The sequence below is a fragment of the Lissotriton helveticus genome, chromosome 5_1 (assembly GCF_964261635.1).
Source record: "Lissotriton helveticus chromosome 5_1, aLisHel1.1, whole genome shotgun sequence".
In the NCBI taxonomy this organism is placed as follows: domain Eukaryota; kingdom Metazoa; phylum Chordata; class Amphibia; order Caudata; family Salamandridae; genus Lissotriton; species Lissotriton helveticus.
This window is the reverse complement of record NC_136065.1, coordinates 1,591,698,875-1,591,837,744: the sequence shown is the minus strand read 5'-3', so window position 1 is coordinate 1,591,837,744 and position 138,870 is coordinate 1,591,698,875. Positions and strand designations below refer to the sequence as shown.

The 138,870-nt window shown below is 48.8% G+C and overlaps 1 protein-coding gene across 1 annotated transcript; it reads right to left on the bottom strand.

The window, feature by feature from the left end:
* Window positions 1-51,877: 51,877 nt before the first annotated feature.
* Window positions 51,878-138,561, bottom strand: LOC144755640 (glutathione S-transferase Mu 2-like). The gene is made up of 8 exons (XM_078644783.1): window positions 138,409-138,561; window positions 96,926-97,001; window positions 73,927-73,991; window positions 73,194-73,275; window positions 69,828-69,928; window positions 69,529-69,624; window positions 57,354-57,464; window positions 51,878-52,077 (listed from the first exon to the last, which is right to left on the bottom strand). The coding sequence occupies exons 1-8, from the start codon at window positions 138,439-138,441 to the stop codon at window positions 51,985-51,987; spliced, it is 657 nt and encodes a 218-aa protein (XP_078500909.1). The 5' UTR covers window positions 138,442-138,561; the 3' UTR covers window positions 51,878-51,984.
* Window positions 138,562-138,870: the final 309 nt, after the last annotated feature.

The window sequence follows — 138,870 nt, the reverse complement described above, 5'->3', positions numbered from 1 at the left end:
CTGCCACTCTGCACTACGCACTGCCACTCTGCACTACGCACTGCCACTCTGCACTACGCACTGCCACTCTGCACTACGCACTGCCACTCTGCACTACGCACTGCCACTCTGCACTACGCACTGCCACTCTGCACTACGCACTGCCACTACGCACTACGCACTGCCACTACGCACTACGCACTGCCACTACGCACTGCCACTCTGCACTACGCACTGCCACTCTGCACTGCCACTCTGCACTACGCACTGCCACTCTGCACTACGCACTGCCACTCGGCACTACGCACTGCCACTCGGCACTACGCACTGCCACTCGGCACTGCCACTCTGCACTGCGCACTGCCACTCTGCACTGCGCACTGCCACTCTGCACTGCGCACTGCCACTCTGCACTGCGCACTGCCACTCTGCACTGCGCACTGCCACTCTGCACTGCGCACTGCCACTCTGCACTACGCACTGCCACTCTGCACTACGCACTGCCACTCTGCACTACGCACTGCCACTCTGCACTACGCACTGCCACTCTGCACTACGCACTGCCACTCTGCACTACGCACTGCCACTCTGCACTACGCACTGCCACTCTGCACTACGCACTGCCACTCTGCACTACGCACTGCCACTCTGCACTACGCACTGCCACTCTGCACTACGCACTGCCACTCTGCACTACGCACTGCCACTCTGCACTGCCACTCTGCACTACGCACTGCCACTCTGCACTACGCACTGCCACTCTGCACTGCCACTCTGCACTACGCACTGCCACTCTGCACTACGCACTGCCACTCTGCACTACGCACTGCCACTACGCACTGCCACTACGCACTGCCACTACGCACTGCCACTACGCACTGCCACTACGCACTGCCACTACGCACTGCCACTCTGCACTACGCACTGCCACTATGCACTGCCACTCTGCACTGCGCACTGCCACTCTGCACTACGCACTGCCACTCTGCACTACGCACTGCCACTCTGCACTACGCACTGCCACTCTGCACTACGCACTGCCACTCTGCACTACGCACTGCCACTCTGCACTACGCACTGCCACTCTGCACTACGCACTGCCACTCTGCACTACGCACTGCCACTCTGCACTACGCACTGCCACTCTGCACTACGCACTGCCACTCTGCACTGCGCACTGCCACTCTGCACTGCGCACTGCCACTCTGCACTGCGCACTGCCACTCTGCACTACGCACTGCCACTCTGCACTACGCACTGCCACTCTGCACTACGCACTGCCACTCTGCACTGCCACTCTGCACTACGCACTGCCACTCTGCACTGCGCACTGCCACTCTGTACTACGCACTGCCACTCTGCACTACGCACTGCCACTCTGCACTACGCACTGCCACTCTGCACTACGCACTGCCACTCTGCACTGCCACTCGGCACTATGCACTACGCACTGCCACTCTGCACTACGCACTGCCACTCTGCACTGCCACTCGGCACTATGCACTACGCACTGCCACTCTGCACTACGCACTGCCACTCTGCACTGCCACTCGGCACTACGCACTGCCACTCGGCACTACGCACTGCCACTCTGCACTGCCACTCGGCACTACGCACTGCCACTCGGCACTACGCACTGCCACTCGGCACTACGCACTGCCACTCTGCACTGCCACTCTGCACTACGCACTGCCACTCTGCACTGCGCACTACCACTCTGCACTGCCACTCTGCACTACGCACTGCCACTCTGCACTACGCACTGCCACTCTGCACTGCCACTCGGCACTATGCACTACGCACTGCCACTCTGCACTACGCACTGCCACTCTGCACTGCCACTCGGCACTATGCACTACGCACTGGCACTACGCACTGCCACTCGGCACTACGCACTGCCACTCGGCACTATGCACTGCCACTCTGCACTACGCACCGGCACTATGCACTACGCACTGCCACTCGGCACTACGCACTGCCACTCGGCACTGCGCACTGCCACTCGGCACTGCGCACTGCCACTCTGCACTGCGCACTGCCACTCTGCACTGCGCACTGCCACTCTGCACTGCGCACTGCCACTCTGCACTGCGCACTGCCACTCTGCACTACGCACTGCCACTCTGCACTACGCACTGCCACTCTGCACTACGCACTGCCACTCTGCACTACGCACTGCCACTCTGCACTACGCACTGCCACTCTGCACTACGCACTGCCACTCGGCACTACGCACTGCCACTCGGCACTACGCACTGCCACTCGGCACTACGCACTGCCACTCGGCACTACGCACTGCCACTCGGCACTACGCACTGCCACTCTGCACTGCCACTCTGCACTACGCACTGCCACTCGGCACTACGCACTGCCACTCGGCACTACGCACTGCCACTCGGCACTGCGCACTGCCACTCGGCACTGCCACTCTGCACTATGCACTGCCACTCTGCACTACGCACTGCCACTCTGCACTGCCACTCTGCACTACGCACTGCCACTCTGCACTACGCACTGCCACTCTGCACTGCCACTCTGCACTACGCACTGCCACTCTGCACTACGCACTGCCACTCTGCACTACGCACTGCCACTCTGCACTACGCACTGCCACTCTGCACTACGCACTGCCACTCTGCACTGCCACTCGGCACTACGCACTGCCACTCGGCACTACGCACTGCCACTCGGCACTACGCACTGCCACTCGGCACTACGCACTGCCACTCGGCACTACGCACTGCCACTCTGCCCTGCGCACTACCACTCTGCACTGCCACTCTGCACTACGCACTGCCACTCTGCACTACGCACTGCCACTCTGCACTACGCACTGCCACTCTGCACTACGCACTGCCACTCTGCACTACGCACTGCCACTCTGCACTACGCACTGCCACTCTGCACTACGCACTGCCACTCTGCACTACGCACTGCCACTCTGCACTACGCACTGCCACTCTGCACTGCCACTCTGCACTACGCACTGCCACTCTGCACTGCCACTCTGCACTACGCACTGCCACTCTGCACTACGCACTGCCACTCTGCACTACGCACTGCCACTCTGCACTACCACTCTGCACTACGCACTGCCACTCTGCACTACGCACTGCCACTACGCACTGCCACTCTGCACTACGCACTACCACTACGCACTGCCACTCTGCACTACGCACTGCCACTCTGCACTACGCACTGCCACTCTGCACTACGCACTGCCACTCTGCACTACGCACTGCCACTCTGCACTACGCACTGCCACTCTGCACTACGCACTGCCACTCTGCACTACGCACTGCCACTCTGCACTACGCACTGCCACTCTGCACTACGCACTGCCACTCTGCACTACGCACTGCCACTCTGCACTACGCACTGCCACTCTGCACTGCCACTCTGCACTACGCACTGCCACTCTGCACTACGCACTGCCACTCTGCACTGCCACTCTGCACTGCGCACTGCCACTCTGCACTGCCACTCTGCACTGCGCACTACCACTCTGCACTGCCACTCTGCACTACGCACTGCCACTCTGCACTGCCACTCTGCACTGCGCACTACCACTCTGCACTGCCACTCTGCACTGCGCACTACCACTACGCACTGCCACTCTGCACTACGCACTGCCACTCTGCACTACGCACTGCCACTCTGCACTACGCACTGCCACTCTGCACTACGCACTGCCACTCTGCACTACGCACTGCCACTCTGCACTACGCACTGCCACTCTGCACTACGCACTGCCACTCTGCACTGTCACTCTGCACTGCGCACTGCCACTCTGCACTGCGCACTACCACTCTGCACTGCCACTCTGCACTACGCACTGCCACTCTGCACTACGCACTGCCACTCTGCACTGCCACTCTGCACTACGCACTGCCACTCTGCACTACGCACTGCCACTCTGCACTGCCACTCGGCACTATGCACTACGCACTGCCACTCGGCACTACGCACTGCCACTCGGCACTACGCACTGCCACTCGGCACTACGCACTGCCACTCGGCACTACGCACTGCCACTCGGCACTACGCACTGCCACTCGGCACTACGCACTGCCACTCTGCACTACGCACTGCCACTCTGCACTACGCACTGCCACTCTGCACTACGCACTGCCACTCTGCACTACGCACTGCCACTCTGCACTACGCACTGCCACTCTGCACTACGCACTGCCACTCTGCACTACGCACTGCCACTCTGCACTACGCACTGCCACTCTGCACTACGCACTGCCACTCTGCACTACGCACTGCCACTCTGCACTACGCACTGCCACTCTGCACTACGCACTGCCACTACGCACTGCCACTCTGCACTACGCACTGCCACTCTGCACTACGCACTGCCCCTCTGCACTACGCACTGCCCCTCTGCACTACGCACTGCCCCTCTGCACTACGCACTACCACTCTGCACTGCCACTCGGCACTATGCACTACGCACTGCCACTCGGCACTACGCACTGCCACTATGCACTACGCACTGCCACTCGGCACTACGCACTGCCACTCGGCACTACGCACTGCCACTCGGCACTACGCACTGCCACTCGGCACTACGCACTGCCACTCGGCACTATGCACTGCCACTCTGCACTGCCACTCTGCACTGCCACTCTGCACTGCCACTCTGCACTACGCACTGCCACTCTGCACTACGCACTGCCACTCTGCACTACGCACTGCCACTCTGCACTACGCACTGCCACTCTGCACTACGCACTGCCACTCTGCACTACGCACTGCCACTCTGCACTACGCACTGCCACTCGGCACTACGCACTGCCACTCGGCACTACGCACTGCCACTCGGCACTACGCACTGCCACTCGGCACTACGCACTGCCACTCGGCACTATGCACTGCCACTCTGCACTGCCACTCTGCACTACGCACTACGCCTCTGCACTACGCCTCTGCACTACGCCTCTGCACTACACCTCTGCACTACACCTCTGCACAACGCACTACGCCTCTGCACTACGCCTCTGCACTACACCTCTGCACAACGCACTACGCCTCTGCACTACGCCTCTGCACTACACCTCTGCACTACGCACTATGCCTCTGCACTCTACCTCTGCACTACGCACTACGCCTCTGCACTACGCCTCTGCACTACGCACTACGCCTCTGCACTGCCACTCTGCACTACACCTCTGCACAACGCACTACGCCTCTGCACTACGCCTCTGCACTACGCCTCTGCACTACACCTCTGCACAACGCACTACGCCTCTGCACTACGCCTCTGCACTACGCCTCTGCACTACGCCTCTGCACTACGCCTCTGCACTACGCCTCTGCACTACGCCTCTGCACTACGCCTCTGCACTACGCACTACCACTCTGCACTACGCCTCTGCACTACGCCTCTGCACTACGCCTCTGCACTACGCACTACGCCTCTGCACTACGCCTCTGCACTACGCACTACGCCTCTGCACTACGCCTCTGCACTACGCACTACGCCTCTGCACTGCCACTCTGCACTATGCACTGCCACTCTGCACTATGCACTACCACTCTGCACTGCCACTCTGCACTGCCACTCTGCACTACGCACTGCCACTCTGCACTACGCACTGCCAGTCTGCACTACGCACTGCCAGTCTGCACTACGCACTGCCACTCTGCACTGCCACTCTGCACTGCCACTACGCACTACGCCTCTGCACTACGCCTCTGCACTACGCCTCTGCACTACGCCTCTGCACTACGCCTCTGCACTACGCCTCTGCACTACGCCTCTGCACTACGCCTCTGCACTACGCCTCTGCACTACGCCTCTGCACTACGCCTCTGCACTACGCCTCTGCACTACGCCTCTGCACTACGCCTCTGCACTACGCCTCTGCACTACGCCTCTGCACTACGCACTACGCCTCTGCACTACGCCTCTGCACTACGCACTACCACTCTGCACTACGCACTACCACTATGCACTACCACTCTGCACTACGCACTACGCCTCTGCACTACGCACTACCACTCTGCACTACGCCTCTGCACTACGCACTACCACTCTGCACTACGCCTCTGCACTACACACTACCACTCTGCACTACGCCTCTGCACTACGCCTCTGCACTCTGCACTATGCCTCTGCACTATGCCTCTGCACTACGCACTACGCCTCTGCACTATGCCTCTGCACTACGCACTACCACTCTGCACTACGCACTACCACTATGCACTACCACTCTGCACTACGCACTACGCCTCTGCACTACGCACTACCACTCTGCACTACGCCTCTGCACTACGCACTACCACTCTGCACTACGCCTCTGCACTACGCACTACCACTCTGCACTACGCCTCTGCACTACACCTCTGCACTCTGCACTATGCCTCTGCACTACGCACTACGCCTCTGCACTATGCCTCTGCACTACGCCTCTGCACTACGCCTCTGCACTACGCACTATGCCTCTGCACTCTACCTCTGCACTACGCACTACGCCTCTGCACTACGCCTCTGCACTACGCACTACGCCTCTGCACTGCCACTCTGCACTACGCACTACCACTCTGCACTGCCACTCTGCACTACGCACTACCACTCTGCACTGCCACTCTGCACTATGCACTACCACTCTGCACTGCCACTCTGCACTATGCACTACCACTCTGCACTGCCACTCTGCACTATGCACTACCACTCTGCACTGCCACTCTGCACTACGCACTACCACTACGCACTACGCCTCTGCACTCTGCACTACGCCTCTGCACTACACCTCTGCACTACGCACTACGCCTCTGCACTACGCCTCTGCACTACACACTACGCCTCTGCACTGCCACTCTGCACTATGCACTACGCCTCTGCACTACGCCTCTGCACTACACACTACGCCTCTGCACTGCCACTCTGCACTATGCACTACGCCTCTGCACTACGCCTCTGCACTACGCCTCTGCACTACGCCTCTGCACTACGCCTCTGCACTACGCCTCTGCACTACGCCTCTGCACTACGCCTCTGCACTACGCCTCTGCACTACGCCTCTGCACTACGCCTCTGCACTCTGCACTACGCCTCTGCACTCTGCACTACGCCTCTGCACTACACCTCTGCACAACGCACTACGCCTCTGCACTACGCACTACGCCTCTGCACTACGCACTACGCCTCTGCACTACGCCTCTGCACTACGCCTCTGCACTACGCCTCTGCACTACGCCTCTGCACTACGCCTCTGCACTACGCCTCTGCACTACGCCTCTGCACTCTGCACTACGCCTCTGCACTACGCCTCTGCACTACGCCTCTGCACTCTGCACTACGCCTCTGCACTCTGCACTACGCCTCTGCACTACGCACTACCACTCTGCACTACGCCTCTGCACTACGCACTACCACTCTGCACTACGCACTACCACTACGCACTACCACTCTGCACTACGCACTACCACTACGCACTACCACTCTGCACTGCGCACTACCACTCTGCACTGCGCCTCTGCACTACGCACTACCACTCTGCACCATGCCTCTGCACTATGCACTACCACTCTGCACTACGCCTCTGCACTACGCACTACCACTCTGCATTACGCCTCTGCACTACGCCTCTGCACTCTGCACTACGCACTACCACTCTGCACTACGCCTCTGCACTACGCCTCTGCACTCTGCACTACCACTCTGCACTACGCCTCTGCACTACGCACTACGCCTCTGCACTACGCCTCTGCACTACGCACTACGCCTCTGCACTACGCCTCTGCACTACGCACTACCACTCTGCACTATGCACTACCACTCTGCACTACGCCTCTGCACTACGCACTACCACTCTGCACTACGCCTCTGCACTACGCACTACGCCTCTGCACTCTGCACTACGCCTCTGCACTACGCACTACCACTCTGCACTACGCACTACGCCTCTGCACTCTGCACTACGCCTCTGCACTACGCACTACCACTCTGCACTACGCACTACCACTCTGCACTACGCCTCTGCACTACGCCTCTGCACTACGCACTACGCCTCTGCACTACGCCTCTGCACTACGCACTACCACTCTGCACTACGTACTACCACTCTGCACTATGCCTCTGCACTACGCACTACCACTCTGCACTATGCCTCTGCACTACGCCTCTGCACTACGCCCTACCACTCTGCACTATGCCTCTGCACTATGCACGCCACTACGCCTCTGCACTACGCCTCTGCACTCTGCACTATGCCTCTGCACTATGCCTCTGCACTACGCCTCTGCACTACGCACTACGCCTCTGCACTACGCACTACGCCTCTGCACTATGCCTCTGCACTACGCCTCTGCACTACGCCTCTGCACTACGCACTACCAATCTGCACTACGCCTCTGCACTACGCACTACGCCTCTGCACTACGCCTCTGCACTACGCCTCTGCACTACGCCTCTGCACTACGCCTCTGCACTACGCCTCTGCACTACGCCTCTGCACTACGCCTCTGCACTACGCCACTACGCCTCTGCACTACGCCACTACGCCTCTGCACTACGCCTCTGCACTCTGCACTATGCCTCTGCACTATGCCTCTGCACTACGCCTCTGCACTACGCACTACGCCTCTGCACTCTGCACTACGCCTCTGCACTACGCACTACCACTCTGCACTACGCACTACCACTCTGCACTACGCCTCTGCACTCTGCACTACGCCTCTGCACTACGCACTACCACTCTGCACTACGCACTACCACTCTGCACTACGCACTACCACTCTGCACTACGCCTCTGCACTACGCACTACGCCTCTGCACTACGCCTCTGCACTACGCCTCTGCACTACGCACTACCACTCTGCACTACGCACTACCACTCTGCACTATGCCTCTGCACTACGCACTACCACTCTGCACTACGCCTCTGCACTACGCCTCTGCACTACGCCCTACCACTCTGCACTATGCCTCTGCACTATGCACGCCACTACGCCTCTGCACTACGCACTACGCCACTACGCCTCTGCACTATGCCTCTGCACTACGCCTCTGCACTACGCACTACGCCACTACGCCTCTGCACTACGCCTCTGCACTACGCCTCTGCACTACGCCTCTGCACTACGCACTACGCCTCTACACTACGCCTCTGCACTACGCACTACGCCTCTACACTACGCCTCTGCACTACGCACTACCACTCTGCACTACGCCTCTGCACTACGCACTACCACTCTGCACTACGCCTCTGCACTACGCCTCTGCACTCTGCACTACGCCTCTGCACTACGCCTCTGCACTACGCCTCTGCACTACGCACTACGCCTCTGCACTACGCACTACCACTCTGCACTATGCACTACCACTCTGCACTATGCACTACCACTCTGCACTACGCCTCTGCACTACGCACTACCACTCTGCACTACGCCACTACGCCTCTGCACTACGCCTCTGCACTCTGCACTATGCCTCTGCACTCTGCACTATCACTCTGCACTACGCCTCTGCACTACGCCTCTGCACTACGCCTCTGCACTACGCCTCTGCACTACGCCTCTGCACTACGCCTCTGCACTCTGCACTACGCCTCTGCACTCTGCACTACGCCTCTGCACTCTGCACTATGCCTCTGCACTACGCCTCTGCACTATGCCTCTGCACTACGCACTACCACTCTGCACTACGCCTCTGCACTACGCACTACCACTCTGCACTACGCCTCTGCACTACGCACTACGCCTCTGCACTACGCACTACCACTCTGCACTACGCCTCTGCACTACGCACTACGCCTCTGCACTCTGCACTACGCCTCTGCACTACGCACTACGCCTCTGCACTACGCACTACCACTCTGCACTATGCACTACCACTCTGCACTATGCACTACCACTCTGCACTACGCCTCTGCACTACGCACTACCACTCTGCACTACGCCACTACGCCTCTGCACTCTGCACTACGCCTCTGCACTCTGCACTATGCCTCTGCACTCTGCACTATCACTCTGCACTACGCCTCTGCACTACGCACTACGCCTCTGCACTACGCCTCTGCACTACGCCTCTGCACTACGCCTCTGCACTACGCCTCTGCACTACGCCTCTGCACTACGCCTCTGCACTCTGCACTACGCCTCTGCACTCTGCACTACGCCTCTGCACTCTGCACTACGCCTCTGCACTCTGCACTACGCCTCTGCACTCTGCACTATGCCTCTGCACTACGCCTCTGCACTATGCCTCTGCACTACGCCTCTGCACTACGCACTACCACTCTGCACTACGCCTCTGCACTACGCACTACGCCTCTGCACTCTGCACTACGCCTCTGCACTACACCTCTGCACTATGCCTCTGCACTACGCACTACCACTCTGCACTACGCCTCTTCACTACGCACTACGCCACTACGCCTCTGCACTGCGCCTCTGCACTACGCCTCTGCACTACGCCTCTGCACTACGCCTCTGCACTACGCCTCTGCACTACGCCTCCGCACTACGCCTCTGCACTACGCCTCTGCACTACGCCTCTGCACTACGCCTCTGCACTACGCCTCTGCACTACGCACTACGCACTACGCCTCTGCACTATGCCTCTGCACTACGCACTACCACTCTGCACTACGCCTCTGCACTATGCCTCTGCACTACGCACTACCACTCTGCACTACACCTCTGCACTATGCCTCTGCACTACGCACTACGCCTCTGCACTACGCCTCTGCACTACGCACTACGCCTCTGCACTACGCCTCTGCACTACGCCTCTGCACTACGCCTCTGCACTCTGCACTACGCCTCTGCACTACGCCTCTGCACTCTGCACTACGCCTCTGCACTCTGCACTACGCCTCTGCACTCTGCACTACGCCTCTGCACTCTGCACTATGCCTCTGCACTACGCCTCTGCACTATGCCTCTGCACTACGCCTCTGCACTACGCACTACCACTCTGCACTACGCCTCTGCACTACGCACTACGCCTCTGCACTCTGCACTACGCCTCTGCACTATGCACTACCACTCTGCACTACGCCTCTGCACTACGCACTACGCCTCTGCACTACGCACTACCACTCTGCACTATGCACTACCACTCTGCACTATGCACTACCACTCTGCACTACGCCTCTGCACTACGCACTACCACTCTGCACTACGCCACTACGCCTCTGCACTACGCCTCTGCACTCTGCACTATGCCTCTGCACTCTGCACTATCACTCTGCACTACGCCTCTGCACTACGCACTACGCCTCTGCACTACGCCTCTGCACTACGCCTCTGCACTACGCCTCTGCACTACGCCTCTGCACTACGCCTCTGCACTACGCCTCTGCACTCTGCACTACGCCTCTGCACTCTGCACTACGCCTCTGCACTCTGCACTACGCCTCTGCACTCTGCACTACGCCTCTGCACTCTGCACTACGCCTCTGCACTACGCCTCTGCACTATGCCTCTGCACTACGCCTCTGCACTACGCACTACCACTCTGCACTACGCCTCTGCACTACGCACTACGCCTCTGCACTCTGCACTACGCCTCTGCACTACACCTCTGCACTATGCCTCTGCACTACGCACTACTACTCTGCACTACGCCTCTGCACTATGCCTCTGCACTACGCACTACCACTCTGCACTACGCCTCTTCACTACGCACTACGCCACTACGCCTCTGCACTGCGCCTCTGCACTACGCCTCTGCACTACGCCTCTGCACTACGCCTCTGCACTACGCCTCCGCACTACGCCTCTGCACTACGCCTCTGCACTACGCCTCTGCACTACGCCTCTGCACTACGCCTCTGCACTACGCACTACGCACTACGCCTCTGCACTATGCCTCTGCACTACGCACTACCACTCTGCACTACGCCTCTGCACTATGCCTCTGCACTACGCACTACCACTCTGCACTACACCTCTGCACTATGCCTCTGCACTACGCCTCTGCACTACGCCTCTGCACTACGCCACTACGCCTCTGCACTACGCCTCTGCACTCTGCACTATGCCTCTGCACTCTGCACTACCACTCTGCACTACGCCTCTGCACTCTGCACTACCACTCTGCACTACCACTCTGCACTACCACTCTGCACTCTGCACTACGCCTCTGCACTCTGCACTACGCCTCTGCACTACGCACTACCACTCTACACTACGCCTCTTCACTACGCACTACGCCACTACGCCTCTGCACTACGCCTCTGCAGTATGCCTCTGCACTACGCCTCTGCACTACGCCTCTGCACTACGCCTCTGCACTACGCCTCCGCACTACGCCTCCGCACTACGCCTCCGCACTACGCCTCTGCACTACGCCTCTGCACTACGCCTCTGCACTACGCACTACGCACTACGCCTCTGCACTATGCCTCTGCACTACGCACTACCACTCTGCACTACGCCTCTGCACTATGCCTCTGCACTACGCACTACCACTCTGCACTACACCTCTGCACTATGCCTCTGCACTCTGCACTATGCCTCTGCACTACGCCTCTGCACTATGCCTCTGCACTACGCCTCTGCACTACGCACTACCACTCTGCACTACGCCTCTGCACTACGCACTACCACTCTGCACTACGCCTCTGCACTACGCACTACCACTCTGCACTACGCCTCTGCACTATGCACTACGCCTCTGCACTACGCCTCCGCACTACGCCTCTGCACTACGCCTCTGCACTACGCCTCTGCACTACGCCTCTGCACTACGCCTCTGCACTACGCCTCTGCACTACGCCTCTGCACTACGCCTCTGCACTATGCCTCTGCACTATGCCTCTGCACTACGCACTACCACTCTGCACTACGCCTCTGCACTATGCCTCTGCACTACGCACTACGCCTCTGCACTACGCCTCTGCACTACGCCTCTGCACTCTGCACTATGCCTCTGCACTCTGCACTACGCCTCTGCACTACGCCTCTGCACTAGGCACTATGCCTCTGCACTACGCCTCTGCACTACGCCTCTGCACTACGCCTCTGCACTACGCCTCTGCACTCTGCACTACGCCTCTGCACTCTGCACTACGCCTCTGCACTCTGCACTACGCCTCTGCACTACGCCTCTGCACTATGCCTCTGCACTACGCCTCTGCACTACGCACTACCACTCTGCACTACGCCTCTGCACTACGCCTCTGCACTACACACTACCACTCTGCACTACACCTCTGCACTACGCCTCTGCACTACGCCCTACGCCTCTGCACTACGCCCTACGCCTCTGCACTACGCACTACGCCTCTGCACTACGCCTCTGCACTACGCACTACCACTCTGCACTACACCTCTGCACTACGCCTCTGCACTACGCACTACGCCTCTGCACTACGCACTGCGCCTCTGCACTACGCACTGCGCCTCTGCACTACGCACTGCGCCTCTGCACTACGCCTCTGCACTACGCACTATGCCTCTGCACTATGCACTACGCCTCTGCACTACGCCTCTGCACTACGCACTACCACTCTGCACTAAGCCTCTGCACTACGCACTACCACTCTGCACTATGCACTACGCCTCTGCACTACGCCTCTGCACTATGCACTACCACTCTGCACTACGCCTCTGCACTACGCACTACCACTCTGCACTACGCCTCTGCACTACGCCTCTGCACTCTGCACTACGCCTCTGCACTACGCACTACCACTCTGCACTACGCACTACCACTCCGCACTACGCCTCTGCACTACGCCTCTGCACTACGCCTCTGCACTACGCCTCTGCACTACGCCTCTGCACTATGCCTCTGCACTACGCACTACCACTCTGCACTACGCCTCTGCACTACGCCTCTGCACTCTGCACTATGCCTCTGCCCTCTGCACTACGCCTCTGCACTACGCCTCTGCACTAGGCACTATGCCTCTGCACTACGCCTCTGCAATACGCCTCTGCACTACGCCTCTGCACTACGCCTCTGCAATACGCCTCTGCACTCTGCACTACGCCTCTGCACTCTGCACTACGCCTCTGCACTACGCCTCTGCACTATGCCTCTGCACTACGCCTCTGCACTACGCACTACCACTCTGCACTACGCCTCTGCACTACGCCTCTGCACTACGCACTACCACTCTGCACTACGCCTCTGCACTACGCCTCTGCACTACACACTACCACTCTGCACTACACCTCTGCACTACGCCTCTGCACTACGCCCTACGCCTCTGCACTACGCCCTACGCCTCTGCACTACGCCTCTGCACTACGCCTCTGCACTACGCACTACCACTCTGCACTACACCTCTGCACTACGCCTCTGCACTACGCACTACGCCTCTGCACTACGCACTGCGCCTCTGCACTACGCACTGCGCCTCTGCACTACGCACTGCGCCTCTGCACTACGCCTCTGCACTACGCACTATGCCTCTGCACTATGCACTACGCCTCTGCACTACGCCTCTGCACTACGCACTACCACTCTGCACTAAGCCTCTGCACTACGCACTACCACTCTGCACTATGCACTACGCCTCTGCACTACGCCTCTGCACTATGCACTACCACTCTGCACTACGCCTCTGCACTACGCACTACCACTCTGCACTACGCACTACCACTCTGCACTACGCACTACCACTCTGCACTACGCACTACCACTCTGCACTACGCACTACCACTCTGCACTACGCACTACCACTCTGCACTACACACTACCACTCTGCACTACGCCTCTGCACTACGCACTACCACTCTGCACTACGCCTCTGCACTACGCCTCTGCACTACGCACTACCACTCTGCACTACGCCTCTGCACTACGCCTCTGCACTACGCACTACCACTCTGCACTACGCACTATGCCTCTGCACTACGCCTCTGCACTACGCACTACCACTCTGCACTATGCACTACCACTCTGCACTACCACTCTGCACTATGCACTACGCCTCTGCACTCTGCACTACGCCTCTGCACTACGCCTCTGCACTACGCACTACCACTCTGCACTACGCCTCTGCACTACGCACTACCACTCTGCACTACGCCTCTGCACTACGCCTCTGCACTCTGCACTACGCCTCTGCACTCTGCACTACGCCTCTGCACTACGCACTACCACTCTGCACTACGCCTCTGCACTACGCACTACGCCTCTGCACTACGCCTCTGCACTACGCCTCTGCACTACGCCTCTGCACTACGCCTCTGCACTACGCCTCTGCACTACGCCTCTGCACTACGCCTCTGCACTACGCCTCTGCACTACGCACTATGCCTCTGCACTATGCACTACGCCTCTGCACTACGCCTCTGCACTACGCCTCTGCACTACGCCTCTGCACTACGCCTCTGCACTACGCCTCTGCACTATGCACTACCACTCTGCACTATGCACTACCACTCTGCACTACGCCTCTGCACTACGCACTACCACTCTGCACTACGCACTACGCCTCTGCACTACGCCTCTGCACTACGCACTACCACTCTGCACTAAGCCTCTGCACTACGCCTCTGCACTACGCACTACCATTCTGCACTACGCCTCTGCACTACGCACTACCACTCTGCACTACGCACTACCACTCTGCACTACGCACTACGCCTCTGCACTACGCACTACGCCTCTGCACTACGTACTACGCCTCTGCACTACGTACTACGCCTCTGCACTACGCACTACGCCTCTGCACTACGCACTACCACTCTGCACTACGCACTACCACTCTGCACTACGCCTCTGCACTACGCACTACGCCTCTGCACTACGCACTACGCCTCTGAACTACGCCTCTGCACTACGCCTCTGGCCTACGCACTATGCCTCTGCACTACGCCTCTGCACTATGCCTCTGCACTACGCACTACGCCTTTGCACTACGCACTACCACTCTGCACTACGCCTCTGCACTACCACTACGCACTACGCCTCTGCACTACGCACTACCACTCTGCACTACGCACTACGCCTCTGCACTACGCACTACGCAATACCACTCTGCACTACGCCTCTGCACTACGCACTATGCAGTACGCCTCTGCACTACGCACTACCACTCTGCACTACGCCTCTGAACTACCACTCTGCACTACGCACTACGCCTCTGCACTACGCACTACCACTCTGCACTACGCCTCTGCACTACGCACTACGCCTCTGCACTACGCCTCTGCACTACGCACTATGCACTCTGCACTCTGCACTACAATGCCGGAAGGGGCGGGGGCGGATTCCATAAACCCGCAAACACACACACACGTCTTAATACACTCACAGGTAGACACAGACTCACGTGCAAATACAAACACACAGAACAGACCGCCAAATGAATGGACTGCCGTGCGCGAAAGGTAAATGTTAAACGCGCGCATGATACATGCAATGCAATGGTGAACGCGCTCGCACCATCTGGTTGCATTACACGGGCACTCTGACAGATCCTAATTAAGATTAATCACTCGGCCGTGCTCGTTCGCTCACAGAAAATGCCATACAACTGCAATAAATGACGGACGAATAGTAAATATACCCTATCACGTCAAGGCTACTAAATAGACAGCACAGCCAAAACGAATCACTAGGCAGATGCCAGAAAAAACGCCGACGCGCACTAAAGAATCTAAAGAATGTGCCAGCCGGAGCCCTTTCAGAACTTTTTTTTCTTCTAAATGCATAAGACCTCGGAAGCTCCGCCCCCCACTTCATGGAGGCGAAGGCCCGAGCCCTAAAAAGGATTCTGGTTCCTCCATTATCACATCCGCCCTCTCATCGGGCGATTTACATGCATCAGTGAATGCTGCTGCTGCGCCCTCCAGCCAAGTTACATAACACTGCCTCCAGCCAGCCCACCCAACACATTCTCCTACTTGATGACCCACCTCCAAGCTAAGCCCGCTCAGTTAACCACCTCCAAACACGGACCACTTCCTTCGTGCCTGCTACGAACGCATCCATTACACTCTCTCACCCATAGGAAACCCACAGTTATGCTTTTCTGCCCGGGTTTAAAACCACCCCTCGGATATCACTGCAAACCGGTGATCGCCCTCCACTGTCCACCACCAGCGTCGGATTGGTAACGCAGGCATTCGGGCAATGCCCGTGGGGCCGGCGTCCGAGTGCTGCTGTGGGCCTCTTTTTTTTTGCAGTCTGGGGGCCATTTGGGCGCTGTCTCTATTGTTCAAACACAGCCAGTGGCCCAGTAGGTGTCTGAGTGGCCTTTCTAGAGGCAGATGGTCGTTTAGCAAGAGGTGTCACTCCCTTTGTCTCGCGGGCAGCCCATTAATGTGTGCACATAGTGAGTGGTGGCAGGGGGCCTAAGTAGAAGTGGCCTCACTTGTTTCACCACTGTAAACTAAAGCGTACATTTTTTTTACCCCCCCCTCCAAAAGTTTTTTTTTTATAAGATTACACCAAAGCAGTGATTTGAGGAGTGATTATGCAAATATGGGCTAATTTTTTTTTTTGCGTGCCCGGGCCGATTTTCAATCCCAATCCAACCCTATCCACCACCATCAGGAAGACTGATGGCCGGTCCCAACCTAACCACTGCCTCACAGTCTAGACACAGCCTTTCAGCTGCTGCCCTTCCAATGCCACTATGGTAGTTTAAAACATGTTAAACAAGCTCTTCAACTGACCACCCCAAAATAGTTCTTCCCGCTAGCCTTTACAGCATCAAGATCATTCCTGCTACTTTTCCTCCTCTGCATGATGCACACAATAATATTAAACGTGCAAAGGGTCCGATGTTTGTTTCCTCACGCCAACATTAATTTACACTATGTATCCCACTAAACCATAACTCCTGTCAAAGGCAACCCTGATCCCATATGTAGCACCAGTCATTAAGTACCCAAAGGACAAACACCAGAGAGAATGCGCGATTCAGGAAATTAAACCTAGTGACAACGTAGCATTTCCCCACCCAGGGTCAGCCCAGTGAAGTCTACAACCACACAGTAGCCATCAATACTGGCAATGTCTAAAGAGCATTTCCACTTCCTTTCATAAGCAGCTCTTGATACATATACCTATGCCTTCTGGGCAGCATCTACCACAGACCACAGCATTCTTTGTCTCCCTAATACTAGCCGAATGCTGTCGGTGAGCGACTCTTCCCTCTTCCTTACTAATAGAGAACAAAAAAATATGTATAGTATTTTCATATGCAAATAGCCTATCAAGCACTTGCTGCCAGCAGTCCTCACCACATCCACACGCACCATCCTGTCAATCCCATTATTATCTGGAGATGTTGGTTATCCCTTCCATGAACTGGGAAAAGCAATACCTTGCACAAAAACAAGTCCCTTTAAAACCTTTGCTACTTATACATGCTGGCAAAGCACTTGTTTTACTAACTGTTGTTGTAAAGCAAACAGGTTACTCATTCTAGGATTGGAATTACTACTTAGAAGTGTGGAAGTTAATACTGAGAGTAGGATGATTTTTTTGCATGTCTGCCAGACACTCGTTCTTCCTGCATGCGCACACATTGCAACAATACAATTTAGCTTAACAAATTGTTCAGAAATGTACTGGAAGGTAAAGAAACAGCCCATATTATTTTTTCAAGGAAAGATAGACCGTCAACTTTATACCCCATGACATAAAAGCCTTCGCGTGCACAGATTGTTCAAATCCACGCCACCTAATTGTACCACACACAGCACATATGAACATCTCATAATTCCATGCCACACAATTAAACTATAAATAATTTAACCCTACAACATTCCATACTACATAATTAGAATCCTAAATATTTAAAAAACAGTTCCACTTCACTCCATACCACATCACATAATAACATTCCACACAACTTAATACCACTCCAAACCACATAATTACACTCCACACAACACAATTCCATTACACAATTCCACTTCAACCTATTTCATTATACTTCCCACAACATATTTGCACTTCACTCCAAAACACATAATTTCCCCTCCCAAAATACAACTCTGCAGCATGCTGCATAATTCCACTCCACACAAATTATACACCACACCATGCCACATAATTACACACAATTCCTCACACAACATAATTACACACAACATAATACCACTCCGCACCACACAATTAACCCCCACATAATTATGCTATACTCCATACGTACACTCCACATTAATCCAGTCTATGCCATGTAGCAACATTCCACATAACTACACTTCACACCATGCCTCATAATACCACTCAACATAATTTTCACTCAACAGCGCACACTTCAATGTCACACAATTCAACTACATAATTCGACCACAATTACACAACACACCACATACATCCAATCTACACCACAAAATTCCACATCATGCTACAATATTTAACAGCACATCACATAAGTAGACTCCATTACATACCACTCCACAACACAAAATACCATTCCAGATAATCCCACTCCAAGACGCACAATCCCACTCCAAGACACACAATCACACTCCAAATAATTCCAGTACACTCAATACCACATAACTACTATCCACATATTTACACTGCACACCATGCCACATTTCACTACACAGATCCAATCCACACAACACAATTCCACAACTAACAATTCCAATCAAAACCACATATGTCCACTTGACTCCACACACATAGACCCCACTGCAAACAGAAAACGCATAGGTAATACATTGTCCTTTACAACATCAATAGCTCTAACTCTCACAAATGTGAGACCATTTGCATTGAAAATGCTTGTTTACCTTCCAATGTGTCCCAGCAGATCCTGTACCTGGAGTTGCAAACATTCTCTTGCCCCAGTCAGCTCTGTGCACCCTTCTCAGAGGAGCAGTGCCCTGAGGAGAATGCACTCTGAGTGCCCCCACCCTAATCCTTTTTCCGGGCCTGGCCAGACTGAAGAGAAACAATTTAACTTGTTACTTTGTTTCTCTTCAGTCCTGGGTCACCTCCAGGAGCTCAGAGCAGGCTGCATACTGCAGCTGCTTTAGAGCAATAGTGCAAGACACACACAGTTCTCAACAGATGAGCAGATAAACAGCCCCCCTTCATGTACTGAAGACTGCCCCCCCCCCACACCGCTGGGGTGTTTGGTACACCCCTGCTTCCAGCAGCGTATGGGACATTGTGACAGACACAGCTGCAAGGATACTGCCGCTGGCCGCGCGACACGAAGGGGAGCTAAGCGAGACAGCATCTTAGTCCCACATCCCGCGCGAGCAAAACGGTGCGCGTCAGCTCCTGAGCCGCCCCCTTTCATGCGCGTCCAATGGGCGTGGGTCACCGGGTGGGAGGGGCGGCCCCAAGGGGTTTAAAGTTAGCGCGGCAGCGAGGCTCGGCCTTTCCTGCCGTCGTGTTTCCTGGGCTGCTCTGCGCTGTTGTGCGTCGGTGACTCCGTCGGTGATTAAAAGGTATGTAGTCACTGGTAGGCCTCCCCCCGGCCCTGTCCCTGGGCATGACCAGGTCGATGGGGCCCAGTGGTTTGTCCACGGGGGGGGTTGGTAGTGGCTGGACGGGTCGGATTGAGCGGCGAGATAGGGATTGAGCGGCGAGATAGGCCGAGCGGCCAGATAGGGCCTTCGTTTGAGGGCAGTCGAGGATTCTTACGGCATCATGGGAGCGGGCAGCAAGCGCCTATGGCGCAGAACTGTGGGGGCTCAAAATGCGAAAGGCCTTGGGAAAACAGGATATAGATTTCTGCATCGCCTTCTGTGCCTGGGAAGATGGACCAACATGGCTGCACTCAGGCAGGAACTGGCCGTGAGGCCCATTGGTGGAGAGGCCGGGCTGCCGGATAGGGTCTTTTGTTTGCGGGCAGTCGGAGATAGGGTCTTTGTTTATGGGCAGTCGGAGATACTTACGGCATCATGGGAGCGGGCCTTGGTGTGAGTGGGAGCGGGCCCTTGGGACAGCGGGAACAGGCCTTGGCCTAGGCCTCATCGGGGACTGTGCGATAGATGGGGCAGGCACATTTCGGTAAGGTAACAGGCATGGAGGTAATTGGTTGTTTGGTTGATAGGCCGAGTGGCCGGATAGGGTCTTGGTTTGGCGGCCGGTCGGGATTCCTTCGGCGGGGACGGCATCTTGGGAGCGGGCCTGGGTCGGGGGACGGCAGTCGGGAATCTTACGGCATCGTGGGAGCGGGCCTGGGTCTAGGCTTCAGTGGATCTAGATTGCATGGAATGGTTTGGTTGGTGGCGTCGTCCCTTTAAGATGGGGTTTGCGTGTTGCTGCAAGTTTACCGATAATACGGTACAGCCAGGGGTACGGATGCAGGGCGAGCAAATTGGGAAGATGTTAAATGTGGTCTGCGGGGATGTTCGTCTAATAGGATCAATTGGTTGGGATATTGGGTGTCCATTGGAACTTTTGGGCTACACACGATGTGGGTAGGCAATGAGGTCGTGTCGCGGGCATTGCGAGATTCATGCGGCTTGGGGGAAAGCGGGCCTTGGCCTAATCGGGGACTGTGCTCGCGAGGGGGATGGCGTCTTTAGAATGGTAAAGTTTGAATTGAATTTTGCAAATGAACTGTGCATCTGTGCAGCTCTCCTGGACCGTTGTTGTGCACCCCAGATTTAGAGGCTTGCTAGAAAAGACGAGATGACACATTCTAATAATAACCGCCAGCTGTCGAATTAGCTACTGTGGTGTATTCTATTGTAATTGCTTGTTCGAGTTGCACATGAGGTTGAACGCACCGGGGTGGTTTCACGGCGCATGGCGGGATAATACGGTTTGGGGAGGACGGCCAGGGCCAGGCCGCAGCGGGGACGGTGCTCGGGATGTGCATGCGCACTTTTGCCAAATGGCCCGTGGGTTTTGATGACGCTGCAGAGCTAAGAATGAGGTCTGGGTTGCATTGATTTGGGCTGCACAGAAGGGGTTCGACGAAAGGTTTGCGTTAGATACTTGCATAAGTGCCATCATCGCTGACGTAGCGTTTGTCTGGTTCTGGGGTGGGCCACGTGTTGCGGTATTGCACCAGCAGCTACTTAGCTCTGGTAGGGTTTCGATTGAGCGCCTATCACAGTAGTAGAGGCATTATTGTATTTGTGCGTTTTTATATAGCGCGGACTGTATCCGAGGGTGTCAGAGCACTTCACAATAGGAACAGAACTAATACATGAATGGTAATGACACAACCGTTTTAGAAGGGTCACGTTTTCTCCATATTTTGCAATGGGATTAAACAGATTAGCTGGCAGAAGTACATGCTGAAATAGTTTAAGGTCTCAAGTTTATATTACAGGTTGGAGTCTTGGGCAAGCGAGATTCACACATAGCGGAACGTAGTGCACTCTGTCAAGTATTCAGCTAACTCATGTGTAACCTTGAAATGCTTGCAATGTTCTTTTGAATGATATTGAATGCCTTATGCGTGAGACGATGCGTGATACTTTATTGCAAGACAGAACGAAGGCATGGTGATAAACTATAGCAAGGCACCTTTTCGTGCAAATGAATGGTCACGAAATGGCCATGACAGGGATCAACATTTCAGGGCATTACCTTGTTCCCTTCTTTCAATAGGACCAGTCTGGAGTTCTTAAAAGAGGGTTCTGATGCCAACACAAAATGGTGTTGGTGAGCGACATGGGTTCGTGGGGAGGACGGCCAGGGCTTGGCCGCAGCGGGGACAATGCTCGGGATGCGCGTGCGCACTGTTGCCAAATGGCGGTGTGTTGTTTATGTCGCTGCCTCCCGTTATTCCCTTCATGTAGCGAACGGGCTGCGAGTCAACTGTGTCTTGTCCTCCTCAGTAATTGTAGTGAACAGGCTGCGTGTCAACTGTGTCTTTTATCGATAGGCTGCAAGTCAACTGTGTCTTTTCTCCCTTTAAATGAAAGCTTCCCGCATTAACCGCAGCCACTGATCGCTTTCGAACATGTGAAGAAATGTAAAGTTTTAATTAATTGTAATGAACATGGGCTGGGGTTGGGAGGACTCCAGGCCTGTGTTACTGGGCTGTGGCACGGGGTGTTACAATTTTGGATGTACACAGGCCAATGTGGGTTTATAAAATAGATTGCATCGCATGGTGGGGTACCCGGCGACAGGCTTGGCTGGTCACGGCCACGGGGTCAGGTGGCCAACCGGAGGTTTGTAGTTTCAATCAAGTCCGTTGGTACATAAATGCACCTGCCAGCGAGTAACAGTGTATTGTTCTTTCAGATACCGCGTGGCCACGTCGCAAGGTTAGCAGCCCCTGGGGGAAAGGAAAGGCGTGAATAATCAGGTAAACTGCAGGGGCAATGTCCATCTGGTCTGCCCGCGAGAGGTTGAGCTGGGTGGTGCGAGTGGCGTTTCCCGCCCGGGTAGGGTGGGGGTCAGGTGAAGGAGTGGAGCATCGGGCAATGCGGGTCTCGTTTCAGGTTCGCGGGCAGAGAATACGTTTTGACGATGAATTACACGGTTGTTTTGCAGATTGCGTCCAAGAACGCGGGCAAGGATTGGCATCGGTTGACTTTGAAGGAGCACCAGGTAATGCACGGGTTGCGTACGTCGGTTGCGAGCGGAGCATCGGGTAACGCGGGTCTCTTACAGGTGCTGGCAAAGATTCAATTTTGACTACAAATAACACAGTGTTGTATTACAGATTACGTACAGGATCGCGGGTCTCTTACAGGTGCTGGCAAAGATTCAATTTTGACTACAAATAACACAGTGTTGTATTACAGATTCCGTCCAGGATCGCGGACAGGGACCGGCAGCGGCTGTCTTAAAGGAGCAGCAGGTAATACACGGCTTGCATGCGTCTTTGCGGGCGGTGCATCGGGTAACGCGGGTTCCTTTACAGGTGCAGGTAATACACGGCTTGCATGTGTCGGTTTTGGGCGGTGCATCGGGTAACGCGGGTTCCTTTACAGGTGTGCAGGCAGGAATGAGTCATATGAATAACTCAGCGTTGTTTTACAGATTCCGTTCAGGAACGCGGGCGGGGATTGACAGCGGCTGACTTTGAGGGAGCAGCAGGTAATACTGGGTTGCATATGTCGGTTGGGAGCGGTGCAGTGTGTCACGCGGGTTCATTTGCAGGTGTGCTGGCAGGGAATACGTTCCGTTCGAATGGGTGGTTCAACTTCGTGTACTTTCTCATCCGTAGGGACCCGGAAGGGTAGAAGCATTCGCGATGAGTTCCCGCGGCGCCGCGTTGCCACAGGATGGGCTATGGGCGGAATTCTTGGCGGTCGCACAGGCTAAAGGTCCAGCATGGGCACAAGGCTTCATTGAAGGGCGCCGGCTTGAGGAGGCTGGCCGACCTGGGGCCCCCGAGGACGCTCCAGGCACTTCAGGAGAGGGGACGCGTCGGTCCACCCGCAAGCGGAAGAGCACCCGGAAGGAATTACCAGCCGCGCCAGCTCGCATTAATCAGACGAAACAATCCACTCCTGTTGGGCCGCCAGCAGACACTGTGGCCGTACCTACCGTGGTACATGAGTCAGTGGCGGAAATGACGGACTTAGCCCAAATGGGTAAGACAATGGACGATATGTTGGGTTTGATGACTGTTTCAGAAACGTTTAGACACCATGGCGGCTGCACAGGAGAGGTTGGCCCCCCTGCCAGGGTCGGCAGCAAGGGATCCGGTGAGTCAAGTATGGGCTCAGTCAGGGCCGCCATCGTTAGCAGGGTCACCGCTGCTGGTCGGGCCATCAGTATTGCCACCCGCCGACTTGGGTGCCAACGCTTCTACCATGCAGATTGCCCCATCAGCTAGTCAGCAGAGTACGGCAACAAATGTTCCCCAAACGGTCGCCCCGATCCTCACAGTCACCCCGCAGATTGTTAACACCTTTAATTCTCAGAGTGTATCAGCAGTTGCCCAGCAGAGTGGTACTCCCGTTGTTCACCAAGGTATGGCCCCCGTCTTCCCTCTAACGGTGGCCCCTCAAATTGTCAACGCCCTTAATTCACAGAGTGTGTCAGCAGTCAGCCAGCAAAGTGTGGCTCCCGCTGTCCCCCAGAATGGGACCCCCATTGTTACTTCAGGTACGCCCCAAGTCCTATCTCAGACTGTCGCTCCTGGCCCACAGGGAGCAGGCCCAGGGAATGGTACAGGTGGGCCAGTGGTTGGGGCCGCGTCAGCTCCGGCAGGGGCAGGGCAGCCAGCGGGCGCAGGGAAACCTGGCATGAAGTCGAAAGGTGGGTGCTCCTTGGCCAGGCAGGTGCCTCAGGCTGCGAAGGAAGGTATATGGAGAGGGGAGTATATTGACATTCTGACCTTATTAATGCACGACAATGCAGGGGCTGACACAAGGAGGATGGGTAAGAAAGAGGAGGACAAGGTTAGGTTTCAGCGATGGCCGGAAAAGACCATTGAGAACTGGACCGAGGCTTTCAACATTTTGGCAGCTATTATAGTGCAGAAGGACCCGGCTCAGAGCGAGGCCCTGATGGAGTATGCAAACTCCATTCAACAGGGTGCAAGAGAATCCGGGGGTATGGGTTGGTTTTCATATGACCAGGAATTTAGGAAGACCATGGCCAGCTGCCCAGAAATAGGGTGGGACCACACTGACATCCAGCTTTGGTTCAAACACATGTGTAGGACTGGGAACAATAAGCGGGACACATCTCATAGGACACAAAGCGAGGGTAGTGATGCTAAAAGGTGGGAGCATGAACAAAAGTGGGAACAGTACCCAAGGCGGTCCTTCCAGCAGCCCTTTCGGGGGGGGCGGGGGAGGGGTCATGGAGCGGGACCAAGACGCTTTAACTCAGGGACCTGCAGACTGTTTAACAACGGGGCATGTACCTGGGGGAGGGCGTGCAAGTTTGCTCACGAGTGCAGCAAATGTGGTTCCCAGCATGCAGCAATCTCCTGCACCGGCGGCCAACATCCACTCCCCGCTACAACGCAGGGAACAGAGGGCGCTCGGCAATAGGTTACTTGAATGGCAGAGCGGACGGACTGAGCATGACAACGAGACAAGTGGCAGATTCCTTTGGCTACACAGAGAACAGGCAGGACACACCAGGGGCATACCTCTCATTGAACCTCAGGGCAAGGGTCGGACGGACAGCCACGATTCAACGACCAATGACGTAATCTCCCAGCGGGGTGGTGGGTCGGAGCATTCCAAGGGTCCATCCCCCATAGTGCTGCAGAACTTATTACCTTTGCTCAGGGTGTATCCACTCGTAAAAGAGCGGGAGCTATTAGTTGACGGCTTTGTGGACGGCTTTAAGATCCCTTACAAAGGCCCCCTGGGTCCCAGGGACGCCTTGAACTTGAGGTCAGCTAGGGAATTACATCAGGTGGTCAGTGATAAGATCAGGAAGGAGGTTGACCTGGGGAGGGTGGCTGGGCCATTTCCTTCTCCCCCGCTACAAAATTTCTTAGTTTCTCCGCTAGGCGTGGTCCCAAAAAAGCAGCAAGGGTCGTACAGATTGATCCACCATCTGTCGTATCCGGAGGGCAATTCAGTCAATCATTGGTTGGAGGAAGGGGCGTGTTCAGTCTCCTATTGCTCGCTGGACATGGCCACTGATCTGATTAGGAGAACAGGCAAGGGAGCGTGGTTGGCCAAGGCAGACATCGAGTCAGCATTCCGCCTCCTACCTGTTCACCCAGACAGTCAGCACTTGCTGGGTTTCAGGTGGGAGGGGGCATTCTTTTTCGATCGCTGCATGCCTATGGGTTGCGCGGTCTCATGCGCCTTCTTCGAGGCATTCAGCTCTTTCCTGCAGTGGGCCCTCACGACCAGGCATGGCATTTCACAAGTCACTCACTACTTGGACGACTTCCTGTTCTTCGGCAGGGACGGTTCTCAGGAATGCGCGGAGGCCTTGCGGGCCTTTGAGGTCCTGTCGGAGCACTTGGGAGTTCCTTTGGCACCAGGGAAAACGGAGGGGCCAGCTCAGGTGCTGACATTCCTGGGCATAGAACTCGATACAGTCAGGGGGGAATCCAGACTCCCAGTGGAGAAAGTGTGTGAACTGCGACGGGACATTAGTGCAATCATTGGAAAGGGCAGCGCAACCCTGGAAGTAGTGCAGAGCCTGTTGGGTAAATTGAACTTCGCTGCAAGGGTCATTCCAGCTGGTAAAGTTTTTTCCCGCAGGATGGCTAAGGCTACGGCTAGTGTGAAGAAGAAGCATCACCTAGTACGCCTGGGACCGGGATTGAGAGCAGACCTGTGCATGTGGGACGAGTTCTTGAAGAATTTTAATGGTACAGTGATATGGAGGGCCCCATGGGAAAGCAGCCAAGGCCTATGTCTCTTTTCTGATGCTTCCGGTAGAGTAGGTTTCGGGGTGATCTTTAGAGAGAAGTGGTGTGCAATGAAGTGGCCGGATGCGTGGCGCAAGAAAGGTGTGACGGCAAATATCACGGTCCTGGAGCTGTTTCCCATTGTGGTGGCACTGCATTTATGGCCAGAAGGACTGGGCAACAAGAAGGTGGTGTTTTGGTCTGACAACTTAGCTGTGGTCCAGGCAATCAATGGTTTGAGTGCTAACTGCCCGTTAGTTTTAAGTCTGCTAAGAGAATTGGTCAGGGCTGGGCTACGTAACAACATTGAGTTCAGGGCTAGACATGTCGAAGGTGTCAAGAATGTGGCAGCTGACGCTCTCTCTCGCTTTCAGCTGTCACGATTCCGGGAGGCATGGCCGCAGGCAGGGGAGGAGATGACACCGTTCCCGGCAGCACTATGGCGACTACTTCGGTGGGGGAACGGTTGAAGAGGATGGGCCAACGTTCCCTGGCCCAGTCAACCAGGAGAAGATATGCAGCACAACTGACCACTTTCCGAGCGGTGATTCAGTCCCTGGGAGCAGCAACTTTGAGTTCAAGGGAACAAGTGGAGGTTTTTGTAGTTTGGGCTAGGGAAACGGGCAAGTCCCACTCTTGGGTGTCCAGCCACCTGGCAGCGCTCAAACACGAAAAACGTTTAAATGGCGAGCAGGACCCAACTGGAGAGTTCAGGATAAGGGCTGCACTCAAGGGGTGGGCACGGGACGAAGTCAGGTTCCCAGACAAAAGAGCAGGAATAGAGTTCCCCGCCCTGCAGCGCATGGTGGACACATTGCCGTCTGTCACAAATTCAGCTTTTGAGGCGCAGCTTTTTGCAACAGCCTTCTGTTTGGCGTTCTTTGGTGCCTTTCGGGCCAGCGAGCTGGTGGCGAAATCCAAATCGGACAGGTCTGGGAGGGCGCTAGACATGATAGACGTTTGTGCCAGGGATTCATTAGTTCTGTGGCTACGCAAATCGAAAACGGATCAGGCTGGCAAAGGTGTGGCCATAACATTACATGCATTCGAGGACCCTAGATACTGCCCAGTCACCTTGGTTAGGGAATACCTGAAAATAAGGCCCCTGCTAGCGGGCGCCTTCTTAATTCACGCTGATGGCGCGCCATTAACCCAATTCCAATTTGAGCGAGTGATGGCAAAGGTGATGGTCAAGGCAGGCTTGTCACAGACAGAGGGAGGTCGAAAATTTTCAAGCCATTCGTTTAGAATAGGGGCAGCCACTGCTGCATATAGGGCTGGGCTGGGCGAGGAAGGTGTCAAGAGAGTGGGGAGGTGGTCGTCCTCTTGCTATCAGCGATATGTCCGCCCATGAACATGCCTGGCTCTCAGAAGATTCATGGTTGTAGGGCGACGTGGGTCTGCGAAGCCAAAAATTTATCGTGGTAGCCATTGTGGGTGGTACAGTTAAAGTTAAGTTTTGCTTGTTGTGCAGTGTTCAGTTATAAATAAAAGATTAATGCCAACGGTGTCTTTTCTTGCAGCCGACTGTTGCGTGTGGGTGATGGGCCATTCGTATGTTACCAGGCTGGAACAGTGGGCGTCATACAGGAAATGGGATTGGCCTTAGCAAGAACAAATTTTATGGCTGGGTTTCCCGGGAATGAGATGGGGCCAGCTGAGGCACAGGCTTGACCAATGTTTAGCAGCGCAGGGTGGGCCTCCCAACATCCTCATCATCCACCTGGGTGGGAATGATCTGGTGACAATGGGGAGGAGAGCTTTGGTAGATGCCATGCAGAGGGACACAACTGCTATAACGAACAAATTGGGTACCACTGAACTAATATGGTCGGAGATTGTTCCCCGCAGGGCCTGGAAGGGAGCGCGATCAGCAGTTGCCTTAGAGCAAGGCAGGAAGAGGGTCAACAGGGCCATGCAAAAATTCATGGAGAGGAGAGGCCTGGGGTTCATTAGGCATGCGTTGATACAGGAAAGGACTGTGGGTTATTACGAAAAGGACGGGGTGCACTTGTCTGGGCTGGGTATGGATGTCTTTCTCGTAGACTTACAAGAGGCCCTGACAGCAGCAGGGTGCCAGTGATCTGGGTGACAGGTACTAATGCGGCGAGAAACAGGAGGGTACCATGATAAAGGGCACCAAGCAGTAACAGAAAGTAGTAGGTGGTGGGGGGCTCTGTCATCGACGGGGGCCTCCTCCAGAGCTGTGGCGGAGTACAGGGCGATCTGGAAGCAGATGGACAGTAGGGGTACCTCTGCGGCAGAAGGATACAGTCAATACCTCTGCCTGGCGCAGTAGGGGTGCCTGAGCCAAGATCCTGGAGCCGAGGGGGTTCCAGGAAACAGCGTCGGCGCCCTGTTAGTCCTTCGGGCGGTCGGGGGGCCTGAACCGACCGGGGGTGTGCCTCATCGCTCCGCCCTGACAGGGGGGGCGGGAGTTGAACGAAAGAAAGTGATAATGTACTGCACCGTCAGAGCATCGACTCGCCGTGCAAGAATGGCTCATTAGGCATGCGGGTCAGCGAGGGGCTGCCGCATTGGATCGCCTGTAAGATGACCCACCTTATTGCTACTTGTTGTGCAAAATAAACCTGCACCACTGCTTTCCCACAAATCTGTCTCATGAGTTTCCTTGGTATGTAAGTGTTATGGTGCACAAAGTGGAGCGAGCGCTGGTAGTGTGGGCACTATTGTGACATCCTTTCCTGAGTTTCTGTCTTGCTTCAAGGACAAAACGTGGCTCGCGCTTCGATACATCCATTAAACAAGAAGTGGCCACTGAATGATTCGCCGGTCTTCTGACGGATTAAGAGAGCACCGGCCCAGCTCAGAGCCAGAGACGTTCACTAATACTACTGTAGGTACAGTTAATGCGCTGGGTAAAGCTTCTCAACTCTAGGGAGAGGGGGGGGGCTCTGTTACGAGACCCCCGATAAGCCACATGTTGCAACTGGAAAAAAACTCAATAGAGGGCTCGCGCCTTGCTGCACATCACCTTACTGGTGATAGTGGCAGTAGACACTACAGGGACTGGTCAGTGCCGAGTAGGCTCCACAATGCTGATCAGTCACTGTCGGTCTTTATTGACTTGTGATTAAAACAGCTAAGAGGTAATCGTACAGTTTAGCATTCTCCAGGGCCAGGCATTCACTTCCATACAACTGGTGATTTTTGTTGACCAATCTGCATCACCTGCTTTTTCGTGGCATTAACATCCAGGCCATTTACTTTACAGTCATCTCCCTCAGCTGCCTCTGAATTCAGAAATGACCGTTGCATACAGTAAATCTACCTGCACACCAACCATTCAACGTAGGAACTCACCATCGACCTTGGATTTGGAAGAGGTAAAGTCCTGTTTGAGCACAGAACAGCCAGGTAGCCAGCACACATCAGTGCTTCAGGTCATGGTGCACTGGCACCCTGGCATCAGTGCCGCGCCGTGCCCATCATTGACCTGCACCTCATACTTCATCTGCAGGGCCACCAAGAGCTCCAGGAGCCCATTGGTCAAACCCTTCTTAGTCAACTTAGAACAGAGCAATATATGGTCCACCACAAACGCAGAACCAAAATATTTAAGTCTATTCTGCACATTGTTTTGCAATTAATATAATAAAACAAAAAAAGGCCCAATTCTTTCTTATTCCCTATGAATTAGACCATTGTCACAGATCCACTCTTCAACTCCCCTTAATACTAAGGAGCAAAGAGCATGAATGTTTGAGGAGACAATGAAAACAAGTAAATTGTATGTTGGAGGCTTCAGCACAGTGTTTTTTAGAATTTGATATTCAAGGAGCCCTCCAGCTTGCTTATTATTAATAGTAGTGGTGGTGGTGGTGGTATTGCTATTATTTACCCCTGGTATCTTGTTTTGTATTAGACAAATTAGGTTTTTTTGAGCTTACCTTACTTAACATTTAAGATAGCGTTATGCCCACATGCATCGTTCTACAGTCCACAGCACAGGTATTTTACTATGTAAATTTGGTGGAATTTGTTAATTGTCCTAATCTTCTGTTAAGGGGGGGGGTGGGGGGACGTTTATAATGACATTATACAATGTGATCTTTATTGTAGGTTTGTACTAACAATCAATCTTGCCCAGGGGAGAGTTGTTGTGGTGTGACAATTTAAAAAAATGTATTTATACTTTGTAAATAAACAGAATTTTAAAAACTTGAAACCTGGGGTTCTCATACTTCAGGCTTGTACAGATGCAAAGCATGCATCCGCTTAAAAAGAGCAGCGCACACTTCTTTGTAAACTTCCCTGGTTAGGTACCTGCATCTTCTATTTCCCAAACGGTGGCATAAACTAAACCGAAAACCTCAGCACCTTGTCCCTGGTGAGGTTCCGTGGTTTTTGGGACCAGACTTCATTTTGTTTGCGTTGCTCGAAACGCCATTTTGTGTTGCCCTCACGTAGGCCGTGGAAGTAAACGAACGAACAAAGTTGCATGGGCTTCGTTGTCCATGTAGATATTAACTTGCCCTTTTCGACTTGTGAGTGAACTGTAAGATGCTGACCCCGTCACCTGAAACTGACCCTTCCACAAAGCCAATTTCTTTAACTGATCGTTGCCCGAAATTCTAATCAATGTTCAGGATATCGTTAACTTTTAGTGTTCTTGCACATATCTTATCCTACTCAACATCTGAATTGTTTCTTTCCTTACAACTTTTCATTACATGGGTAGTGCTTTCAATTATGGGTTTGTCCTATTTGTGGAAATTGAATCTGGGACATTCCTAATAATTAACTTGTGGGTTGGTACGATGTAAAGTGAGCTTTTTGGAATGTAATAATGTATGTAAAATGTATTTCATTGGTCAGAATTTGCCGCAGTAGGTGTGCATTTGTAATGAATTGAAATTGTAAATATAAGGGGATGTCTTGCTCTACGAAAATTGAGCAGTTTCCTGAGTCGTACACCGTGTTGTATTGCTTGGTTTACTGTTACTAGCTGCAGCTAATAAATTTGATCTCTGACGCCAACGAGAAGTATTCCGTGTCTCTGTATTCTAAGACAGGAGAATCTGAAGACTTCGGGTGTGTCCCTGGCACCGCTGGGTTCTAAGAAAACCCGGTTCTTCAGTAGGCGCCCAACGTGGGGCCACATCAAGCGGTACCGGTCCAAGCCTGAGGATGGTGAGGAGCCACGTGAGAAAATTCTGGAGGAAGGCTGCCACTTCATCGACCCCTGTATGTCAACGTGGACCGAAGGTTTTTGCTGTGAGGCTTCCTGCTTTCCGACGGCTACGAAGGACTGCTGCCCTGACTTTCGCCCTGTCTTGGAGCCTTGATTGATCCTTTTTAGAGCGAGACAATAGACGGTCTTCTGGTGGCGTGACAGATACTTTGGTTAAGTCTAAGTGTGTCGCTCCCACGACTTTGTTTTTGTTCTTGGTTTTGATTCAGATGTTGCAATAGCCGAAGCCGAGGGGCTCGGATATTTGAGAGTGTATCGATAGTTGATAACCCGTTGAAGTTTGAAGCTAGATTAGTGAGCTATAAGATGCCTGGTTTTAGCAAAATTAGGAAATGGTTTAGTGTGGTTGCAACAGGGATTCCCGATTGGAGGATTCGTGTCCGATACCTCCGGTTGGAACTCCGACTTATGAGCTCTATTCAAAACACGGAGTGGGTCCTATTGCTTATAATGAAGTGTGGGTCCACTATACTAAGAAAGATGGTGTCCTACGATGGCCCCAACATGGTAGTTTTGAAGTCAATATTTTAGATAATCTGGAAGTTGCGCTATTTAAGAAGAAAGCCCGGCCGGCAATGTTTGACTCTTTCCGCCTTTGGCGAAAGGAAGCCAAACAGCGAGAAATTAAGCAAGTTAAAAGAGATAAGAAAGATAAGAATACGTCAGTTCTACAAGCTGCTAGGCAGTTTAGGGAAGATGGAGAAGAGCATGCAAGTGAAGTTTCAGATAGACAGCGTTGCATGGCCAAAGATAAATGTTATCCGGCCTTGCCGTCTTCTCCTCCGAAAGTAATTGAAGACCTTGAAAAAGATCCTTTGATCTCTCATTTACTGAGATTGCCACCCCCTTATGTGCAGGGTGCTACTGCGCCTCCATTACCCCCAGTTGTTTCACCCTTTGTTGTTCAACCTCCTGGTGTTGTTCAGCCACCCGGTGCTCCACAGATGTTTTACCTCCTACTGTGCAACCCACTCTAGGGTCGCAAGCTTTGCCTCAAACTCCTTTGCCTTCTACTTCTGCATCTCAGACTTTTACTGCTTTTGTTCCTACTTTGCCTCAAGATATTCTTTTTCCTGTTTTTACGCCTACTTCTCCTTCTGCTTGAATACGAATGACTGAGACTGTCGCTAATTTGTTGTCTCCACTTTTTGGGGCACTGATTATGACCCCTGTTTCGGAACGTAAGCAGAGTCGTAGTCAGCTTCCCAGTTCCGAGGAATGGGCAGTGTTGGATTTATTGGCTCGTAGATGGATTTTAAATGCTTCCAGGTATACTTTGCCTGTGGTTATGGATGTTTTCTTTCAGTGGGAACCGCCTAAGCAAAGGTATGTTTTTGATGTAATGTGTACGTTTCTTCGTCAGGAATAGGAAGATAATGAGTTGGGTCCGATTCCGCAGGAAGTGCTCGATGTTCAGTCAGAGTTTGCTAAAGGGACGATAGTGGAATCCGATGTTACTGATGCCGTAGAGATGATACTTGCTTTCAGGTCTAGGTTACCGCCTCAGCCATTGTACGAACCTGATTCTTCCGTTAGGAGGAAAGTGAAGCAGTATCCTATGAGAGAGGTTCCTCCTGTATGGAGAGACGCAGTTCAGGCTGATGCCGCTCATAACATTGATGCCGTACCAGCTCATTTTCAGCGAGTATGGGTATATGTTCCTTGCAAGAGAGCAGAGGTCATGGCTCTTAAGCAGACCTTACCTGACCCTCGTAAGAATCCTGCCGGTTATTACAAGGAGTTGTCTCAGACAGTTGATGCGTGTATTATGAATTTAGCTGACATCGATATGTTGATGGGTAATGTAGTTCCGCAACCTTTGTGGGCGAAGATTCATCATGAGAATCATGCGGCAGAATTAGGCGATACATGGGCTAATATTGTTGCTGCAGATGGTCGACAGGTGGGAGGTGCCAAACCTGAACCCTTAGTTGCAGAATTACCAGAATTTGATGAAAACGATGATGCCTCCTTTACGAGTGAATTGGGATAAGTTAGCAGCATGCAAGCAGAAGAAAGACGAGAGTGTGTCTGATTTCTTCACTAGGTTTGAATAAACGTTTATCGATCATAGTGGTCAGGACATGAGTACGGAAGGTGATCAAAGTTTGCTCGTGGACAAATTTGTCTTTAATTTGCTTCCCGAGCTTTCTAATAAATTAAAGGACTCAGAGTTCATGGGCTGTTTCTTCGTCGGCCCAGATATTGGCTACTGCACAATATTACGAGAATAGGGATAAAGATGAGAAGGATAAAGTAGAGAAGAAAACTAAAGATCTAAAGACGAATGTTCTTTTGCAGCAAGCTTATCCACCTCGTCAGAATCAGCCTCAGTTTCAGCAACCGACACCGTTTCAGAGATTGTTACAGAAGCCTGAGCCTTATGCTCAGCGATTCTTTCCTGGTCCTAATCAGTGTGCTTATTGTAGAGAGGAAGGTAATTTCAAGAATAATTGCCCGGCTCTGTTACAGCGTGCAAATGGTGCATCTGGTCAGAGAGGTCGTGGTGGTTTCCAGCAAGCTCCTAGAGGTAGGGGACGTGGTGTGTTACCCCAGAATGAGCGTCGTTCTTCCCTTCAGAATTCTGCGAATTATTTTGGCAGACAGAATGTACCGAGTGGTCAGTCTGCCCAGTACTATGTTGAGGATTACTATGTCAAAGGTGAGTGCGCTGGTTATAATGATAGTTAGGACAGCCATGGGCAAAGAGAGGGAGTAGTGTCAGTTCCAGTAGACCAGAGTGGACCTTATGTTTAGGTGATTACATCAGGTGCAGTAGAACCTTTTCTTTTGGATACTGGTGCGACGAAGAGTTCTATTATGCACTCTAAACTTCCTGGCGCACCTTTGTCTGGCTTGACTAATGTCTCCGTAGGATTTTCAGGCGCCCCAGTTCGTAATCCGGATTCTAGTCCCCTTTGCCCCTTTCTATTGGTCCTTGTGAATTGGAAGCTCCTCTTATTCTAACGACTGGTTGTGGTGAGAATCTGTTGGGTTTGGACTTGCTGAAAAGATTGTATGCGACATTACATTGTTCTCCTTCTGGAGTACATCTTACCCTAGGTAAGAGAGTGATCTCCGATGCATTTGTCTCAAGATTGTCTTCCACTGGAATTGCGTTCTCTTCCTGATACACTTTGGGCTACGGGTCCCAATGATGTTGGCCTTTTGCAGATTCCACCCTATGTTGTCACCCTCAAGTCGAATGCTAGGCTACCTCGTATTCCCCAATATAAGATATCGAGTGATGGCGAGAGAGCTCTTTTAGCGATTATCTATGATTTGGTTGAGAAGGGTGTAGTTGAAGAAACTAGAGGTAATGTGTGTAACAGTCCTGTTTTGCCTGTCCTTAAGCGTACTGATGCTTCTCAGCCACCTGTGTATCGGTTTGTGATCGATCTTCGAGAAGTGAATAAGATTGTTGTGCCACAGTTTCTTGTTGTCCCAGATATCACTGCTTTGTTGACTGATTCCTGCTACGGCAGCCTGGTTTTCAGTTATAGACTTGAAGAATGCTTTCTTTAGTATTCCGATTGCTGAGGAGAGTAGAGATATTTTTGGCTACTCTTTAGGAGGACGAAGCTTCCGGTTTAAGAGAGCTCCCCAAGGTTATTGTGAAAGTCCCTCAATCTATAGTCAGGCGTTGAAAACTCAGCCTGATAGTTTTGTGTTGCCTTCTGGTGCTACTCTTATTCAGTACGTTGATGATCTGTTGGTTGCTGCTGATGACGAAAAGATTTGTAAAGAAGCCACTCTTTCTTTGTTACGACATTTGTCTGACCATCATAAAGTGTCACCTTCAAAGTTACATTATTGCCGCCAAGAAGTAACCTACTTAGGTCATCTCTTGTCGAAGGAGGGAAGAAGGTTGACCCCAGAACGAATTCAAGCAATTGCGCAAATGACTGTACCATCCACTCAGAGAGAAGTTCGTGCTTTCTTAGGTATCACCTCGTATTGTAGGCAATGGATACCTCATTTTTCCTTGCTAGCGAAACCTCTGTTAGCACTGACTCTTAAAGATACTCCGTATCCCCTTCCTTGGTCTGAATTGTCAGAAAAGTTTTTCTGAATTACGTGATGCATTGTGTTCTGCTCCGATGTTGGGTACTCCGGACTACAGTAAGCCTTTTACGTTGTATGTACACGAGAGAGAAAGTTGTGCTTTGTCAGTATTGACAGAGATTCGGAGACAAGCAACGTCTATGTGCGTATTTTTCAGCAACGTTAGATCCAGTAGCTAAAGCCTTGCCGAGTTGTTTGAGAGCTACAGCGGCTGTTTCTATCCGACAGCCTGCTGGTTTGGTATTGGATAATACGTTGATTGTGATGGTCCCACATGCAGTGGATACCTTACTGAACAGAACTAAGACACAGCACCTTACTAGTGCACGTCTGTCAGGTTATGAGTTGACACTTTTTGCTAGCTATGTGCACATCAAAAGATGTAATGTGTTGAATCCAGCTACATTGTTGCCGATTTCTGTAGAGACAGATGCTCAAGAACAGCATGATTGTTTCCTTCGGACAGAGGAAGAAACGAAGGCTAGAGTTGACCTAAAAGATACTCCTCTTGAGAATGTTGATGGTACCTTATGGGTAGATGGTTCATGTTTCAAGCTTCCGAATGGTGAGACGACTGTGGCATATGCTGTCACAACTTTGCATACAGTTGTTGAAACAGCACGCATAGCACAGAATTCTGCGCAAGCAGCAGAATTGATTGTATTGACTAGAGCGTGTGTGTGTTGTCAGAGGGAAAGAGAGTGAATGTTTATACCGATAGCCAGTATGCGTTTGGTGTTGCCCAGAGTTTGACGTTTGTGGAGAGAAAGAGGATTCCTTAATTCTAATGGGACGAAAATTCAGCATGGGCAGTTGGTGAATGAACTTCTGGAATCATTTACTCTCCCAAAGCAGATTGCAATTGTGAAGTGTAGTGCGCATAAGAAAGTTGTGGACGATGTAGGTCGAGGGAATGCGTTCGCGGATGAAGTTGCGAAGGAAACGGCGAAAGACATGATGAGCCATACGCATGTTGCAGGCCCCGCTAATTGGGTCATGGCTGGTGGAATGTGTGAAGATACAATAGAAAGTGTGAAGATGATTCAGGCTGAAGCTACGGAAAAAGAAGTATGTGGAGAGAAACTACGGGTATGTTGGTTCCGACAGGTTGTTGGGTTGAGTTGTCAGAACATCAGCGATGGTTGTTGCCAGATGCGTATGTGCTCCCAGTGGTTACTATGGCTCATGGAATGGCTCACATTAGCTCGAAAGGAATATGCAAGTTGTTGGCCCCAGTATGGCAGAATGCTGGAATTCCGAGATGTGCTGAGAACGTGGTGAAGCATTGCATGATTTGTTTGAAGTACAATCCTAGAAAGGGAACTCCAACTCCAGCTGGTCATTTTGCTCCTCCGACGTATCCGTTTGAAGTGATAGTTAGATTACATTCACATGGAGAGATGCAACAATTTGAAGTATGTCCTTGTGGTTGTTTGCGCCTTTTCCAGATGGATAGAGGCTTACCCCCTAAAGGATAATACTGCCTCGTCTACAGCCAAGGTTTTGCTCAAAGAATATTTCCCTAGATTTGGTTTGCCGAGAATTGTATAGTCGGACAATGGGAGTGAATTTGTGGGTCAGATTATGAAGAAAGTGTGTGCTGGTTTGGGTGTTAGGCAGAAATTTCACACTGCGAATCACCCCCAGTCAGCTGGACTTGTTGAGTGCTATAATGGCACGTTAAAACTGAAACTAGCTAAGATTCAAGCGAGCACTGGTCTTAAATGGCCAGATGCCTTGCCGTTGGCTCTTTTGTCAACAAGGACGACAGTGCATTCTCGTGTGGGACTTAGCCCATACAAAATAGTTTTTGGTCATCCAGCAAATGTTTGGGGTGTGCCTCGTCCTAAAAAGTACAGCGAAATTGAGTACCCTATGTTGGTGGATTACTTACATGACTTGACTGCTAAATTACGTGTTCTCCACCAACAGGTCTATGACAGTTTGCCGACAGCTACTGCAGATCCAGGCCATACGATTCAACCTGGAGAGTACGTGCTGACTAAACTTTCAGCGAGCCAAAAATTTGGAACAGAGATGGACTGGTCCCTATTTAGTTCTACTGGTAACTCGGACTGCTGTTAGAGTAGCTGGTAAAAAGAATTGGGTGCATGCCACCCATTGCAAACGAGTTCCTTTGCCCTTACCGTATGATAAGTGGGTGAGGGGTGGTGTAGCCGACTGAATGTGAAAGGATTCTTGGATTCATACCTTTTAGTGATGCACATTTGACATGGACTCAGTCAGAACGCGAGGATGATGACATTCTGCAAGCTGCTGTGCCGTTGCATCTGAGAATCGACAATGAATCCAGAGGTCCTTTTCGAGGAACAGACTGTGTCTGGCAAAGAACGCTACAATCTGAGATCGAAAAAGAATACATAAATGGACAAATAAAATTGAATTTTTCATGTAGTGAATTACACCTTGTCAGATCAAGAGATTTTTTTTACTTTTTACTTTTTCGAGTCACCATCCGGACTCAGCTGCAGGGTCGCGGTACAGCCTTAAGGGGTGAGCCGAGTATTGACACAAGGTCTGTGGTTCAGGGTCGTTAGTGCGATCTTGGCACACACTTAAATGAAGAAGGTAATAGCCGTGAGCAGCACGTTAGAGGATGGAGTCTCGAGTCCGATAAGGGTGTTAAGAGAGTTAATTTCAGAGTAAAAATGTGTACATTGATCCGTAGCAAATGTTTTTTAATAATGTGTTTTCTAATGCTTTTGAATATTACGTTAGCTTGTGTGGGTTGGATTTTCTATGTCACACAACAGACGCTTGCATCTACCTCCCAACCTACTCTCTTTTTCTACTGTTTCCCCACATGAGTTTCATACGTTGCCTGAACATGAACAGACACGAAGATCAGAATTTGTGAACAATTAGTTTATACAGATGTTGCACCAGCTTCAGCTAGTTGTAAATACCGTGAATTGTTGGGTGTGTGGGCTTATGCCGCATACAACAGATAAGGGAATGCCATATTTGGTTTTGCCTTTTTCGCCTAACGGGTCAGTATGGGCACTCCAAGCAATGTTTATCTATGCGAATGAAGCATCCCCTGTACGTTCTGTCAAAGATAATGTGAGCAATAATGCTTTAATACGGGGAATAGTCAATATGATTAGAGATATTGATGCGTATAATGCTATCCCTAAAGATGAGGTACAAGCATATGTTGGTTGGAACTAAGATGAGATTTAGTATTAGTCTGACAGAAAAAGAGACCGAAAAGGTCTCCCCCTATTTGGATTATACCCCACCGAGGTCATTTTTGTCTGCAAGGTAATGGTCAGAATCCGAGAGCTCAGTTTGGTAAGAGTGTGTGTTCACACCTATGTCTATACGTCCCCGAAATCTCCACCGTTCGTGCCCGCTAAAGGCACGTATTTTGTTCGTTACGACAGAGCATATACATGGCTGCCATCTGATTTTTCAGGCACATGTTATGTGGCATTTTTGCTTCCCACTACGTATACAGCTGCTTTCGATTACCATAAGACAAGATATGGTAGAGGTGTTATCGATGCGGAAGATACAGTCGCACAAGAAGTTGGAGACTTCAAGGGTTTCCTGCCCTTTTGGGGTCCTATGGCCAATAGTAGGAATATTCGTCAGCTTACGAGAGTGGTCAAGGCTGATAGGTTTCATTTCCCTATGCCCCGCCCATTGCATTTACATTTATGAGTTAGCAGGATGTGTCTAACCAGTGGTATATTCATTTATCCTTTCTTGCTCATTCTGCATCTAATATTCATTTGTGCGTGTTACACTGTTATGTTCCTTTAGCTTAGCTTGTGTGCCACCATTTTGGAAGCGTTCCTCTCGGTGTGCGAGTCGCACTCACTCACCCCTCCCATAGGAATAGAGAAAAGAAATGCTAACGCAGTAGTTTTCCCTTCTCAGCTAACTGTGGCCGAAACTATAACAAATTCATTATCAGTGGTGTTCTCATGTGCTGGAGACGCTGAGGCCTGGCTCCGTGGCCTTGGGCCGAGATAAGAATGTTACCATCACAGGTGCAGATGCCTCTTGTATGAGGCCATTGTTCGCTCTTCCAAGGGTCCAGTATTCTTCCACACTGGGCGTGTTTTACTCTACTGTATCCTGATATAATGTATTACCATGTTGGGATGGGTCAGTCCTCTCGGCGCACTCTTATGGGTGAGGTCGGACAGGGCCCTCTCATATGGGAGTTTGTGGCCTAATAAAATTGCCTTATTCATTCTTCTCCACTGTCCGGCTGACTTATTATTGGGTAACAATAGGTGAGTGCGGTAAGTCACTCGGGTGGATTTGAGCCACGCTTATCAGATGGCGCCCGAACAGGGACTCCGCGATAAGGATCTTTCTCACCTGTAAGTGGGTAGCAGAAGACCGGGGACCCTCTGGTCGGCACGGTGGGTCTGGGTACCCACTTTGATGCCGAGCTTGGTTCTCGCAGCGCTGCCCTGCTGATCGGGAGAGGTCCCGGTTCATGATCCTGCGCCGGAGTCCGGAAGGCAGAACTTTGGAGCTGACCGTGTTGGTCCTGGCAGCCGGTGGTGGAAAACGGTAGAAGTCGGTACCGCGCATAGAAGGTGAGTGGTCCGACTGTTGATTGAGGGAGCGGGGAGCTCCATGAGGCCGGTGTGTCTCTGGTGATTGGAGGAGCTGGTGTGCTCCTGGGGCTAGTGTGCTCCGGGGAACTTAGGGTGCGAGCAGCGCCTTGACAGACTTGGTGGAGATTGGGTGGACGTTTGTTTGTCATCCGACCGGATGGTACTGCTGTCGAGGCGTGGCTTGCTGCGGAGGAATTTTGGAACCTACCCGAACCCCTAGGGTGTGTGGTTCGCTGGGTGCGGGTCCCGGTTCTCACGTGCATAGTGCGCAGCGATCTGTAGTGCCGCCCGGGAGGCGGATGTGTTCCTCAATTTGGGAACGGTGTGTATACTGTTCCGTCTGCGGAAGGGTCCAGGTTCCCCAGGACTTGGTCGACGGGCCTCGTCCCATTTTTGATAACACGTGTTTGGCAGGGATTGTGTTGGGGAAATAGGAAGTGCAACTGCGTGTGGGTGTGAATTTCTCGTTGTGATTGTGTGACCTGGGGAAGCGAAAGTTTTGTGTTGGTGTGAGGTTGAGTGAGTTGCGATGCAGTGTTTTAGTAAACTGCGGTGCCTTGGGTGCTGCTGTGGCTCTTCGGACACTGGATTGGCTGAGAGCCAACCCTCCCCGGTGGAGGGCTCCCCTAATTTTGAGATGTACGTTAAACATGGACTGCCTCCGATTTTGTGTAACACTTTGTGGCACAGATATACGAAAGGAAATGTGGATTTGCAGTGGCCTTTGACCGGTTCTTTTGACGTGGCAAAATTAGATTTACAAGATCGATTGTTTGCTAGGCGCAGTCGCCAGAGTATGTTTGATTCTCTGAGGATGTGGCAGAAGGAAGTAAAGGAGCGACAGTTGAGGGAAGAGAAGGTAGCTCAAAAGAGGGCAGCACAGACAATGGCGCAGAAGGCGAGAGAGCACACTAAGAGAGAATGAGCAGCGGATTGAGCGCGCAGACAGGCTTTTCAGGTTACAGGATAGTAAGAGCTATGTGGTTAGAGAGGAAGAACAAGATGAGATGGAGGATATTTTGAACGCTCGCCCCCGCCTCCCCCATATGCCCCGCAACCCTTGTACCCTGTGTTGGCTGGTTCGGCTTCCTCCGCGACGCTTTCGGTTCCGCAGGCAGGTGCTTCTTTATCTGGCGCCCCACCACCACCTCCGTTTCCGCTCCAAAATTGTTGAGTGATGTTGAGCAAGCTTTGTCCTCTGTTACTTCTTCATTGACGGCGCCCTGGGTCTCCCTCTTGGCGGCCTCACCTGCCCTCTCGGTGGCCCCCTCGGCGCTCCCTACTGTTTCTGCTAGCGCTACCCCTCAAGGTGGGTTGGTGACCCCGGTTCGGGAAGTGGGCTGCTTAATCAGGTACGGAAGTTGCTCACGCGTTCTACTGTCGGGTTGGATGAGAAGACGGTGGTGGCTAATCAGGCTTGCCAGTGGGCTAGGAATATTTATTGGATTGAAGATATTTGGTCCACAATGAAAGATTATGAACCACTGATGCAACAGCATGCTTTATGGCATATGTCGACGACATTGATAGCGTTGTGGGAACAGGGATATGGTGGGGAAGCACCGGCGATTCTTCATGACATTAAGAATAATGCCTACAGAGCTAATACTGGTATGAAGGATGTGTTACGCAGTTTGAGGTCCTTGTTGGAGTATCGAAATGAGCTGCCGTCGGCGGGAGAGCCTAGTTTCCCTGGGGTACATCCGATGCGGGAGGTACACCCTATTCTTCACCCTGAAATACCCGAGGTGGTGGACCCGCACACTAATATTGTCACTCGAGTTCGCGTCAATGCTCATTTCCAAGAACAATGGGTGAATACGCCTTGGAAAAGGAGTGAGGTATTAGCGCTGAAGGCCCAGTTGCCCGACTCGAGAAAGAATCCGAGTGCCTATTACAAAGAGCTGACAGAGGCAGCGTCCTTGACGGCCATGACCTTAGCCGACAGAGTTGTTTTTTGGACTGTTTGTTCCGGTGGATGTGTGGAGGCAGGTGAAGGGTACGGATCAAGTAGAAGAGCTGGGTGGCACCTGGGAGGAACTTAAGGATTGGGACAAGGAGCGAAAGCCAGGGGAGAAGCCGAAGGCTGAAATTCTAGCGTTACCGGGACGCATAATAAAATATATGCACTCCCTTATTCCTCCTAAGAAAGTGGATTGGGATAAGTTGACTGCATGCAGACAGAAGAAGGATGAGGCGGTTTCTGATTTTTTCCACTCGCTTTGAAGAGACTCATGGATTTCAGTGGTCAAGATATTTCCCAAGATGGCGGCCTGCGCCTTTGTTAATAGATTCATAACGAATTTGTTACCGGAAATATCGGGTCGATTGCAGGCGTCAGAGTATGTGGACGACGTCCACCCCCTCTGGTATTCTGAGTATGGCTCAGTACTATGAACATAGGGAGAATGAGAATAAAGACAGACAGACAAGAGAAGAAGGCGAAGGATTTGAAGACAAGAGTGTTATTGCAGCAAGTAGCGAAGGGTCGGGGACGGGGAGCCCCGCCCATGGCGGCTGGTCGAGGAGGAAGTGGTTATGGAAGGGGAGAGAAGAGAGAGCGACTGGGGCAAAATCAATGTGCTAACTGCAAAAAGGAGGGGCACTGGTGGAGAGATTGCTCAGAACTCCAGACTACTGCCAGACAAGGCAAGGGACGTGCTCGGGGAGAATTTCACAGGAATGATAGACAGTCTGATGAAGGTAGGAGACCGGTCGGAAATTACTTTGATGGAGGTAGGGACCGACAGCACTTCGAGCCAGGGCGACAGTGGTAGGGAAAGACAGTACTACAATGATGATTATGCTATGGACGATTTGACTGGATTTTCTCATAACTAGAACAACGTAGGACAGGGCATGGGACCGGTTTCTGTGGATATTGATCAACGAGGACCCTACGTGACAGCAGATGTTAGGGTCACCACAGAAATTTTTAGTGGATACGGGCGTTACGAAGAGTTTGGTGGCCCGTTCTCAGGTCCCAGGGGCAGCTCTGTCTGGCAAGAATAATATCTCCGTAGGGTTCTCAGGTACTCCGGTGATTAGCCCCATCTCTAAACCACTCGCTCTTACGATTGGTCCTTTTACTATTGATTCCCCTTTCCTTCTAACATCACAGTGTGGCGAGAACTTGTTGGGTTTGGATTTGCTGAAAAGATTGAATGCTACCATTTACTGCTCCCCAGATGGTGTGTACCTCACGTTGGGTCCTACTGTCACGCGTGCGCAGCAGTGTTTTTCAAAAGATGAGCCCCTCCCAGCTGAGTTTGCGGGGATTCCCGAGAGTTTGTGGGCTGGCAGCGATACTGATGTGGGTAAAATGGATATTGCCCCTGTGTCGATAAAGGTTAAGAGGGAAGCCCGATTGCCTCGGATACCTCAGTATAAGATATCTAGGGATGGAGAGAAGGCTTTGTTGCAAATTATACAAGACTTGATTCGTTCAGGAGTAGTGGAGGAGACTGACTCCAACAGTTGTAATAGTCCTATTCTCCCGATCCTTAAGAGGCCTTCTGCAGATTCCAGTGATGGTACACCTGATGTTTATCGCTTTGTGATTGATTTACGCCACATTAACAAGGTGGTTGAGCCCCAGTATCGGGTGGTCTCTGATATTACCACGATTTTGACAATGATTCCTCCCTCTGCTAAATATTTTTCTGTTCTGGATCTGAAGAATGCATTCTTCAGTATCCCCGTGCACCCGGATAGCCGTTACCTATTCGGATTCTTATTGGCTGGCCGAAGTTTTAGATTTTGTAGAATTCCCCAAGGTTATACGGAGAGTCCCAGCATTTATAGTCAAGCTTTGAAGGCACAATTGGATGATTTAGAACTCCCACACGGTAATGTTTTATTGCAATATGTGGATGATCTCCTCATCGCATCAGACACTGAGGAAGGGTGTCGAGAGTCCACTGTTAAATTGTTACACCATTTGGCTTGCAAAGGACACAAGGTGTCTCTTCCTAAATTCCAATACTGCCGACAGGAGGTTACCTACCTAGGTCATCTCCTATCGAAGGAGGGGAGGAGGCTGATGCCGGAGTGCATTAAGGCGATAACTAACATGGCTGTACCTAACACGCAGCGAGAGGTGCGCGCGTTTTTGGGCATAACTTTGTATTGTCGCCAGTGGATACCTAATTACGCCCTACTAACAAAACCCCTTCTGTATCAGACTACTAAAGAAGTGCGCGAACCCCTACCCTGGACTCCAGCATGTCAAGAAGCTTTTGAGTTACTAAAAACTGCTTTATGCTCTGCACCTGTTTTGGGAACACCTGATTACCAGAAGCCTTTTGTGCTTTACGTACACGAGGCGGAAGGTTGCGCGTTGTCTGTCCTAACTCAATGTTTTGGCGGGAAACAGAGACCGTGCGCTTACTTTTCTGCAATGCTTGACAATGTGGCGAGAGCATTACCGAGTTGTTTGAGGGCTACAGCGGCTGCTGCAGTTTCAATTAGACAATCGGCAGGGCACGTCCTGGGATCAGCTCTCACAGTAATGGTACCGCATGCTGTGGACATTTTATTGAACAGAACACAGACGCAGCATTTAACTAGTGCTCGTCTTACTGGTTATGAGAGGATGTTATTTGCACCCCATGTGACGATTAAACTATGTGCTACGCTGAACCCGGCCACATTGATACCTATCCCTTCATACGAAAAGGACGATGGAATACATGACTGTTTGTTCAGAACAGAGGAGGAGACAAAGGGAAGGATCGATTTGACAGACAACCCCCTAGATGATCCCGATGGGGAACTGTATGTTGATGGTTCCTGCTTCAAACTTGCAGATGGTACCTCAACTGCAGCATATGCAGTCACGACTTTGAAAACTGTGGTAGAGACTTCTAGGATTCCATATCATTCAGCTCAGGCTGCAGAAATAATAGCATTGATGCGTGCGTGCTAACTGAGTGAAGGATTGGATGTGAATATTTACACTGACAGCCAATACGCTTTTGGCGTGGCCCATAGCTATGGATGACTGTGGGCAGAACGGGGATTTTTGACATCACACGGACAGAAGATTCAGAATGGCCCATTGATATTACGACTATGGACATCGTTGACACTTCCAAAAAGACTGGCTGTGATCAAGTGTAGTGCACACAAAGCGGTGGTAGTGACGTAGGATGGGGAAATGAATTTGCAGACCAAACAGCTAAAGAAACGGGCCGGACAAAACTCCCACAAATGTTTGTGGCAGGACCAGCTAGGTGGGTACCGGATGTTAATATGTTTGCGAACACTGTACAGAGTGTGCAGAATATACAGGAAAAAGCAACGGACGACGAGTTGAGGACATGGAAGGATGGTGGGGGGAGGTTGGACTCGGATGAATGTTGGACGGATGTGTCAGACAAAAGACGATGGCTACTCCCAGATGCGTATGTCCTCCCAGTGGTGACAATGGCCCACGGGCCAGCACACATTAGTGCAAAGGGGATCTGCAAATTGTTAGACCCAGTATGGAGCAATAAGAACATTTCCAAAGTGGCAACACATTTAGTGCAGCAATGCATGGTTTAAGACATAATCCTGGCAAAGGAACACCTGTCCCAGTGGGAAATGTTGCCCCTCCTTTCCCCTTTGAAGTTATACAAATGGATTATATTGAGATGGAGAGGGTAAACAACTTGAAATATGTTCTAGTGGTGGTATGCTCATTTAGTAGGTGGATGGAGGCCTTTCCAACAAAAGATTGTACAGCCATCTCGACCGAAAAAATGCTGATTAAAGAATACTTTGAGATATGGCTTGCCCCGGGTGATCTGGAGTGATAATGGCATATCCTTTAATGCTGAACTGATGAAGCAGATCTGTAAAGGGTTACAAATATCTCAAAAATTTCACGCAGCCCAACATCCCCAGGCAGCGGGGTTGGTTGAACGATTCAATGGTACCTTAAAGCTCAAAATGGCCAAGATACAGGGGAGTACAGGGCTGCGCTGGCCAGACGCACTTCCTCTGCTTTCCACCAGAGTTACAGTTAACTCCAAGACAGGTGTTTCCCCCCACGAAGTCATATTTGGCAGGCCCGCCAATGTCTGGGGCGTCCCTAGACCTAAATGTTTTTCGGAAATTGAATATCCTTGGTTGATAGATTACCTGTATGCCTTGACTAAAGATCTCCGTTCTATTCATCAGCAGGTAGCAGACACCCTGAAGCCGCAGCCGGAGGGGCCTGGACACAGCATCAAACCCGGTGACTGGGTAGTAATACGACGATACCAACGGAAGTCCTGCTTGGAGCCCAGGTGGTCGGAGCCAAGGCAAGTGCTCCTCACCACGCGCACCGCACTTCGAGTTGAGGGCCAGAAGGCGTGGACCCATGCTTCGCATGTAAAGAAAGTTCCACTACCTTATGATGAATGGGTGAGAGGCGGCGTTGCTGACCACGAGACGGAGACAGTTCCCCGTTACGTCCCCTTTTCGGATGCCTTACTGAAGGGTGACGCGCAAAATGAGAGTCAAAGGAGGCCAGCTCTGAGTGCGAGTAGTGAGGCCTCCCCTGATCGTGGCGAGCAAACACCGGAAATTACGTCCTCTGCTGTTGACCCCCCCATTCTGTTCACAGATCCTGAAGTGCGAGGGAGCACTCGCTATAATCTGCGGCCCAGAAAAGAGAGGAAGGAAAAGTGAGCACTGGAAGAAGGGCTGAGTTAGGGACCAGGTGTGGACGCTGCTGAACAGGTTAGCTCAATGGTAGGGATGGACTGCTGGTAAGAGCCCTGGTGCACTTCGAGACATTGTTGCATGGAACACTAGGATCGCGTCTGGACCCAGGTTTAGTGCTCCTGAGTTGCAACAGTTGTGGAACTCCGTCGAGGGATTAGGGATTGAACAATAAAAGTCTACCTGTGAGGCTTTCACGGACACAGGGAGAAGATCCCTTTCAAGGGTGAAGAACCCCTCTGGCCGGTTTTGGAGTGTCTGGGACCATTTTTGTAGTACTGTTTTAGACTAGTTTTGGACATTTAGCTAGGTGATATGTATCCTTTTGGCCGTCCTATTCCAGAGGAGGAGCAGCCTTTTGCAGCTCCCCGTAGACCAGAACCAGATTCACCATGGCGTGCTCTGCCCCGAAAGGGAAAAATAGGGGTCATTGTGATCTTCATCATTATATTCCTAATAATTCTGGGGATACTGTTTTTTCTAGATGAAGCTTACCCTGTTCATAAGTTCACCCGCACTCCAACGTTGCCGGAGCATAATATGATTACTGTTGATTATGGTGAACAATGCATGAGAAAGGGCTATCGTGATAATGTTTTCATTAAAACTCTGCATCATGCTCATGCTGTGTATAATGTGACAGATTGTTGGGTCTGTGGGTTGCTTCCTTCTGCTGCATACAAGAAGGATAGTCTGCTGGCACTTCCCTTGACACCTGTGAACAGTTGTGTGGGCTGGTATACTTTGATTGGCATGGTGAAATTCTTTCAGCAGCCTGATTCTCTGACTCCCCGATTTCCTGGTACTGGGTCAACGTTGACAATGCGAGTACGCCCTATGCCCACTTCCTCCCTTGGACGGTTGTTCACTGAAGGATGTTTTGATCAGACATTCTTAGAGACGTGCTCGAAGAAGGTAGAACGATTTGTGACACCCAACGACACTGATAAAGTGAGGGAAAGTTTTCTGCAGCTGAATTCCTCCTTGGCCTATAGACATCCCCCTGCGACAAACAGTAGTGGTCGTTCTCTGGTACCCTTGGCGTGTTGTTGGGCCTTCACCTTATTTCTGTATTTTGGGGAGAGGTCCCATTAAGGTGGGGGACAGCTCCTGCAATGTGACTGCTTCAATTCGCATGCCCCTTAGTCCTTCATTAGTTACTCCCCCGAATATCTATTTTGTCTGCGGGAGTACTGGATACCTGTGGTTGCCTGAGGGTTGGGGTGGGGTCTTTTACCTAGCCTACTTACTTCCCTCTGTCTATGTGGCGCTTTCGGATTATCATAAAACACATCGGAGGTTTGCCATCATGCCTGGTCAGCGTAAAAGGAGGGCACTCCAGGTTGAGGACGTTGATCAGACTGACACCTCTGGGCAGCAATTCACAGATTTTTCCAAGGGTTTATTGTCATTTTGGGGTCCCATCTTTAACAGTAGAGCTATTAGGCGTCTCTCGAGGGTAATGGAGAAGGTAGTGAATACGGAGGCTGATATTGCTGCCAATATGTCTGTTGAGATGCAGGCTATGAGATTATTTACGATACAGAACAGGATGGTGGTTGACGTCATCCTTGCAGATAGGGGTGGAGCTTGCCACGTCATCGGGACCTCTTGTTGTGTTTACATTCAAGACTCGGCACCGATGCAAAAGCTTCATCGGTTGGCAGCCGATCTTCATCAGGATAAGGGCACTTGGTCCTTAAAGACATGGTTGTGGAGTGTCTTCTCCTCCTGGGGTTGGAAGATTTTGATGGGGATTGTAGGGATCGTTGGTGTACTACTGTCTTGCTGCCTCTGTGTTTATTGCCTTCCCCCTTGTTGTTCCATGTGTGCCAGCAATATACGAGTTCCTAAACGCCCAACACGACAATATCCCGTTTCTAATGATGTGGAACTTCATGATATTCGTTGGTTAATGCTCATTGATGATGATAATTTTTGAGTAATTGATTCCCTGCCCCTAGTATTTGCTGTGAAGACCCTTCTTTTGGTTAATAAAGGCAGCGCATATGTTAGCCACAATCCTGCTAAAAGAAGGGTCTGATAGGTTTCATTTCCTGATGCCCCGCCCATTGCATTTACATTTATGAGTTAGCAGGATGTGTCTAACCAATGGTATATTCATTTATGCATTCTTGCTCATATTCTGCACCTAATATTCATTTGTGCGTGTTACACTGTTATGTTCCTTTAGCTTGTGTGCCACCATTTTGGAAGCGTTTCTCTCGGTGTGCGAGTCGCACTCACTCACCCCTCCCGTAGGAATAGAGAAAAGAAATGCTAACGCAGTAGTTTTCCCTTCTCAGCTAACTGTGGCCGAAACTATAACAAATTCATTATCAGTGGTGTTCTCATGTGCTGGAGACGCTGAGGCCTGGCTCCGTGGCCTTGGGCCGAGATAAGAATGTTACCATCGCAGGTGCCTCTTGTATGAGGCCATTGTTCGCTCTTCCAGGGGTCCAGTATTTTTCCACACTGGGCATGTTTTACTCTACTGTATCCTGATATAATGTTGGGATGGGTCAGTCCTCTCGGCGCACTCTTATGGGTGAGGTCGGACAGGGCCCTCTCATATGGGAGTTTGTGGCCTAATAAAATTGCCTTATTCATTCTTCTCCACTGTCCGGCTGACTTATTATTGGGTAACTATAGGTGAGTACGGTAAGTCACTCGGGTGGATTTGAGCCACGCTTATCAAGGCCACTATCAATGAGACTGCAGGTGCTCTAAGCAATATTACAGCTGAGCTTCAAGCGGATCGCCTTATGACATTACAGAACCGCTTTGTTTTAGATATTATACTTGCAGATAGAGGTGGAGTATGTAAATTGATTGGGTCTAGTTGCTGCGTTTTCATACCAGATAATGCTCCGACATTGTACCAAGCCATCTTGAAGTTGCATAAGTCCGCTGAGTCTATACATGTAGACGAAGGGAACTGGTCGTTGATGGGATGGTTTGGGGAATTGCTGTCCAAATGGGGGATGGAAGATCCTGATGTTTCTTGGTATGGCTTAAGCAATCCTTATCTCGTGTTGCTTATGCATCCAGTGTGGTCCCGTCATTTGTGGCCTTTGTGCTACGACCTGTGTGAGAAGACCTGCCCCGAGAGAAGTGAAGGATAATAAGATGATGTTACAGCAACACCTTGATGACCTGATGAGAATAGATATAGACCTGGATTCAGATTGATGTGAGTTTAGGTCATTGCCTACGTAATGGCAAAAGGAGGGTCTGAGGTCCCGTGGTTTTTGGGACCGGACTCCATTTTGTTTGCGTTGCTCGAGACGCCATTTTGTGTTGCCCTCACTTAGGCCGTGGAAGTAAACGAACAAACAAAGTTGCATGGGCTTCGTTGTCCATGTACATATTAACTTGCCCTTTTCGACTTGCGAGTGAACTGTAAGATGCTGACCCCGTCACCTGAAACTGACCCTTCCACAAAGCCAATTTCTTTAACTGATCGTTGTCCGAAATTCTAATCAATGTTCAGGATATAGTTAACTTTTAGTGTTCTTCCATATATCTTATCCTACTCAACATCTGAATTGTTTCTTTCCTTACAACTTTTAATTACATGGGTAGTGCTTTCAATTATGGGTTTGTCCGATTTGTGGAACTTGAATTTGGGACATTCCTAATAATTAACTTGTGGGTTGGTACGATGTAAAGTGAGCTTTTTGGTATGTAATAATGTATGTAAAATGTATTTCATGTGTCAGAATTTGCCGCAGTAGGTGTGCATTTGTAATGAATTGAAATTGTGAATATAAGGTGATGTCTTGCTCTACGAAAATTGAGCAGTTTCCTGAGTCGTACACCGTGTTGTATTGCTTGGTTTACTGTTACTAGCTGCAGCTAATAAATTTGATCTCTGACGCCAACCAGAAGTATTCCGTGTCTCTGTATTCTAAGACAGGAGAATCCGAAGACTTCGGGTGTGTCCCTGGCACCGCTGGGTTCTAAGAAAACCCGGTTCTTCAGTAAAACCCAGTTCTTCACTGGAAACAGATACCCCTTGTTCAGTGAGACGGTTTAGCCAGCAGGTGGCAGTGTGCATGGAGTTAAGCCCTGGGATACAATGTCCTTAGAAACACAGCTTATTGGCATGCATTTGTCCCCCTCCATCCCCCCAAAACAACAGACAAAGTTCCCAGTGAGGGACACGACACAGGTAGTGAACCATGCACCATTTTGCTGTAAGATTTATTGGTTTCTAAAACGGACTACTTTTTCTGTTATGAGAGGGTCCCAGTCTCCTCTTCTGCCATCTGGTGAAGCTGGTCTACTTCTCATTGCCCCATTTGGCCATTCTGTTATTGATTGGCGTTTTCATAAAGCGGCTTGATTTCATGTACGCATCAATCTTCTCCAAGGCCTGTTAGGAAAATGAGAAAAGTGATCTTGGATGAAAAAGATAGCCTCCAGTAGAATAAAGCTTAACAAAATAAAAGACTGCTCGCCCTACATACTCTTCTCCATCAACCACCACCTCTTCCTTTGTCCAAACAAAATGTACAATACATTATATGTATATTATTTATCTTGAGCCAGAAAGTGAGCTTTTTGTGATTTGGTGTAATCTGTTCAATTGTTTGAGAATTTAAGGTTAAAAATGTATAGATATTTTACGCCGAAGTAACGTCCAGGTACAGCAGAGAAATATGAGCTCAAAACGCACAAATTGATAGGCTTGTCACAAAATTAAGAGAATGCTGCAAGTGCCATTTAAGGACTTGAGGACTGGGTCCTCGTGTCCTGAACTAAAAATAAAGGGGCAGGTAGGGATACCAAACTCGTTGGCCCTTCTGGGAGGGTCCCAAGAGGAACCTTCCCAGGGGTAAAAGTGTAAAACCAAAGGTATTCTCAATAGCACAAGAATATTGCATTAGTACAGTGGGACCAAAAATAAGTTGGGTGGGTGTCCGTGGGGTCTGATGCAACGCAGTGGGCTGGCCAGCAATGAAGCATTGCCAGCTGTACCGTGTTGGGCATAGAGTCTGGCAAGGACCGGCTTCCAGCCCCACGACCAGCGTGGCTAGAGACCATGTGGTGGGAATTGGTCACACCCAGCCTGGACCTCACCCCTCCCCCCCCACTCCTCATGACGAAAGGCCAATTACAGCAGGGAGTTGGAATAGCTAGGTATTATAATGAAATATGGTTTTTTTAAAGTGGAAATTCACAGAAAAAAAAAATATGGTTAAACCAATGCTAAAAATAGACCAGTTAATACCTTAATTTACATTTTTTTAAACTAGAAATTCACTGGGGGAAAAAGCTTAAAGTGACTTTATAGCTAGGTGAAAACGTCAGTTCAAATACCCATTTAAACAAAAGGAAAAAAACCAAAAACACTGAATCTCAACAGTTGTAGTTAAAGTGGCTATAAATTGTGCACTTGCCATGCATGGCTTATGACCTTACATATTATATCACTCATGACATGTTCTATGATATATCACGAATGGCATCTGAAATGAAATAATTACTGACCAATGCATGGCAGCTAGGATTGCTTTCATTAACTAAAACTAGTGAATTTTTGTATTTTAAAATGGTATTCGATACAAATATATAAGAAAGAGAGACTACACAATGGCTAACTCTAATGTTGAACAATATTGCCATAGATGCTTCCGGTGTAATCATGAGCCTAGAGGACTAAGGCAGAGTAGTTTCTAAATGTCACCAAAAGACCAAGATGAAGGGACCACATTACATGTTATCAATTATGTAGTTTTTTTAATGTTTCTTGCTTGTTTCGGGGGTGGGTGGTGGCGTTAGCTTGAAAAAGCAGTTTTCCATCTAAACAAGGCAAACACTTTAATTCAGATCAGTGATCAGTTTTCTAAATGTACCTTTAAAGAATACCTGCAAAACAATGCACAATGAGGAGGACCAATACATTTGCAGTGTGCAGCTGCAGCCACTACCAGGCAATTATGTATTAAAGAGATTTGTAACATAATTTTAATAATTTCCATATTGTACAAAACAATTTTTTCTAGCTTTAAAGGATGAAAGTAACACTGGCAGAGAACGTGCCAAATATATATTTTTTGTTTTTTGTAGCATGATTTGCATAATCTTGCTACATAATCTGAATACCCTTACCACAAATTCTTAGTGGCACTAACAATGGTAAAGCTCTGCCCATTGGTTTGGAGGTTGTCATTCTGGTTAAGTCTCCATTTCACAGGGAACGTTAACTATCCACAATAAGTCACAGTTCCCTATGAAATACAGGTTTTTATATCGCTGCATTTCATGCAATAATGCTCATTGAACAGTCTTGAGTAATGGTGGCCGCAACAGAAAATCTTCTATGAAATCAGCCAACCAAAGTACGGCAGACTTGCAAATTCCCAATGGTCAACGTTAGAAAAAGCTTGCTATGCCAATGATGTGCCATTGTTTTGATTGGATTTTGTGAGGAATTGTGGGCTATTACTTGGTGTGGTTGTGCAATCTCATCGTGGAATACACGGACAAAACCAACTATCAGGCTGGTTTGTTAAACCTTTGCTCACCTCAGTAGCTGTGGGTTCCAGAAGTCAGGCTTGGACAAAGGAACAGGAGTAAAGCATTTAGAAGTAACAAAACAGAATATGAAAGTCAAGCAACACGAAGGAAATCCAACACCAATTTATAAAATATTTGTATGAATTTTTAGATATTTAGACATAAAAACTAACAAATTTCACTGGAGTGTTCCAGAGACAGATTTTTAAGCCAAACCTAAATCTCCGCTTTCTACTCAAAAGTGCAACCAAGCATTGCTAACCACAAAGTTTGGAAACTTTGTACAACTTAAAGAGTTCTGTTTGGCTACGTTGAGCAACCCAATCCGGTAGGGGGACGGTCATAGGGGCCAAGAAGGAGTTATCTTGGTACCAAAGTAGTCACAAGTCCAGTTCCAGATGCTATTGGCAAACCACCATAGACTTCAATGGAGTGGTCTGATGAAAGGGATACAGGAGGCTTAACATGCTTTAAGATGCTAAGGATGCTGTGCAGTCAACGGGGGTCTACCCGGAGCTATTCCTCAGTGCTGATGCGGCAACTTGGCCACAGGGGTCAATGTCCCTCTTTGGTCCAGCAAAAGTCTAGTTGCCACTGGACTACTGGTCTCTGGTCATAGCAAAGACCGCAGGTCCGTTTGGTGACGGTTAGAGTCCATTTTAGTAGATGGAACTGCACTCCAGTGACATTCCCAGTTCCAGCAGACTCCGGTGCAAATTACGAGCATTGGGACTTGGTTGTCCAGATTGCACATCAGTGGTCAAGCGATTTTGGCTACTGACTAGCCAGGAAGGGCTACTTCAGCTTTTGTGGGCCTGGTGCGGTAATAGGAAGTCTGCCAACTGACTCTTGGAGTTCACTTTTTTATGTCTGGAACTCTAGAGTGACTTTTCCATGAGCCAGGCACCACAGGTGGAGTCCTCTCCTTGCCAGCTAGCCCAAAAACCAGCAGGTGCAGTCCAGGCTTGGTGCAGTCTCTCTAGCCAGGGAACAGCAAGGCAGTCCTTCCTTGGTCCCTTCTCCAGTTCAGATGGGTTCTGAGGTCTAAGTGCCATGGATGCCAAATGTATGCCCCAAAATGCCCTTGGCATGCAGCAGTTACTAGTCAATGGGTAGTAGGATCTTTCCTACCGGAGGACAATTTCTTGAGAAGTGTGGCATCTGATTATCCAAGAGTGCACTATTCTGCCCACTCACAAGATGGCAAAACCCCTCTCTCGGTGTATAAAAAAAAAAGCTTAGAAGCCTATCCTAGAGGTGTGGCTACAAGGGGGGGTTACATGCCCATGGAAAAACAGTTTGGCAACGGGTCTCCCCTTTCTGGCACCCGATGTCAACCCATCTACTGCAGCAAAAGAGCAGCCCCCGTATGTTTTCATCATTTGCCCTTCAAAGGCGGCTTCTCCTTTGAAGGGCGCCTTTTGGGCTAATACCCTGTGTAGTTTACAGCCAAGAAGAAATGACAACTCTTCCAAAGGCAGGCATCTATTGTTCTTACTCCTAGTAGTTGTTCACACTTCTCCCCAGGAGAGCAGAAGGCTATCTTGTGGCAGTTATTGGTGTGTGTCCACACGAAAATTTAATTGGAGTGACAACTTTCTAAAAGTTGCTTTTACTCGATAGTTCTTTTATATTCGGCTTCATATTTCAAGGTCTCAAATGAATGCCCAACTTTAGTAGTCCCATTCAGACGTTGGCACAACTGAGAATGGTCAGTGTGTAACTCTGTACGTTTTAATGAGGCTACTAGCGTGTCCACAATAAAATTATAATTTGGGGTTTTTACTGTTCGGAAATACAAAAACTCATATCCTACTTTTTTTCATATACAGCACCCAGTTATAAGACTCGATAGGCATGCTATAGAGGTGACTTACATGTTTCAACAAGGGAGGTTAGGGCTTTGCCTTTAGTTTAGATGTCAAAGATGAGTTTAGCAGTTGTCTATAGTGACAGGCTGAGAGGTAGATTTTCTAGTTGTCGCATCCAGGGTGGCACAATATGAGCTACAGCTCTGCTGTGACATTTTAATTTATAGGCCTTGGGAACCCCTACGACCATGTACGAGGGGTCTATAATTAAAATTAACTTATGCCAAATGGATGCAGCTAATCAAACATGTCCTTTTAAGTGTCAAAAGTACTGACGCCAAGGTCTTGTTAGCAGGCCTCGGTGCACTCAGTCGAAAAACCAGCAGCATCAGTCCAAAACTTTGTGGTTGATCATGCAGAAAAGATATTTCTTTTCAAATTTTTAAATCCTCGGTGGATTGAGTGTGTACGTTTGTGAGTGTTTTGTTTTAATATACACTGGTTGCCCCTTTATGTCTGGAAAAAGCAATCTACAACATGATTTAATGGGAGCAAAACATCAGGAACAGCTTTTGTTTTTTCAGGTTGACTTGGATGGTATTTTACCAATCCAAAAGTGTAATACTCTGCCTGGAATGGTGAAATGTCTTTGTCATGTGTCAGCTTAGTGCGCAAAGCACTCTAATACTATGCGTAAACACTTTGCAGCAGAAATGGAAAAGGGGCTTGTCACTTCTCTAGCTCGGCGTACACAACAGTGGCAATCCTATGCTTAAAACGTTTGTTACAAAAACCAACATTTAGGGTAAGCAGATTTAGAGTGTGGTTGGTGTTGTAGATGCACTATATAAACCCTGGAACTTCCCAGAGTTCTTAGATTTGAACTGAAATTATACACACAGACATGCCCTCGCTTAAAAAAATTTATTCCTAGACTCACTATGGGGCAGATATTCGGTGTTCATAAATTTCAAAGATCCTTTCAAGGTGAAGTATTATTTCTGCCCAAGTAACTACATCCGTGCTAGACTACTCCAAAAGACTACCCGGGCCTACCCCAGTCTTTAAAAAATATTTTGCAACGACTACAGAATGATTGTTTTGGTGTTCCCCAAAATGATCATGCTCCATCACTTCATTTCAGAGCCGTGAAACCATTATTGGTGTTAAATTACTTAGGAAGTGCATTAACATGACCGGAGGCCAGAAGGGCAACCAGACAGTGCAAAGGCAGGCTAACTTGGAAACAACCAAGACACTTAAGAGCACAAATCAGTAAAGTAGAGTTACTGCACCCAAATACTCCTTCAAGAGTTACCTCAAATTGCTGCAAAAATGACTTTAGGTTGGAGAAGGAATCTAGACATGTGGGATCCAACATCCGATTCTGATCAAGCACATCGTACATTAAGAAATCTGCAAGGGTGATCTAAGGATAAAAAGACAGGGTTAAAGTAGTGTGTGCAAACAAAAAGCACCACCATCAGAAGCGTTCATGAGAGGCATGGACCAGCTCTCACACACTACTAGTATAACATCTCCCAACTCTTACCAACGCAAACTTGTGTACCCATCACTCTGCAGATCTCCAATAGGTAACCAGATGCCTAACTTTCTTTTAAATTTATCATGCAAAAACAAGGGGGAACCCATACTGTGCTTAGCCTCGCTCTCTGTACGTGCCAAAGGGTATCCCCTATAGTGTTGAAAGAAATCACCCACTTGGATTCCAGGTGCCATGTTTCTTCAAATAGTCCACATCCAGATACTTAGTGTATCTAGACAGGCTCAACCTTGGTAGCCAAGGGAGCTCTTTGGTTATTGGGTGGAATCCTAGATTTAATTAGTCTAGAGTTCTCAGAGGGATTATTTATTTTTTAAAGAGCATCATTGAGTTAAAAACAGGTGGGGATGCACAAAGGAAATAGTATCCTCTGCATCCTTGGGCCAACATGTTTCAGTCATCACACCAATGCCTCACCGCGCTAGTTGTTAGGACCTCACAAGGATCCCGTTAGTATCTTGTTCATGTGCATTCAATTGTGAAACTTCCATTCACCATGCTCAAAGCAACAGAGCTCATTAATCAAGCACAACATCATTACATATCTTTGTATATCCTAATATGGGTCTCCAAGTGATACCTGTGATTATTTCATATCATGCAAGACCAGTGTGTAATCAGTACAAATTGGGAGTCTCCATCACAATTACTTTAAAAATGTGCACATACTCTGCATGCACAAGGCTGGTATACATTGTGCGAGTATTAGGCTTGAGATGTTCAAATAATGAGTCAGCAGCACAGTCATGTGATGGCGCACCTACTAACTCTTGATTTGCACAGGTAGGTATTCTGCTGCCAATTCTTCTAGATTTGTATCGAAAGATGGAAAAAAATTTGCACAAATGTTCAACAGAACCCAAGTCACCAACTCCACACACAGCGCAGTATACACTCTCAACAGGACCTACACAGCCAGCGACCATGTCAGGTACAGTCATATCACCAGACTCACCAGGAAAGACCAGGCCATCATCCACTTTACCATCGCAAGGCCACCATGCAACACCCCCAGCTTCTCCTATGGCAACTGTAACAAAGTAACCAAGACCCAAATGACTGGTCACCTCAACACCACACAGCCAAACTCTGCAAAACAAGCAACCTAGAACAGGCCGTCTAAAGTTTCTCCACCTGGAAAACTAACTGCCCAGACAGTCATCTTCATCAAGCCAGCCAGCCAAGACCATCAGATCCAAACAAGCCAGTTGGCATACATCATAACTCAGGACAATGAAGCGCAACAGTCTAGAAAGAAGATTGCCCACCAACAGAGATCCCACAGATCGAGCCACATTCAAAACAGACAACGAATAACACCAACACGTAAAAAACAAAAAAGTTGTGCCCTGGCAGACAGCATCGAATCAAGATCCAACCACAGCAAGGACTTCTTCAGCATCGGAGTTTGCATGCACATCTGCCACTGAGAACACAATCTCCCTTTCCCAGGAACTCTGCACAACCCTGGCAGACCATTTCCACAACAAGATATCCACCATCTGCAGGAACTTCCAACCCCAACCCACCGACTCTACAAACTCTTCACACAGACCGCACCCACAACCACTGGCTCACCACATGAGAAGCTCACCACACAGAACATCACAGCCTCAATGAATCCCATTCACGCTGGAGCCCCCCCCCGGATCCCTGCCCCCACCACTTTAACCTCTGGAGCAAGAAAATCAGCATCAAACTCACCGCCATCCTCACATTCAATACCATGGCCTCCTTCCTGACAGATGGAAACACAGAGGTCAGACCACTCAAGAAATCCTCCACAGACCCCACCAAACTCAAAAACGACCACCCCCATCTCCCCTTCCCCGCCAAAGTCCTCAAGAAGGCCATCAATCATCAACTCACCAATTACCTGGAGAGGAAAACCTGCTGGGCACCTCCCAATTCAGGTTCAAAGCCAACCATAGCACCAACATCACCTTGATCGCTGCCAACAATGACATCAAAACGTTCCTTGACAAGGTGGGGAAACAGCAGCTCAATGCAGCCTGGCAGTACCCAGATGTGGATTTCTATATAGTAGGCAGGCATAGTCTGGTTGTCCTTTCACATGCAGATGACAGTCCTACACGGCTAGGGACCTACAGCTCTTAGTAGATCTTTTTCTCACTTACATGGGTGAGCTTGTTCTCACCAAGAATGACCTTAAGTCTCATATTATGGTGGAGGGCCAGAGGGACACCAGATCCAAATGTTATGAGGTCACTGGTCACTATTTCCAAGGTGGAGCATATTTCGTACCTAGGGATCCTCTTTAACCTCCGTGGTTGCCAAGTGAATCTGAGGTCAAAGGCTGAAATTAATGGGGTGAGCCTTTTGGCAAGGCATCTGGGTCAGACTAACGTAGAGGCGATGCTCAAAGTTTTTAAGGCCAGATGCATTTTGCTGGAGAGTTACAGCTGTGAAATTTGGGGCTATGTGTCTTGCTCTCAGCTTCAGGTTGTAGAAAATGTTTTAATGAGAGGTCTTCTAAAAGTACCCGCGTGCACCTCTTCTGAGAGGATTCACAAGGAAGTGGCTGTGAATGGCCTGAGCCCTGTATTATGTTTGTCAGTTTGGCTAAAGGAGGATCGGTCTCTTAACAGGCTAAGCATTCTGGACATTCTGGCTTTGGACAGTATGTTGAGTATTCCCTGGATAGCTTACGTCAGGCGCACCTTTATAACCTTGGGTCGCCCTAAATTGTTTACTAACCCACAAGTCATTGTGAGTGAAGATATTCCATGGCTGAAGTAGGCATTCTATGATATTGCAGCTGTGGAATGGGAGGCTGTGATGCTTAAACTCTATGCAGCATTTTATTATGGTTAAAACCATGCCTGATATGGAGCCTTACTTGTCCTTGGAGAGGTCTAATCATCAAAGGCTCTTGACTTATTTTAGATTTAATATGTTCCATCAGCTTTTGCTACCCAAGTGATCCTGGTGCAAAGTTTCAGATCTCCCACCTTGCCTTTGTGACGAGGTCATTCGCCCGGATGTATGTTATGCCCTAGATTGGACTACCTACATTTGAAATTCATCCACCCACTCCTTTCACCCTTTAATTGTATTCAAATTAGGCCAGCTTACCTTTTTCTGCAGATGTTAAACTCTCCTACCATCAGTTTTTATCCAACTTGTGTTTTTTGTCTGGGGTTACTAATGGAAGAGGATCCCTGTTTTTGGCCACTTATAATCATCATGGTGCCTATTCTCTTTTATCTGTTTTTAATGTGACTTTATTTTTTATAGATTGCCCCTATGCCTGCTGTGTTTATAAGTTTTCATCTTTTATATGGTGGATTGGACAGGGTTATGGATTTTCAAGTTATATATTGCATGCTTTCTTTAAAAACGTACACTTGTGATTTTCAAGGAGAAAAACCCACAATTAAAGTTCTACTACTACTCCGCAGCGTTCGCCACCATATCCCACCACACATTGGTCAAGACACTCCACCACATCGGGATCCAAGGAGACTTCTTCAAACGGATCGAATCATTCCTCACAGGAAGAACCCTGAGAATCCCCCTACCACTACACCTCGGAACCCAAGAGCACAATCTGCAGTTCAACACTTAAACGATGCCCTTATCAAACAGTCATAACCCAAGGCCTCATCTCCTACGCAGGTGGCATCCTCCTGCTCTCAGAAGAATCCACCACCACGAGGACCAACCACCACAACTGCATGACCAGTGTCGCCAACTGCCTCTAGTTCAATACGGACAAGACTGAAGTGCTGATCTTTGGGCAGACCTCTCCATGGAATGACACCTGGTGGTCCTCCAAACTCTGACAGACAACACCTGCAGCCTCGGCATCATTATGGACAGCAAACTTACCATGAAAAGCCAGATCAAGGATGTCTCCTCTGTCTGCTTTCACACCCTCCGCAAACATTTTCAGATTGTTCCCCCTGAACACCAGAAAAATATTCACTCAAGCCGTAGTTACCAGTGGGGGTGTGGCTTCGCTGAGCAGCAAGAAGGCTGCTCACTAAGAGGGCTCTGCCGGCTGAGCTCAATCCTGCAAACATCTGTTTACAGCAAGGCAATCTGAGGACATCTAGAGACAGCCAGGCTCCACTGACCACTTGAACAGCCGCGCACTGGTTGTCTCCGTGAAAAATGAAAAAGGCTATCGACTGGCTATGGCCCAGCGTACCACACGTGCTGCAGCTTTGTTGCTGCACCTCCTACTCTGGGGTCGGTATGGAGGAGCTCACCATCCCTACCTTTTGCGGTGATCCGCGCTTCCCGCGAGCAACCTACGGACAACGAAGAATGCCACTCTGCGTATAATCAGACCTGCCTTCCGAACTGGGCGTGGACATGCCAGAGACTTCAACAGTGGAGTGACGACTGGAGGCCTGAACGTGTGAGTGCCCCAGTCCAGTTCTTTTGTCTAGGCGCACCTGGTGCGGGCCAATGGGTTGAAACCCCAGTCAGACTGTGTGTTGTGGAGGGCCTTGGCTGGGGGGTGGTTGACACTAAGGCCCTGGCGTGCGGTTAGACCTGGGGGCCGGACAGGGTCTGTTGTGTGCTACTTGCTGGTGTCCCAGGGGCTGGGCCTCTGTGGGCCCGCAATTCAGGGTCCCGGGCAGGCCAGCGGGCGAGATCCCGGTTGTGCTCGCTGGGGCCAGACATTGCCGTGAGGGCCTTGTCTGGGGCCTGGGTGTAGCCCCTGCACAAGAAGGGGGTGGTGTCTGGGTATTCACCCTGGTGCACGCATTGATTTTCCCCCTGCAACCAGGGGTGTGACCCAAGCTGGGGACAGCAAAGCATTTTAGACTCAAATGATGGCAGCATGACAACCCCTTGAGGCTCAGGGATACCAGATCGAAGGGTGATTAATTCCTGGCAAACTGTAGGGCCAAGCCACATCTGAGAAACAGTGCAGTGCAAAACAAAGCGCCATCCTCACTGTAAACACTCTCCATGGTCAAATGGCGGAGCCATCGGAACATTACAACTTCACAAATGGGGAAAAACAACCCCAAGCAATCAAAACTACTATTTGAAAACAAGCGGATCACCCGCCTCACAGAAGCAATCCCAGACTCGGACACAGACACCAAAGTTGGCCAGGGTAATTGGAGGACCTCCGTGCGATTCTACTCAAGGTCAGGACTAGCCTTAAGACAATTGATACAAAACTGGATGCCCTTACCTCCAGGCTAGACATGGTCAAAAAGCAAGTTGACTCCGATGAAACCAGACTGGACCTCTTGGAAAAAAATACATAAATAGCACCACTGACGCGCGCAAGTATCAGGTCAAATCCAAGGACCAAGTGAAAAAGATCCTCCATGTGATCAAAGCAAAGAACGAGGACTTAGAGGCTCGATCTATGCGCAACAACCTCCAGATCACAGGAATACACAAATCTACTCCGATCCCCAAGATGGAACCCTACATCTTTGCGCAGAACTCTCCCAGGTGTTCATAGTAAAGCGCACACATCTCTTGCGGAACCATAAACTATCAAGGTAACAACATCTCGTTCTATTCCGACTACACCCCTATGGTACAGGTGGCCCGCCAGGACTTTCTTTCTACCAAACCATCCTTCAGCATGCTGAAATCCCATACACCCTGCTCTACCAAGACAAATTGAAAGTGACTTGACGGAGAATCACACTTCACAGATGCGAAGTCGGCCCTTAAATATGCTAAACATATCAGCGGTCGAAATAAAATCCCCCAGGCCTACTGAGAGCGCTGGACGGACCATGGCATGACTGAGAATGACTAACGCAGTAAAGCAAATTTTTGTCCATTTGTAGTATGGAATGCCAGCACAGCTACATCCTATGGCCTACACGGTCGATATAATCATGAGGACATAGATTAACAGTTCACATTGCCTGTGCTTAAGGTATTATTTTAAACATCACACTCTGTTTTGCCTTCTGTGCAAGCAACGCTCGGCCACCAAGCCGTCTAGGCAGGTCAGTAAGCCAGCGACTCAGGCCCTCGCGGGAGAATCCCATTGTTCAGCTGGTTTTTGAGTTACTTGTTGGAGGGTGGGGCACGGATATAAATCACTACCTAATTTGGGGGGTTGGTGTGGGCGGGGACAGTTCATACAGTTGGTGCGGGGTTGGGGACAGGGGCACACAGCAATGAAAGAGGAGTGTACACACTGGCTTGTATTCATCCTACGCATCGAAGCATTTAGGCAACAAATGACCTTTAGACACTTACAAGCTACACACATGCTAAACCGCAAACCGGGGAATCCCCGTAACATGCTTCAATACTAGCAGTACACTACTTTGGTTACATTCCTCACCTGGAACATCAGAGGGCTCAATGATCATAGAAAAATACAACTCATCCACTCATATCTAATCAGGCGTAGGATAGATATCTTCTTCTTGCAAGCAACCTCCCCAGAACACCGACTTCTTACCACACACCAGACACTGGGGGAGGTGCACAAGTCTGTTTACTCTAATTACGCTAGAGGAGTAGCTACATTGGTATTGACCCAAAGCGCAGGTACATCATAAGCGGCACACTAGGTACAATGCACATCAATCTGGCAGCAATACATGGGCCTAACACGGATGATCCCAGTTTCTCCGACACTGCCTGGTCAAAAATGAACCTGATGGTGTGACACCTTAATATGGGGGAGGGGCAACTATAATGTATCTCGAATGACACCCTGGACCGTTTGGGGGCTGCCTGTAGCCTGCACCCCAGGGTGTGCCAGAAGTTAATGTCCAAACTCCGGCAACAGGTGCTAATAGACATTTGGCGGAAACGGCACCCTGCGACAATTGAAGGCACTTGCATTTTGTCGCATCACAATGCCTGGTCCATATTTGTGCAGACTTGTGGCTGATAATTGGAGATGTGATGACCTGGACTACAGATACCAGACACAAGGCACAGACATTATCTGACCATGCACCTGCCCTTCTTAGATGGACAATACCTTAGACAGCCCCCCGCACATATAGTTGATTTTACCCCCAAATGCTTTGCTGGACACTGTGTTCAGAGAGGAGATCTGTAGTGAGATACTGCAATCCTTCTCACTTAATGAGGGATCAGAATTGTTTCTCTGGAAGACCTTTAAGGCTATAATCAGAGGAGCATGTACAGCTAAACAGTCAGGGATACTGAAATCAGTCAGACAAACCTTGGCACGGTTAGAGTAAGACATCCGCGGCACAGAACTCACGTACTATCGACATAACGAACCTGAACACTTCGCTACCCTGAGACGGAAAATTACTGACTATGACGAAGAAGCCCACAGAGAAACTCGCTCTCTAGGCAAAAACGCCAGAGGTAGACATTAAGGTGAGGGGGATTGCCCTGGCAAAAAAGTCTGGCCTCAATACTCAGACACCCACGGGCATCACCATACATTGTAGGGCTATTAGATGACAATTCCTGCCCAGTCAGGGGACAACGTGACACTCTAGTTCCTTGCAGACTTTAACGCTACACTGTATACCTCCACTGGAGGCGGATCGAGCGCAGAGCTGCTTAAATATCTAGAAATCGATCAAAATGGTATGCAAAGCACATGGTTCCTACCTTTATGAACCCTTTACATCCGAAGACATATCCAAAGTATGCCAGGTGACAAAGCTCCTGGACTGGACAGGCGGACAGTCTCCTTTTACAAAACATACACAGCCACACTCTTCGCAGTTTACCAAGAATAGTCTCTGCCCCTTCCATGCGTGAAGCCGTGATAATATCCCTTCTAAAACCAGACAAGCCCGCTAACCTACGAGACTCTTATCACCCATTGTTCCTCATAAAAATCGATACCAAAATACTGGCTAAATTGCTTGCCACCGGGCTTCAACCACTCATCGCAAGACAGGACCAGTGAGGGTTCATTCCTGGCTGCTCCTCGGCACATATCTTGCGCACCTTCTTTACCACACTACATCACTTAGATCCTCACCTACCGGCATTTGCTGCCTTTTTGGATGTCACAAAGGCATTTAACTCACTTGAATGGACATTCTTATTTATCATACTTTCCAGAATGGGCTTTAGTACGAATTCTGTCAAATTAATACAATTACTTTACACTAACCCAATTGCCAGGCTGAAAGTGAATTACCTAATCTCCGCCCTTTTCCGGTATCCTGAGGCACCAGGCAAGGCGGTCCCCTTTCCTCTTCGCTGTGGCTATGGATCCACTAGCAGCGAGAATGCGCCAGCACTATGTAACTAGACGACTGGGTTTCACAGAGAGTACTAATAGTCTTAATGTATGCGGAGGACAACCTTCTGTACGGAACCCAGAGGAGAATCTAAACCTCGTGCTGAGGGAGATCACAAAATTTGGTGCTTGTCGGGAGTGAACATAAATTGTCCCAAATCGGTTCCCTTTCCTTTAACCGATGCCACACTTCCCTTTGAACTGGAATTCCCCCTTGCATGGGCCACCGGCCCAATCAAATACCTGGGGATCAGGCTCAGTCGTGACATGCAGGAACTCTGGAGCATGAACTATGGCCGAGCTCAAAGAGAAAGTATCGTCCTGGTCCTGGCTACCCCTGTCCTTCGCAGTCAGAATTGCCACAGCAAAAATGGTGGTGATGCTAAAGTTCCTTTATTTATTTGCGAACATACCCCTGCCACTACACTATGAATTCAAGAGTTTGCGCTCCCAAATGGTGGCCTTGACTTGGGCAGGTACACAACCTCGTATGTCTTGGGAGCTCCTTACACTGCCACTCAAACAGGGAGGCCTAGGCGCTCCTGACCTCAAACTAAATATATACTGCGCACAGGCCCAATGCCAGCAATACTGGTTATATCCAACACCATTTCAATCCGATGTGGCTGTGGAAAAAGCTCTGCACCCTCCCCACAGCAAGCCGCTATATATCAAGCCTATAGACGACCCAGAAGCAAAGTAAACACGGTGGAAACCCTCAGATAGACGTGGGAGGGAGTGCGCAGACGGGCAAACATTCTGACACTTTATGCCCCAGCTATACCGCTGGCCCATCACCCTCTTCTCCCCTCTTTGCATGACAGCGGGCCATGATGCGTGACCAGAATCTCGGTCTCACCACTTTTGCAGATCTATACCTAAATTACAACTTCATGGTCCCTCCAGTGGCAACTGGGTACTACCCCCCCCCCCGCCCCCCACCCCTCCTCCCAATCCTCGTCAGACTTGCTCCGATACTACCAAATCAGGGCAACCTGTTAGCAGGTACATGAGTCTTTCCCTTCCGGGTCCCCTGTCCTGCCATCACTTTACCACCTGCTGACTAACCCCTCACATCGGAAACTGATAGCACGCCTATATAACACCATTCAGTGCACCACGCCAGTGAGCTCAAGTTTCGTTACGCCAGTACCTTGGCTGTGAAGGCTGCCCTGTGAAGGAATGTTGAGGGGGCCCCCTCCGGACTCAATCAGGAGATCTCCATCCAGAGAATTGTGCTGAGGGGGGGCCCCCCCAAGAACTAGGGGTCTCCCGCACAGTGGGGGCCTGTGTTACGCCACTGAGCCAAGGCACTAGCTGATTGGCACACAGAGTTAGACCATTCCCTCACTGATGAGCAGTGGACCTACTGCTGCTCTCAACTTGAGCTCCTATCTTCTAACTACAAGCTATGACTAATCCACTTCAAATTTCTCCACTGCTTATACCGAACCCCCTACAGATGCTTAAAATGGGTCTCTGATTGGACGCAAACTGCTGGAGATGCATACAACTGCAAACAAAACTTACATTTAGCATGGCATTGCCCCCCTATCGCCAATCTCTGGGGCCAGTTCTACGATGTAATACAGCAGATTACAGAGACTAGCCTGGAATGCACACCCCTTGTGGCCCTATTGGGTCACTTTGAAAACTCCTTCTGTCTTACCGCCTTTCTGCAATGATGCTTATGCTCACTAAACACAGAATAGTCTTGCACTGGGGCACCACCACGCACGGCCTCCTCAATAGACACATGGATAAATGATACCACATTGTCAAGAGCAGTTAACAATTTTTGGGGAGCTAAAGCCCCAGCATCTAGACCTAAAGATATTTAGGCCCCGTTCACACAATGGGCAAATACTCGGAGCGCAGCTACACAACACGCCTGTTGCATCCTCAAGATAAACAATGTCCCCGTATTAGACACTTGAGCCCACCTAGTGAGACCAGCAACTCTCCTCTGCCCACCCACACAAACTAGTAGCTGAATACACAACAGAGCTGCCCAGTCATGTCACACTGATGTACTATATTCACTGTGTGCTCATTTGTTCAACAATATGTTGTTTTCTCATGTAATGTATAACATGCCACAATCTGCAATTTGCCTTACACCCTACCCCTGTTCCCCAATGTTACTGGTTGATTGTATTGGCCATAATGTGTCATGTACTCTGATATTTAAACATGCTGTGGCAAATTGTACGGCCATTAAGGTGTACTCTCCAATCAAAAACTTTTATTTTATTTTTTTTAAGCCCTAGTTACCCGCCAGCAGGACTATGGCAATAGGCTCTATGCAGGAATCACCACCCATCTACTGAAGAGACTCCAGAAGATTCAGAGCACAGCCACTAAACTCATCCTTGATCTCCCCAAACGGACCCACCACATCCCCCCCACCTCAGCAACTTCCACTGGCACCCCATCCAGAAAAGATGCAACTTCAAGATGCTGACACGCCTAAAAAGCCCTCCACGACCAAGGACCAGCATACATCAACCACCACCTGAACTTCTATCAATCCTCCAGACACCTGCACTTCGCCTTCCTCGCTCACACTCCCCACACCCACTGAAGCTACAGTAGAGGACGATCCTTCTCCTATCTCACCGCCAAGTCCTGGAATGACCTCCCCCTCCAAACAGCATCCTCCCTGTAGGAATTCAGAAAGGGACTCATGACATCAATTGAACCCAGTGCCTGGATACTCTTGGGTGATCAGCGAAGCGCCATAAATTGGAGTTGATAGATCAATTGCAAGAGCCTCTTTTACTGCCTATTCATTTTGTTATGTGTTGTAAGGCACCCAAATGTTCTAAATGTGCGGTATCAAGGCTTCCATGCCATAGACAGCCTATTATCCCATATATAAAGGAGTCCGGAATTAATTCTCTCTGGGGCTCTAACTTGCTTGCATTGTGTTGATAAAACCATTCTGGTTGAGATGGATCAAATTATTCATAACAGCACACATTCAGTAGATCTAATTTTTGTAAATGCTTAATAGTGTTAAGAAGCACAGGTCAACACGAGGTTGGTTCAAATTCTTCTTTCCCTTATTTAAAAAAAGTAATACTCCTTTAAAAAATAATAACCCTGGCAATTTTCTTTAGACCGTGGCAATTTCTTTATGACATTTTTTATCTATTCAAGGCTGATTGGAGATTTTAAAGAGGTAGCCAACTCCCCATTTAGCTCTGGAAACTCCACTTCACACAACCATGGTTCTGCTAAAGCTGGACCGCCTGTCTCTGCTGCTCCCTTATATAAATGGGCATAGTAATCCATAAAAATGTTCCCAACAACAATACATTCCCTTCCTATGCTTTTTGTAATGGGTTCTCCAATCCCAGTGATAGGGATTTCGGTTGCTTTTTTTGTGGACATCCAAGCCGGAAAACATCCCATCTTTTCCGCCCTGTGCACTCATAGATCATTCCTACACATGCCTGTATCAGTGGTTAGGGATTTTAAACTATTTCCTTCCAGAGAGGTATATAACGAACTAACCCATCCCACTCTTTGTAGGTGCAGTTTTCAATGAGCAGCTATGTCTGCTGGTTTGGTATTCAAATGTTGGACACTTAATTCTGCTTCATTCAGTAGGTTGTGAGGCAAACCGATCAACCCCTACCCATGGTCTCCTTCACAACACTTTAGGCAAGGCAGTACTTCTTCTCCTGCGCTGCACAAGTAAGTACCAGTAAATACCTTTTCACCAGCAAACCACTTCTGCTCGCCAAGGAACAGGGAACACAGCTTGAGTTTATCAGGGAGTTTTTCCAAGTATGAACCCTTCAGGTTCTCCTGCACAAAAAAAACAATTTCATCAACAGCCTGCAAGAAATACTGCAGAAAGGCATCAAAACCATGCGCTCAAAAACAAACATTTCAACAGGAGGTGAAGTCGATGAAGAGAAGTGACACAGCCAACTCCCTCCTCAGATAGAAGTTATGTCCCACTTCACTTAACAATCAAACAAATGTTCTAATTTCCAAATGATACTTACAAAGTTAGGATCATAAGCAATAGTAGCAAGTTCCCGGCGTAAGTCCCTAACTTGGTTCTCCAGAATATCCACTCGGACCTTCTCTGACTCACTTTCCCCACCTTTAAGTAAAAAGAAAAGGGTTTACAAAGAAGTTCTCATATCAGATGTTCACTTCAAAGAGTCCTATACGCCGAATTCTCCTATACTCTTTTCAGCTGTCCTCTAACAAAGTTACAGTTAGGTGAGAATTTGTTGACAAGTGGCACGAAGAGCACACATCTAGCTCATTGGGTTTCTGTAGGGTTATGAGTTTAGGACAGCTTGCTGCTTTTACAAAGGCTTTCTGAACCCAGTGAGCCTCTATCTTGAATATCAGTGTAGCGCCCATTTACCAGCACTGGACAGACCTCTTCGAGTACTAGGTTTTCAACAAACTGGACAGGTGACTTCTTTGCCTTGATGGAGCAGATTTCATCTGGAGTCAGGCATCGTTTTATTTTTGTGCTTCAGACAGACTGCATTTAAATTGACACGCACATTTTGGTGCAAGTTAAAACTCATGGCACATTAAAATATGAAAATGAGGGCTTGTCAGTCTGAAATGCTAACAAATAAAAAGTCTGTCTGAAATGCTTGTGCTGAATTAACATGTGTTTTTGCAGTGTAGAGAAAAACTTGCGATTTAAGTGGCCTTTTTAGCTTTGAAGATTAATAGAATGTGTTCTCTCTTCCCAGCTAATCCCTTGCAATCTACATTCACTATTCCGGTCTTAAGAGACTTTAGCTTGTTGCATATTTGGATAAACATGTTCAGTTTATAACATCTTTTTATAATGTGTGAATTAATAATGCACCAAACACTACACATGGGTCTAAATGCTTTTTGCATGAAAAGCCATCTAAAACATTAAAGCATGTTGCTATGAGTATGTATTAACTGTGTGCGCTTTGAAAATTTACACTAGTGCATGATTTATGTTATGTTGCACATTGCACATTTTGCATGTTGTGCATAAATAAGAAAAACTGCTTTAAACTGATGGCTTTGCTAGGAAATCTTTCATAATGGGTATTAGTATGGGGTTTGGAAAACAATGGGTTTATTTACATGAAGTTAATACTCGTGTTTTTTTTTGTTTTTGGGCCTAAGATAACATGGCTGCCTGTGAATCCAGCAAGGCTGTGACTTGCATTAAAGAGAAGAGAGCATGCGCAGATTGTGCCAGCTTGCCTCAAGACACGAATGAGTCAAGGCCACTGGACTGTACAGTCTTGTGATTGTGGCAATGTACCGGTGTTAGTTAAAGTATCCTTCCTGCCTGTGCGGTGACAGGAAGGAAGGGAAAAAGATAGAAATATTTTTCCTAGTAAATGTAGCTAAACATATAAATGTATTAATCATGGACACTTCTTTTGTTAAAACAGGTATGGTTAGGAATTTAGAATGAGATCAGAATGGGGAGACCTCTTGCCATCGCGACTAACCAATCTGGTACAAGCTTTTCTGAAAATGCAACATTTTGTTGATTCTGCCAAGAATTGGAGTATAAATAATTACCTCTTTGGAGGGGTGGTTGGCTTTTGGGCTTCTGGGCTTTTGGCTTAGGTTCTGCTTCATTCATTATGGGTTAGGTACGTGATAATCACGGGTGCAGCCTGGGAGGAGATTTGTGCGTCCAAGGAGAGAAAGAAGAGGGGAGGCTTCTTGCTAATATATTTTTTTTTTTTAGAGAAGTCCTTGCAAGTCATTTTTGGCACCAGCCACATTCCTTTAAGGTCTTGTGAAGGAGGAGCGCTTTCAAGGAGCAGCTCCTGTCAGATGGAGAGGGAGAGAGACAGATTGAGCACCACCAGAGCAGAGAGTGCAGCTGATTAGAACTGGTTTAGATGCTAACATTTTTAGTACATACTTTGGACTAATTAATTAGTTGTGAAAAGATTGGTCTTATGCTTTTATTTCTCTTCATGGGAGATTTTTTGCCAACTTAATTAATTAGCCTTGCAAAACATTTTTCTTAGTAACAGTTTTGACTGACATTTTGCGCCACATTTTCTTTTCTACATGTGATGCTTATATGCAGACTGTAATATGTTCTGTATTAATACTATTTTTCCTGTTTTCCAAATTCTGTAACCGGATTGATATTTTACTAATGAATAAAGGGTCAGAAAAAATTAACTTTAGACTAGAAAATAAAACCCTTTAAAATACTCAACAACATTGGTTTAAATAATAATTGCATATTTTTTTACTGTTCATGTTTATGTAAAGTTTCCTGAAGGTAATACATGGGGTCAATGGCCCAACACCTTTTCAGCGGTAAATACAGGTAGATGAGGTTTTTGCATTGAGAAATTACCGTGAAATTACAGTTGTATCAGCCTCACTTCTCAGTTGCTTAGGGCTTCATTCTCTCAGCTTCATGTGTTATCTTGTGCCTCTGACATAATTAAGTCCTCACCTTCCCTCATAGTTTGATGCCAAAGATGGCATTTGCATTTTTTGGGAATGCATGTGAAAACGCAGCCATCTCACCATCTTCCCCAAAAGCAATGCTGAATGCTAAAAGATTAAAACCGTTCTCTCTCCCAAATAAAGCACAAACAAAATTAGCGCTTGCACAATGCAGGCATGCAGTCTGTACAGCTGCTCTACAGGCTTGTATGGTTTTATTTTTTTTAAATAGCTCCTGGTTCCAGACAGAAAGCGAACACCTGAAAGTTGTGGGTAATGGTGGCAACTCTACGTTTAAAAACTCGCTAAGCCCTTGCCAGAGTCCCACCTACTTAATGTTGGTGTTGTGCAGGAAGGGTTTGTGAATGGACCAGTATCCGTCTCCCCTCTGTTAGTTGAGCTGCAGTTCCTCTGTTCTTGGTATAGTCTGAAGTGCGCTTCCTCCATTTTTCCCACCAGTCTGCAGCTCCCACTCAACCATTGCCCCATTACCTCAGTGCTATTAAACTTACAGATGTATACGTTACAGCACAGATGGCATCCTGCAATCACCAAACCTACAGCAAAGGAGCCTGAGGTCCAGTAAACACAAACAGAGTACAGCACCAGAGAGGAATTATGTAGAGGGGCCAGAGTGTCGAGATGCAAGAGCTGGTGAGGTCTGAACCACAGACTAAACACCTTAAGGGACCAGAAATACAGGCAAGCTAAGGTGAGGATTACACCCGATGGCAAGTCCTGCTGTGTGGGCGTCTTGGGGGAGGAGGGATTGCTCTGATACACTGGACTCTCCAGCACAAAATATCTGCCCCAATGCATCACATTCAGAAGACCTGTTGAGTACACTGCGATGAATAGGTCATCTAGAGAGGCCACTAGACAAACCAGATGTATACTTTGGACCCACCAAACCGAGCTCTGCTACTCACACAGGTTGTGTTTGCGTCCGATGTACCGGAGGATAGCGTTGCTCTGAGTGAGTTTGACATCTCCATCAATCAGGTATGGGAGCTTTCGACAAAAGTGATAAAAAGAAACAAACGTTTAGGAGCACATACTTTAAAACATTTTTTTTTTATCTATTCAGCGAAAGGATTGGGTAATTGGAAAGGTGGACCAATAATGACGCCCTTCGACAGAAGACGCCCTCATAGTCTGACGTGCCGATTCCAGCCCATCACCGAGGCTCTTTCACGGACCTCCAGGACGAATGGCCTTTCAAAGCAAGAGAGGTCCATTGTGAGCTGCTTAGAATAGGAACCGATTATTGGAAGTTATTGATCTCAGGAAGCACATTTAACAGGAAGAACTTAAAGTTGTGCACTGGGTCTCCGTCGTGATGGGGTGCACTGGGTCTCTGTCCTCATGGGGGTTCAGCAGGTCTTTGTCATGCGCAGTCCTACCACGACTTGCATATGATGTTGGGGCTTGCAGAGACCACAACGAGGAAGGCAGCCCGGTGACACCACATAAGGTAAGTGTATTAATGTATACCTTATTTATTGTAAAAAAATATATAATTAATTAGGGGGGTGTGGAGGCGGGGAGATAAAGGTGGGGGCCCAGGGCTCAGAACTCTGCTTCGGAGTAGGAGTTTTGCCTACACTCAAGAGTTCCCCGCACACCCTTACCCCGGATCACATGGTGTGCAACACATCTTACGTTTGGGAAGTCCAGTCCAAGCGTTTCCTTCTCGTTAAGCCACAGACTTTTGTCATAATCTGGAGCTGAAAGACAAAAAAAGAGTTTTCTATAATAATTAACGTACAATAATCCCAGCCCTACATCACTGCCACAAACACCCAGCACAGCCTTGTTCCAGTCCCAAGTCACATTCCTTGATGATGCAGAGCTTACAACCAGGCTACCGAATCAGAGGCCAGCAGGTCAGGCTAGGGAGCCAGATGTAGGGATGTAAATGGTCACAGGTGAAATGGGGGCTGCATATGTGCTGCTGTGTGGACCCCCCCACTGAATCATAGGAATCCGCACCCCCTCAACCCCCACATCTGCTCACCACCACCACAGAGTTATTACTGGAAGCAGGGGACCCTGGCCTAAGCATTTTTGATTATTCAAACCGCAAACCAATACACAAACAAGCATTGGCATAGCCAATAGGTCTCGCCTTTGGGACCTTATAAGTGTTAAGTTATGCAGTACAAAATCCTTGGTGCAACAAGATCAACTGTTGTATGGCTAAACACTTATAAGGTCCCAAAGGCGAGACCTATTGGCTATTCCAATGCTTGTTTACGTATTATTTTGATTACTAGATGCTGCCAGACAGTAGAAGCGGTCAGGGGAGACCGCACAAAATGAGCCAGGACGTTCCCAGCAAAGTGTTAGATGTTAAAAAGTTTGTACTTGCCAAAAACAGATTGATTTAAAAAAAAAATAATCCTTGCCCCATCATTGTTGCGGTTTGTGCCGTATTACTACGCGAAATGTGCAGGCCTCTCCACTAACGTGTTATTAAGTAATAGAAAAAAAAAGTAACATTTAAGCCTGCTCATCAGACATGTAGGAGCTGAATGGTGCGTCTCCTCTCTCCTTTGTTAGGAAATGATGCTTTAAAGATTTTGCACTACTTCCTAAATCATAAGCCAGAAATATGAAAAGGTAAGGGTTACCAAAATGCAGCAAAAAAAACGCAATGGTTAGAAGTACACTTTTGTTATTGTGCAGCAAAATGTCCTAATCCATGCTGCACTATCCCGGGCGGTTTGGAGAGAAACAAACCTTTTTTTCCCTCCTGCCTTAAGCAGCTTTTCTTCACGACTGTATGACAGGAGACTAGAACCCACTGTGCCCGACATTTACATTCTAGACTGTAAAACCACGAGGAAAATATGCTTTATTGTGGTTTCTTTCCTATTCAGAGTGCTTTGCTGGGGTCTGATTTATGAGCACAGAGCTGCCTCTCCCCGCGAGTTCTCATTACCAACACAGCCAACCCTTAAGTGACTTAAGGCAAACCCAACCTTGGTGAATTCGACACCAAAGTAAAAGGCCTGTGTACTGCAGCTGATTAGGCAGAGGTTTTTTTCCTGAAGACATTTTCTTTTTATAATTCCTGGACATATTTCATTGCATCGCAGGTGCAAAACCAGCCTTCCTAAACAGTGAAAAAAGGCCATGGCTTTACAAAAAGAGAGCATTGTGTAGGCGGCAGTGCTTTGGGAAACAAAAAGGCATATCAATTAAAAAATCATGCTGGAAACAGATACCATAATAAACACGTTCTGGTGGCAGGAAATGAGGGTTGAGAATAGATCGTACAAAATTAAAACAAGTGCTGAAAGAGTGGATCAAAATAATAACACCGCACCTAAAGTAACAAGAGACCGGCAGTGATCCATATGAACCTACAGGAAAAATGAAGCTTTTCACAATAAAACATGGCCACTAGATGGCAGTGAGTATCCACCACATTAAAAAACAAGTATGCAGTCAGGCTGATACAAAGAAGCCTCCCGGAGCAGTGAAAAAAAAAAGTGCAGGTGCATGGCGGCAAAAGCGGATGCAGCTGCAGCGTCCCTATTATTATTATATTTCTTATATTGCGCCAGAATCGACCCCCGAAGGGGTATCTCCGCGCTAGCCTTGGGAACCCGTCCTGGTTTTTCCCTGTGAGATAGCCCCTACAGGGCATCCCCAAGGTGAAAGCCAGGCATCCCGCCGCGGGGGGCCGTTGTGGAGATTAAGCAAGCTTAATGCCCAGAGTTGCAGTGTGAACCCATGATTAGGTCAGGCACAGAAGCGAGAATTATCGAGTCCATGGACATTTGAGCTCAAGACCCTGCCGCGTCGGGAATTGAACCCTTGTCCCGGGTCTGACCTCTGCTTCAGGGTCTGCCTGCTCTAACCAGTGAGCCACGCTTCTCCACTCACAAATTAACATTAAAAAAAAACTAAAAAAGAAATCTGCATTGTAACTTTAATGGGAAGGTTGGAGATTTCCCAAATTCAATTGAGGCGACCCATCCTCTATGCTATATTCCGTTTGATGCCCTTGCTCTGCTCCCACATTCTGAGGACACCAACAGCCTCCAATTTCAAAGATCTTCACACTTACAGAACATTTTAGAATGTTCAATTTTATATTTTGCTTCTATATTTATATACACTTTATTAAATCAGTCAATATGATTTAATTTTCTAAGTAGTCACTGACCCCCTGTGGAGGCGTACGAATCCCCAGACCACAGGTTAAGGACCTCTGTTTTAGACAAAAAAAATACTAATTTTAATCTTCAGGAAAAAAAAGCCATCTTCATCTAAAGGAAGGCTTTACTTGCATATTATCACTGTTGCAGGTGGCTGCACCAGGGGCTTTCTCCTCATTCTCAGCCCCCCTCATACCCTATTTTCCCACCACAAAGACATTCTTGACATTTACCACTTCCCATCCAGGCACAATTTTTGAGTTGGGTGATTTGCATCGGATTAGATGCAACTGGAACAAGCATTGGCATAGCCAATAGGTCTTGCCTTTGGGACCTTATGCGTTTAGCCATGCCACAGTTGATGTTACATAAAGGATATTGTGCTGCATAACTCCCAAAAGCGAGACCGGTTGGCTATGCCAATGCTTGTTTACTTATGCAACGGGTGGGAAGGCACAGTGGGTGCCTAGGCTGAAAAGCACTGCCATGAGTCAGAGGGAGGGGTCGTGGAAGGGTCCCACCTAACCAAAAGTGTGTGATTCTGAGAAAGTTAATCATCTCCCTGCGCCTCAATTACTTTACTGTAATGTCGAGGACTGCAAGGCAGCAGTCTAGTTGTCCGCGTCCTAAAGGGCGCGTATGCGCGGGCGTGCTACGTCACGCGCTGGAGTATAAAATAAATGGAGGCGTGGGCGGGAGTCAGTCCGGACCACACGGAAAGTCAATCTGGTGTCCCGAGTGTTCCTTACGCCGCGGCGCCGCGTAACACTAGCGCCTGTGGCCTGGGACCTCACACTGGCGACGAGGGTCTGAAAGAGACCATGTTGTGCCTCGGAGCACACCTCGAAACCCAGACGCCCATTGCGGCTGCCCTGCCCGGAGCTGGCGGGCCCCGAACCTGCTGCGCGTAGAGCGCATTTCATCGGTGGCCTCGTGGTGTCCGCCCACGGCGCCCCTCGCTACTCCTGCCGGCACAGTGAATCATTTTGGCAAGTCGGCCTCGTGCACCTGGAGTGCCTGCAACGACCGCTAGCAAGGGTGGAGTGGCGCATTAATCGCCACGGTGAGGGAACTACGCGCACGAGCCTAGCACAGATCCTACACCGGGCCTGGAGAGGCACCCATCACGCGCCTGACAGCGCGCTACGTCCGAAACCCGCACAGACAGCGCCCCCACAGCTCCCTGCCCCAGCCTGACACCATAGGCTACCCGGAGGGTGGCCTCACCTGCTCCGGCCCTGAATGCCACGTGCAGCATAGCAGGCCCATCGGTGCGCCACGATGACGTCCATTCCCGCCATTGAGCCGTTCTGCGTCGACGGTGCCCCAACATCCCTAGCGCCACGCTGGAAGGACTGGACGGACCGTCTGCAAATTTATTTCGAAGGGACTGGCACTGCCAGGGAGAAACGCAGGGCACTGCTTCATCTGGGCGGTAAGGACATTCACAAGATATATAAAACGCTGGTGGAAGCTACCCCCAAGTCATACCATACTCTCAACAACGCTCTGAATGCACACTTCGAACCCATGGCAAGCAAAGACTATGAAAGGTTCGTATTTCGTCAAGCAAAGCAAGAAGCTGAGGAGTCGATTGATGCGTTCCATGGGAGACTGAAAGAACTGGCCAGCGCGTGCGGTTTCCAAGACGAACAAGAGGAGATACGAGGGCAGATAATCCAGGGCTGCTACTCCTCCAAACTAAGAGTCACAGTCCTACAGGAGGACGGGAAACCACTTGCTGACATCCTCAAGCTAGGGCGCTCGAAAGAACTGTCGCAAGCCAGAGCCTCACACATGGAAGCTGCCCTCCATCGGCCAATCAAGCTGGAACAGGTCAACACGGCGGAGAAGGTGAACGTCGTGAAGCCTAGGGCACGCCAGTATGGAGGAAAGAAACAACAAGAAAGGCTCAAAGAGTGCGGATACTGTGGAGGCCAACCTCACCGCGCACAGGACTGCCCAGCAAGAGGGAAGAGATGCAGCTCATGTGGATGGATGAATCACTTCGCAGCTGTATGCAGATCCACAAAGTCAAAGAAAGAAGCTGCACACGCGGTAATGGAAGAGCAAGACAGTGAAGACATGGACGATGACACAAACGAATATCCTGTCCACTACGTGTTCGCCATAGATCAACCGCAGAGCAGGAAACGACGGCTCCCGAAATGCCGCATCAAAATCCACCAACAAGAAGTGCGAGCGACAATTGACACTGGGGCATCAAAGTTAATGGCGGCGAACGTATATCACCAACTCAGCGCCAGCCCCCCCCTGAAAGAAGCAAAGATTAGAGTATTCGCATACGGACAGAAAACACAGATCCCGCCAATATGATGCTTCAAGAAAGAACTGCAACACCAGGACTTGAAAGTCCCCACAACAGTGTACGTCACAAGGGAGGGCAGTGGCATGCTGATCAGCAGCCAAGCAGCCGAAGAACTCAAGCCGATATCCTTCGCCATGGCCGTACTGACAGAGGAGCTGGACACCATCCTGGAAGAATTTGAGGAAACCTTCAAAGGCATTGGGTGCCTCAAGGGGAAGGAAGTGTCCCTCCACATCGACCCATCGATTCAACCAGTAGCCCTCAGGCACAGAAGAATCGCATTCCACTTAAGGAAGAAAGTCGAGGAGGAACTGGAGACCCTAGAGAAGCAGGGCATTATTGAGAAGGTCAGTGGACCCACACCCTGGGTATCCCCGATCGTAGTGGCTCGCAAGCCGGAGCAGCCAGGCCAAGTCCGCATATGTGTGGACATGCGACTCCCCAATGCTGCAGTCAAAAGAGAAAGACACTTAACCCCCACGGTGTACGACATCCTGGGGGAGTTAAATGGAGCACAGTGGTTTTCGAAAATGGACCTTCGTTCCGGCTACCACCAACTACCTCTCCACCCAGACTCACGGTACATAACAACGTTCTCCACCCACGTAGGCCTCCGGCGCTACCAACACCTCAACTTTGGCATCTCGAGTGCCGCCGAAGTTTTTCAAAACACAATCAGGGAGGTACTAAGTGGGCTCCCAGGAGTACTAAATGTAAGTGACAACCTGTTGGTCTATGCCAAGTCTGTTGAAGAACACCATCAGAGGCTTAGAGGTGTACTGCAGAGGATCAAGGAGGCAGGGCTTACGTTACACCTAGAGAAAAGTCAATTTCTACAGATCAAAATCAGTTCCTTTGGGTACACATTCTCCGACCAAGGAATAGCCCCAGACCCCGACAAAGTCCAAGACGTGAAAGACGCTCCACCCCCGTCCAACATATCTGAAGTGCGTAGCTTCTTAGGGATGGTGAACTTCTGTGGGCGCTTTATTCCAGACCTATCAAACCTCACCAGGGGAGAGCGGACCGGGTATGGTCTGAGGAAGAACCCGGCTCCCTCATCCCAACTTGCCGACTTCATGGTGGACTGAGCCCCTAATTAAGAGCCACGAACTGGTAACCTGCACAATAATGTTTAATTGCTATTTTGTTTTGATTTTATTACTGCCCATTTTTTGTTTAATAAAGGTTAGAAGGTATGTAATGTCGAGGACTGCAAGGCAGCAGTCTAGTTGTCCGCGACCTAAAGGGCGCGTATGCGCGGGCGTGCTACGTCACGCGCTGGAGTATAAAATAAATGGAGGCATGGCCGGGAGTCAGTCCGCACCACGCGGAAAGTCAATCTGGTGTCCCGAGTGTTCCTTATGCCGCGGCGCCGCGTAACACTAGCGCCTGCGGCCTGAGACCTCACATTTACCTGTGAAACTTAGAAAAGCTTAGAAACAGGTTAAATGTTCTTATTAAGTGATATATAAATAACTGGAAGTGAACCTCTCCTGCAGTAGACAAAGATAACTGAGGGGCGTGACATTTCTAAATATTACATTCCCAAGTTAAGGAACTTGGCAGCAGTTTGCAGCACCCAAACTGTACCTGTGGATAGCGAGGCACATAGTGCTGTGAGGGTCCCCACCGTACAAAAACTGTTACCTCAAAATGGCAAACCATAGCATGGTGTGCGACGTAGCTGGAAACCATCCCGGCCACAACACCTTGGAGTAGGCCGACTACATGAGCCCTTTTCGGATCAGCTAGGAATCTACTTTCCTTTGCACTTTAAAAAAAGATTTCAAAAAGAAAAGAGGCAAGTCTAAAGAGGATGGGGAGGTGCCCCCTCCCTACCAGCGCTACTCGGAGTGTGACGGGTGTCAGGGAGCAGAGCCCGCTGCCAGGCAGTGCCATCTGCAGCCGCACAAGGCTGTCTCCAGTAAATAAACACATCTGCCTGCGCGTCCCCCACTGTGCCGCCCATCTGGAGCAGGTAAACTAAGGGAGGGGTCCGAGTCTCAATGGGGCCCAGGGAGAAGATGGCAAATTGGGAAAGTAGGCAACGCGGCACAATGTCACATCCTGCTGTGCCGAGAAGCAGATTAAATTACCCTAGTTATCGACCGTACTTTTAATGGCTGTCTGTGTCTAAGTAGGCAGGCACTTGCAGTCTCACCCTCACCTCTGCCATATGCTATATGCTATTGCAACGGCATGAGCTGCTAATAAGCAAGCTACCCACATGGTTACCCAAAACAGATAGTGATACAGAGGGCTAGTAGCTATGTCCCCCCACCCCCTGACGACCCAAAAAGAATCATACACAATAGCCACGAAGTCCGTAAAAATGGCATGGTGAGCAGATCAGCTACCTAGAAAGTGTGCGTGCATTCTTAAGTTCATATGTTTGGACAGAAGGACAGCAAATGAGTCCTAAAAATGATAACCTTCGGCTAATAGGTCAGTAATATGCCAAGAGGCAGTTTAGTTAGTTGGCAGCATGCACTATAAAACATAGTTGTAAAAACAGCAAGAGTCGCTTTAAAGGTAAACATGGCACAAGGTATGCGGTGCAGCTCAGGCTCGGGTTACAAGCTGCACACGCTGTACTGCAATTATGCCATATAATATTTCACAGGAGTCAAAATTGCCTGCCAAAGATGGGAGTTAGGGGGAGCGTCTGTGAGCAAAGAAGCACAGGACAATTAAAAGCTATGCCAGCTAATCTGACTGCAGTGAAGTGGGAACACCGGAACCAACGTAATTAGAGAGAGAACAGTGAAGAATGCACTGCAAAGAAAAAGAAGAAACAATACCAAGGGGCGGAGAGCAAAGGTAGGCAGGGGAGAGACACAGCCCGACCTTTAATGTCCCTCTTAAGAGGCCTTCCTCAAAGCATTTGCTGTAGCAGAGTGAAAAAAAGTCATGCTGGAGGGATGGCAGAGAATGAGGTCTGGGGGTGGGATAGCAGCATAGAAAGAGGTGGACTCGGAGGAGGGCAAGACACATGGTGGTATCCAGAGCTCGGGGGTACTCGTGAGGGAGGCAATGGCACGCCGCCAGAGGGGAGGGGACGGTGTGAGGAGTCAAGAGAAGCGAGAGGAGTTATCGGAGGACGGACGAGGGCCCGCCCTTTAGGGGAGCCTTGGCAGAGCGGGCTCTCACGCTGCATGATGGAGGGGTTAGGCGGCCAAGCTAAGGTGAAAGGGAAATGAGGAGTGGGAGGGGAGGGGAATCACTTAATGAGCCATTACAGAAAGCCACATGGCAGCTGTGCTCGTTGCGCGCGCTTGTGCACGTGACAGCAAGCAGATGGCCAGCAAGGTAGCACTTATCTAAGCAGCTACTAAATGTCTCGCTGACAGCGCATGCGCGCTGGCTCAGCGAGACCCAAAAACGTTGCTGTCTCATTTGTAATTCTGCAGAAGCAAAGTTCTCACTTCATTCATATTAAGAAATTATATTGTCAGGAGACAGGATCTTGTTTATTTGGCCAAAACTGCTCTGTACAACAATACATTAAAAGAACAGGGTCATAACCACAGTTGTAGACTCTGTACCACCCTCTTTCTACACCATGCCATTCCTCACCTGCCTTTCACCACCTCTCTAGTCCCATGCCATCAGTCACTGCACTCCTTTCTAGAAGAGAGACCTTGCAGCCAAGCATTTCCATTCTCCCTAACCCCAGCCCATCTCCTGTAAGTAAGGCATTTCCATACCCCATCTATCTTTACTTTTTTACCAAGCATATTTTCCAGATATGTGGTGTTCTCTGCACTAAGCCCACCCCGCCCCTGGACTCCAACAACCTACAATTCTAATATTATCAACGCATGATCTGTTTGTATGAATTATTTCAATGCATTTAGCCTTCTAACTGGCTCGATTTTGGACCCAACCTTAGTTATGGAAGCATGATTGAGGGATGACGCTGAGCCCATTTTCCATGTGGCTAGATCGTCGATGGAAAACCTGCTTTTAGCCGCACAACCAAAAACGGAAAGCATAACTGCCAATTACAAAAACACTACTGTAGTCATATGCTTCGCCTAGTGCTCTGCTGCAGAATCTATGACTAGGTATGTACAGACTATTTCATGCAGCAATATGTATACATAGCCTATGGGGAAGCATTTCTAGACTCTGCAGGAGCTGTAGTCTTGAAACCCCATAATCTCTGGTACCGGACCGGGCGGTTCATCCATAGGGGTGTTCACCCCCTACTGCGAGCCACTACCTCTCAGGCTCATTATTTTGTCAATTTAAATACTGCTTCCCTTCATTAATTTTACTTACTTATGGGGCAAGGCTAAAGAGCGGTCTCACAGAAAGCAATAGGTGGGTGGAACAAGCGGCAGAGGCTCTTAACAGAGCGACACTTGTCAGATTCGCCGGATGTTTTGCTGTGGCCAGCCTGACGTGCAGTTCAGACTTCCACATTGAAGGCTACCATGAAGCTTAGTGAGCAAAGACACAGCCCCATCTGTCTTCTGTAGAGCATGTTTTGCAGGCCCCAGCCAATCTAGCACTGCTCTTATGCTGCTTAGTATTATAAGTAGCAGTGCTTGGATTGGCTACGGTGCTTGGGGCTTATTTTTCTCTGACCACCAAATATATTTTACATCCAGGCAGTGCACGGCTGGAGGATTTGACCTCGGGAGTGTAACAGTTTACAGCTGAACGTATGCTGAATCCCACAGTATAAGAAGATAGTTAAGGTAACATTTCTTAACAGTACTCAATAAGGAGAAGAAAATAAAGAAATATATCACTTTACAGAGGTGATCGGGCACGTCAGTTTATAGTTGTATGAGAAAAAGTGTTCACATTTATGCCTCACCACTAAAAAAAAAAAGTCAGCAGCCGCCACTGCTATCAGGCCTAGTTTGAGGGCCCATGTGGCAAGCAGAGGCTACTGAGCCTCAGCCATGGGGCAATGTCAGTTTGCTTCAGATGTGTGGTTTCCCCATTTACTATGGCCAGTGGCTTAGCCAAGTGGGCATGAAGGGGTTTGGGGTTTGAACGGTCCCTCACCTTTTATGCGCTGTCTCTCAGTCTTCTGTTTCTCATCCAAAATCAGGCCCAGAGTAGACTTCAGTCAGACCTCTGTGTACTTTAGTCCATGTCCCTCTCCCTGGGGTGGAAAATGTGCCATCCTCAGGTGCGGCAAACCTTTGCGCCAATCCCTGGAGCAGAAATGGGCCACAGAGCTAGTACCGAGGTGGTGGCATGCAGGAGTGCATGCAGTCTTCTTAACAGCAGCCTTCTGAGTGGACTGCAGTTTGGGACCCACGTGGCATGACTTGGTACTCCCCTAGAACATGCTGGCTGACGAGCCAGCAGCTCAGTTGGCAAGCTCTTGGGGTGGAGGAACTTACTATGCAGTCCCCTTCCAGTCTCAGTCTGGCAACAGCTGAGCTACTTGAATTTACTTCACAATTCAGCTGCAACAGGGGTATCCAATCCGACACATTTCTGGACAGCAGCACAGTCATTTGGTCACACAGTAGCAAGCGCCTCGAGGTAGTAAATTCAATTACAGTGTAGTAGTATGTTGAGGCACCAGTTTGGCAAGTGCCACAAGCTACCCACTCAAATTCCATTTAAGCATTCTTAGGAAAACATCACAAGCTTGGCCACAGTCCGTTCTTCATCGTCCAACCCACTCGGTAACCCTTGGGCAAGAGGGAAGGACCAGCAGACCACAGGTTTCATCAGGACGATCTGCTTGGGAACAGGTCAGCAGTGATGCAGATTCTCGGTTTAAACTAGTGTGAATGATTCCCATCCGAGAGTTCTCAAGTCACGTTCTTGGGAATATCTGGTGGACGGACCCTCAGCTCTGGGATCGACCACTGGCAGACCGCTACTCCTGCAGGGGTGACTCACTCCTTCTCAGGCAGGTCACCTCAAGGTAGACCAGAACAGGGACAGTTCTTCCTGCAGTTAGTCTTGCAGAGACCAGCTCTGGTTACACAGTAGCCTATTATAGTATGTGGAGCACCCCTCTCCTAGATCAGAGAACTTGGAGCACAAGTGGGTCAACAGCTGCTACATCTGTAAAGGTACAGCAGACAGGATTTGTACATTTTCAGTCTTCACCATCAGAACCAGTTTGGTTCAGTTTTCCTTCCAAGTGTCCTTCTCAGGCTGACTTTAAGACTTTGCGTTTATCTACAATGATGCTCCTCACAGCAGGGTTGTCTCCAGCCTGGAGCACACAGCAGAATCATAAAAAGAGTGATCATTCTGCACCTGGCCCTCAGCCACACCAATAAGGATCATAAGAGACACAAAAGGCCAACCTCTGCTAAAGGACTGACACTCAGAACAGAGCTTGCTGTCCCACCCTACACCAAAAGATGGCACTCAGGAAGACTAATTAGCAGCTTTTTGCAGTAGAAAGACCTTCTTGAAATAAGGTGATGCCAGTCTTTCTGCACTTCAGTGTCTAGGCTGCCTCCCTACAGTCTCAGGAGTGTCAGCACTTCACTTCTACGGTCTGGGAATGAAACCTTTCCTCCATATTTTGCACATGAATGGGTTAGAGGTTTCCAAAATGGAACTCGCAGACCCTCTTCACTAAGACGCACTAGATGTACGTAACATGTGAGCTACAAACACACAGGCACACGTGCTCTGGCTTGTGTGCTAGGTCCAGCTTAAAGCAGTGGAACCTTACACAAGTGGGCCAGTAAACCTCCAGTCCAGTGATAAAAGGGTCCGGTCTATACGATCAATGACCATGGTACGCTGGCGCCATCACACCACATTCTAGTACATGGCCAGAAAGGTAGTCAGTTGTCAATAAACTAACTCAAATGTATCCATAAGATATCAGTGATAGTTCTTGATCTTAATCACACAGGAAAAGGAAGAAGCACACGGAAAATCCTATTTATATGAAATTATATTGAATTTTATACTTTAGAAATCAATTCAAGGGGATACATCAAATAATTCTAAGCAAAAAGTCATGAACAGATGTTAAAACAAATCAGTTCATAACAAAACACCAACTCCTATGAATGAAAAGAGTAACTAGGACCAATTGAACACAAAAGTCACTCTTGGAAACAAATTGCTTGGGAGAGGATGTAGAGGTCGACGTTTCGGTCTCTGTTGCAGTTGTCTATAAGACCATCATCAGGACAATGTATATGTTGCAGAGGAAGCCCCCTATGTAAATACAATATAGTGATATTAGCAACTTTTTCTTTTTACATCTATACATAATGACACTTAAAATATCATTTTTCAAATATTTCAACGAGAAAATGCGTGTGTACAAAACTAAGTGTTATTTGATAAACTAACATATTTGGCATCAATTTTATCTAATAAAAAGAGACCATTTGTACATCAGACAGTCAAATACCTAGACATTTTTTGAAGTCGGGTAAGAGCCTTCAATGGTCTGTTAAATATACAATTGTGTGCAATAGGGGAAGAAAATCACCACCACCGTCCATTATATTTATAAAGAATGAACGCAGACTTACTTAGCTGTTTGGGATACAGATGGACTAGCTGAGGTCATATAGCTAGAAAGTGGGGCAAAAAGACCACCGCAATCTGTTGAACGAAAAGCAAGGAGTTACCTAGGAATCTATCATGTGAATGTCAACCCAAGTGAAATCAAATCAGGGGACATCATACCTGCAGCGAATTCGCAGACAGTGTTGTTTTAATTCAATTCGGCAAACCAGCAAAAAGTTGCCAATATCACTATATTGTATTTACATAGGGGGCTTCCTCTGCAACATATACATTGTCCTGATGATGGTCTTTAGACCACTGCAACAGAGACCAAAACGTCGACCTCTACATCATCTCCCAAGCAATTTATGTTTCCAAGAGTGACTTGTGTTCAATTGGTCCTAGTTACTCTTTTCATTCATAGGAGTTGATGTTTTGTTATGAACTGATTTGCTGATTTGTTTTAACACCTGTTCATGACTTTCTGATTCGAATTAATTTGATGCATCCCCTTGAATTGATTTCTAAAAGATAAAATTCAATATATTTTCATATAAATAGGATTCTCTGTGTGCTTGTCCCTTTTCCTGTGTGATTAAGATCAAGAATTATCACTGTTATCTTATGGATACATTTGAGTTAGATTGTTGACAACAAACTCTATGACTAATGCTAACAAGCCAATTAGTATTCAAATAAAATCCCTTGTAGATACCCCTCACCCTATACGGTTTACTGCCCAAGCCTACAAGGGTTAAATACATTTTGATGCGCAGACGCTGGTCTGTTCTGGGTCACTTAGCTAAGTGGTTTGGTTGTTGAACATAATTGTCTCTTTTAAATTCAGTCCTCGGTTGTCTTGGCATCATATATGTCTGGAACCGAGACTTTGTCCTACACCGATGAATACGTACTTAAAATAGCTTCCAGCCCCTCCCTTCTGGGAGCGCGAGGACCTATCACATCTTCCATGTGAGTCTGATCTCAACTAACTGGAAAGTCTACGCAAAAAATCGGTGCGGACTGAATCCCATGCCAAATTTTTGACAAATTGTCTCAATGCAAACATTATTCCCACCGGCTTACAAATTAAAAATATCCCTATCATCTTCATTGAAGACGAGGACTATAAACTTCACTTTAGCTTTGCATCAAACAAGTGCTCTCGCACGTGGATGGTGCTAAGTATTGAGACAGCACACAGACATATCAAGATACTGGTCAAGGAAATAGAGACATTGGAAAATAAGATCAATTCTGACGCTAGCATTGTTAATGCTAAGGCGTTATTAGATAAAATAGCTCTAACAATCAAAGATTGAGGACTTCAATTCTCATAAGAAGACCAATAAGTTACACCAAGACATTAAACGATACAGTAAAGAGAAGACTTATCCATATCTTGTCAAATACTTTTATCAACCTCAGGGTTCATACCGGGGGCAGGAGAAAATAGCAATCTTTTCCGCCACCGATTCGGATACTGACAGTGCAAGAGGCTTTGACCATCAATATAGACAAGGGCAGAACAACAACCATCCACTTCACGGCAGGCTTTTTTAGGCTAGGATCGGAGGGGCCAAGGCCAACCGTCGAGACAGAAACCAACCAGGAGAGGATGGTCACGGAACCATTACACGCCCGGCTTTCATCGGACGTGCAATCAGTACTAAGAATGGTAAAAGATGCCACAACCATTCCTATTTTCAATTTATCGAAACACCATCTATCTGAAATTGAGATCTCTGTTCTCTCTGAAGGGCTTTCATTTGTGCCAACTAATAAAAGCGAACTCTTTCAAACCAAGTTAGAACTGTACACATTTTTTAGCGCCGTCAGGCTCAAAAACTTCTTCACCAATAGACCCTCATCATTACAACAGGACACAACGGGGCTACACCATAGCTCAACGTTTTTTCCATTGAATGGTATGGTTGCTAAAGAAATCATAACCTTTGAGAGCGCCATCATTGTAGAAATTGAGAATTTTTTTAGGAAGCCTATGCATGTTAGCCACAATCTTACAAAGGAACAACTGGCTCTAATTCACTTACAATCATTACCAGAAACCATAATTAAACCAGCCGACAAAGGCAGGGGCATTGTCCTCTGGGATGAGGCGGCCTATAATGTTGAAATTCGAAAACAACTTGCAGTTGAAACACACTATCATAAGCTTCCAGGTAATCCAACATCTAAAATCTTTGAACTTAGCAAACTAGGATTTGATGGCGGCTGGTTAAGCGAAAAGGAAGCTGCATTCCTGATTAACAAATCACTAACGGTCCCTGTGATATACATCTTGCCGAAAGTGCATAAAAATCTTTTGTGCCCACCAGGGAGACCAATAGTTTCTGGATGCAATTCTATCCTCAAACCTCTAGCACAGTACACTGATTTTTTCATTCAACCTTTCGCTACTGAAGCAGAGAACTACATTAGGGACACCACAGCTTTGATTAATGTGGTAGAAAATCTTCCCTTCGATGTGACCTGTGAACTCTTGGTGTCCATGGACATCGAGAGTCTGTACACCAACATTCCTCAAACCGATGTCCTTCTAATTCTAGAGAATCTTCTTGATAACAGAGTAAGACCACATGCTATCCCTACTAGTTTTATCCTTGACTGCATCCGGATCGCGCTAATGTGAGAACTTCTTTCTTTGCGAGAAAACGTTTTTTCAGCAACAGAAAGGAGTGGCAATGGGCGCAGTTTTTGCCCCGGACATAGCAAATATTTATGTATCTGACTTTGAGGGTAAATTCATTTATCACTCTAGTAATCCATTCGCAGCCAACCTGAGAGGCTGGCTGCGCTATATCGATGATATTTTTTTCATCTGGCGAGGGACATTAGAACTCCTTCTAGAATTTCATCAATGGATCAACTCCATTAATCCTAATCTTCAATTTACTATTGTCCATGACAAAGAGAGCATGGACTTCCTTGACATCTCGATTAAAGTCAGCGTGGAGAATACACTTTATACCACATTGTTTACCAAACCAACCGCAAGAAATATGCGTTTGAAGTACAATAGCCACCACCCTCAAGCCTTGAAGGATGGTCTCCCGTTCGGACAGTTCCTCCATTTACGGAGGAACTGCTCAAGGCGGGTCGACTACTTCCTTGAGGCTAAAAAAATTGAAAGATAAACTTCATGCTCGTGGTTATCCCAATAAACTACTCAAGCGCTCCCGCAAACGTGCATGGTATAACGACTGGGAGGCGCTACTATAAGTGAAATGTAAAACTCCCTCTTCACAGTTGGTGTGTGTCACAACGTTTGGTACTGTCACCAATACCATCAAGAAATTGGTTAGGAAACATTGGTCTCTTCTTTCAAGTTTGCCAGAATTGGTTGAGAAACCTATGTTTGCCTTCAGAAGAGGCTCCAACTTGAGAGATCGTCTTGTACATGCATATAAGATCAAGGAAAATAACGTGATTGACAACATGCGACAACTTAGTCCCAATATTGGGAATTTTAAATGCAATCATTGCACTGCATGTCAAACCACCAGCAATTTGAAATGTTTTGAGCTAAACGACAAGACAATCACTTTGAAGTGTTTTTCAAACTGTAACACTGCGAATGTAGTCTACTGTATTCAGTGCCCGTGTGGCCTGAAATATTTTGGCAAAACTACACAGATTGTGAAAAAACGCATACTTCAACATCAATCGAGAATACATCGTCACACAGAAAATGCCCCTCTTGTGGAGCATTTTTCACTCAAGAAACATATTGAGAAGGACATGCTATGGTGGGTGGTAGAGACTGAAATCTTCCATCAGACAACCAAATGTAGACCGCATTCTAACTATCAAGGAACAACGGTGGATCGGTTATGCTGATTCTGTGAAAAATGGTCTGAATTCCTCCACTGAGTGGCAAGCGCTGGCCTGTCTGACATAAAATGGTATACATAATCCAGAATTGCTTAGTCACTTTCAAACTACCTTTGTAGTTTCAGTTCTGTACAAGACAGGTTCTATAATTGTCTATTTTCAGAATATGTGAACCCCTTGAAGTTTGTGAATCAGGAAAATGTAGTACCATTTTGACTTTCTACTGTAACAATGTGCCTGATCTATTTTTAGCCTAAGTCGGTCATCTGAGAGACCCTGTACTTTTGTTGTCTACTAAAGACATTGTGTTGATGCATTAGTGAACTCACAATTATACAACTGTTTGCCATTCATGCATTTGCAATCACAAGATGACCAAGATTGATGTATTACAACTTACTCACCTTTACATTGACCGAGTTTTCAAAGAGGTTTTGCACCTTAAGAATAATTTTACATATTCACGTACATGTTCTGTAGTTTCGGGGCTGTATGCTGTAATTAGTGTCTTTATTACATGCTTTCCCGTAGTTGGTGAACATAAATAGCTTTCTTTACCGATCCATTTCTCTGTGCGGATACAATCACCACCATTGCCCACTATACCGATCGCAGACCACTATTGACCTCCCCAAGATGGCGGCCACTAAGCCCTAACATCATTTAACAAACGAGTCCACATGGCTCTTCATCCGGCTGTTTGTATAGTCCGTTTTCGACTTCCCTTTTGCGATTATACTTCCGGGTTAAGGTATTTAAAAAGGACCAGCCGCCGTCCCTTCCCATATCGTGAAAACTCTGCCGGTTGCCGGACTGCGGACAGTGTGCTGATAAAGTGGTTAATTTAAGTTTCTCTCATGCTTCCATTATCTACCTTTCCGTGCCGGAGTACCTCCGTGGTGGTAGCCTTAACTTGTAATTTGCCGGCTAACATATAGGAAATGCGCAAATAGCTTTTTGAATTCAAACATATCCTTGATGCAACCTTCTCCCTGTTGGACGGGTGGTTTGTTTGGTCATAGCATTATCTGCTGCCTACTAGAGGGCCCTTTTATCCAGATCGCGACATTGGGCCGTTTTTTCATATTGTGCCCACAGCATTTGTTTCCGCAAGCTCCTACTAACGACTCACGTATTACTAGTAACATCAGTTTCCTAAAACATTCGGTAGAAACGTTACAAAGTGACAAGATTTTATGCGCTCTTACATTATTGAGATAGCATGTTGCATGCTCCCCTTCAGTAGCGAGCTTAAGCTTTATTATTTGGAACAGTGTCAGGAGGATAAAGCCTGAGCACACTGTTCCCATCTATTCAAGAGCTACTTCAGTAACCAGTACCTTGACTGTGATCTAAGTCGGTCCTATGGGCCTCTGTAACAGTTCTGTCCGATGAAAATCATTTAATGACATTAAGGTATTAGAAATTTTTAGTCAAATTTTCATTTGTCTCTAGTGAGACAGACTACTTTTGACCCAAAGAGCTCTCCTTCATTGTTGCTGGTTTGCTGAATTGAATTAAAACAGTCTGCGAATTCGCTGCAGGTATGATGTCCCCAGATTTGATTTCACTTGGGTTGACATTCACATGATAGATTCCTAGGTAACTCCTTGCTTTTCGTTCAACAGATTGCGGTGGTCTTTTTGCCCCATTTTTCTAGCTATATGACCTCAGCTAGTCCATCTGTATCACAAACAGCTAAGTAAGTCTGCGTTCATTCTTTATAAATATAATGGACGGTGGTGATTTTCTTCCCCTATTGCACACAATTGTATATTTAACAGACCTTTGAAGGCTCTTACCCGACTTCAAAAAATGTCTAGTTATTTGACTGTCTGATGTACAAATGGTCTTTTTATTTGATAAAATCGATGCCAAATATGTTAGTTTATCAAATAACACTGTTCGTGTTATACACACGGATATCCTGGTTGAAATATTTGAAAAATGATATTTTAAGTGTCATTATGTATAGATGTAAAAAGAAAAAGTTGCTAATATCACTATATTGTATTTACATAGGGGGCTTCATCTGCAACATATACATTGTCCTGATGATGGTCTTATAGACAACTGCAACAGAGACCGAAACGTCGACCTCTAAATCATCTCCCAAGCAATTTATGTTTCCAAGAGTGACTTGTGTTCAATTGGTCCTAGTTACTCTTTTTCATACGAGTTAATGCTTTGTTATGAACTGATTTGTTTTAACATCTGTTCATGACTTTTTGCTTAGAATTAATTATTTGATGTATCCCCTTGAATTGATTTCTAAAATATAAATTTCAATATATTTTCATATAAATAGGATTCTCCTTGTGCTTCTTCCTTTTCCAGTGTGATTAAGAATGATCACTGTTATCTTATGGAAACATTTGAGTTAGATTGTTAACTATGACGAATGCTAACAAATAAGCCAATTAGTATTCAAATAAAATCCCTTGGAGACACCCCTCACCCTATACTGTTTACTGCCCAAGCCTACAAGGGTTAATTGGGTTACCCAAATTCTTTTACGAGTTGTCAATAAAGGCAGCACACTTTGAGACAATGCTTTAAAGAACTGGACTGACTCCTCTATGGACCCGTGCCCACAGAAACAGTAACATTTGACAAATGGTTGACCTTGGCATTTTGATGCCTGTCAACATGTAAGGTCCACTATAAGCAAGCAAGATTTTGGGCTGATCTACCAAGGAGGTCAAAGGGAAAAGTAAAGATCTGGAAAGATGATGGAAGAGGGAAGGACAAAAGACAACCTGCGCCTCCAGCATCAGTCCAAAGAATAATAGGACACCATCAGGGAAAGTACAACTAGCCGTCCTGCACTTTGAAGAAACATCACAATATTGTAGAATTTCTGAAACCAGCGTACATCACCCACTTGAATCTCTGTGACACTAACAGGGCACTTCATTTACATAACCACTGCCCTATGCTTCTTTATCTGCATTAAGGCATGCTAGGAACCTCTCTACAATACTCCCTTTGCCATGACTGGCTGGCCCAGCAATGATGCAGCCTCATGCCCTTCAGTCCTCCGACAGCATAATAACTAAATTAACTTTCAACATGCTATAGGACATCTGGCTCTTGCCCCCTTCAATCCTCAAGGGCCTCATGCTATCAAAGTGGGTAGCCATCAGAGCTAGGACCATCCTTTACTCCCACCCTCGATCAATTTCTATCCTGAAGGATCTCAAGGCAGCCTACATCTCATCACTCTTGAAAACAAAGAACCAGACCCCCGAGGATCTGGTGACCTTTAAACCCACTGTCAAATGACATGCCGATTAAGATGGCAGTGTTTAAATCCGCCATCAACCAATCTTCAAAGAAAACACCCCTCCCCCCCCCCCCCCCCCTTGATAATGCACAGCGACTGTGCCTAATGCCACTGGCACAGCAGCAAAAGTGAAAAACGCAAAAAAAAAAAAAGAAGAAAACTGAAAGGAAAAGCAGTTACAGCTGTATATATATATATATATATATTTATTTTGAGAAATGTGTTTCATCTAACAGTCCATAATAAACATTTTTCGCAAAGTTATACCCAAGTTAAGAAAAAGGCCTGATCTCACCATCTCCTTCCCCCCCCCCCCCCGAATTCTCAGGGGGGAGATGGGTGAACCGATCCTCCCCAGTAAGGAAGTCAGAATTTCTCACCAGCTTCATTTCGGGGCAAGTATTTATATCCCACCACTTTCCAAGATCAGCTGCCACTGAATGGAGATAAGCTTACCTTGCAACATCACACTAGTCTGCGATACAAGCATACCCGAGCACGCTATAACATTTGTGGTGACAAGATTAAGTCCTGCGGGTCACTGCACACATTTTCACGCAGCAACTATACACATTAACAACAATGTATGCAAGCCCAGACTTGCAACACCTGGTACAAGGATGGAACATCTCATATGGGACAAATCGGTATCTGATCACTTGCAATAATGCGGATTAAGCTGCACAGAGTGGGGTCAAAATCCTTTTAATGGTGGTGAGATGCAGTCTCATCCATATCGAAGGTACTCACTCAGTGGGCATGAAAACTGTACACGGTCGTGGAGATCTCTTGGGGTGTGATAATTGCACAAACTTAGCACACATCTGGAATAAAATACTTCTAATCATATGAAAACCCTTAAAACTGTTCTTATTCCTAAAACAGAGTTGATCCTGGGACCAAATTATGATTCGGTTTTACTCGCACTAGCCACGAGTCAAAATTGGGCACACTGCCCATGGAAAACTTTAACTTACAAGATACATGTTGTGACTTTTCTTGAAGGCATGCTTGCATTCCATCCGATTTTCCCACAAAATAAAACACATTTAAGCTGAAACCTTTTATTAAAAATGAATTGAAAAACCGAAATCCTAGAAATACAAAATCAGAAATACGGAGAATCAGTTTTAGAGAAAGGCGAAAGGTCAAGTACAGCATTTGGCTAAAGGTCAGGGATACAATTAAGGTCCCAGTGTAAGAATGGATGGTAAACTCTGGGTTGTAGTTATGATAGTTTGGATAAGGTTAGTGTCACGGTGTGGGTTGGATCAGGATCAAGGAATTAGGTAAGGGTTTATGGTAGTGATGCATTGCAAAGGTGCTTAAAAATAAAATACACAAAAGAATTGCAAGAGAGGAACCAAAAATGTTCAACCACATTCCTCATTTCAGTTTAATGCAGAGAAAAACCTGGCCTTTATTAAAAGTTTAAAATTAAATAAGATTCCGAATGGAATCGATCAAAAATGCGTGGAGCTAAAATTACACATCTCTTCACATCTCCACAGCAACAATGAATTGAGAAAAACACCACTGGCGCAAACGCCAAGTGGAAGGGCATTCTGCGTGGGGGTTAGGGAGTGAAACTTTAGTTTTTGATGCAGAGCGGTTTGAAGAGGGATAGTTTGCTCAAGTCTGGGGATCATGATCTGCTTGCGGGTGCCACAATTGTGTCTTTGATCAATTACACCTCTGCTACAGAACAGAACAAGCTGTTAATATCATTGGTTAGTAGACCATGTACAGACACATGCACACCAACATCATTCAGAAAGTTGGATACAGTACCAAGCGCACTTGCACATGGAAAAATCCTCTCATTTGACCAGGCTGTGTGGCACTCAAATGTGCAGCAAATGAGGTTATCTGCGAGATTCACTGAAAGAAAGGTACATCCATCCTAAACTAATGGACCCAGTCCACAATCACAAGGGGGGCTGACCTTGAAAGCTGCAGCAACTGATTATATGCCACCAAAATGTCAATGGTGCTAAACACCATGACATGTATAGGAACCATCGGAGGTCGTGAAATGGGTGGCAGGCTACATAAAATGCTGCAGTTTAAATGACTCAAGATTAGGCAAAGTCAATTGTCCCAATGATCTGATAGACAACAACTAATCCAGAAGAAGATTCCAATGGACTGTTGAGATCAGCCTTCTTTAGCTTCTCAATCTATGCAGCGACCTCCCTTTGACTGGTCAATGGGTATTTCCTAATTTTGTTTACGGGGTAGAGCACCTTACATTATCCTAATTTGTTGGATGAATACGGTCATTATTGGCAGACCAGTTAGGACGTCTGAATTAACTCTAGATATAATCTTTAGCGTCGGAGTCCACGATTCTGAACAATGGGTCTTGTTCCATTTGCAAACTACCCTTGGGCCTCTTACAGAGCTAACGCTTCTGATGCCAAAGTGTCCCCAGTAGTACTACTATTAGGTAGGGTGGCTTCCCGTCAAAAAGTGCTGCCCACTCTCTTAAAAATAATACCAGATCGGATGATACAATCTTAATCTGTTAAACAGAACATTGGAAAGATTAGGTGTCAAATTGCAGATTAACATGAATGTAGCATCCATAGTAGTAGAAAATCCATGCACTCTAGGAATCTGTGATCTTTTGGTTAACTTTCACATTGTGTCCCCGAATTCAAACTGGTCTGTAAGGGAATCAGAGCATTTTCAGTCGCTGTTGCTTTTCTATGGAATACATTACCACTATCTTTTCGCAATAAAGTAACTCTACTGAAGTTTAGAAGTTGTTAAAGCCATGGCTGCATCTTTACTCAGAGGCTTACTATAAAGGCTGGCAGTGATTTGTCTCTGATGCGGTTCCAAAGCACAAATGACTTAAAAGATCTTTAAAACATCCTCAAATGCAGTTACTTACCCGTAACCTTCATTACTCCTAGTCCTACTGTGCCTCGTCACAGATGTCACTCACATCAGCCCTCCCAGATATTTGCTACCATTGATCCAGTTCAAGGACTGTATTCTCAGGATTCTTCAAAGGCCATTCCTGAGAGAGGGTGATCAAACTTGAAAGAAACACCAGGCTTCCAGTGGGATCCACCCGACTGTCAAACCACTGACAGTAGAGGTCCGGGCTTAGTAACATAGGATTGTTTGAAGCAATCCACGTGACACAGACTGCTGAATTCACACCCGCCACGACCACTCGCTCCATTACCTGCTGTGGAGGTCTGTTTTCATGCAGGGATGATGGCCAACGCGGGCTGACCACTGCACAGTTGGGTTAGGTTAGTCTCAGGATAGATCATCAAGTGGAAGGCAAGTAAACAAGTACACCCACAGTTAAGCACAATGTTAATAACAATTAGGAGGCAAGATACCCAAGGTTGTTCAACTCAGCAAGATCCGGCCAAGAGAAACACCACAAGTACAAAATACCAGTGTGTCAGTTCCACAGACAGGAAGATGGACACAACCTAGACCCAGTACTGACCACAGCCAAAACACTGATCAGGATAAAAGAATGACCCATTGCTTTCAGTGCAATACTAGCCCCCAATCCTTTATTACCTGGTCCAGTGATATACTTCTTGTCTTCATACTCTGTCCCGGTGTATTCAAGGAGCAACCTGATGGAGTGCGCCAGCTGGACAGGAGAGATCACAGTATTAAGTAGAATCAAAAGAAAGGATGACTGCATGCAGTACTACAAGGCTGTGTTGAAAGGGATAGCAGGTTAGCTACATGGGAAAGAGTCAACAGGGAAAATGACACCAGGCCACAGAGGTGTGGGGTATCTGTGCCTACATGGAAAACAGGTAGGGTTTGTAGTGGCAGGTTCAGAGCGAGAAATCTGGCCCAAAGGGAGCACATTCAGGGACTCTGCAGATACCTTTACCAAGATGCGACAACCTTTGCCTTGATGCTGGCCAGGAAGGTCATCTGACATCCATTATCAATCAAGACCAATAAATTATTTCCATTTACGCAGCCTACAAAGCATAATCCATCTATCAGTCACATGCTGCTCTTCATGTATCTCATGTAACTTAACATGCCCTTACATATGTGACATTGACCGCCAAGCAAGGACATTCAAGCCTACCCCCACTCAATCCCATTGCCCTTGCTACAGTCCTTGGGGCTACCCAGACCCTTAACCCATAATTTCCCCTGACCCTTCTGAGTGAACCAGTGCCTGATGTCAGTTTATCGCTAACAATGAGCAAGGAAGTGCCAAGCACTGAAACACCAGCTGGCTGAGAATGTGTTTACCAAGCACCCATCGCAAATCAGAAGGACTCCACCGGTTTTTATTGGCATTAAAGCAATTTGGGTGGTTTTGGGTAGGAGCTCTACAGCACTGGCTACCTTGAAGTGGGAGGAAAAGTAGGCCGTGGGTGATATTCCATTGTCTCAAACCACTCTGGTACTTGGATTCTATGAACGTCACAATCCCTCAGGTGTCTTGTGGGTACCTGATGCAACACGTTTTTCTTTAAGGGAAACGGGAATGCGTTAGAACAAAAAAGAAAAGTATGTTTATTTATTTAAGGAGGTCGTCCCAGAGACAACTGCCTACTCTTAAAGATGTTATCATCAACATTCACACAGGGGGAGGGAGTCCTTGTGGGACATTCGCGATTTTCGAATGGCTTACCCCTTCCTTTAAGAAGGTGGTAAAAGATTCATGCTTTCTAACCAGAATTCAGTCACAAAACATTACTACACACCCATCTGATTCGGTATTTGGAAGTGACGCTTTAAACACGCCCCTCCAAATACTGAATGGGTATTGGATCATAATAGGTTCGCGGTTTGTGTCTAAGAAAAAGCATTTTCCAAATCAGGCCATTTGCATATGCAAACATGCTTCGTACATTTGTCCTTTAGACTCTGGTTTCCGCCCTGTAAGAGCTCAGGTTTATTTAGCAGTAGTTTTCTTTAACTGGCGTCTCTTTGGCTAAATAGAAATAACTTTCCATTCCTTCTAGGGAACCCTCACTGACAGAACAGTTACTTTCCGTGTATGGGATAACAGTTTCTGGCCATATATGGACCCAAACTACTAACTCCTGCAGGGTCACTTGAATGTTTGAGTCAACTACCACTGGTGAGACAAATGTCTCGATGAAGTCTTGGGTCACCGGCAGCGATGCAAGGAACACTACTGTTGACAAGGGTACCCAACAAGGATAGAGACCAGTACTCTGCAGTAGCGAGGACCTGGAAAGGGCCAGACTGTCTTGGATTATTAAATTGGCCAAAACCGGGTTCCATCCATCTGTATGAATATCCTGACATTCTAGTTTAATAGCTGAACCGGGCAACAAAAAGACTCCAGGTGGGTGCTAACAGGGCTGGTATCTTAACACTGGAGTGGATTCCATAGAATATACCATTTCTATTGGGGAATTGGTTCATACAGAATATTTAAGCCGCAAGTTATTGTCTCCCTGCTTCATTACATATAGTTTTGGGCGGAGCAACCACAAGTGCCAGGACTTCTGTTAATAGGTAAAGATCGAAGGACAACTGGTCTCTCTTCAGGAGTTTCCATGGCGGTCTACAATTCAACGGCTCATTCTGGCAAAGAAATATGGTCTAAAACTTCCTGTCCACAAGATTGGTGTTTGCATTCTTAAGAATACAACTAATCCCAGTACTGGCTCAAACTATAGTTTGTAATGCTGCTCAAAATTAACTCCACTCCTCCCGCTGTGCAATAGAATTATGTCCCTGCAACGTATTTATGTTGTAGGTCAGAAACGATGTGCCTTCTTCTCATTATCAGTGTAAACATGTTGGGAGGCTAGGATATCATTGGATGCCTTAAGCATCCCAATGGGATCTGTCAGGTCAGGGAGTGGGAGTCTGGAGCAACAAGGTACCTGTTGCTAGGTATAGCCTGTTCCAAGACCCTCAAACCATCTGCTACTGTGGGCTCACTGCGGTGAAGGAACATGACAGCAACAGTTTCACAATGTACCTTTGGGAATCCTGGGATTAACCCAGAAGTACCAGTAGCCAAAAAGGACACTCAAAGAATGCGGGATCTGGCATAGGGAACACCTCTGCTTTCCAACGATCTCTCCCAGTCCAGGGGCTGTGCGTCACATCAGTTAAAAATGTTAAGTGTTTGGCAAATATTTGACAGGCTCCACTGGTGCAGAGTTCACATTGTTCTACTCATGTCATCAGTTTTTCATGAATGTTACGCCGGTCCAAAGCTTGGAGGGAAAAAAAGTTAGCTTTTAATTAGTCAAGAGAACAAGATTGTGAAAAATTATGTCAATTTGGGCAAAAGCTTTTCTAGTAGCATAAGGCATAGGCTGCATTTTACAACTTTTTTTTTACAAATCTTTGGAGAAAAAACATTTTAAACATCTAATGCAAAAATTATTAAATAAAAATTCTGCCTACCCAAGTTATGCCCTTGAGTTTACGCCCATTTTTAATTGGCTTATTTGAAATATACACGGAGGGAAAATTTTACAAAATGTTTGTAGCCTAAGTTCTGTTATCCCAGTACAATTTCTGAGTCTAGAGCTTGGACTCCATCACCTATGTTCAAGCACTGGCTAATGTGATTTGTCGGGGGTAGAAGGTCCTAAACCCCTATGCTGCTAGGCCTTTCCCAGAGCCAAGCATTTTTTTGGCCATTTGGTGTAGTTTGTGCTTAGGCCCCATAACATTTTGTCCACATAACATTTTGTCCACATAAAGTGTCATCGCCAAATTTTCATAGCCCCTCCCCCCCCCCCGCAATATCCTGAGGATTGTAAAAAGGTACCCAGGGTTTGTGAATTCCCATGAAGGGGACAGAGAAATTGCCCAAAATACAGCTAATCTTTAGGTTTTGGGAAAAAATGGGAATAACAGTGCTGCAGATGAGAACGTCTGTTTTATTTCCCATGCAATATCAAAGGGTGTGTGGTGCTAAAATCACCAGATTTCAGATCAGGCACAATTCTCAAAAAACAAACATCTACACAGTTTTGGCATTTTACTAGGATGTAGCCTTTATTGGCGCTCTCAATCTCCTATTTAGTGATAGAAATAGGTATGAAACCAATAATGGCTCCCGGAAAGCTAAACCATTCCAAAAAGTAGACAAAATTCTGAATTCAGCAAGGTGTCATTTGTTTAGCTCCTTCAAGGTTTTTCTATAAAAACTAACAGTTGAAATAAAAAAAAATATTGAAAGAGTGGATTTAAATTTTTTTTAAAAAAAGAAACAGTAATTTGTGCCTACGTTTATACTTTTCACGATGGCAGATATTTTAGATCATACCGTTACATCCACTAGATCCTTCTGGTTGCGGGGATATATATAGGCTTTGTAGGTACACCAAGAACCAGAGGTACCCAGTACCAATAACCGAGCTGCACCTTGCAGTGTTTTTTTTTTTTTATTGTGTACCGAGTATACAGCAATTCATTTGGTAAAATATAAAGAGTGAAAATTAGGTATCAAGGAAACCTATGTATTTCCGAAATGGGAACAAGATATGGAGTTTAGAAGCAGTGGTTATTTATACATCTCTGAATTTGTGGGTATCCATACTAGCATGGGAATTACAGGGTATTTTTCAAAATGACTTAAAAAAAAATAATTTTATACACACGATCTTACATCTGGAAGGCCCACACGCAGAGAAAGACTATTGATAACATTTGTACTACTATTCTGTGTTTCCCCAAGTCTCAAGATAAAAAATTGTACCTCACTAGTGTGGTTAGTCCTAGTGCCAGCAAAAGGAAACTGCCAAAAATGCATCACTGACACAGCACACTTTCCCCACTGAAAACCGACCCTTTTATTATCACTGTGCTAGCTGTGAATTTTGGGCCCTAGCTCAGCCAACATCTAGGGAAACCTAGCAAACCTGCACATTTTTAAACTAGACACTCAGGGGAATCCAGGATGGGGTGATTTGCATGGCTCTCACCAGGTTATGTTACCCAGAATCCCTTGCAAACCTCAAAATGTGTCCCCCACCCCAAAAAACCCCCCCAAAAAAACCACACAAATTATCCTCACATTTCTGTGAGGCAAAGTTCTGGAATCTGTGGGGAGCCACAAACTTCCTTCCACCCAACATTCCCAAGTCACTCAATAAAAATGTTACCTCACGTGTGTGTGTTGGCTAGTGACTGCAACAGGAAACAACCCAAAAAGTATTGTGGAGACATACAAATTATTGATCACAAAACAACCTGGTTTTGATAGTGGGTGACTGCATTTTTCGTCCCAGGCTCAGCAGCCATCTAGGAGAATCTACCAAATGCAGACATTTCTAAAAACTAGACAGCCGGGGGAGTCTAGGGAGGGGAGGCTTGCATGGATGCCTCAATGCTTTCTTACCCAGAATCTCCTACAAACCTCAAATTTAGCTTAAAAAAAAAAAAAAATTCTGTGTGGGATCATCGCGCCGGCACACATTTCCTACCACTCAGAGTCAAATGATGCTTTACTTGTATGGGTTGGCCAAGTGCCTGTAACAGGGATGGCCTAAAACGTGGGGATATTACAGCGGGTTGATAAGGGCAAATATTTTTTTTATACCTTTAAGCGGACTCTGCTTTAGGCACCCACACATGCAAGGTATTTTTTTTATTTTGTTTTATCGGGACACCAAGAGAAACGCTGGGTGGTAGGAAAGTTGTGCCGGCGTGGTGGTCCCAGCCAGAAATGTGAGGAAAATGGGATTTTTATTTTGCTAAATTAGGTGTGCAGGAGATTCTGGGTAAGAAAACATTGGGGGATCCATGCAAGTCACACCTCTATGGACTCTCCCAGATTAATAGTTTTCGGAAATGTCTGGGTTTCCCTAGATGGCCGCCGAGCCCGGTACCCCAGGTGTCCCCCCTTGAAAAACAAGGTAGTTTTGGGATGGATAACGGATGCCTCCACAATACGTCCAGGGCCCTTCCCTGTTGTGGGAACTTGGCCCACCAACCTAGGTGAGGTAGCATAATAATGAGGAGACCTGCGGTAACAACGAGTGGAAGAAAATGTGTGCCGCCTTAGTGATCTCACAACTTTCCCACGCAGAAATGTGATTTTGTTTTAGCTAAATGAGGTTTACAGGGGGATTCTGTGTAAGAAATAGCTGGAGGATCCACTTTCCCACGCAGAAATGTGATTTTGTTTTAGCTAAATGAGGTTTACAGGGGGATTCTGTGTAAGAAATAGCTGGAGGATCCATGCGAGCCACACCGTCAGCCAAGCAAGAATCCACGCACACCGCCTACCAAGTGGCAGTTCATGCGCACCGCCAGACAAAATAAAAATTGCCCCCATGAGCATGGTCTTTCTGCACTCCAGGTGGGCAGATCGGGGCTGTTGCCCCCATCTGCTACCCGGGGAGGGAGGGGGGAGGGGGGCAGAAAGACAGTGCCCGGGGGGCGCATTGGCATGTTCATTCTGGGCAGCCCCCACCCTCAGAAACAAAATAATCCCTGGTGCCTAGTGGGCTTTCTCCCCCCTCTGGGTGGGCAGAGGGGGGGGGGGGGGGGGGGGGAGTGGTGGTGAGGGGCAGATCGGGGCTATAGCCTCACCTGCCCACTAGGGGGGCAGAAATATTTTGGTCCCCTTGTGTGGAGAGGGTGCATAGTCTTGCCCATTGCGGGCAGCCCACAAACCTCTTTTATAAATGTTGGACCCGGCCTCGTGGCGTGGTCCTACACCTCCCGCATGGCGGGCCCAGGACGACATCGGGCCTCCAGCGAGCCTCGGTCGCCCCCTTGGCACGACCCTCCACGAACTACCAACGAGAGCATCCCCCCAGGCAAACCACGGCTCTCCCCCCTGGAACACAGTGTACCCTACACGCCCCAACGCTGGCGTTCCGGCTACCACTCCGGACCACCCCTACAGGTCCGACTCCATCTCGAGCCCATCACGTCCAGAGCACGTGGCCTCGGCCCGGCCAAAGCCCCAGCGAAGCCCCGACATCGAGGCACCAAGATTCACCCAGGTGGTAGAGTGGCCACTCAACGGATCCAAGAGGAGGGGAGTTTCGATGGCCCTCCAGCCGTCCCCGGACGCCTGGTATCGATCGCCCTCCGGCCTCCCTGGGTGCCGGCTCTACCCCCCTGCTGGGTGTCTGGACACCATCATCCCAGCCCCTCTGACCCCCAGGCGCGAGGGTCCGGACATCAAAGGACTCCCGTCCTATATCTGGGCCAGCCCCGGAGTAGGACGCCAGTTGTATCCTGGAGTCAAGAGCCCGGCTGACGCTGACTCGGCTGACCCCGAGAAGAACTCATTACCCTGAAGCCTGAACCATCTTGGAGCCTGCTGGCGCTGCCGCGGTCCATCTTAGCTGAACCATCTTTGGAGCCTGCTGGCGCTGCCGCGGTCCATCTTAGCTGAACCATCTTTGGAGCCTGCTGGCGCTGCCGCGGTCCATCTCCGCCAAAACCACCTCGAGGCCTGCTGGCCCTGCCGCGGCTCGACCTCTCGGAACTCCCCAGCTCGAGGATTGAGAGCTGTGCGCAGGGTATCCCTTCCGTCACCAGTACTGAGACTGTCCCGCTACCCTGTCCCTTATTTACGAGACTTTTCAGATCCCTCGATCTACCTGTAGAGCTCGCTGGAGACAAGCAACCTTTATTCTTGATAAAGCCTAAGAACTTATCCTCTTGTGTGGTGTCCATTTGTAGTAGTGGGGTTACCCGGCTGTACGATCCTAGGAGAGGACCCTCACCCAGGAGGCCTCTCGATAACGCTCGGCTACTTCTAGACGGAGGGGTGGACCTAGGGGTGGCCAGTCAGACATCTGCTGCCTCCCCTGGGATCGCCTTTCTAACATTGGTGGCAGGCGGTGCGATCCGAGCCAACGCAAATCGTACAGAGAGTGACTCAACCACTACCGCCAGAAACACACCGCGACCATGACTACTCAAAAAACCAGACCGACCGCAGAGTTCGAAAAAGAAAAAATGGAAGAGTACAGTCATAAGGAGTTGAAGCAATTCTGCAAGGACCTGGGCATCGCTACCACTGGTCTAAGCACCAAAGAAGATTTCAAGTCGGCTCTGCAAACATGGGTGGAGGCAGGAGCGACGCCACCCCAGAGCGAAGATAACCCAGAGGCCAACGCATCCCCAACGGGGGAAAGACCCGCCAACCTAGACACAGGCCTCTCCCACGAAGACGCCCGAGAACGAGAGAGGAACCGGCTCCACGAGTTGGAGCTCGCCAGACTCCGGCTAGACGGAGAACTACAGCTGGCAGAAAGGAAGATAGCCCTTGAGCAACTACGGCTAGAAGGAGATCTGGAGGAAAAACAAAGGCAGAGAGACCTCGAGGAGAAGAAACTCACGTTCGAGCACGAACGTGGCCTTAAAGAACTCAAAATCAAAGCCAAAACGAGCAAGGCCAGCGCCTCCGGGGGCAAGACCTCGCCCCCACCTGTGGACACGAAGGTACACATCCCCAAGGATGTCGTCAAAGAGTATAAAAACGACGCCATCCAACAGTGGTTCAAAGCGTACGAAGTAGCCATGACCGCCCATCGAGTACCCCTCAAGGACTGGGGCGCCGGCCTGTGGGGGAAGTTAGTCAACGAAGGAAGGGACGCCCTGCTAGAACTTCCCGATGCCGAGATGACCTCCTACGAACATATGAAAACCGCCCTCTCACTCGCTACGGACTCACCCCCGAAATGTACCGGCAGCGATTCAGAGACTGTAAGAAAATCCCCGGTACCACATGGGTGGAATACGTAAACTTTTATAGCAGAGCCTTCGAAGGGTGGATTAAAGGCAGTCGGGTCACCACCTACCAGCAGTTGGTCCACCTCATTCTATGGGAACACCTTTCCAACAACTGCTTCATCGAACTCCGGCAACATCTCCTCGACAGCAAGCTGACAGAGCCCCGAAAACTCGCTGTTGAGGCTGATAGATGGGTGAGCACCCGAGTCCCCCCGGGGCCCAATGGGAGACTACGGCCGGGGATCCCCGGGGAACCACTGACCACGAGGCGGCGGAGGAGGCCAGAGCAAGGGCCGAGATGCCCCCACGGGGTCCTCCCCTACCTCCACTTCGCCAGCCCTGGGCCGAAGGGGGGCCCCTCCAGCCCGACCGGGACACCGCCTGAACGTTACCTGCCACAGATGCCAGTGGCAGGGTCACTATGCTAATGACCCCCTCTGCCCGATGAACCAACGACTCGGCACCACCGGACCTCCAACCCGCCAGATCGCGGCCGCCGCCCTGGGTGAAGAAAGGCGAGGAAGAAGAGGATGACCCCGAGCAGGCCGAGTGGGAGCCCGCCGCTATGTCCTTGGTGTGCCTGGGCGAAAGAGACATGATCCCCCGAGCCCCGATCCCAGGCAACACACAGAAGTACCGCCAGTGGGTCACCATTAATGGACACCGGGCCGAAGCCCTCCGTGACACTGGAGCCAGCGTAACGGCGGTCCGCTGCCATTTGGTATCACCTGAACAAATCCTACCCAACGTCCTGTGCCCAGTACGGTCGGCGGACAACTCCAAGAGCTTGTGCCAGATGGCACGGATCCCCTTCGAATGGGGAGGGGTGTCGGGCATGCTGAAAGTGACTGTCCGGGATGATGCCCCTGTGGACTGCCTCCTCGGGAATGACCTGGAAAGTTCCCCCTGGGCCCACGTCGAGCGGAGAGAGCATCTGGGGATGCTCGGCCTTCGAGTGGGTCTGTGCGACCACTCGATCCATGACCGCCCGGGCCTCCGCCCCGAACGAAGACACCCCGCCTGAAGAACCGGAGTGGCCCGCACCTCCGCCGCCCGCCGTCCCCGAGGACACCGACCCTGAACCCGGGCCCCAACCCTGAAGACCTCACCAAGCTCGGCCACCTTCCAGAACTAGCTCAATGGCGCCAAGAAGGTGGCCCCACCCGCGAACAGTTCCGGCAGGAACAGAAAACATGTCCATCCCTCGAAGGAATCCGACAACAAGCCGCCACTCAAGCCGCTGGAGACCCCTCGGGGTCTCACTGGGTCAATTGGGACCACGACCTCCTCTACAGCGAGCAGAAGATTGCCGAACTGGGAGCCAGTCCCCCTCCGATCCAGAGACTTCCTCTTGAACCTGGCACACGACGTGCCCCTCACCGGGCACCTGGGGCAGGACAAAACCTACAGCCGCCTGGTGACCCATTTTTACTGGCCGAAAATGCGCAACGATGTAAGCAACCACTGCAGAACCGGTCCGACCTGTCAAGCCAGCGGGAAGAGCGGGGGGAAAGTCAAGGCCCCGCTCCAACCTTTTCCCTTGGTAACCACCCCCTTCGAGCGAGTGGGGATCGACATAGTGGGGCCCTTGGACCCCCGCACCTCTCAGGGACATCGCTTCATCCTCGTTCTGGTGGACCATGCCACCTGCTATTCAGAAGCCATCCCCCTCCGAACCGACACGGCCCCCGTGGTGGGCCGAGCGCTAATGGGGATCTTCTCCAGGGTCGGCTTCCCCCGAGAGGTCGTGAGTGATCGGGGCACAAACTTTATATCTAAATATATGCGGTCCCTGTGGCAACAGTGCGGGGTCACATAAGTTCACCACCCCGTATCACCCCCAAGGAAATGGACTTGTAGAGCGGTTTAACCGAACACTGAAGGGATGATCAAGGGCTTAGAAGAGCCGCTACGACGCAGATGGGACGTCCTGCTGCCCTGCCTCCTGTTTGCCTGTCAGGAGGTGCCCCAGAAGTCCCTGGGGTTCAGCCCCTTCGAACGGTTGTATGGGCATCCTGTCCGAGGTCCCCTCAGCCTGGTCAAAGAAGGCTGTCCGAGACGCTCCACCAGATGTCTACCGGTACCTCCTGACCCTCTGCAACCAGACTCGGAAGTTCCGGGAACTTGCCGAGGCCAACCTTGAGGCCAGTCAGGAGGAGATGAAACGCTGGTATGACCAGAACGCCTCGTCCATCGAGTTCGAGCCGGGCCAGCAGGTCTGGGTCATGTCCCCGGTCGTACCTTGTGCCCTCCAGGACAAATGGACGGGGCCCTTCAAAATGGTGGAACGCAAGAGCCCCGTCACTTACTTGGTGGACATGGAGTCCCCCCGGAACCCCCTCCGGGTTCTACACGCCAACCGGCTCAAGCCTCACTTTGCCCGCACTGAACTGAGCCTGCTGCTAGCTACAGATGACGGAGCTGAAGACGACTCCGAGCCCCTACCAGACCTCCTGAGCACCACTGAGAAGGACGGTTCCATCGAAGGGGTCTCGCTCTCCTCTACCCTGACCCCAGAACAGCACCAAGACTGCCGGAAACTGCTGGGGCCATTTGCAGACCTACTTTCCCTCACTCCCGGGGTCACCCCGTGGTGTGTCCACGATGTCGACACCGGGGACAGCCCACCTGTACGACACCGGGCTTTGAGTTCCCGACCGAGTTCGGGCTTGCATTCAGTCCGAAGTTGCCAAGATGCTAGCTCTGGGAGTAGTCGAACCCTCAAACAGTCCCTGGGCCAGTCCCATTGTCCTGGTCCCCAAAGCCGCCGCCCCCGGCGCACCCCCGGAGCTCCGGTTCTGTGTCGACTACCGGGGGCTGAATGCCGCACCAGGACAGACGCCCATCCCATCCCCCGGGCGGATGAACTGATCGATCGCCTGGGGGCCGCCAGGTACCTCAGCACCTTCGACCTCACGGCTGGGTATTGGCAGATCGGCCTCACCCCTGGCGCCCAAGAGCGATCTGCCTTCTCGACCCCCGACGGCCACTTCCACTTCAAAGTGATGCCCTTTGGCATGAACGCCCCGGCCACCTTCCAGAGACTAGTGAATAGAGTGCTGGCGGGGCTAGAAGAGTTCAGTGCCGCATATCTGGACGATATTGCAGTATACAGCCTCCACTGGGACGAGCACCTAACCCACCTCTGGGAGGTCCTGACAGCCCTCCGGCGGGCCGGACTGACAATAAAAGCCAGCAAGTGCCAGATAGGTCACAGACCCTTGGCCTATCTGGGGCACCAAGTAGGGAGCGGCCAGGTGACTGCCCTCCAACCAAAGATTGACGCCATTGTGGCCTGGGAGCCCCCGGTCACCCAGACCGCAGTCCGAGCCTTCCTGGGGCTCACTGGGTATTATCGTCGATTCATAAAGGACTATGGGAGCATTGTGGGGCCCCTCACAGAACAGACCTCCAAAAGACTACCACAGAGGGTACACTGGACCCCCGAGTGCCAAACAACCTTCGAGACTCTAAAGACTGCCATGTCCACCGCCCCTGTGCTCCAGGCCTCCGACTACAGTCGAGAGTTTGTGGTCCAAACCGATGCCTCAGAGCACGGCATTGGGGCGGTCCTATCACAAGTAAACCCTGAGGAGTCGACCTTCCCGTGGCCTTCATCAGTCGGCGCCTGCTGGCTAGAGAACAACGGTGGAGAACCATCGAGAGGGAAGCCTTCGCCGTCGTCTGGGCCCTAAAGAAACTCCGGCCCTACCTCTTCGGCACCCACTTCCGGGTACAGACCGACCACCGGCCCCTGCGGTGGCTGATGCAGATGCGTGGTGAGAACCCGAAGCTGCTGCGATGGTCCATCTCCCTCCAAGGGATGGACTTCACTGTGGAGCATCGCCCTGGCAACGACAACGCCAACGCTGATGGCCTGTCCCGCTTCTTCCGCCTCGGCGAGGAGAACCCCCAAGAAGATGGGTGACTCCCCTGCCTTCAGCTGGGGGGGGGGGGGGGAAACGCGTGTTGGACCCAGCCTCGTGGCGTGATCCTACCCCTACCGCATGGCGGGCCCAGGATGACATCGAGCCTCCAGCGAGCCTCGGTCGCCCCCTTGGCACGACCCTCCACGAACTACCAACGAGAGCATCCCCCCTGGCAAACCACGGCTCCCCCCCCGGAACACGGCGTACCCTACATGCCCCAACGCTGCCGGTCCGTCTACCACTCCGGACCACCCCTATAGGTCCGACTCCATCTCGGGCCCATCACGTCCCGAGCACGTGGCCTCGGCCCGACCCCGGCCAAGGCCCCAGCGAAGCCCCGACATCGAGGCACCAAGATCCACCCAGGTGGTAGAGTGGCCACTCAACGGATCCAAGAGGAGGGGAGTTTCGATGGCCCTCCAGCCGTCCCCGGACGCCTGGTATCGATCGCCCTCCGGCCTCCCTGGGTGCCGGCTCCACCCCCCTGCTGGGTGTATGGACACCATCATCCCAGCCCCTCTGACCCCCAGGCGCGAGGGTCCGGACATCAAAGGACTCCCGTCCTATATCTGGGCCAGCCCCGGAGTAGGACGCCAGTTGTATCCTGGAGTCAAGAGCCCTGCTGACGCTGACTCGGCTGACCCCGAGAAGAACTCATTACCCTGAAGCCTGAACCATCTTGGAGCCTGCTGGCGCTGCCGCGGTCCATCTTAGCTGAACCATCTTTGGAGCCTGCTGGCGCAGCCGCGGTCCATCTCCGCCAAAACCACCTCGAGGCCTGCTGGCCCTGCCGCGGCTCGACCTCTCGGAACCCCCCAGCTCGAGGATTGAGAGCTGTGCACAGGGTATCCCTTCCGTCACCAGTACTGAGACTGTCCCGCTACCCTGTCCCTTATTTACGAGACTTTTCAGATCCCTCGATCTACCTGTACAGCTCGTTGAAGACAAGCAACCTTTATTCTTGATAAAGCCTAAGAACTTATCCTCTTGTGTGGTGTCCATTTGTAGTAGTGGGGTTACCCGGCTGTATGATCCTAGGAGAGGACCCTCACCCAGGAGGCCTCTCGATAGCGCTCGGTTACTTCTAGACGGAGGGGTGGACCTAGGGGTGGTCAGTCAGACATCTGCTGCCTCCCCTGGGATCGCCTTTCTAACAATAAAAAAAAATAAAAACCCTGGTGTCTAGTAGGCTTTCTGGGCCCCCGGAGGGGCAGATCGGGGGTAATAACCCCCATCTTCCCCACAGGAGGGGATGCAGAGGGACTGTCCCTTTTGGGTTTGGAGGGGTGGGGGCATTGGCATGCTCATTTTGGACAGCCCCATCCCTACGCACTTAAAATAAACCCTGGTGCCTAGCAGACTTTTGATCTCCCCAGGGGTAGCAGATCAAGGGCTATTGCCCCCATCTGAAATCCAGGGTGTGGGGGGCCCTGAACATGCCCTTAAATGTTTGGGGGCAGGGAGGAGAGGGGAGCAAAGGCCCTTGCCCAAGGGGCCGCTGCCTCCTCCCTGAGGTCTAGTGGTGGAGCCTGGCTTGGAGATCGCACTCCAGCAGCGATGCCTACGCAGAAATCCACTAGGGAAGGGTACCATTGGAGGGGGGAGAATTCCCCCTTTCCAGTGATACCTCTCCCCTGTGTTTCCGGGGCACTGAAATAGCCCGGTGAGCACCAAAGCAGTGAAAGTGAAATGAGCGGATTGGCTCATTTCACTTCCAATGTAATGACGTCAGCATGCCATGTGCGCAGATCTTCATTACAATGAATCAAACAAAAATCCCTTTAGCGGCTAGGGAAGCTCTTCCCCAGCTCCAGAGCCTGAAAAATTAGTAAGTAAATGCCTCTGCTGTAAACAGCAGAGGAATTTCCTGGTCTTGTGCAGAGGACGGAACTGTTCAATCCTCAGCACACTTTCACTGTGGCGGACGATGGAACCATTCTGTCCTCAGCACCGCACCGGTTAATGCAGCACCAGAGTAATTACTATGCAAGGAATGTATAATGGTTCCCTCTGTGAAAGTATGTCAGTCTGTGCTTTCTTGGCAATGCACTCAAAAAGACACATACAATTGTATTTCTGTAAATATATTCTAATTGCTTTTACTCCAGTGATAGGATAAAGACACAGGGAAGAAACATCTAGAACAAAGTAGGTGCTCCAAAGAACAATGCAGTGTAATTGAAATAGTGACTAACGTGAATATCGGTGTAAATTGGGACATGAAACCAGCAAAAATTAAACTGCTGACTGCTTGCCAAAATCATACAATTCAAACAAAACATTGTTATTGCAAGTTCATTTTTCTCATTCTACATTGAATGGCAGTCAGGACAAGTTGTCGACGTTTCGACCCTCTACACCAATTTCATGGGTGTATTCATCAGGACTAAAATGTAGCAACCCTTCCACAAACATCCATAAAGTATGCAGAAAGATTCTCAACCTTAACGGATCACCTGAATCCTAATGAGATTCATCGTATGGGGCTAAAAACAGCCGTAGAGAGACTTCTTACCCCTGGGATGCCTCCACATATCCGAACATCTGTTCACAGGGATATAGTTCACAAAGGTCAAGATGTCTTCAACAAGATAACTGCTAACTAGGACTATCTGCTGCAGCGGTATCCAGTGAGCAAACGGCGATCTTATACAGTTAAAATCGGCATTAAGATTCAGGCGATCCATTAGTTTGACTTTGACAGGGAGAAGGAGGATCGATTGCCCTGAATCAATTATTCGTAAACTTTGCCAGTTAGGAACTCCAAGCCAGTTCTATTTGTTACAGCTCTGTACAGCTTTAAGGGTATCACGATCGCGATATTTAAATCCAATAATTACTAATTTAAGATTTCCAAACGGAAGAACGGAGATAAGGTTACTGGGTGTCTCATAACCCCCAACAATGGACATGTGAAACCTTTAGCCAGAAGGAGTGGAAGCCTGAATGCACCAATGTGAGGAAATAACTCCTTCGATTTTTTGTATCTTGTCCAAGAATATGGAGACACTTCAGTAACATGGGAGGTGGGGGAAAGGAACTAAGTCGAATTTGTTAATGTGTTGTGAAAATTACGAATAAAAATAGGTTAAAAGAAATATTTAAGATAACCACACACCATGAATTGATTGAATTAATTAGGAATCCTCCAAATGAACAAGCCTGATTTCGGGTGTTCAATTAGTTTAAGATTTTAAAAGAGGTTTTAATTTTCATGCAAGTGTGTATTTCCTTGTAATACATATGGATTTTCATAATATGGTTTTGATGGACTTTATATGAAGTAATATGTTTCATTTTGATCTCGGTGGAGGTCTATATACATTTTTGGGCAAAACTTGAGTTCCCAACATAGTGCTTTACATGATTTTTGTGTTGGTACTGGGAAAAGATCTAGACTCAACTGCGGGGTCCACCCAAAGGGAAACTAGTATTTACATGGCTTATGATTGGTCCGCACAACCAGGCCATGAAGTAACTATTGGAGGCAACATATGTATAGTTGTGAGGTGCATGCCTTTTTTACTTGCACCACAACTGTTAACTAACCCCCCCCCCCGATTAAATAAACGTAGACTATCATGACTGGATCCATGAGGTCCCCCCTGCAGCCCCTTGAAAGCTAGGTGTGTAAAGCTCCAGCAGGAAGCTAGTCTTCTCCCATAATGGAGTAGGGGGGACATACTCCAGGAATGAGGTAAACACTATTGTTGACACCTGAAAGGTAGAAAAGATAGACTGAGAACCTGCTTCATTCACCCCCGAATCTCACAACGAGCCATTAAATGTACTGTTGGGAGACCTCTACCTGCAAGGAATTACCAAAGATGACAGACTTTTTGCCACACGATCATGGTCAGCGAGAGCACAAATCTCACAACTCTATGGGGATTGACTGTCTATATAGACTTAAGAAGTACTCTTCTCCTTAGTCCCTATTGGCCCGGCCCCCTTTTCATGGATGCCCACAGCACATGGCTTGCCCACATTGTGACTCTTCCCAGTGGGGTTTACAAGTGATGAACTGACAATGTGCAATTGCCACAATTCCACATCTACCAAGATGATGACGAGGGGCACCGGTGTCCATTTTTACCCTACAAAATTGTTCTTCCCCCAGTACACTAACCTACAATGATGAACCCTTCATTCAGCACATGACAATCAACATTAATATTGAGACGGCGAATCATAGGCGCCTCGTTAATTAAGGACCTTGGTGCACCCACATCGGCGAGGACCATTGTGCTCAATGCTCTGCCTTGTTCATGTACAGCAGACCTGCTGTTCGGATTCATGTGTGAAGGGTACTCAGTATCCTGTAGCCTATTTTTTAAAGTAAATTTACTGCAACAAGCGTTGAGAATTATTATACTCAACCTGACAATTTTCTTTAAAAAAAAAATCTCGGTTCAAAACAAATACCACTAGACAATATATTTATCGCACTGTATCTCTGTGCTACTTGTGGCTGACCTACCTTCCATACTTCTAAAACTGTCATTCTGGGGGAGAGTAGGCAATACCCATTACAAGAACTGCCCAAATGTCTGAGCAGAAATGGTTGCATATTACAGGCCTGACATTGTGGTCCAGACTGCTGAGTGCAGACTTCAAGCATAACTGCTACAAAATAATGATCCCTATCAGGCTGTCCTTTAGTCAACCAGAAGATGTTTATTGGGCCTCAGTTCTCTTCAAGTTGGAGTCTATATATCATATTCTAACTAGCCTAAAGATCGAATGAAAAATGCCAGAGCTTCTAATGCAAGAGCAAACCCAGGCCTATATGGGTCCCAGAAAATGAACCACAGCCAAATCTTCAGTCGCTCCTTACTATGGAAACAGCAGCACTGCCAGTGTGTCAGCACAAGGAAAGAAATGGGTCCTTCGACTGCTACCTCGATTTCAAAAGTACAGCAATAATCAGGATTGCACTGATAAAACAAACATTTGAGAAACCACTGAGCAACCATTACTTTGCAGCTATGACCCTCCCACAGTTGCGGACAGATTTTGGGTGCAGGTAGCAAGCAGCAATATCCCACAGATATAGACCCATGTCCGGTCGTTTATTCAAGACATTGTAATTAGGCAAGGACTGCTGGTGATTTCAGACAGTGATTCTGGAAACAGGTATGTTTCTCTCTTATCTCAAGACTGCCCCACTCTGTCACAGTGTTGCAGTCAACCTTTCATGAACACAGACGGAAAATCCTTACAAATTCAGATGGCCAGCCACCTTAAACCGTGGCATCAACTTAAATATTGGTTCCACAAACTTAGTGGCTTTAATGACAAGCAAATCTTGCACCTGGTCTTGGTAAACTGGTCTGCTCTTCATCATAACCTTACAGCCAGGGTCAGATTGTGTGCTAGTAGGAAGCTATGGGACGCATTTTCCCTATTAAGGGGAGTACCTCAGATGTGTGGTTGAACCAATCTTTGTTCTCTATATAAACAATCTGAACTCAACGCTTGTCAAAGCTTGCCCTGATGATCCCATGATCAATAAGGTGCCTACCCCATCTCTTTGACCCAGCTGGGGAGGCGACTGGGTGGAGGAGTTGGAATACTTGGCTAGGGGTATCTCGGACCATTTGCCCCTCTACTTACGGGTAGGGGAGAGAGGTCACGGTGCAACGTGGAGACTCAATGCTTGGCAGTGAAAGGTGATTCACTGTCCAAAGAACTTAGGGTGAATACAAAGCTCCATTTTAAAGCAAATGATGGTTCAGTGCAATCAGTTGTTATCCTATGGGAGGTTTTTAAGACAGTGATACGAGACAGAGCCCAAAACATTATTGCCCATAAAAAGCGGCAGGAACTTCAGGAGATTTTGGCGATGGAACTGAGACTTGTTGATCTTGAAAGGGGGGGATGCTTTTCCATCTAATCTACAAACTCTCCGCCAAATTGAGATTACTAAACTGGAATATCAGGCTTTGGTCACTGAAGAGGCACGAGATCACCAACTCGCAGTACAGCATAGGTTATATGAGACAGGGGATCTAACTAGTAAATGGTTGGCATGGTTGGGCAGGAAGGAACAAGAGTTGAGGTGGGTTGCATCCATTAAGGAAAAGGGCCAGACTTTCACAGCGTCGCAAGATGTAGTGGGGACTTTTGCCCAATACAACTCAACACTGTATGCAAACCAGACACAAACAAGTGATGCACAAATAGCCCAGTACCTTGCTGGGGCTGGGATTCCCTGCCTCGCCCAAGATGAGAGGGACAGGCTGGAGGAAGATATCACTGTGGCGGAAGTAACAGAGGCTATTGGTAAACTGAAAGCAGGGAAAACCCCAGGCCCCAATGGCCTCCCAGGGGAATTCTTTAAAGCATATAGTGCTTTACTGGCTCCATATTTACTCAAGATGTTTGTGGCAGCTAAAAGTGATGAGATACTCCAGACAGACCTTAGAATGGCAACAGTGGTGGTCATTCCAAAAGCAGGGAAAGCCCTGGACGACTGTGGGTCATACCGCCCCATCTCCTTATTAAATATTGAAACAAATTCTGGCTACTGTTCTTACAACACGCCTTGTAACTGTTATTACCTCCTTGATCCAAGGGGACCAATCTGGCTTCATGCCGAAATGGGCCACGCGTTATTACCTAAGAAGGGTGGCCAATTGGATGGATGTTGTTCGAGATAGAAAGGAGGCCCATCTGCTCCTCTCGCTAGACGCTGAAAAAGTGTTCGACACCGTCCATTGGCCCTTTATGAGGCATGTTCTGGAGACATTTGGCCCGGAGTTTAGAGACTGGGTAGAGCTACTTTACAAAAAACCTGAGGCGAGGGTTAGGGTTAATGGAACTTTTTCTGAGACCTGGCCGATCCAAGAGGGGACTAGACAGGTGATGTCCCCTTTCCCCTTCTTGTTTCCTCTTATTCTGGAACCCTTGGCCTGTGTGATTAGAGACCTCCCAGGGTTGGGTGGTTTTGTAGAGGACTCCCAGCCGTTGGATGAAGAATGCATATCTTAATATGCAGATGATATTCTGTTGTACGTTACAAACCCTGCGGAGGCACTTCCCCCGAATCCTACAGGGCGTTGAGGACTATGGGCATCATGCGGGATATAAAATCAACTGGACCAAGTCTACCTTCTACCCAGTGGGGGAAGTGGGATGGGGGGGTGGAGGGTAGAGCCCCAGAGACACCCTAGTTGTCTGCGTTGGTCGAATGTTTAGGTAGATGTTAGGAGGAGACTCCCCCTAACCCTAATGGGGAAGAGTCGCCATGTATAAAATGGTTACTCTCCCTCAACTGCTCTATGTGTTGCAAAACATTTATACTAACATTCCGCACACAATATTCAAAGACATTGAATTGAGTTTACTCCTATGGAATGGGCTCATCCGGATGTATGTCATGACAACGTGGGCTTTACCCCGCGCTGCCATTACGACGCATCCATTACAACGCAAGTCGTTACGACTTGCGCTGGATTGTGGAATAGTTTAATTTTCTATTCCAACTCCAGCCCACTTAACAGTAGGGAAGGTGTTGGAATAGAAAATAAAACTATTTCTTTACCAAGAGCGCCCTCCAGTGCAAGTCGTAACGACTTGTGTTGTGATGGCAGCGTCGTAATGGCAGCGCAGGGTAAAGCCCGAGTTGTCATGGCTGTTTACCGGCTCATCCACGTATTGTGCTCCAAACACTACAGAGAAATCCATACAATGGAGGCTTTGCCCCTCCAGCTATTAGGGCATATTATAGGGCGTTGCACTTAGTTGCGATCAATGAATGGATTCAGGATCCGGGAGATCACTTGGCATATAGATTGGCAAGGCTACAATTTAGAAACCATACATATCTTCACTATATTTATGGAGGCAAGGGAGGTCGCTGATTGCTCCAGGCAACCCAAAGGACACTTGAGGCATGGAAAAGTGCTGAGACACAGATGGGGTGGGATCACAAATGCACCAGGGAGACCCCTTTGTGGGAGTGAACACTGCTACCTGAGCTAGGGAAACTGAGAGGTTTTAGGCAATGGGACTCAATTGGCATTTCTAAACTAGGAGATGTCCTGGAATATGGTGTGTTCGGCAGACTCCAAGCTAGATACCAGCTCCATGACACACAGGCATACGCAGATCTCCGTTTGAAACATGCATGGGCTGCTGAGGGGTTGGATGAGGCAACACTATCAGAGTATGCCCCACTAGAAGGCCGACTCCTCCAGGAGGAGATCCCAAATAAAGCTATTTCATTCACCTATAAAACTCTACGTAATAATATGCCTGATAAATTGGGTCCACTCCGAGCGAGCTGGGAAAAGACCACTCGTGTGATGGAGGACAGATTGGGAGGCCGCTCTTATGCACCCTCGTGAAGTGGCAATTAAATTACGGCTGTGTCTTATTCAACACAAAATCCTACACTGAGTTTATTTTGCTAGAGCAAAATTGCATACAATAGGGAGAGCTGAAAGCCCGGATTGTCTTAGGTGCCATACAGAAAGTGGAACATTCATACACACCCTTTGGGAATGCACAGAGATCCAGAATTACTGGGGAGGATTGTGCGACAGTTAAATGCCATACTAAAAGTCCAAATAGACTTGGAACCTCGGTTTCTCCTTTTGGGAATTCCGTCAGACGTGGATATCCCACAACGCAAACTTGTACTGGCCAATCTGGGTGGGGAAACTGGATATAGCGAAATACTGGGGGGGCGGGGGGGGGGCTCAAGTACCAACACTGAAAGAACGAAGGGCATGTCTTGATTTATACATGTTGCGGAACAGGTGACATACAAGGCCATGGGGCTGTCCTCAGCCATTTTGGAAGATATGGGCTCCAATCATCAAGTACTATGGCCTAGAAGTAGTGGGGGAGGCGGAGGGAGGGGGATTGCAGTCTGGAGAAGTGGGAAAAGAGCCTTGAATGATGTAATGTTAGTTCCCATTGTTTGTAATCGTGAACAGTGTAACCATGACACTTTCTTTTTATAGGACCAGATGGCTCAGACCCCTCCGTGGATTCAACTGAAACATGCATTTTATTTGTAAAATTGCCATCCATATAGGTTACTGTGATTTGTCATCAATGGTGCATCATGTATTCATGCTTTGTTTGAAGTTTGTTCTATTCTTCAAAAATAAAAATATTTATTAAAAAAAATAATGAGGTGCCTACCCTGCACCTTTATATGTGGATGACGCAGTGCTTTTTACTCTTACTCCTAAAGTTCGGAGTTGTCTCAAACACATTTATCCAGTTCATGGCGGACCTCTACTTGGTTACAAATCGCAAATCAGACATTATGGCCTGTGGTCCCAATCGATGAAAATGTGTTACTAGCCATCGGCAATCACAGACCAGAGAAAGTAAACAGCTTCCCTTACTTAGAGGTATTTTTAAATCCTCAGGCAGTTGGACACCTAACATTCAAAATCATAGATTCAAAATGAGTCCATCTGTAGGTACTGCGTCTAACATGCCACAATCAAGTGTAGGTAAGCCTATATCCCGTTCTCAAAATAAATACCTGGGTATTTAAAACACAAAAGGGAAGAGGAGAACTATGATTTCCCTCACCCACCAGGGGTGGCATGCTTCATCAGGAATCTCCTCATACCGTTACAGCTGATCAAGATGCAGGCTACAACCCACTCACTGTGAGGGAGGAGCTCAACTGATGTTGTATATAGAGATAAACCCCTGAGGTAAGCAATGCATCAAAGGGATAAAAACTGATTGAAGGGTGTGCAGGTAACTATTAGTGCACAGCTGGGTCAAGGTAAAAAAAAAAAAAAGACAAAACAGGAGTCAGTTAGTCCTGCTTCATTGTCTCACAACAGAAGGTCAGTCAGAGAAATGCAATTCCCTTGAAAAGGACTGAACAGTGTTTAGAAAATACAATTAAAACCCAAATCACAAGAAATCGTATATATCATAACACGCTGTGTGAAAGGGAAGTGACAATTTATTATCTATACATACAGTAAAAATTCTACTAAATTACAATAAATTGTTAAACTGAACACATAAGGAATTTAAATAAAAACAAATCAATACATCATAACAACATAACATTCAATTATGACACGCATAATCGGTAAAAGAAAGACAGAAACAGCGAGACATAAAAATTGTACAATGCTCCTGGTATATTCGGACTCCTAGTTTCTCACATCCATGTCGTATGTACGGAACATCAGTTTATCTACAACGATGGGAGAGTCTTGAATTATACAACATAAAGCGTTGACGCGTTTCGGTGGATTTTCTTGCTTTGTGCCACGTTTTTCAAGACTAAAATGATATCCGTCGTAACCAGGGAGTCATATGGTTTCCCCCAAATCTTTAAAAGAGAAGCAGAATTATTCGCAGGTGCGCATTTCTAAAATTCTCGCAGGAAAGGACGATACCCTCGAAGAAAGCCTCTGGCCTTATAGTGTAAAACGTGGTATGTTCTTATGCTCCCCTTATATTGGCTGATTAGGCTGTACCTTATTCGCTCTGAAAATTCTTCTCATAGTTGTCAATGGAACCTGTATGTGGTTTGTAGGCGGGAGGGCACGGTATAGGAACACGCTTAAGATTAGTTCCTTGCAGTGATCAGCGTAAACACAGCCCAGCCGAGTCTGTGTGTCTCAGTTACGAGAGTAGTTAGCTATTATGTAGAATCTCGGCGCCGTAATATCTATCTCCGTGGCGTTTCCCCCACAATAGAAGGTCAACATGTTTCTTTTACCCTCAACAGGTGTATTGGCCTTCTTGAGGACCTGTGAATAAAGTGCTATTGCTTAAGGAAAGGGTTTAGAAATACAAAACCAAATAGTGGTCCATCGTCATATTCATATTGGATCCACTGTCAGTCAGTCGGCGGATGAGGTGCCGCACTTAAGGAGCCTTGGTGTGAGGCTTTGGGTGCACTCTTTCCTTGATAGGGGACCCAACCTCCAGGTTTGAAGAAAGGGAAGCCTATATAACTTTTACTAAAAATTAAAAATATATATATATTTCCATGGCAGTTTATGGTGTGGAGGCACTCCAGGTGGAAGAAAACAGATTTTGTAGATTGCTCCTTGCTGGACCACCTTCTACCTACTTTATATGTCATGAGGAGCTAGATCTTCCATATGTAGAATACTTTGTAAAATAGGGCATTTCTCTGTGGAGATCTGTCTGGCTCAATCCTGAAGAAACATTAAATCAATCCATTATTAAAAGCCTTTCTTGCAAACATGGCTTAAAATACCATGGCTCGCCTATCCACAGCAATGCTTTAATGGGGTGGGGTGGCCGTTGCTCTTTGCACTAACAGCTGATTATGTGTTAAAGGACAAAAATATGGTCAAGCAATCGTAATCGAAAAGGTGTTTCTGCATAAAAGGAAAAATGCAGAGGTACACAAGACTAGTGTTTGGTCTTACACCCCCCTTCAACCCCTTTTAGAGTTGGAACCTTCGCTCATGACTGTATCAGGGTGATGGTAAAGATCTCTCCTATTCCATTTAAGAGCAGGTATTGTTCATCAGTTGCTCAGCTTCTCACTAGGTCTACAGGATCTCTTGCACATGACTTCTTTTTGCAACGGTTATATTATTTTACTAAATAATTTAGTACCAGTTATAGAAAAAGCTTCCATTTGCACAATATACAGTTCAGCTCGACTTTCTGCAATTATTAAGCAAGGAGGATGTTTGTTTTAGTGTCGGATGTTTCCTCAAAACTGTTGTATACAGCCAGAAATCTATGATTTTCTAAAACAATATTTTGCACTTGATCGCTCGTTTTGAAAATTATAGACTGCAAATTGTAATTTCGAATTTTATGGCATGTATTTTGTTATGATCTCTGGAATTTTGTTTATGTCTTGGATAGTGGATGAGGTTGAACTGCCTAAAGCTGAACGGGGGTAAAACGGAGGCAGTCCTGCTGGGTTCCGGCACATCCGCTTGGTCTCATAGTTGGTGGCCAGCCAGCCTGGGTGATATCCTGGTCCCAGTCAAGAAGGTGAAGAATCTGGGCATCATATTTGATGATAACCTGACCTTTCAACATCAGATTAATATGGTCGCATCGGTCTTCCGGACTCTAAAGACAATTAGGAAAGTTTGGTCTTTCATTCTAAAGGCAGTAAAAACTCTTGTAAAAGTTCTAGCACTGGCCAGACTTTATTATGGTAACGCCCTTCATATGGGCTTACAAAAACAGCATATGCTCAAACTACAACATGTGCAGACCGCATCTGCTAAATTGCTGCTGGACATTCTGAAATTCCAGTCAATTTCCCTGGGATTAAGAAAGTTACACTGGCTTCCAGTGAAAAAGACAAAATAATAAGAATAGACTTCAAATCCTTATGTTCAACTTTCAAGGCATTCTGGAAACCACCCAGAGAATCATGTGTTTATTATATTGTTTTGCTGCATCAATAACAAATGTATTTGTCTTCTGTTAAGAAGATCATATATATCAATATGATTATTTGTATGTAGTATGCCTGTGTATTGAATGAATGCAGTAAGAATGTGGTCTTAGTCTTTGTAGGACCTTCTTCCTATATGCATGTTTTTTTATATATATCAAATTAGTCATGATGATCAATAGATTATTTTTGTATTTTTTCAATCATTAGGGTCACTATTGTGTTTTTACCTTTATGTTTTGAGATAATTCATTTATGATGTAGCCCTAGATTATTTACATTAATGTATTTCCCTGTCTAGGTGTACTTCACATTAGTATCAGGGGGCCCCTCTCTTAGCAATACTTTCAAGGAATTGCACAGGAATGGTCCACAGTACCTGAAACACAACCTTACTAGCTGGAAATTTAAGATCAGCACAGAGCAAACTCCTCCAAACCCCCAGATTGAATAAGGCACGTTTGGGATGTAGAACCTTTGTTCTGGAGACAGTGAAATTGTGGAACCCAGTCCAGACCGATATAAAGAACAGCCCAACATTGCTTTCATTCAGAAAAGCACTAAAAACCTGCCTGTACAATAAATAAATTTCTCCATCTTTCTGTTTTTTCTGCCAAACTACCACGCAGCGCCTAGACACCTTAGGAGAACGGTGCGCTATATACATTTTCCAGTTCCCTTCCAACGGGGAGGAACTGTATGCCATCCTGCCACTGCCAGAACATTATTTAGATTAAAATAAGACCTGTATGTTTACTGGACAGGTGTACCCATTGTCCTCACTAAATCAACCAAGAAAGGATGTTGGCCACACCAGGGGCCGAGGGTAGGATTACCACACAGTGGAAGTGCACGCAGGCAATGAAAAGACTACATGTTTCTGGGACAGGATGATGCACTCAGTTTTAACATGAAATGGAGTTATTACGCAACACAAAATACGGTGATCTGGAAGCTTTTAGCTGCCAAGGCATTTCCACCCCCACAGTACCAAGCCTTGTTTTTGTTGCTTGGGGTACTTTACACTTAGGCCTGTATAACTTGTTTTTCAACAAAGGGCATCCAGGCCAGATTTGCTTCCTTTTTTCCCCCACATCTTGATTCTAAAGATACCCAGGTATTGGGATTCTCCATGATGGGACGAAACAAAACAAAACTTTTTTTTTTTCTTTTTCAATGGTAAAAAAAAAAAAAAATTACAAAAAAAAGGGAGGTACGTAACAAAGTGTATGTTTTTTTCCCCCCAAGAACAGCTTCAACAAATGCTTTGCAGTGCTAAGATTACCTTCTTCCCAGCCATGAGGAACAAAAAGTTGAAGAAAATTAAACAGTTTTTTTCCATTTTATTGTTATAGTCCAATTTTCCTTTTCTGTGGATTCAACCACTTACTTGCAGTTTGTGGTGGAAACCTGTGTAAAGAGCATGGTGTGAACCTCAAAAGTTATACATTTTCGAAAATTTGCACACAAAAAAAACGAAGTCACCAATGTGTGGTTTGTGTAGATCACCCATTATTTTGATAAAGAGACAAATCATTGTGATCAAAAATAAAAATAGAATGAGCGGACAGCATTTTCATCTGTAATTTTATTTTGCCCCAATAACCTATTTCCAAAAATAAATACACTCATTCATCGGATCCTTTTGGTCGAAAAGGTGTGTAGTGTTTGTTGTCAACAAAAATGCGATACCCGGAGCTAACAGCAGAGGTGCAGCTTATAATGATTTTTCATTGTGTGCCGACTATTCTTCAATTCATATGGTAAAAACTAAAGGATGAAAAAAATGCTATAAAGAAAAGCTATACACTTCAACTGTGTCAATAGGACGTCCACTGGGTCACCTCCCGCATTCAAAATGTCAAGAAGAAAGATCTAAATAGCAGCACTACAAGAAACCCACTTTAATAGCTGAGAAACATGATTAACTAGGTAAGATATAGAGGGACACTGGTACTCCGCGTCCTGTTTATCCTGTAGGGGAGTTTTCCTACTGATATTTCAAAAAAATGTATTTAAACTTGACAGGACATTTAAATGATGGGGTCTTTAAATTGAGTTATGCCAGAGTACAGATGCATTATGTTAGAAGACAGAAAGTGTAGAACAATGTAGTATGCTCTGAGTTAGTCATACTCAATATTGTGTTGTTTCTCATTTTATTGGATATACTGTAAAACTTTTAAAGAATATTGAAGAGAAAAGTGTCTTTTAATAAAACGAACAAACTAAACCTACTTTTGTGCATCTGAACAATCTTTAAGTTGTGTCATGGTAATTATCAAATGGTCAATTCACATAGTGGAATTTAATTGAGTGACACAGAAAGGAAATCCTTTTTTTATGGTTTATATTACCCAGTACTTTCTGGTCTGTTTGGGGAACTCTTTTTGAGGCCCTCAGAAAGGATGCCCTGATCTGTTAATCCATTTGCGTGAGAACAATTTAATTTGGCTGTCGGGTTTGGCGCTCTTACAGCTGATGCAAAGAGACTTGGAGGTGATGATACAAAGACTGGCTGGGACTTTTATTGCATGGACGGAATTTGTCCCTAGGCGGATTTGGAAAGGGGCAATCAAACATGGGGCAGTTGAAAAGACTCGACGGAAACTAAAACAGAGCTATGAGGATTTTGTGCAGAGAAAGGCATTAAAGTGTTAGCTCATCCTGGACGACGATTGGAAGAACGTCTACTCTTTAGGGATGACGGTGTGCATCTTTCGACAATGGGGAACGCTGATTACATTGTTAGATCCGCCCTCGCCAGCATGGCCCTTCCTACCCCTAGGCAGACCCCACCACCAGCATAACCCTGTCCCTAGTCCCTGAATAGCAGTAAGCCCCCCAGCATAGCCCCCACCCTGCTCCCCGAGAGCAGGAAGCCTAGGACCTCAGGTCCTTAATACAGAGTCAGGCCAGCCAGCGCCCTGCCCTCCAGGAGCCCACGCCAGGGAAACCAGAGCCCCTCACCCCCCCTCCCCCCGGGCCAGCTGTGGGAGAGCGAACCCTGGACTAACACGATGGGGGCGGAGGAGTTTCGATGGCAACCCCCCCCCCCGCCAGGCCACCCGATCCCTGCCGGGCCACAGAGAACCCCTCCCAACTCCGGACATCAAAGGGAGGTCACCAAATGGCCAACAGCCCAACCCCCGGACCCCAAGAGGCCATATGGAGGGGCGGAAACGGAGCCAGGGAGGACAAAAGGATATAACAGCTGGAGTGGGGGTGCAAGGGCAGTTGGAGTCTCCCGCCGGGGCTTATCCCCCGTGAGCACCCTCCCTGCCACGGGATTGAAAGAGACTAGAGACTGTGCCAGCGAACCTGCGAGTATCGCAAGAGACCCCCCCCGGACTCCTACTTACCCTTTCACAAGCGAAACCGTCAATCCCCCCCAAGAAGCTAACCCCGATCCTCGTTTTGCAACCTACCTGTCCTGAATATATCTTTGTAAATAAAGTACCCACATATCTATACCCTCCTAGTGTGGTGTCCTTGCGTAGTGTGTTGCTGTTGCTGTGTATGTGACCCCAAATGTGTAGCCCTCCTCCCCCGGAGGCCTGACTCTGGCGCTCGGTAACGTTCGCCTTCTAACACTGGTAGCAAGCGAGTGGAATCAGCATTTGTGTTCACTATACAGGGGAACAGCTGACGCACTGCATAACAGGGACGAAACCGAATAGAACTCCAAGGTTACAGGACTGAACCTCCTTGCACACCTACCAACCACCATGAGTAATACCGCCCCTAATGGGAATCCAGTATTTCAGTTAGAACAAGTAGATGCATACACCCACAAGGAACTGAAACAGTTCTGTAAAGACGCCCAAATCCCTACCACTGGCCTGAGCACCAAGGAGGACCTCCAGACAGCTCTGAGGGCCTGGGTAGAGTCCAGAGCCCCACCTCCCCCAGTAGAAGAGAACGGTAGGAGGGAAGCGCAGCGAGACGAACCAGGAGCCCCAGAGACAGAGAGAGCAGCCTCCCCTGCACGTAGTAACCCGTCAGATAGAGGACTGTCCCCCGGGGAGCTAGCCGACCGAGAGAGCAGAGCCCATGAGATAGAGCTAGCTAAGCTCAAGATTGAGGGAGAGTTAAAGCTAGCCGAACGAAAGCTAGCCATAGAAGAGTTGAGGTTACAAGGAGAATTAGAAGAAAAGAAGTTGCAGCGAGAGCACGAGGGCAGGAAACTGCAGTTAGAGCATGAACGGAGCCAGAAGGAACTCTAGCTCAAAGCTAGGAGTGAGGAGGCAGGGTCCCGGGGGAACAGGCGAACCCCGCTCCCGGTAGAAACCAAGGTCCACATCCCCAAGGACGTAGTCAAGGAGTATTCTAGGAATGACGACATCCCAACAGTGGTTTAAAGCCTATGAGGTCGCGATGACCTCACACCGGGTCCCCGAGAAGGATTGGGGGGGCCGGATTGTGGGGGCGGTTCCTAAGCGAAGGGAGGGATACCTTGCTAGAACTACCCTCCACAGTACAGCATTCCTACAGCCATATGAAGGAGGCCCCATTAGAAAGGTACGGGCTTACCCCAGAGATGTACCGACAGCGGTTCCGGGATTGCAAGAAGCTCCTGGGTACCACCTGGGTTGGGTAGACTATGTCAACTTTTACAGCAGAGCCTTAGAAGGCTGGATCAAGGGCAGCAAGGTCACCACTTACGAAGAGTTATTTGATCTGATCGCATGGGAACACCTTTCCTTAAATTGCTTCGTAGAACTACATCAGCACCTCCTGGACAGCAAGCTTACCAACCCGAGGAAGCTTGCAGTGTAGGCCGACCGCTGGGTGAACACCCGAGTCCCCCGGAGCCCCGTGGGTGACTATGCTAGGAATGAGAAGGGCCCCGGGCAGCGAGGAGGGGGGAGGCCCAGGTAGGCCGCGGGAGTTCCCACCTGGGCCCCAACGTGTCCCCCAAGGAAACCAGCAGCCGATCTCGCCATCCCCCTCTCTACCCGGGCCCCCCCCCCCGGCAGACCAGGGGTGAGGCCCCCCACCGCCTGTTACAAATGCCAACAACCCAGTCACGACGCCAGTGACCCCCAGTGTCCCCTCTTCAGAAAACCCACCATCTCCGGTAACCCTCCCCGTCACCTGACAGCCGTTGCCCTCGAGGAAGAGCTCGAAGCTCCCGAGGAGTGGGAACCCGTGGCGATGTCCCTGGTTTCCCTAGGGGATGGGAGAGTGGACCCCAGAACCCCTCTGCCGCCCAACACTACGAAGTACGCGCAGTGGGTGACGGTTAACGGGCACCGAGTGGAGGCCCTCCGTGACACGGGCGCCAGTGTCACCTCAGTGCGCTGTCACCTGGTGTCCCCGGAACAGATTGTACCTCACGTCCTCTGTCCCGTCATTGCCGCCGACAACTCTGAGAGCCTCTGAAAGATGGCCCAAATTCCCTTTGAATGGGAGGGAGTATCTGGCACCCTGCAAGTAGCCGTCCGAACCTCCATGCCAGTCGATTGTTTACTGGGGAACGACCTGGAAACCTCCCCGTGGACCCAAGTGGAACGGAAGACTCATCTGAGGATGATGGGTCTACCCGAGTGGGTGTGTGCCACCACTCGGGCCATGGCCGCCCGGATGGGAGCCCCGGACGATAGGGCCCAAAGCTCCGCCTTTGGTGGAGAGAAAGGGGGGGGACGGACCCCAGACCCCTCCAGTCCCGATCCTCTCGGGGGGACCGACCCCGAAGGGGATGCCCCGGGACCCACCGGCGAGCAGATTGCAGAGCTGGGTGACCTCCCAGGGTTAGACCAATGGCGACAAGAGGGTGGACCTTCCCGGGAAGAGTTCTGCCAGGAACAGACCACTTGCCCCACTCTCCTGGGCGTGCGGCAGCAGGCCACCGCCCAGGCGGCCTGAGACCAGTCCGGGTCCCACTGGATCTACAGGGAGAATTGGCTCCTCTACAGCGAGCCCAGGTCTGCCGAACTAGGGTCCGCCCGGGTGCTGGTGGTACCCCTGTGTTTCAGGGACTTCCTTCTGGGCCTAGCCCACGACGTACCTCTGGCCGGACACCTGGGATAAAACAGGCTAGTCACCCATTTCTATTGGCCCAGGATGCGCCAAAACGTAGCGACTCACTGCCAGTCCTACCAGACCTGCCAGGCTAGTGGGAAGAGTGGGGGGGAAGCGCAAGGCCCCGCTCCAGCCCTTTCTGGTAGTCAGGACCCCCTTTGAACGGGTGGGAATCGACATTGTGGGACCCCTTGACCCCCGCACCGCCATGGGCCACAGATTCATCCTCGTCCTGGTGGACCATGCCACCATGTACCCTGAGGCCATTCCCCTCCGAACAGTGACGGCCCCCGTCGTGGGGCGGGCCCTGATGGGGATATTCTCCCGGGTGGAATTTCCCCGGGAAGTGGTGAGCGACCGGGGAACAAACTTCATTTCAAAGTATATGAAGTCCCTGTGGCAGGAGTGTGGGGTGACGTACAAATTCACCACACCGTACCACCCCCAAGGTAATTGTCTGGTTGAGCGCTTCAAACGGACCCTCAAAGGAATGATCATGGGGCTGGAAGAGCCCCTGAGGCGCAAGTGGGACATCCTCCTACCCTGCCTCTTATTCGCGTACTGAGAAGTCCCCCAGAAGTCCCTGGGGTTCAGTCCTTTTGAACTACTCTATGGTCACCCTGTCCGAGGACCCCTGAGTCTAGTCAAAGAGGGCTGGGAGACGGCCCCTCAGAACCCTCCAAGAGGTGTTCCGGTACATCCTGGCCCTGAGGAATCAGACGCGCAAGTTCAGGGAACTGGCGGAGGCCAACCTCGAAGCTAGCCAGGCCGAAATGAAACGCTGGTATGACCAGAACGTGACTCTGGTAGAGTTTCAGCCTGGTCAGCAGGTGTGGGTGATGGCCCCGGTGGAGCCCTGCGCACTCCAGGACAAATGGACCGGACCCTACAAAGTAGTAGAGCGCAAGAGCCAGGTCACCTACCTAGTAGACGTCCAGTCTCCCCGGAACCCATTGAGGGTCCTCCACGTGAACCGCCTCAAACCCCACTTTGAGCGATCTGAGGTGAGCAAGCTCCTTGCCACCGATGACGGGGCGGAGGAAGAAACCAAACCCCTACCAGACCTTCTGTGTGCTACTGAGCAGGATGGCTCCGTGGAGGGGGTGATTCTCTCCCCCTCCCTAACACCTGAACAGCGCGAGGAACTGCGAGGACTGCCGCCAGCTGTTGGGACAGTTCGCTGACTTATTCTCCCTGGTCCCCAGCATCACTAGTTGGTGCGTCCACGACGTGGACACGGGGGACAGCACCCCCGTGCGGCACCAGGCCTACCGGGGCCCCGACCGAGTCCAGGCCTGCATTAAGGAGGAGGTCTCCAAAATGCTTGCCCTGGGAGTAGTGGAGTCCTCTGACAGTCCGTGGGCCAGCCCCGTGGTGCTCGTCCCAAAGGCGGCCGCCCCTGGGGCCAAACCCGAGCCAACGTTCTGCGTGGATTACCGCGGGCTCAACTCAGTCACCCGAACAGACGCCCACCCTATCTCCCGAGCGGACGAGCTCATCGACCATCTGGGAGCGGCCCACTAACTCAGTACTTTCGACCTGACCTCCGGATACTGGCAAATTGCCCTCACCGAAGGAGCCAAGGAAAGGTCCGCCTACTCCACCCCCGATGGGCACTACCAGTTCTGGGTGATGCCCTTCGGGATGAAAAACGCCCCAGCCACTTTCCAGAGACTGGTCAAACGGGTACTGGCGGGGCTGGAAGAGTTCAGTGCCGCCTACCTAGATGATATTGCCGTGTTCAGCACCGATTTGGGGGGGTGTGGGGGGGGGGGGGAACTTGCGACACCTCTGGGAGGTACTGCTGTGTGTTAGATCCGCCCTCGCCAGCGTGGCCCTTCCTACCCCTAGGCAGAACCCACCACCAGCATAACCCTGTCCCTAGTCCCTGAATAGCAGTAACCCCCCCAAGCATAGCCCCACCCTGCTCCGAGAGCAGGAAGCCTAGGACCTCAGGTCCTTAATACCAAGTCAGGCCAGCCAGCGCCCAGCCCTTCAGGAGCCCACGCCAGGGAAACCAGAGCCCCTCACCCCCCCCCCCCCCGGGCCAGCTGTGGGAGAGCGAACCCTGGACTAACACGATGGGGGCGGAGGAGTTTCGATGGCAACCCCCCCGCCAGGCCGGCCCGATCCCTGCCGGGCCGCGGAGAACCCCTCCCACCTCCAGACTTCAAAGGGAGGTCACCAAATGGCCAACAGCCCAACCCCCGGACCCCAAGAGGCCATATGGAGGGGGCGGAAACAGAGCCAGGGAGGACAAAAGGATATAATAGCTGGAGTGGGGGTGCAAGGGCAGTTGGATCGAAAAACGAGGAGAGACGGAGGAACCCTGACTGCCGAGAGCCCTGCAGACCTAGTCGCGGCCCGGCCAGGAAAAAGAAGACTACCGGACTGTCCAGCTCAAGCCCCCTCCCCAGAGAGCCCTGCAGACTGGGTCGCGGCTCGTCGCGGAAGAGGGAGATCTTTACCAACACAGTGACTCCGGGAGCCCAGCAGACGTGGTCGCGGGCGAGCCCCCCTCGAATCGCCGTACCAGCAAGGGGCGTGAGCCTCGCACCATCCGCTAGCGGGCGCAGAGTACGCCTCACCCAGAGCAGCCGTGGTGCGCCCCTCGCACGAGTGGACTGCAGAGTAAGCCTCGCACGGAGGAGCAGCAGTGCGCTCACCGTGCTGGGAGGCCCGTGGAGTCCGCGTGGTACGAAGAAGACCAGGGGTACGTCTCATACTGGGAGGCTGGCAGAGTACGCCTCGTATGAGAGACCGGTGGAGTACGCCTGCCACAAGCTGCTTTTGCCGCCTCAAGTGTACTATCCCTGGGAGCGCTCGAGGGACATCGCGCTCTAGGGTGCGAGGAGTACGCCTGCCACAAGCTGCTTTTGCCGCCTCAAGTGTACTATCCCTGGGAGCGCTCGAGGGACATCCCGCTCCAGGTTGCGAGGAGTACGCCTGTGGTGCGCCTCGTGGCCAACGCCCCAATTGTACCATACCCGGGATCGCTTGAGGGATGTCGTGCTCCAAGGTACCCGCCGCAGCCAGATTGTGAGCCCAGACCAGGACCCTCGTCCCCAGGGAGAGACCCACGCATGCGCAGCTCGAGGATTGAGAGCCTTACGCGTGGAGTCTCCCGCCGGGGCTTACCCCCCCGTGAGCACCCTCCCTGCCATGAGATTGAAAGAGAGACTAGAGACTGTGCCAGCAAATCTGTGAGTATCACAAGAGACCCCCACCTGGACTCCTACTTACCCCTTCACAAGCGAAACCGCCCATCCCCCCCAAGAAGCTAACCCCGATCCTCGTTTTGCAACCTACCTGTCCTGAATATAACTTTGTAAATAAAGTACCCACATATCTATACCCTCCTAGTGTGGTGTCCTTGTGTAGTGTGTTGCTGTTGCTTTGTATGTGACCCCAAATGTGTAGCCCTCCTCCCCCGGAGGCCTGACTCTGGCGCTCGGTAACGTTCGCCTTCTAACATACATGATCAAGATGAGAGATGTGGTCAGCAAGTTGTGGAACGAGGCAATATGGGGTCACAGGATTGCTGGAGTGGAATGGGACGAAAAGCACAGTGGGTCCCGGGGAGGTGGGCGGGGGGGGGGGGGACAGGTAACCGCCCTAAAGGGGGTTCCCTGGTTGGCTGTACTTGGGAGGGGTGGGGGAGTCACTAGCGGGCGCACCCACCCCTTGTGGCGGGGGCGGAGAGTGAATGATGGGGGGGGGGGAACTGGAGGCACGAGTGTAATGCCAGGTGCTACCGGGGAGGATGCTAAGATCTGAAGAAATGGAATGGGTCATGGAGTGGAAGGTAAGTATGGGCGAATTTTGCGGATTCGCGGTCCGCAAATTCGCGCGAAATGGCAACAAAAAAAAAAAACGTGAGTTCGCTGATTTTCCATTTTGCCATTTGCACAAATAGTGACACATGTGTCTGTAACTTTGCCACCGCACCGACAGGCGCCGAGGTCCCTCGAGTGAGCTGTCCATGATAGTGAGGAAAGGTCAGGAAGAAGTTGCATACCCTAGTGTGTGTGTGTGTGTGGCGGGGACAAATGGGCGGGGCTTCTATGCGAGTTCACATGCCTCTTGTTTATAAAGGGTCAGAGACCGATCAGAGCAGCAGATGAGAAGAAAGCAGCCTCCTGGTCACAGTAAGTACACAGGGATTGTGCTCGAGAAACTCGTGGATGCAAAGACCTCTATCAAGGATTACATCTAATTGTAGGCGGTAGATATGGGGAGGAAGCACACCTGGACCGTGTTCACGAGTTTCGGCTGATTATAATGGGCGACTGAATTTGAGCTTCAACTAGGGCACCTGCTTATATCTGTGAGTGCTTCCTGTGGAGGTTTAATTTTTGTGACAGAAGCATCATGCCAGAATGAATCCTGCCTTCATGTTTATCCACGATGATGCCACCGGTTGTGCCATACCTCTACTCAACTGGAGTACTTTCTACTGGCTAATCAGTAAGTGCATTAAATCAATGGGGTAACACCCACAAAATCAAAGGACCTGGGTATCAATGATATAAACAAAACAATGGCCCTAGACTATTAATTAAATTGACTTAATCCATTTAGCGATTTATAGATTAGAAATGCGATTCAATCTGTATTTGAGGAGTCAAGCTACATGGGAGAGAAAGGTTATTGAATAGGCAATGAGCACCATACCCACATTTCAAAATTGTATTTATCAGAAACAGAATGACAATTATTTACATCAAAAAACAATAAAACAATAATTCGAATACACGGCGCAAAGACTGAAAGAGCTATAGTCAAAAGTGAGAAAGGGGTGCTCAAGTGATAAGAAGAATTATGGAAAAGATTAAGGCATATGATTCAATTATTTACAAAAAACAAACAAGCGGTTCTGGTTCCGCTGGTTGAATAGGCCTGTCCAAATTGTTCTTGGAGGAAAAAGGGGACAATGAGGGGTACAGGCACAAAAACTAAAAATGTCGACGTTTCGACCCTGATGCTCTAGGGAATTTCGCTTCCTCGGCTGCGGGTCTTCATCAGGACATGGGGAGGGATGGGGGGAGGGAAGGTCTGGCCGTCATCACACCCGTTGTCTGAATCAGCCACCAACACAGCTGGGTAGGTGCGACTCCCTCCTGGCTGGTTAGGTTTCACCTAGTTCTGGTTCAGAAGGCCTCGTATTGGAGTTTACTCGTGGTATTAAAAAAATGAGACCGATATCAAATGAAGCAGGGGTTTCCTACCGGCGCCTCCTGGGCAATCCGGTAATACAGGAAGTTATTAAGCCACCGTCTGTGTAAGGGTTCCAAACAATTGTTATAGGAATTGAATTGGCCCTGGTTCGTTCCCGTAGGGATACAGGTACTGGAGTTGCCTGTGTTGTTATCTGCGGAGTTGTCTCGGGTTCGGGTGTCGGGCATGAGTCACCGGCAATATTCCCAAGCTGGAATATTCCTGTATTACCGGATTGCCCAGGAGGCGCCGGTAGGAAACCCCTGCTTCATTTGATATCGGTCTCATTTTTTTAATACCACGAGTAAACTCCAATACGAGGCCTTCTGAACCAGAACTAGGTGAAACCTAACCAGCCAGGAGGGAGTCGCACCTACCCAGCTGTGTTGGTGGCTGATTCAGACAACGGGTGTGATCACGGCCAGACCTTCCCTCCCCCCATCCCTCCCCATGTCCTGATGAAGACCCGCAGCCGAGGAAGCGAAATTCCCTAGAGCATCAGGGTCGAAACGTCGACATTTTTAGTTTTTGTGCCTGTACCCCTCATTGTCCCCTTTTTCCTCCAAGAACAATTTGGACAGGCCTATTCAACCAGCGGAACCAGAACCGCTTGTTTGTTTTTTGTAAATAATTGAATCATATGCCTTAATCTTTTCCATAATTCTTCTTATCACTTGAGCACCCCTTTCTCACTTTTGACTATAGCTCTTTCAGTCTTTGCGCCGTGTATTCGAATTATTGTTTTATTGTTTTTTGATGATGTAAATAATTGTGTCATTCTGTTTCTGATAAATACAATTTTGAAATGTGGGTATGGTGCTCATTGCCTATTCAATAACCTTTCTCTCCCATTTAGCTTGACTCCTCAAATGCAGATTGAATCGCATTTCTAATCTATAAATCGCTAAATGGATTAAGTCAATTTAATTAATAGTCTAGGGCCATTGTTTTGTTTAATCAGTAAGTGCTACCACGTTGGGTAAATGTATAGTGCTTTTGCTACACTACAGCTGCATAAAGGCCCAGAAAAGTTGTCTCCAGTGACCACGTGTGTCTGTAACTTTGCCACCACGCCGAAAGGCGCAGAGGTCCCTCGAGTGAGCTGTCCATCATAGTGAGGAAAGGGCGGGAAGACGTTGCATACCCTAGTGTGTGTGTGGCGGGGACAAACGGGCGGGGCTTTTATGCAAGTTTACATGCCTCTTGTTTATAAAGGGTCAGAGACCGATCAGAGCAGCAGATCAGACGAAAGCAGCCTCCTGGTGACAGGAACTACACGGGGATTGCGCTCGAGAAACTCATGGATGCAAAGACCTCCATCAAGGATTACATCTAATTGTAAGCGGTAGATATAGGGAGGAAGCACACCTGCCTAGCCTAGACCATGCTCACTTGTTGGTTGGGCTGATTATTTCAGCTTCAACTCAAGCATGAGCAAAAAAATCCACCCGCGAGCGAATGTTTCGGCAATTTCGCGAGATTCGAGGGTCGTGAAATTGCCGGAAATTCGCAAATTCCACGGGCGTAACGGATTTTGCGTCCATACTTAATGGAAGGTGAGTCTGTAGTGTATGGAGCTGGATTTGATGTTGGGGGGTTTGTTGTTGGTGAATGTTTATTTGGTTGTTTATTATGTTGGGCAGCCTGGTCCTAACAAATGGCCTTTTACGCTTAAAGACATCAGTGTGGCCTGTTTATTGCGCGATGCTGGGCCACGGAGGGGGGGGGGGGGGTAGTGAAAGTCACAGACTAGTCTTCCCTCTGGGTCTTTCGCGCTGGGAGGGCCAGGCTGGAGATTAAGGGGTGTGGTTTGGGGGTGGGTATAAGAATGCAGGGGAGGAAGGAGACTTCCTCTTCCTGCATTCTGGCATCGTGTGGGGGGGGGGGGGGGGGGGGGGGGGAGTTAGAAAAGGCCACCCACCCACCCTACAGTTATTAGGGTTCTGGGGTAGGGTTGGCAGTGTGTGCCAGTTTAGGACGGGCTGCAGGGTTAGCAGTACTTGGGAGGGGTAGGGGAGTCACTAGTGGGTGCACCCACCCCTCGGGGGGGGGGGGGGGGGGGGGAGTGTGAATGATGGGGGTGGGGACTGGAAGCATGAGTGTAATGCCAGGAGCTACCGGGGAGGATGCTAAGAGATCTGAAGAAATGGATGAAGAACGGAACGGGTCATGGAGTGGCATGGAAGGTGAGTCTGAAGTGTATGGAGGTGGAGTTGATGTTAGTGAGTTTGTTGTTGGATATTATTTGGTTGTTGTTTATGTTGTGCAGCCTGGTCCTAATAAATGGCCTTTTACTCTTAAAGACATCAGTGTGGCCTGTTTATTGCGAGATCTTTCATAGACTGCTTCTGCTGCAAGTAATGGAGTAAGGTTGTTCCACAACCAACAAATACTGGGGTGGGTTTGTTCTTGACACAGATTATGCCCAGATGTGGGTCCCTTGTTCGCTGGGCCACTGGATTGAAGCTAGCCTGGCTGATGAGGGGGCGATACCCCTAGAACGGTTCCATGATGCTAGTTTCTGGTCCAGGAGGAACAGTGTGGAAACTGATTTGCTTATGGCTGGGTCTAAACTGGGGAGGCATAGTGAGCAAAAAAACGATGGATTTAACCCAAATCTCTTGACTGGGGGTGAGTGAGTGAAAAGTTCCAGCACTCCGTCCATCATCTTGTTGTGTTTGCTGGGTTAGTTCATGCCGTACAATAGTTTGGCCTTGGTGTAAGGTTAATATCTTATGACAGGTAGCTATGTGTGGTCTACGTAAAATGTACTTCCGGAATCCATCATGTTACTATCAAAAACGGTTGCGCAGCGGAACTGCAAACCTTGAATGTGAATAAGATATCTGCACTACAACCCATAGCGGCTATATGACTGATGCACAGCACCAACACTAGGGATTAATGCACAGTACCATTGAGCACCGCTCTTATATGAGCAATAAACCGGACCGGCACTAGTGAGTACTGTACTTACATGATTAGTATAAAGCACTAGTGAACATGGCTCTTATTTGATTATTGCCAGCACTTGTTACCATGCTTCTTATGTGATTAATGCACAGGACCAGGGTTGGATTGGGATTCAAAATCGGCAAAGGAACGCTAAAAAAAAGTGGCCCATGTTTGCATATTGCCTTTCCTCAAAACACTGCTTTGGCGAAATTTTATCAAAAAAAAGAGGGGGGGGGGGGGAATACAAAAAAAAAAAATGCAGATTCGTTTATACTGATGACTGAAAACAAGTGAGGCTACTTCTGCTCAGCCCCCCCCCCTCTCCAAAGAAAAGCAGTACTGGTGGAATTCAATCTACAGACCCCATCATCAAATGGAATGTTCTGTAATTGATACACTATTTTTAAAATGGCAGACCGACTTGTCAGGGACAAAGGCAAGACTGACAAAATCCGGATACGTGAGCACCGCTCTTACATGAATAATAACAGCAGTAGTGAGGATGTCTAATATATGATCACTGCACAGTACCAGCACTAGTGGTTAATGCACAGCCCCTGCGAGCACTATTCTTATACGATTAATGCACAGCTCCAGTACTAATCAGCATGGCTCTTATATGATTCATGAACACGAGCACTAATGAGCATGGCTCGCTTATGATTAACCGCCAGTACCAGCGATATTGAGCATGGTGCTTATATGAATGCCAGCACCAGTTAGCATGGTGCTTATATGAATAATGCACAGCACCAGTTAGTATGGCCCTTATATTATTAATGCCAACATTAGTGAGCATGGCCCTTATATGATCAATGCACACATTAACATTAGTGAGCATGGCCCTTATATGACCAATGCACACATTAACATTAGTGAGCATGGCCCTTATATGATCAATGCACACATTAACATTAGTGAGCATGGCCCTTATATGATCAATGCACACATTAACATTAGTGAGCATGGCCCTTATATGACCAATGCACACATTAACATTAGTGAGCATGGCCCAGCACTAGTGATTAATGCACAGCCCCGGCAGTGGCAAACATGGCTCTCATATGAGCCATAACTAGAGAGCATGGCTCCTATATTATTAATGCACAACACTAGTGAGCATGGCTCTTATATGATTAATACTAGCACTAGTGAGCACCGCTCTTATATGATGAATGCACATCATCAGCACTGGTAAGCATGTTTTTTAGTAATTAATTACTGACGATGTCAACCCTTCTCTGCAAGGCTGGAATACGATTAATCATACGGAGTTGGCAATAGTCTATCAGTCTGTGAATGTTTATTGGGACCGTTATAGCCTCTCTCTTCTAGACTAGCGTACTTTACTCCGGTAGTAGCAGTACTTCTCTGTAGGAAGGGATTGGTAATGATTATATAATTGCATCCGCCTCCCATGGACAGCACTTTGAATGATTAACACATACATTCCAAACCTTTAAACATTATATGTCACAATGCAAAGTATTGAAGGCAAACTTAAAAAAACAAAACAAAGCGTACATTTTCAAAATTTCTAGTTCGTCCATGAAAAATAAGGAATACAACAACTGAGCCCACTCCCCGAGTCCTCCAAAACTCCTCTGCTGGTCCTCAGACACCCGAGCTGATCGCAGGGCTATCTTCTGAGACCCTCATCCTGCCCTTATAAACACTTCGTCTGCCTTCAGAGACCGTCAGCCAGGTCCAGCTGCCCTTGAGAAGCCCTCAACAATTCATGAGCCTCACCTTCCTTGCTGCTACCCCTCAACCCCTTAATACAGGTCATTTAATGGCCTTGAGAGAAGCATAGACATCCCAAACACCCTCACCCTGCTCTTGTCCACCCTAGAAGGCTGAAACGTACTCCCACAGTGGACCCTAAGAATCTGTTGACCTTCGGGTGGTGCCAGAGATGTCAGATGTCCATATGCCCTGCGAGGGTCCTCAGCCATCCCTTAAAGACAAGAAACAGGCCATAATGCGACCCCAGAGCCCTTTCATCAACCCTCAAACACCTTCAGATGGACAAGACTCTACTGCAGGCCTGAGACCGCTCTTACAGACTGGCACTCACAGACCCTCAAACTCCCTTCAGACTCTCTCGGGCGGCCCTCACAGACATTCAGTTGGCCCAGGGTACCACGGGTCCTCACTTATCCTCAGCAAGCTCTTACAGAGCCCTTTGACACACCTAGCCCTCTACACGCTCAAAATGCTCTCAGACACACTCCACTTGTCCGGTCCACAGACACTAAGAGTCCTCAGAGTCGGTTAACCCTTTACCCCCTTCCACTAGTTTCACATGCCCATAAAGTTCTCCCCAGGCACCTTCATATTTCCCCAATATTCGTTCACGAGTCCTATAGACCATCAGATGCACAATGCCAACGCTCAGGACCCTTCAAACCTCGTTTCCTGGCCCCTGCAGCATTTTAATCTTCTATTCGAATGTCATTTTTTTCTATTGTTAAGAATATTTACATAATTTTCAGATTTGTATTCGCATTTATTTTTTGTATTTATTACCGTGATTTTTGCATAGCTCATTCTTCTTATATTTATATAAAACCAAATGATAAAAGTAATTATCTAAGCAGGCTCGGAACGTAAACGATCGTTGCCTGACAAAACCCTTCCGCCCACTCTTAGCCGCGCCACCACAACCCCTCCGCCACCCGGACAGCAACCAACACCATCCGTTGACCCCACACCCTCTTACCAATTCACCACAACCGTTCACCACCTAAATACCACCTACATTGCACACCTCTACAAACTCCGACACGCCCTCCTCTACTCACCCCTCGGATGTCCCAGTAGCCTAGAATCATCATGGTTGTCGTGCTGCTCAGGTGGCCGTTTGAAAGGAGTGCGCTAATGGCGCTGTGCTTGAGAGCGCGTCGAGTACTTGGCTTGAAGAGAGGATGGACTTGAATGCGGAAGTTGAGGTTCAGACTTTATATTTTTCAGCTGTCAGCCTCGGTGGGCGTGAGAGAGTGGCGCCTGGACTCAGGTGTAGGGCCTGAGGGCGGAGGAGGGGCTGGCTGCAGGTAGGGCGGGATCTGGGGTGGGGGAGTGCAAGTGAAGAGGAAGGGCCTCAAGAAGAGATTATATGGAACACGGAGGAGCCGTGCATGGTGTCAGAGGGTCTCGACCTGCATACCTGCGGCTGTCTGCTAGTCACATGGCATGAGGGTAATTGTCGCCTAGTTCTGTGTTTCGCTTGACAAGCTAAGCAGTCTGGGTATGCTGATGTTTTGCAA

Coding starts and splice junctions, on each gene's coding strand:
- LOC144755640 (XM_078644783.1), bottom strand. CDS start 138,441: ATGATGATTCTAGGCTACTGGGACATCCGAGGG. Junction 57,465..69,528: donor AGTGGTTTGCTGGTGAAAAG/GTATTTACTGGT, acceptor TTTTATCCTTAG/ATCACCCTTGCAGATTTCTT. Junction 52,078..57,353: donor CATTTTTGCAGCAATTTGAG/GTAACTCTTGAA, acceptor TTTTCCTAACAG/GCCTTGGAGAAGATTGATGC.